This window comes from Lotus japonicus, chromosome 5 (assembly GCF_012489685.1).
Source record: "Lotus japonicus ecotype B-129 chromosome 5, LjGifu_v1.2".
Lineage (NCBI taxonomy): Eukaryota > Viridiplantae > Streptophyta > Magnoliopsida > Fabales > Fabaceae > Lotus > Lotus japonicus.
In genome coordinates this window covers 36,568,981-36,713,159 of record NC_080045.1, presented here as the reverse complement: position 1 = coordinate 36,713,159, position 144,179 = coordinate 36,568,981, and the positions used below count along the sequence as shown (strand labels likewise).

The window sequence follows — 144,179 nt, the reverse complement described above, 5'->3', positions numbered from 1 at the left end:
TTCATATAATCCATGAATATGGCAGGTGCGTTTGTTACCCCAAATGGCATCACTAAGTACTCATAGTGTCCATAACGGGTTCTGAATGCCGTCTTCTGAATATCCTCGGTCTTGACTCTGATTTGATGATAACCCGACTTCAGATCGATCTTTGAGAATATCGCAGCTCCTCGCAGTTGATCCATCAAATCATCAATCCTAGGTAACGGATACCTATTCTTGACGGTTACCTTGTTCAATTGTCGGTAGTCGACACATAATCTCGATTTCCCGTCCTTCTTCTTCACTAATATGACTGGCGCTCCCCAAGGTGAAACGCTTGGTCGAATAAATCCCTTCGACAAAAGATCCTCTAGTTGGGACTTCAATTCCACTAGCTCCGCAGGTGCCATACGATATGGTGCAATCGAAATCGGCCCTGTTCCCGGTACGATGTCTATAGCAAACTCAGTGTCGCGTACGGGCGGCAAACCAGGTACATCGCCAGGAAAAACATCTGTGAAGTCTCTCACCACTGGAATACTGCCAACTTCCGGGTTCCCTTTGCCCTCCAAACTTAGCAACACGGAATACTCTTGAGATCCCTCGTTCAATGAGACGCTAATGTGATTAGCAGATAGATACTCGGAAAGATCCGAATCAGGAAATACCACTCTCTTTCGGTTGCAGTCCAAAAGACAATGATTGTGGGACAACCAATCCATTCCTAGAATAACATCTAGGTTCTTAAGAGTTAGGCATACTAGATTAGCATGGTAGACTCTATTGTTGTATGTTATCGGACAGTACATACATGCTGTATTAGCAAGTAGAGTCTTGGCAGGAGTAGTAACTATCAGATCGAAGCTCAAAGCAGTAATAGGAAGTCTTAATCTGATCGCACATTCTCTAGAGATAAATGAATGCGTTGCACCGGAATCAAAAAGTACGGATAGAAGATTACCGTCAATCTCGCAGTCGCCTCTAATCAGTCCATCGACCCCCTCAGCATCTTCACCATCCATGGTGTAGACTCTCGCCTTTGCAGCAGGACGCTTTCCTTGAGCAGTGTTGACGGTTGGTTCCGTCTTAGGTGCCCTGCACTGTGCAGCAGTATGCCCCAATTTGTTACAGTTGAAGCATTGGGGTCTCGTGTCAGGACAAGCACGAGCAAAGTGCCCCGGCTTCCCACACTTGAAGCAAGTCAACTCCCTGTTCTGAGTCTGATCCCCAGAACCACCAGCAGCACCCACCATGGGTCTGTAAGATCCCGAGGCAAACCCCCTACCAGCAGGACGCTGATACGGCCTCCTGTTCTGAAACCTCCCTCTGTTCTGAACATTCTGAGAGCCCGACCTCATCGGCCCTCCAGTTCCAGCCCGGTTTAGCCTCCGGTTCTTCATCAGTTCCACTTCCGTGGCTTTCTCAACCAACGATTGGAATCGCATGATTCCCAGTGGCCTCACTGAGTCCTCAATATCCGGCCTCAGACCATTAACAAAACGCTTGCACATATAGCGCTCATCAACATGATCATTAAAGAACTGAAAATGCTTCGCCAAAGATTCCAGCTTCGAAGCAAATTCTGGTACCGACATACCTCCCTGACGGAGTGTCAGAAACTGTGCCTCCCTGATCTTTTCATGGTTAGCTTCCATGATCCCCCTGGTGCCCTTCCACCAGTACTCAGCATCACCGAGCAGTAGATAAGTCGCCATGCCCACTTTGGCACCCTCAACAGTCTGTAGGACGCCAAAAATCTTCTCGATTTCCTGGATCCAGAGATCCGCTACGTCTGGGTCAGTACCACCAGAAAACTTTGGTGGGTTTTGCCTCCTGAAATCATTCAGGCCTTTGTTTTGGTCCAGAGTTACTTCCCTCTGGCGCTGATGCTGTTCACGTGCCTCCTCAGCAGCACGCCTCATGGCATTATCGTTTGCCTGCGCTGTCACCGCTTGGGCCATAGTGGCCATCATCTCAGCTAACTGATTAGTATTCACCATGTTCTGTTGAATGAGACAAACAGTTAGTACTCATCATAAGATAGCATCTAGCATCACTATACAATATGATTAAGCAATAACTTCAATCAATTCTAAGCGAAAAAATCGCTTGCAGACAATCAATTTTTCACTCTTTGCAGAGTCACACAACCTAGCACAGAAGACCTATTCCCCAACAACTCCCGAAAGACTCGACCGTGCTCTGATACATCGCAGTCAGCGTGTTTCCAGAATTCCTTGACCAATTTGTCGTACACCGGTCCTCGAAGCCTGTTGAAGTAATTTTCCCAGCCTTGAACACGGACTTCAGGACGAAGATCATACCCATTTACAGCAAGATTGTCGAGGTCGAATCTCCATTCTGCCAATACTTGAAGTTCTTCGGGAGCATACACACAATGAACGGCACAGCCCCGTTCTGCAATCGGAATAACTTGCTCTTGAGCTTGACCTTGATCAGGAGCTTCAGGACCCATTTGGCCTGTAGCTTGACCCACTACCATGTGAGGGAACCTGGTTGCTTCGGCAGCTTCGTTTCTGGTTTGTCTCACCATTGTTGGAGCGATTGAAGGTTTTGGGGTAGAAGATGAAGTTGAAAGATGAGGAGAGAGCGAGAGAGAGATCGTGGGTAAATGGTTTTTGAAAATACATAAGAGAGAGAGTAAAAACCGAAAGTGTAGGAGATCGTGTGTGTATAGTGGGTTTTGACAAATAACCGTTGTTGATTTAAAAAGCAGATTAAAATCAACGGTTAAAAATTAAAGACATCATAGTAACAGTAAATACACGTATCACACACAGGAGAGAAGCACATCTACACACGTTATGACAGACTGTCACAGGGGCACAAGGAACTATGCATCAGAGATACTGACACACGTGTTACTGTCTCAGCTTCAGAGTCAGCACCAATGGGTACATACACTCTGATGGAGTTACCTTCTGGACTAGACATCTTCTGATCAAGAAGTATCATAGTCAGAGGTTCTGATCCATCTTCACTCTGGACAAAAGTCCATATTCAGATTTTTCAGAATGAAATTAAATCTATCATCTGCTAAGGGCTTTGTAAAGATATCTGCCCATTGATGGTCATTATAACCAAACTTCAGAAGAAGTACGCCCTTTTGTACATAATCTCTAATAAAGTGATACTCTACCTCAATGTGCTTTGCCCTTGAATGTAAGATAGGATTCTTACTCAATGATATTGCAGCAGTGTTATCACAATAGATTGGGATATTGCTCTCAAGGATCTGATAGTCCTCCAACTGATGTTTCATCCAGAGCATCTGGGTGCTGCATATTGCTGCTGAGATATATTCTGCCTCTGCAGTTGATAGAGCAATTGTTGATTGCCTCTTGCTTGCCCATGAGACTAAATTGCTTCCCAAAAATTGACAATTTCCAGAAGTGCTTTTTCTCTCTGTTCTATCTCCAGCATAATCAGCATCACAATAACCTGAAAGCTTATACTCTGATGTTTTCTTATACATCAAGCCAAGGTTAGTGGTACCTTTCAGATACCTTAGGATCCTCTTAACAGCAGTTAAGTGGGTTTCCCTTGGATCTGATTGGAAACGAGCACATAAGTGAACACTAAATAATATATCTGGCCTAGATGCAGTTAAGTATAGAAGTGAACCTATCATACCACGATAGAGCTTCTGACATACTTTACCACTTTCATCTTCTTTCTCCAGAATGCATGTAGGATGCATTGGAGTCTTGGCCACTGTAAATTCCAGCATATTGAATTTCTTCAGAAGTTCTTTAGTGTACTTGCTCTGATGGATATATGTTCCTTCTGGTGTTTGATCAACTTGTATTCCCATAAAGTACTTGAGTTCTCCCATCATACTCATCTCAAATTCAGCCTGCATCATCTTAGAGAATTCTTTGCATAGAGATTGATTAGCAGAACCAAATATAATATCATCAACATAGATTTGCGCAATTAAGATATCATCTTTGTAAGTTTTGCAAAAGAGAGTTGTATCTACTTTACCCCTTACAAACTCATTCTCCAGAAGGAATGAGCTGAGTCTCTCATACCATGCTCTGGGAGCTTGCTTCAGACCATAGAGTGATTTCTTCAGTTTGAACACATGATCTGGCTTCTTCTCATCTTCAAAACCTGGAGGTTGATGAACATAAACTTCCTCTGAAATATAACCATTTAGGAAGGCACTCTTCACATCCATCTGATGAAGAACTATGTTGTGATTCACTGAGAAAGAGATCAACAGTCTGATTGCTTCTAGTCTTGCTACTGGAGCAAATGTTTCTGTGTAGTCTATTCCTTCCTGCTGACTGTAGCCTTGAGCAACTAGCCTTGCCTTGTTTCTGACTACATCTCCTTTCTCATTCAGCTTGTTTCTGAACACCCATTTTGTTCCAATTACATGGACACTCTCAGGCTTCTTCACTAAGCTCCAAACATCGTTCTTGGAGAATTGATTCAATTCTTCTTCCATAGCCAGAATCCAATCCTTGTCCTGAAGAGCTTCATCTATGGACTTGGGTTCAATTAAGGACACCAATCCTTTCAGACTAAGCAGGGTCTCTTCAGAGGGTCTGAAGGCTGATCTGGTTCTGACTGGTTCGTCTTTGTTGCCCAGAATCAATTCCTTAGGATGAGCTGCAGTGATTCTGCTCTTCTTCAGAGTTTGTGAATCAGAGGGACCAGCTTCTTCTTCTGGATCAACTTCCTCTGGTTCAGCTTCCTCTGGAGCTTTGCCTTTGTCAGAAACATTAATGCTTAAATCTGCAAACTTCTCAACTAGCTTTGACTGGTCAGAGTCAAGCTTATCGTCAAATCTAACATGAATAGACTCTTCAATAGTCTTAGCATCAGTATTATAAAATCTAAAGCCTTTAGATCTCTCAGAATAACCAAGTAATAGACATTTAGAAGACTTAGCATCAAATTTATGCAATCTATCCTTAGTATTGAGAACATAACAAACACAACCAAAAGGATGAAAGTAAGAAATGTTGGGTTTTATGTTCTTCCACAATTCATAGGGAGTCTTATTCAGAATTGGCCTCACAGAGATTCTGTTCTGAATGTAACATGCTGTATTTACTGCCTCTGCCCAAAAGTGCTTAGCCATGCCAGTTTCTTGGAGCATGGTTCTAGCCATCTCCTGAAGAGTTCTGTTCTTTCTCTCAACAACACCATTTTGTTGAGGAGTTCTGGGACAAGAGAAATCATGTGCAATTCCATAGGAATCAAACAGACTCTCAAACTTGTCATTCTCAAACTCTCCACCATGGTCACTTCTGACACGCACAATCCTACAAGCCTTCTCGTTTTGCACTTGGGCTATGAAGGTAGAGAACACAGCATGAGACTCATCCTTGCCGGTTAGAAACTTTACCCATGTCCAGCGGCTATAGTCATCAACGATAACCATCCCATATCTCTTGCCACCTATAGACTCAGTTTTCACTGGTCCAAAAAGGTCGATATGCAGAAGTTCCAACGGCCTTGAGGTTGAGACAACATTCTTTGCCTTGAAAGGGACATTAGTGAATTTTCCTTTCTGACATGCTTCACAAAGAGCGTCTGAAGCGAACTTCAGATTGGGTAAGCCCCTGACAAGGTTTAGCTTGCTCAGCTGAGAAATCTTTCTCATACTGGCATGCCCTAACCGTCTATGTCATACCCACTGCTCTTCATTAACAGACAGAAGGCACTTCACATTCTGAGCCTCCAACTCAGATAATCTGATCTTGTAAATGTTGTTCTTCCTCTTTCTGTTAAACAGAATAGAGCCATCAATCTGACTTACAGCCCGGCAGGACTTTTGATTAAAGATAACATCATAACCCTTGTCAGCTAATTGACTTATAGACAATAAGTTATGAGTTAAGCCGTCTACCAATAATACATTATCAATGCATGGACTACTATCTACACAAATAGTACCTGTACCAACAATTTTACCCTTTTCATTTCCTCCAAAGCCAACTTCGCCACCAGGCTTAAGTTTTAGCTCTTGGAACATACGCCTTTCTCCCGTCATGTGACGCGAGCATCCACTGTCCAGATACCATGACTGGTGTTTCAGTGGAGCTATCAAGGATATCTGCAACATAGATAATCTTGTCCTTAGGTACCCACTTTTTGGGTCCTTTCTTGTTAGTTAACCCAGAGGTTCTGATCACCTTGGGTTTTTCAACATGATAATGTAAAGGAATTTTTGCATGATATTTAGACATGGAGAAGGATCCCTTTTTAAGAAGGGCTTTAGCAACTTTAGCAGGTAAAGGATCAGGCAATATGGTACCAGAGGGAACAAAGCATTCATACAAAGATTTAGCTTTAGACACAGAGGGCTCATTTCTAATTGGTTTAGAATAGCCAATGCCATGCATTCCATTTCTGCTTACGCCATAGATCATTGAAGCCATTAAGCTTCTATCTACGCTCTTAGCCAGGAATCTTTGAAAAGACTTTTCATACTTAGATTCATTTCTACAATCAGAGGCATCACAAGCAACTATTTCTTCTAACTTAGCAATCTGGTTCTTAAGCACTGAGTTAGAATTGATCAAAGCATGATTATCATTTTTCAAATCAAAAATAATTTTCTCATGTTCAGAAGGAGTCTTAGAAACAGCAGATAAGTTCTTTTTCAACTTCTTATGCTTAGACAATAAAGAGTTATACTTATCCATGATATCAGATAAAGCATGTTTCAGTTCAGAGGTAGAGAAAGAAGCGAATACCTCATTTTCATCGTCTGAGTTAGGATCTCCTTCTGATTCTGAGTCAGAGTCACCAGCTTCCTTTGACTCTGCTCCTTTGTCTTTGACAATAGCCATGAGTCCTTGGACTTCACCATCAGAGTCAACATCCTCTGACTCTGATTCATCAAATGTCACCATCAGACTCTTCTTTGTCTTGAAGTGCTTCTTTGGCTTCTTGTCTTTCTTCAACTTTGGACAATCACTTTGTAGTGCCCTGATTCTTTGCACTCAAAGCATGTGACTTCCTTAATTGATGACTTCTTCTGGCCTAAGGATTCAGACTTTCCTTTTGCCTTTCCAGAGCCTTTGTACTTGCTCTGCCTGTGCTTCCAGATGCGGTTGAGTCTCTTGGAGATCAGAGTCAGCTCATCTTCATCAGAATCTTCTGATGCTTCTTCAGATTCTTCTGCTTCAGCTTGGAGAGCCTTTGACTTCTCAGCCTTAGCCTTTTCAGATTTGGATTTCAAGGCTATAGACTTTTTCCTCAGATCTTGCATCTCAGAACGCTTCAGCTCATGGCATTTCAAAATGTTGATGAGTTCTTCTAAACTCATATTCTCAACATCTCTTGTGAGCTCAATTGATGTCACTAAAGGCATCCAGCTTTCAGGAAGACACCTGATGACCCTTATGACATGATCTTTTGTTGTGTAGCTCTTGTTGAGAGGTCGTATGCCAGCTACAAGCAACTGAAATCTGGAGAACATTTCTTCAATGGACTCATTTGGCTCCATGATGAAGGATTCATAATTTTGGATCAAAGACAATGCCTTTGATTCTTTGACTTTCTTGTTTCCTTCATGAGACATCTTCAGAGATTCAAAAATGCCTTTTGCAAACTCACGATCTGTAATCTTCTGGTACTCTTCATAAGAAATAGCACTTAGAAGAATTGCTCTTGCTTTGTGATGTTGTGAGTACAGCTTCTTTTGATCTGCAGTCATCTCTGACCTTGGGATCTTCTTGCCATCTGCATCAACTGGACGCTCGTAGCCATCCACAATAATATCCCAGAGATCTGCATCGAAACCCAAAAAGAAACTTTCCAGTCTATCTTTCCAATATTCGAACCTTAGACCGTCGAACATAGGAGGCTTTGCATTGTAACCATCTCTTTGAGTTTCACTGGTGGTGGCAGCCATTGTTTTTCACACCGGCCCGGATCACTGAACACTGTTAGGTGTGGTAATCAGAACTTGCGCTCTGATACCAATTGAAGGTATGAAAAACGGTAGAAAGGGGGGGTTTGAATAACGTTTTCAAGATAAAACTTCCACCTTAAAGATTTTGACAAATCTTTCGAGAACTTAAGTGCTAAGAGTAAGAGATAGAAAAGCACACAAGGATTTTTATCCTGGTTCACTTGATAAATCACTCAAGCTACACCAGTCCACCCGTTAAAGTGATTTCTTCCTTCTTAGAATGAAGGCAATCCACTAATCAGGTAAGAGTTACAACTGCACTTGAAACCTACAAGTGACTAAAAATTACACTGACTTAGCTCACACTAAGATTCACTCTCTTAGTCTTCTCTAGGATCCGATCAACCTTGATCTCCTAAAGGAACTAAACAAACTGTTTATCAAAGAATGTTTACAAGTGATTTGCTTCTGAAAAGCTAATAGTAAACACAATGAATTTCAGATGAAAGAATGCTTGAAGGTTTTTGAATATAGCTTGTGCTTGTGTAAATTCTTCCAACCGCATCTTTCAGACTTCAGCCTCTATTTATACTCCAAGGATTAGGGTTTGAACGCTGCATGGAAATGCTACCGTTGGAGGGCAGTTCTGGAAATTCCAGCTTCTGTTGTGGCTGAGAACGTTAGGTAGGTCGTTAGGATAGTACAGTTGCTTTTGTACTTGGATAGTGACTTGACCTTTAAACCTAGGAGACTTCTGATCAGGGGAATGCTTCATGTTGGAACTGGTGAAGCCAGTTGATCAGAGTCAGAGGGAAAGCACAGATCCTCTGACCGTTGTATCTTCTGATTCTGAACTCAGAGGGAAGTACATGGTCTTCAGAGTTTCTTGCTTCTGGACATCAGAGTTTCCACTATTCAGCTTCTGGATCTTCAGAGTCTTCTACACCATCAGAACATCTGAACCTTCAGTGTTTCTTGGTTATCAGAACATCTGGATCTTCAGAGCTTCTAGTGACTGAGTCCACATTAGAGTTTGTTTAGCTTCAGAACTTCTGAAGCTTTTCCACTGTTCATATTGAACATGGTCAATGCGAAAGCGTTGCTTGGGTCACTCTTTATGTATAGTGCTTCTGATTTGTGTGGGATTGAATTTAGGTCAGAGCCTGTAAATAGCACACTCAGAAAAACACGTTAGAGTACCATAATTGTTCATATCAAAAGGTTAACTTGTAATCATCAAAACATTGAGTTGTACTACTAGATCAAAACTTGATCTTACACCAAGCACATTGATATCAGAATGTACTTTGTCAGAGAAAGTATTGCCGATGGGCAAGTTGCAGTACAGAAGATAGCTACAGCAGATAATCCAGCTAACATGATGACAAAATCTTTGCCTGCAGAAAAATTTAGGCATTGCCTAAATTGGTTAAATGTAAGCAAAGGTTGTTAATGTCCTTATGGACATGTTTGCATGAAGACTATGATGAAAGGTTGGACTTGGTAAATTAGAGTCAAGGTGGAGAATTGTTAGTCGGTGACTCAAATTAAACAATGCATCTAATTGGTTAAGGAGTTGCAGAATTCAATTTGTTTTTTACTACCTCAAGTTAGTGGTAAAAATCAAATTGAACACTTCAATTTGATCTTTGCTTCTTAAAGTCCGTGGTAAAACCAAGTTGATCAGGCTGTAATTAAAGTTGTATGTCAAGTTGTAGCATACAAGATGGAACACGTAGAAATACAAGTTGTGCAAGCTGTATGGTGTTGGAAAAATCAAGGCTTGAGTTGTACGATTGTACAACTCATGGAAAGTTGATTTTTCCTTAACCATGAAGCATGTTAGGCGGCAATATTTACTATATAAGGAGAAGCCCAGATCAAGTTTAGGCAGTGCAAGTTTTGTGAGCTTTCCTAGTAAGCTTTGTAAGAGAGCTTAGTAAGTGTGATTTTTATCCCATAAAAATCCATAGTAGAGTTCTGTGTGAGCAACTGGGTGTACTGGGGTTTTGGGTATAGAGAGAGTGCTTGTATCTCTTAAATTTTCCAGAAATAAACCTTTGCATAGTCTTGGCAAATTATTGTGTGTTTCTTTTGTCTTATTATTATTTGTCCGCGGTCTAATTTCGGCTTCCACGCGTACCAAATTCCTAACAAAACCTGTTTTCTTTCTTTGTTGTCTCTAACCTATTTTCTTTCTCTGTTGTCTTTATATCTCTACATTGCTGATGGCTTTTACTGCTGGTCCTTTCCATCCCCTTCGCATTTTAACAACCGGCAGGGATACATGGAAAGTTAAGGTTCGTGTGCTTCGTCAGTGGGAGATGTTTCCTGTTGGTGAGCCTTCCAAACCATATGCGTTGAATCTTATCTTGGTTGATTTAGAGGTTTGCCCTTTTATTTTGTACTTTTGTATATGATTTTTCTGATAATACATTAAATTTAGGTGTAGCAAGTTTATGATTCGTCTCTAGGTATTTTATTTTGGTGAATAGGGTGTAAAAATTGTGGCTTACATTAAGAAGAACTATCTTAGCAAGTTCAGGGGTGCATTTTCAGAGGTAATGTGTACAAGATAACATATTTCGGTGTTTCTGGAAACTCGGGCTTTTCGTGCTGCAGAACATGAGTTCAAGATATTCTTCAATCATAAAACAAGAGTAGTGCAGGAACATTCTGATGTGATTCCAACTATTTGTTTATCACTCAAGAATTCTACTTACATTGAGGCAATAATGGCGGAATCTGATTTTCTCATTGGTTAGTATCCTTTATTCATTGGATTGCAGTACTGACACATTTTTTTGTTAAATATTGTTGCTAGTTTATTGGCTCAAATGTATTATTTTCTTAGAGGAAAAGCCATTTAATTTAGGTTGGTGGAATAGTTTATGCATATCTTATGAGTGCACGTGTTGCTGGAGTAAATCACATTAATTTCTATGAAAGTAGATTTTAGGGAGCTTTAGGGAAGTGTAACATATAGGATTCATTTTCATTCTATCACTAAGTTGGTAACCAATATAAAGTTAGTTGGGTATAGTAGTATAAGTAGGGGATAGTAGTGTTGATGAGTGTTATTTGTATTGTTAGATTGGGGAGTTCTAGGGAGACAAGCTAAGTCTGTCTAATGTCTAAATAGTTCTATCCATTTTCTTGAATAAAATCAATTCGTTTTCTTTTTCATCTTTGTTAAGGATGATGGATGATTATGAGTTTAAGTTTTTGTGATTTTAAAATAATTTTGCTTCCATGAGCTTATCTTGTAACTTTGATGGCTTTTGCTGCAATTTTCATTTTCGAGGTTTCGCTAACAAATGTCACAGGTAAGATTTTATTTGTCTTCTAATTTATCATCTTGCCTTTAATTTCATTGCATTAATAACCATTGCATAATGTGTTGTCAATTTCAAAGCAAAAGATTGGGGTTTCAAAGCATAGAGAGGAATGGGTATTGATAAAACTCTCTGTTGTTTGCAGGTTAACTGACACGTTTTAAGGAGCCCATCTATGCATCAGGGTAATCTGATTGGATGAATTGATAAGAAAATCAAAGGTACTTGCCATTTTCTAAATGTATAAACTTACAAATGCAAATCCATTTCAGGTAAGACTGTAACCTTCAGCCATAAATTTGTATATTTGTATTCTACTGAATTGCTACTTCGATCTTGAGGATGGTGTAAGATCAAGGTTTAATCAGTGGTTGCATCTCTATATTTTGATGACTACATTTAAGGTTTTTGAGGATGAACAATTATGGTACTCTAACGTTTGTCTCTTTTAGTTGTGACAAACAGGTTCTGATTCTGACCTAAGCCAAATCAATCAGAAGACGAAGACCCAAGAGTAGCCAAAAGAGAGTTGAAAAGCTTACCATGTTTGTTTAGAACAGTGGCAAATCCTTCAGAAGTTCTGAAGATAGAAACTCTCAAGAGGTACTGAAGAACCGGAGTCAGAAGTTCTGAAGACCAGATGTTCCAGCGGAACGGTCCAGAAGTAGAAGACTCAAGTTCTGAAGACCTGCAAGAAGTTGGCATCTGAAGACCATAGCTATTCTAGCTCTGACGTTCAGAAGTTTTGAGGAACTTGTTCAGAAGCAGAAGTTGCAAGGTCAGAGGATCCAAGCTTCCGTCTGACTATGATCAGAAGCTTCACCAACGCTCATCTGAAGCTCTTCAGATCTTAAGTCAGCTGGTGAAAGGACAGGTCGCTGTCACACTACAAATCGTACAGCCTCAGTCTGTCTGCCACCTACCTCGTTCAGCCTAGCAGTCTGATATTACAAGATTGCCACCCCAACGGGCAAAACCCTAGCAACGGCTACATCACTGCCTTGGAGTATTTAGAGGCTGAAGAAAGAAGAAAGAAGTTAAGAAACTTTGCTGATATTCTTGAATCCATTCGAACCAATCTCTTAGCATTATTTCTTCACTGTTCTTAAACATCTGAGTTTACTATTAGCTTTTCAGAAGCAACTTTTGTAAACCCGAAACCTTTTACAAACACATTGTAAAGTTCCTAAAGAGACCAAGGTTGGTCGGATCTTGAGAGGACTGAATCAAGGTTGATTCAATGTTTAGCTAGTCTTGAGAGGATCGGTAGATCAGCTTCTTAAGAGAATACTAGTGAGAAAATCAGTGTATTGTCAGTCACTTAGCAGGTAGCAAAGTGCAGTTGTAACACTCATTGATTTTAGTGAATTGCCTTCATCAGAAGAAGGAAGAAATCACCTTCACGGGTGGACTGGATTAGCTTGAGCTTTTATCTCAAGTGAACCAAGATAAAATACTTGCGTGCTTTACTTCATATCCTTCAGCACCTAGTTCTTATCTTTGAGTTTGGAAAAAAGATCAAAAGTCTATCTTTTATTCAAAAACTCTATTCAAACCCCCTCTTTCTAGTGTTTTTCGCACCTTCAGTTGGCATCAGAGCTCCGGTTCTGATTTAAACACCTAACAGTGTTCAGTGATCCAGAACCTAGTGTGAAAAACAACGATGGCCCAAGCCAATACTTCCGCTGACAACAACAACAACAACAACAACCAACTTAGAGCACCAGTCTTTGATGGAGAAAAGTTTGAGTACTGGAAAGATAGAATAGGGAGTTATTTCCTTGGCACTGACCCAAATCTCTGGGATATGGTCATGGAAGGCTATACTGATCCAGTAGATGCTTCAGGAGTGAAGATCCCCCATTCTGAAATGACTGACGCTCAGAAGAAGCGTTTCAAGGATCATCACAAGGCTAAGTCTATGCTGTTCAACTCAATATCATATATTGAATATGAGAAGATCTCTGACAAAGAAACAGCAAAATCCATCTATGACTCCTTGGTCATGACGCATGAAGGAAATGAAGAAGTCAAGGAGACCAAGGCTCTTGCTCTCATACAAAAATATGTTCAATTCAAGATGGAATCTGGTGAAACTATTGAGGAGATGTACTCAAGGTTTCAAACTCTGATTGCTGGAATCAGAGTGCTAAACAAGAGCTACTCTACTGGTGATCATGTCAAAAAGATCATCCGAAGTTTGCCTAAGGAGTGGATGGCTTTCGTCACTGCACTAAAACTCTCCAGGAATCTGAACTCTTTGAAGCTAGAAGAGCTTGTGAGTCATCTCAGAAGCCATGAGATTGAACTCAAAGAGCACAAGCCTCAAAAGAGAGACAAATCTATTGCTCTTAAATCAAAATCTGACAAAGTGAAAGCTTATCAGGCAGAAGAGGAAGATTCCTCTGAAGAACTGTCAGATGCGTCTGGTGATGAAGAGCTATCTCTTTTCACAAAGAGATTAAGCAAACTTTGGAAGAACAGACATAGCAAGGGCAAAGGACTAAAGAAAAGTACAGGAAGATTTGAATCTTCATCTGGTCAGAAGAAGTCATCTGGGAAGGAAGTCACTTGCTTCGAGTGCAAGGAATGAAGTTTCTTCACATACTCAGCTACTTGTTTCTTCATCCCAGGCCACCAGAAATGAAGTTTCAAGTCCTGATACATCTTATTCATCCCCGGATGAATACTCAATCTGCTTTTGTGACCTTCATCCAAGATCAGCTTCCTCATTACTGCATCATTGGGTACACAAACTCGTCCCTTACAACGCAGAATATTGTCGTTCCCAATAGCGAACTCAGACGCTTTTCCTTGTGCCACAAGCTTGCGCCATTCAATCAACCCTTCATCGGTCTCTTGTTTCGACTTTATCTCATCCAAGAGTCCACTAGACACCGTCACCATTCCAAAGCTCAGCTTCCCCGGTGCGAGTTCAACATTCAAACTCAGATCACGGAAAGCCTCCAACAATTCTAACTCCTTGACCATCAACGAGGATACATGTATAGCCTTTCGACTCAGAGCATCAGCTACAACATTGGTCTTCCCCGGATGATACTGTAATGAGAACTCATAGTCTTGCAGACACTCCATCCACCGTCTCTGCCTCATGTTCAGATCCTTCTGATCAAACAAGTACTTCAAACTCTTGTGATCACTATAGATCGTGAACGTACTGCCATACAAGTAATGTCTCCAGATCTTGAGAGCATACACTTTAGCAGCCAACTCCAAATCATGCGTAGGGTAATTCTTCTCATGGACTTTCAACTGTCGCGAAGCATAAGCAATCACCCTCTTCTCTTGCATCATCACACAACCCAAACCATTATGCGACGCATCACAGTACATGTCGTATGGTTCTCCCTCCTTTGGCAAAGCTAGTACAGGTGCGGTGGTCAACCGCTTCTTCATTTCTTGGAAGCTAGCCTCACACTTCTCCGTCCACGCAAACGGTTGATCCTTCTTTGTCAAATGAGTCAACGGTGCAGTCAACTTGGCGTAATCCTTCACGAAACGCCGATAGTAGCCAGCAAGCCCAACAAAACTTCTGATATCACTTGCTGTCTTCGGTTGTTCCCATGCCAAAACTGATTCAATTTTGCTGGGGTCCACTGCCACACCTTTGCTAGATATGACATGACCAAGGAACTTCACTTCCTCCATCCAGAACTCACACTTTCCTCCGTTAGCATAGAGTTCCTTCTTCCGCAACACCTCTAGCACTTGACGTAAATGCTCCTCATGTTCCTCCTTACTCTTCGAGTAAATTAGAATATCGTCTATGAACACCACCACGAACTTGTCCAAGAATGGCCTGAACACACGGTTCATGTAGTCCATAAAAACTGCGGGTGCATTAGTAACTCCAAATGGCATCACGAGATATTCATAATGTCCATATCGAGTTCTGAATGCCGTCTTCTGAATGTCAGCCTCCTTCACCCGAATCTGGTGATACCCTGATTTCAGATCAATCTTCGAGAAAACAACTGCTCCCCGAAGTTGGTCCATCAAGTCGTCTATCCGAGGCATCGGATAACGGTTCTTCACTGTCACCTTATTCAGCTGCCGGTAATCCACACACAATCTGGACTTCCCATCCTTCTTCTTTACCAATAGCACAGGTGCACACAAACGCACACAGGCGTACACCTTGGGGCGCAAAAAGGATTCCAAAGCCCACTCTTCCTTCGATTGACATTCCATCAATCGATCTCAGAGTTCAAACATCTTAATATAATCAAACACTTAGTCTCAAGTATCACGGCAATGATACTAACTACAGACAATCTCACAGCCAAACAAACATCTTAGCAAACAAGTCTACCCAATCTCACCGTGAAGCCTTGAAAACACTTTTATCAAAAACAAAAACACAACGAGTTCGGAAACTCGTAAGCCCAAAACCCTTAGTGCTCTGGTTTCTCAACCGGAGCTCTGATACCACAATGTAACGCCCCGATTTCTCGAGTGTTACTCAGTAACTAATTAACCCATTTTCGTAAAGAGTTTTCGTCGATTCACTTATTAATCTTCAATTAATGACAAACCTCTCATTTTACGAAAACTCTTGAAACATAACCTTTCCAAAAACACGCGGAAGTAACCAACATCGTAAAACCTTTTAAATAACCAACTGTAAAGAGTACGAATCAAAGGCCTGAATGAAAATAAAGATTACATCAAAACTTGTTCATTCGAATTTAAGCAATAATATTGTTCGATACCAACACTTCGGAAACTCTCAACCCCAACAGAAAACAAAAGACTCTCAACCAAAACCCTATTCCTTAGCCTCTTCCTCTTCCTCTGAAGTGTAGTCGTCCTCCGGTATTGGCACGTCACGTAGCATCAACTCCCAAGAATGAGTCATCGCCATTATCTTCACGACCATCTACCCCCCCCAAATAAACACATAGCAAACAAGCAGGGTCAGGTCCAACAAAAAGAATGATAATGACAAAATCAACAACAACATATATAATATAAGTACATTATATGTCTTTTATGGGAAAGAGTCAGTTACTAACGGAATCTCACTTCACACAACCACCTTTCACCTTGGATCCAACACCATTCGTCCAGCAGACGAACAACACCATGAGCAAAGCTCACAACATCATGGCGTTCCTTGGAACGACCACAGCACACCATGGGTCAGACACCCACAAGTCATAACATCACGGTTCAAACCGCATTCACCCTCGCGTGCAAGTTATCCGTTTTGTCTCTAACGGAACCATTGTTCTCATGGTCCATAGTCCTAACCAGACCTATGTCCAAATTATTCACATTTACTTGCAAGCGAGTTATAAATTCATTCTCTTGGTGTTTAAGGCACTAATGTCAATCCTAGAGTCTTATGAGTTAATATCGTATCAGATTACAACGTCAAGAAATAACAGTCACACTAGGAGGAATTACAGCTGGGTGAGCGACCTCCTAAACAAGTCACAACTAAACCTCATGCAAAGCATAGAAATAATCAGGGCCTCCCAAATTCACAAATTATTTACAAATTCCAGAGGCTCAGTTTACAGATATCATCATATAAAAATCTCACAAAGGTCCCTAATCACATGTTACTAACATTTCCAACAATTTCTCAAATTTAGTGTTTTTGGACAACGGCTGCAGCGTGTACTAAAACTGGTCTACAGACCGCAATACTTAGCCACAAAATTCACATGATACATGACTGGAAAGATAATTCGAAACTCTACACTTTTATAGTTTATCACGTTTCCATTTGAGATCCAGAATTAGGTGATATTAGGCCTTAAAGCTTGCTGTCCGGTACAGGAAGAACAGCAGGTGCAACAGTCACTAAGATCGACCTCCAGACCTCATTACTAGACCAAAAATTATGTTCTTTATATGCATAGAAAGCCAATTCGAAAATCTACAATTTTCCAGTTTATCCCTTTTTCATTTGAGACCCCGAATTAGGTGTAATTAAGCTCCAAAACTCGCTGTCCAGTACAGGAAACTGGCAGAGATACTTTTGCCTTCAAATTAATTTTTCAACCATTCAAGTCCCAGAGTTTTAAACCATATTCCAGCAGCAAGAACCACATATCATATATCATATATCATGCTTAAATTTCCAGAACCAAGATAACCATCAATTCTAGCACAAAAGGCAGATCTAAGCATATAAATCTTCAATCATTTTAATCAAGCAAAGTCATAGAAGAAAACGGTAGTTGTAGTGATGAATAATGGAGAATCATGGCATCAACATTTCATCTCAAATCAGAAGCAAAACATCAAGATCTCAAGGCAGAAAAAAAAAACAGCAAGCATCATGAACACAAAACTCTTGCAAAAGCAATCATGTTCATGACTTTTCTCATAGTAAAACATGGCAAATACCCTAGGCAATCTACCCAATCCTAGGACCAGCCCTTACCTTGGGTTCTTGGTCTGAAAAGAAGAAGAGAATGAAGTTTGGAAGAACAATCTCTTGCTGTCCAGGTCTCCTTCACCTTCCTTCTCCTTCGCGAAACCCTCTCTATTCGCGCTCTCTCCCTTGCTCGCGCGCGTGACCGGCGACAATGGTGGTGGCTTGGGCGGCGGCTCCCTTCTCTTCTCTCACACGTTCTCTCTTTGTTTTTCACGTGAAGGTGCTGTAGTGTATCTCTGTTTTCTGATTGTGGAAGAATAGGGTTTCCCCCCTTGGCTAAAATCCCATGCAACCCACAAGTGGGCTAGGGTTTTGTTTTCCACAAGCCCGACCCAAGTCCAACCTTAACCCACCAGTCTAATTACCTAATCAGACCTGAAACTTACTAAAACCTAAGCCCTCAAAGGTAAATTCATAATTAAATTCGGACTTAGAAGAAAAACAATGTAATAATCCCGCTGGCACTGTACAGCCGGAACTACGTTCACTAAAACGGGGATATCTGGAGCTACAGATATCGGATCGACACGAAACCACTTGGAGAATTTTCTAGACTTGAAGGGCTACAACTCTCATGAAGGACGTTTTCCCAAATGAAGTCGTTAAGACCCTCTAAAAATTCACACAAGTTGACAGTTCTAATCTGCCAGTTATCAAACATAGCCAAAAACTTCAATTTTATTCAAACTTCCATAAAATTGTTCCAAATTGAACTTAGGGCCTTACAATACCACCCCCCTTAAAAATAGTTTCGCCCTCGAAACTTAAGGGTCTACAAACAACTCGGGATGTGATTTCCGCATTTTATCCTCTAATTCCCAAGTCGCATCGCCCGTAGCTTGATTCCATACAACCTTCACTAAGGATACTTCCTTGTTCCTCAAGCGTTTGGTGCTTTTGTCGACGATCTTGATGGGCGGCGTTTCCATCGTTAGATCATCCTTCAGCTGAATATCATCAGGTTCAATCACATGAGAATTATCAGCCATATACCTCCGAAGTTGCGACACATGCAGCACATCATGTATGTTGGATAGGAACGGCGGTAAGGCAATCCTATACGCCACGGGTCCAACACGCTCCGTAATCTGGTACGGTCCGATAAACTTTGGAGTAAGCTTCTTTGACTTGATCGCCCTTCCGACACCTGTCATCGGGGTAACCCGCAAGAAGACATGATCTCCAGCTTGAAACTCCAACTCCTTCCTGCGATTGTCAGCATAACTTTTCTGACGACTCTGCGAAACCCTCATCTTCTCTTGGATTCGCTTCACCTCTTCTGTGGTTTTCTGAACTAATTCAGGTCCAACAATCAAGTTCTCCCCATCTTGATGCCAGCACAAGGGTGTACGGCACCTCCGACCATACAACGCTTCATAAGGGGCCATCCCTATGCTTGCATGAAAGCTGTTGTTGTAAGTGAACTCGATCAATGGCAACATCTCATCCCAGCTGCCTTTGTGATCCAGCACACAAGATCTTAGCAAATCCTCCAAGGATTGGATGGTCCTCTCGGTTTGCCCATCCGTCTGAGGATGATAAGCGGAACTCAATTTCAACCTGGTTCCCAAAGCCCGCTGCAAAGCTTCCCAGAAACGCGAGGTAAACCTCGGGTCTCTGTCCGACACAATGCTAGATGGCACACCGTGCAAGCGTACAATCTCAGCAATGTATATCTCCGCCAACCTCTCTACCTTGTAGTTCAGATTGATTGGCACGAAGTGAGCAGTCTTCGTCAATCGATCAACTACAACCCAAATTGCATCGAACTTCCTTCGTGTAAGCGGCAACGCCGTCACGAAGTCCATGGAAATGCTATCCCATTTCCACTCCGGGACATCCAATGACTGCAGCTTTCCTGCTGGTTTCTGATGTTCCACCTTCGCCTTCTGACACGTCAAACATGTCGACACATACTCAGCTACTTGTTTCTTCATCCCAGGCCACCAGAAATGAAGTTTCAAGTCCTGATACATGTTATTCATCCCCGGATGAATACTCAATCTGCTTTTGTGACCTTCATCCAAGATCAGCTTCCTCATTACTGCATCATTGGGTACACAAACTCGTCCCTTACAACGCAGAATATTGTCGTTCCCAATAGCGAACTCAGACGCTTTTCCTTGTGCCACAAGCTTGCGCCATTCAATCAACCCTTCATCGGTCTCTTGTTTCGACTTTATCTCATCCAAGAGTCCACTAGACACCGTCACCATTCCAAAGCTCAGCTTCCCCGGTGCGAGTTCAACATTCAAACTCAGATCACGGAAAGCCTCCAACAATTCTAACTCCTTGACCATCAACGAGGATACATGTATAGCCTTTCGACTCAGAGCATCAGCTACAACATTGGTCTTCCCCGGATGATACTGTAATGAGAACTCATAGTCTTGCAGACACTCCATCCACCGTCTCTGCCTCATGTTCAGATCCTTCTGATCAAACAAGTACTTCAAACTCTTGTGATCACTATAGATCGTGAACGTACTGCCATACAAGTAATGTCTCCAGATCTTGAGAGCATACACTTTAGCAGCCAACTCCAAATCATGCGTAGGGTAATTCTTCTCATGGACTTTCAACTGTCGCGAAGCATAAGCAATCACCCTCTTCTCTTGCATCATCACACAACCCAAACCATTATGCGACGCATCACAGTACACGTCGTATGGTTCTCCCTCCTTTGGCAAAGCTAGTACAGGTGCGGTGGTCAACCGCTTCTTCATTTCTTGGAAGCTAGCCTCACACTTCTCCGTCCACGCAAACGGTTGATCCTTCTTTGTCAAATGAGTCAACGGTGCAGTCAACTTGGCGTAATCCTTCACGAAACGCCGATAGTAGCCAGCAAGCCCAACAAAACTTCTGATATCACTTGCTGTCTTCGGTTGTTCCCATGCCAAAACTGATTCAATTTTGCTGGGGTCCACTGCCACACCTTTGCTAGATATGACATGACCAAGGAACTTCACTTCCTCCATCCAGAACTCACACTTTCCTCCATTAGCATAGAGTTCCTTCTTCCGCAACACCTCTAGCACTTGACGTAAATGCTCCTCATGTTCCTCCTTACTCTTCGAGTAAATTAGAATATCGTCTATGAACACCACCACGAACTTGTCCAAGAATGGCCTGAACACACGGTTCATGTAGTCCATAAAAACTGCGGGTGCATTAGTAACTCCAAATGGCATCACGAGATATTCATAATGTCCATATCGAGTTCTGAATGCCGTCTTCTGAATGTCAGCCTCCTTCACCCGAATCTGGTGATACCCTGATTTCAGATCAATCTTCGAGAAAACAACTGCTCCCCGAAGTTGGTCCATCAAGTCGTCTATCCGAGGCATCGGATAACGGTTCTTCACTGTCACCTTATTCAGCTGCCGGTAATCCACACACAATCTGGACTTCCCATCCTTCTTCTTTACCAATAGCACAGGTGCACACAAACGCACACAGGCGTACACCTTGGGGCGCAAAAGGGATTCCAAAGCCCACTCTTCCTTCGATTGACATTCCATCAATCGATCTCAGAGTTCAAACATCTTAATATAATCAAACACTTAGTCTCAAGTATCACGGCAATGATACTAACTACAGACAATCTCACAGCCAAACAAACATCTTAGCAAACAAGTCTACCCAATCTCACCGTGAAGCCTTGAAAACACTTTTATCAAAAACAAAAACACAACGAGTTCGGAAACTCGTAAGCCCAAAACCCTTAGTGCTCTGGTTTCTCAACCGGAGCTCTGATACCACAATGTAACGCCCCGATTTCTCGAGTGTTACTCAGTAACTAATTAACCCATTTTCGTAAAGAGTTTTCGTCGATTCACTTATTAATCTTCAATTAATGACAAACCTCTCATTTTACGAAAACTCTTGAAACATAACCTTTCCAAAAACACGCGGAAGTAACCAACATCGTAAAACCTTTTAAATAACCAACTGTAAAGAGTACGAATCAAAGGCCTGAATGAAAATAAAGATTACATCAAAACTTGTTCATTCGAATTTAAGCAATAATATTGTTCGATACCAACACTTCGGAAACTCTCAACCCCAACAGAAAACAAAAGACTCTCAACCAAAACCCTATTCCTTAGCCTCTTCCTCTTCCTCTGAAGTGTAGTCGTCCTCCGGTATTGGCACGTCACGTAGCATCAACTCCCAAGAATGAGTCATCGCCATTATCTTCACGACCATCTACCCCCCCCAAATAAACACATAGCAAACAAGCAGGGTCAGGTCCAACAAAAAGAATGATAATGACAAAATCAACAACAACATATATAATATAAGTACATTATATGTCTTTTATGGGAAAGAGTCAGTTACTAACGGAATCTCACTTCACACAACCACCTTTCACCTTGGATCCAACACCATTCGTCCAGCAGACGAACAACACCATGAGCAAAGCTCACAACATCATGGCGTTCCTTGGAACGACCACAGCACACCATGGGTCAGACACCCACAAGTCATAACATCACGGTTCAAACCGCATTCACCCTCGCGTGCAAGTTATCCGTTTTGTCTCTAACGGAACCATTGTTCTCATGGTCCATAGTCCTAACCAGACCTATGTCCAAATTATTCACATTTACTTGCAAGCGAGTTATAAATTCATTCTCTTGGTGTTTAAGGCTCTAATGTCAATCCTAGAGTCTTATGAGTTAATATCGTATCAGATTACAACGTCAAGAAATAACAGTCACACTAGGAGGAATTACAGCTGGGTGAGCGACCTCCTAAACAAGTCACAACTAAACCTCATGCAAAGCATAGAAATAATCAGGGCCTCCCAAATTCACAAATTATTTACAAATTCCAGAGGCTCAGTTTACAGATATCATCATATAAAAATCTCACAAAGGTCCCTAATCACATGTTACTAACATTTCCAACAATTTCTCAAATTTAGTGTTTTTGGACAACGGCTGCAGCGTGTACTAAAACTGGTCTACAGACCGCAATACTTAGCCACAAAATTCACATGATACATGACTGGAAAGATAATTCGAAACTCTACACTTTTATAGTTTATCACGTTTCCATTTGAGATCCAGAATTAGGTGATATTAGGCCTTAAAGCTTGCTGTCCGGTACAGGAAGAACAGCAGGTGCAACAGTCACTAAGATCGACCTCCAGACCTCATTACTAGACCAAAAATTATGTTCTTTATATGCATAGAAAGCCAATTCGAAAATCTACAATTTTCCAGTTTATCCCTTTTTCATTTGAGACCCCGAATTAGGTGTAATTAAGCTCCAAAACTCGCTGTCCAGTACAGGAAACTGGCAGAGATACTTTTGCCTTCAAATTAATTTTTCAACCATTCAAGTCCCAGAGTTTTAAACCATATTCCAGCAGCAAGAACCACATATCATATATCATATATCATGCTTAAATTTCCAGAACCAAGATAACCATCAATTCTAGCACAAAAGGCAGATCTAAGCATATAAATCTTCAATCATTTTAATCAAGCAAAGTCATAGAAGAAAACGGTAGTTGTAGTGATGAATAATGGAGAATCATGGCATCAACATTTCATCTCAAATCAGAAGCAAAACATCAAGATCTCAAGGCAGAAAAAAAAAACAGCAAGCATCATGAACACAAAACTCTTGCAAAAGCAATCATGTTCATGACTTTTCTCATAGTAAAACATGGCAAATACCCTAGGCAATCTACCCAATCCTAGGACCAGCCCTTACCTTGGGTTCTTGGTCTGAAAAGAAGAAGAGAATGAAGTTTGGAAGAACAATCTCTTGCTGTCCAGGTCTCCTTCACCTTCCTTCTCCTTCGCGAAACCCTCTCTATTCGCGCTCTCTCCCTTGCTCGCGCGCGTGACCGGCGACAATGGTGGTGGCTTGGGCGGCGGCTCCCTTCTCTTCTCTCACACGTTCTCTCTTTGTTTTTCACGTGAAGGTGCTGTAGTGTATCTCTGTTTTCTGATTGTGGAAGAATAGGGTTTCCCCCCTTGGCTAAAATCCCATGCAACCCACAAGTGGGCTAGGGTTTTGTTTTCCACAAGCCCGACCCAAGTCCAACCTTAACCCACCAGTCTAATTACCTAATCAGACCTGAAACTTACTAAAACCTAAGCCCTCAAAGGTAAATTCATAATTAAATTCGGACTTAGAAGAAAAACAATGTAATAATCCCGCTGGCACTGTACAGCCGGAACTACGTTCACTAAAACGGGGATATCTGGAGCTACAGATATCGGATCGACACGAAACCACTTGGAGAATTTTCTAGACTTGAAGGGCTACAACTCTCATGAAGGACGTTGTCCCAAATGAAGTCGTTAAGACCCTCTAAAAATTCACACAAGTTGACAGTTCTAATCTGCCAGTTATCAAACATAGCCAAAAACTTCAATTTTATTCAAACTTCCATAAAATTGTTCCAAATTGAACTTAGGGCCTTACAACCAGGTCTATGCTCAAACCTTCAGAAGAGACTCTTCTGAGTCTGAAGGGACTTGTATCTTTCATTGAGCCCAAATCAGTTGATGAAGCTCTTGAAGATAAAGGTTGGATTCTGGCAATGCAAGAAGAGCTAGATCAGTTCACCAAGAATTGTGTTTGGTCCTTAATGCCAAAACCCAAAGGTTTCCATGTCATAGGAACCAAGTGGGTATTCAGAAACAAGCTGAATGAAAAAGGATAAGTAACAAGAAACAAGGCAAGACTGGTGGCTCAAGGCTACAGTCAACAAGAGGGGATTGATTACACTGAGACCTTTGCTCCTGTGGCAAGGCTTGAAGCTATAAGGCTACTGACCTCCTTCTCAGTGAATCACAACATCATTCTTCATCAGATGGATGTCAAGAGTGCCTTCCTTAATGGCTACATTTCTGAAGAAGTGTATGTCAAGCAACCTCCTGGATTTGAAGATGACAAGCATCCAGAACATGTCTACAAGCTCAAGAAGTCACTCTATGGACTGAAACAAGCTCCCAGAGCTTGGTATGAAAGGCTTAGCTCCTTTCTTCTGAAGAATGAGTTTGTAAGGGGTAAAGGTGACAACACTCTTTTCTGCAGAACCTATAAGGATGATATTCTTATAGTTCAGATTTATGTTGATGACATTATTTTTGGTTCTGCTAATCCCTCTCTGTGCAAGAAATTTTCTAAGATGATGCAGGCTGAATTCGAAATGAGCATGATGGGAGAACTCAAATACTTCCTGGGAATTCAAATTGATCAACGACCAGGAGTCACCTATATCCATCAGAAGAAGTACACCTTGGAACTTCTGAAGAAGTTCAACATGAGTTACTACAACATCTCTAAGACTCCAATGCATCCAACATGCATTCTTGAGAAAGAGGAAGTTTCCTCTAAGGTTTGTCAGAAGCTCTATCGTGGAATGATAGGCTCTCTTCTTTACTTAACTGCTTCCAGACCTGATATACTGTTTAGTGTGCATCTCTGTGCTAGATTCCAATCAGATCCTAGAGAGACTCACTTAACTGCTGTTAAGAGGATCCTCAAATATCTGAAAGGAACCACTAACCTTGGCTTGATGGATAGAAAAACATCAGAGTATACACTCTCAGGTTTTTGTGATGCTGACTTTGCTGGAGACAGAGTGGAAAGGAAAAGCACCTCCGGAAGCTTCCACTTCCTTGGAGCAAATCGTGTTACATGGTCAAGAAAGAGACAGAACACAATTGCTCTATCAACTGCAGAAGCAGAATATGTCTCAGCTACCACTTGCTGTACACAAACCATATGGATGAAGAATCATCTGGATGACTATGGTTTGTCTCTGAAGAAGGTTCCTATTTACTGTGACAACACAGCTGCTATCTCACTCAGCAAAAATCCCATTCTACATTCAAGAGCAAAGCACATAGAGGTAAAGTATCATTATATTCGAGATCATGTTCAGAAGAGCACTCTATCATTAGAGTATGTTGATACTGACCATCAGTGGGCAGATATTTTCACTAAGCCCTTAGCAGAAGATAGGTTTTTATTTATTCTTGAAAATCTGAACATGGACTTTTGTCCAGAGTAAGGTTCTCTTCAGAACTTCTGACCTTGGTGCTTCTGAAGTCATCAGATGTTACCCTTTTCAGAAGGTACTCGATCAGAAGCACTTAACCCACTGGTTAAACTTTTGTGGTAGGCAACAATACACGTGTCACTTCATTTGTGACATAGTTCCTTGAGTCGCGTGGTGTATCTGCTATAATGATGATGCCTACTCTCCTCCACTATGCTATTTTCAGACTAATTATTTTGCAACCGTTGATCTTGTTTTTATTTTTCTTTTTGCCTCTTAAAATCTCAACGGTTACCATTAAATCCACTACGCATCTTTCACACACGATCTTCCATACACTTACACAGACGGTTTTCAAAGACGCTTGTGTGCATTGATTTTCATTCATTCTTCTCCCTCCAATATTCCCCTCTCTCTGAACCCTAAACCTCGCTTCACTGAGAATCATGGGGAAATCAAGGAAATCAAGAGCAAGTGCTACTACTTCTTCCAAACTATCCGTCGAAGATCAAGAAAATCAAAGATTTGAAGAAGCTCAGCAAATCCTGAACACGCCCAATGTGGTCACCTGCGTCAAGAAAGCTGAAGAACTGGTTGTGTACAACGAAGCAAGAGTGGACTTCGACAACCTGGCTGATCATGGGTTTGATATCAAGGATCAAGTTAACTTGCAAGGTTGGTCTGGCTACTTTGATAGGCTCTGTGGTCCTATCTACTACAAACTGGTTGTGGAATTCTGGAAAAACGCAGTTTGCAACAACTACTATGTCGTCTCTCATGTACTGGACAGGAAGATTGTGATTTCAGAAGAGTCCATTGAAAAGCTGCTCGGTATGGAGTTCCAACAGGGCAAGAGGATCAAAAAGTAGATGCTAATGTTCCTGGCATGAGGAAATTAGTAAATAAAGCCATCTATGACAATTGGTCCTTGGAGAAGACAAAGTATGGCATAAAGGATTTGAAGCCAAAAATGAAGATCTGACAGAAGATCTTCATCCACTGCATACACCCCAGAACTGGAGGAACTGATTACCTTAATGCAACTCAAAAGGTAATCATGTACTATATTTCTCAGGGTGAGCCTGTCTGTCTGCTGTTTCTGCTTTTCAACTATTTGAAGGAATGCGTTGAGAAGTCAAGGACCACAACTACTGAGAACAAGAGGTCAATTTCTTACATTCCTTATGGTCTGTGGTCTGCCTTCGGAAGATGGTCAGAAAGCAGAGCTTATGAGTTTTAGAAGCTGCTTAGCACTGAAAGGCGTCTGAGAGTTCATGATGCTTCTGAGAGAGCTCATGAGCAAAAACAGAGATTGCTACACATGGTGTGTGAACCGATGAGAAGAGCTATGGCTGAAAGAACTGATGTTATCTCTGAACGTACCTCAGAAGATGCTGAGATGATTCCAGCAGAGGTTGCAGAAGACAGTTCTGACGGAATAGTCATTCTGGAAGATGCAGATGTTGATGAAGTTGAGAAGCAAGTGCCAATTCAAGTTGATGCTGAAATTCCATCAGAGGCAGAAGTTCCTACTCCTGCTCAAGCTCCAGAACCTTCTCCCCATCCCGAAGTTGCTACTCTTGCTGCCAGGATTGACAGAATCCAAGATGATCAGCAGAGGTTGTTTTAGATGGTTGAGCAACAAGGACTTGTTCAGAGTGAACAAAGTAGGCAGATTCAGGAATCCTCCAGCAAAATGGAAGCTATGATGAAGTATCTGATCGAGAATCTTCCCTCTTCATCAAAGCCTTGAACCCCTCTCATCTATCTTGCATGCATTTTTTGTTTTTGTGTGAATTTACTTTATGTTTGGCCGTGTTTATTTCTGATTCACTTATTCAATGCACCGTCCATTTCCTTTAGTAACTCACATGCTTTTATGATTTGATGAGTTTTATGCATGTTTTTCTGTTACTCTTCTTCCTTATAATCTGATGCCTTCCTTCTTCTCCATCACAACGTAATTCACTTCAACTCAGTCAGTTCATTCTTTTCTCTATCCTACAACAACAATGACTTCTGTTGAATTGATCTATGCACTCAAGACTCTGGTATTTGACCAAGTCTTTCCCTGGAGTGTTAATCTATCTCATTCTCAAATCTCTCAAGCTCTTGGGATGATTGAGAATCTCTTAGACTGTTGGCTGACATCCCATCAGATTCACTGTCTTCAGAATCTTCAGGAAGTTCTGAACAACCTCCTTCGTCTGGCCTCTCGCCGGAAGGACCTTGAAGCTCAGTTCGAGGGCATTTTTATGCTTCTTGAACATGAAGAAGATCAAGAAGAAGCCGATCAGGATGCTGCCTCCACTCCTGCTATCCAGGAAATTGAAGCTCTAAAGGAAGAACTGGCTTCCCAGTTAGCCTCCATCGATCAGGACATTCGTCCTTTACATCTTCAGCTTCTTTCTTTGAAGGAGTCTCGTGCCTTCCTATGCATCTAGGCCTTGTTCTCCTAGTCTTTTATATCCTCTGTACTCTTTCTTCGTTTATTAATAATAACAAGCGTTTCTTCTGCATTACTATTTGTTGTTATTGTTTGCGTTTTTCACTCTTTTTGCTTATGACAAAAAGGGGGAGTACATAAAATGGTTTTTGATAAACTTTTTCTTATATTATATAAAACCAGTAGAGGAGAATAAGTATCAAACACTTATAGCACATAGATATTGCCAAGCGTCCTTAAATCAGGAATACATTTTGTTCAGAATTCTGAACTAATTTGCTTCTGACGCCTTATTCCATTTATACCTAGACAATACTCTATATTCTCATGTGATCTACGCCAGCTCTGAACCATCAATTTCTGATGAGTACACATCCCTCTAAGCGTAGATTCAGGGGGAGTCAGGGGGAGACCCCAGCTCAGAATCAGGTGTTATCCCAGATTCAGAAGGAGCAACACAAACCGTTACACAAGGATAAGTTTAAACTCTAATCTCTTCTCTTTTGTGTATTCAGTTTATTGATTAAGAATTGTTCATCAAAATACTTGTTTTGTCATCATCAAAAAGGGGGAGATTGTAAGATCAAGGTTTGATCAGTGGTTGCATCTCTATATTTTGATGATTACATTTAAGGTTTTTGAGGATGAACAATTATCGTACTCTAACGTTTGTCTCTTTTAGTTGTGACAAACAGGTTCTGATTCTGACCTAAGCCAAATCAATCAGAAGACGAAGACCCAAGAGTAGCCAAAAGAGAGTTGAAAAGCTTACCATGTTTGTTTAGAACAGTGGCAAATCTTTCAGAAGTTCTGAAGATAGAAACTCTCAAGAGGTACTGAAGAACCGGAGTCAGAAGTTCTTAAGACCATATGTTCCAGCGGAACGGTCCAGAAGTAGAAGACTCAAGTTCTGAAGACCTGCAAGAAGTTGGCATCTGAAGATCATAGCTATTCTAGCTCTGACGTTCAGAAGTTTTGAGGAACTTGTTCAGAAGCAGAAGTTGTAAGGTTAGAGGATCCAAGCTTCCGTCTGACTATGATCAAAAGCTTCACCAACGCTCATCTAAAGCTCTTCAGATCTTAAGTCAGCTGGTGAAAGGACAGGTCGCTGTCACAGTACAAATCGTACAGCCTCAGTCTGTCCGCCACCTACCTCGTTCAGCCTAACAGTCTGATATTACAAGATTGTCACCCCAACGGGCAAAACCCTAGCAACGGCTACATCACTGCCTTGGAATATTTAGAGGCTGAAGAAAGAAGAAAGAAGTTAAGAAACTTTGCTGATATTCTTGAATCCATTCGAACCAATCTCTTAGCATTATTTCTTCACTGTTCTTAAACATCTGAGTTTACTATTAGCTTTTCAGAAGCAACTTTTGTAAACCCGAAACCTTTTACATCACATTGTAAAGTTCCTTAAGAGACCAAGGTTGGTCGGATCTTGAGAGGACTGAATCAAGGCCGATTCAGTGTTTAGCTAGTCTTAAGAGGATCGGTAGATCTGCTTCTTAAGAGGATACTAGTGAGAAAATCAGTGTATTGTTAGCCACTTAGCAGGTTGCAAAGTGCAGTTGTAACACTCATTGATTTTAGTGGATTGCCTTCATCAGAAGAAGGAAGAAATCACCTTCACAGGTGGACTGGATTAGCTTGAGCTTTTATCTCAAGTGAACCAGGATAAAATACTTGCGTGCTTTACTTCTTATCATTCAGCACTTAGTTTTTATCTTTGAGTTTTGAAAAAGCTTAAAAAGTTTACCCGTGATTCAAAAACTCTATTCAAACCCCCCCTTTCTAGTGTTTTTCGCACCTTCAATTGGCATCAGAGCTCCGGTTCTGATTTTAACACCTAACAGTGTTCAGTGATCCAGAACCTTGTGTGAAAAACAAACAATGGCCCAAACCAATACTTCCGCTGACAACAACAACAATCAACTCAGAGCACCAATCTTTGATGGTGAAAAGTTCGAGTACTAGAAAGATAGAATAGAATGCTATTTCCTTGGCACTGACCCAGATCTGTGGGATATGGTCATTGAAGGCTCTATTGATCTAGTAGATGCTTCAGGAGTGAAGATCCCCCGTTCTGAAATGACTGACGCTCAGAAGAAGCGTTTCAAGGATCATCACAAGGCGAAGTCTATGCTATTCAGCTCAATATCATGTATTGAGTATGAGAAGATCTCTGACAAAGAAACAGCTAAATCCATCTTTGACTCCTTGGTCATGACGCATGAAGGAAATGAAGAGGTCAAGGAAACCAAGGCTCTTGCTCTCATACAACAATATGAGCAGTTTAAGATGGAATCTGGTGAAACCATTGAGGAGATGTACTCAAGGTTTCAAAATCTGATTGCTGGAATCAGAGTGCTAAACAAGGGCTACTCTACTGGTGATCATGTCAAGAAGATTATCAGAAGTTTGCCTAAGGAGTGGAGAGCTTTTGTCACTGCCCTGAAACTCTCCAGGAATCTGAACTCGTTGAAGTTAGAAGAACTCGTGAGTCATCTCAGAAGCCATGAGATTGAACTCAAAGGGGACAAGCCTCAAAAGAAAGACAAGTCTATTGCTCTTAAATCAAAGTCTGACAAAGCGAAAGCTTATCAGGCAAAAGAGGAAAATTCATCTGAAGAGCTATCAGACGCGTCTGATGATGAAGAGCTGTCTCTTTTCACAAAGAGGTTAAGCAAACTCTGGAAGAACAGACATAGCTAGGGCAAAGGACCAAAGAAAAGTTCAGGAAGATATGAATCTTCTTCCGGTCAGAAGAAATCATCTGGAAAGGAAGTCACTTGCTTTGAGTGCAAGGAATCTCGGAACTACAAGAGTGACTGTCCCAAGTTAAAGAAGGACAAGAGACCAAGAAAAGTCTTCAAGAAGAAAGCCCTTGTGACCTTCGATGCTACTGACTCTGATGAAGCTGAGTCAGAAGAAGATGAAGCCGTGGAGGCTCTGACGGCTACCACCAGCAGAGGAGCTGAAGCTTCAGAAGATGATTCAGACTCTGAGAATGATGATGAGGTATTCTCTGAATTTTCTCTATCTAAGCTAAGAACTGCTTTATCTGAAATGATGAAGAAACATGATATTCTGCTAAATAAGCATAAAGAGCTTAAAAAGAAATATTCTGCTAAAACCAGTTCTTCAGAAGTTCATGAGAAGTCAGTCTCTGAACTCATGGAAGAAAACTATACTCTTGTTAATGACAATGCTGTTCTTCGTGCTAAAAATGATGTGCTAGAAGACCAACTTGCATCATCTGATGTTAAGTATGAGACAAAATATGAGAAAGCGTTTCAAAAGTTCCTTGCAAAGGGCATAGACAGAAGTCTTATGGCTTCAATGATCTATGGCATGAGCAGAAATGGGAACAGTGGCCTTGGCTACTTTCAATCCATGAAAGATGAGTCATCTGAGCCCAAACGCGAACCTTTGCACAAGCATTTCGTTCCTGCTGGCACTATCATCCCAGAAAAGGTTACACCAAAGGTAGTAAAACCAAAAGGAAAATTCAAACTTGACATATCTAGATATTATAATCAAGTTCCTTTGCGTTATCCTTCTGTTGCACCCAAAGTTCCGAGAACTTCTAGGAAAACTAACAAGAAAGGACCCAAGATATGGGTACCTAAAGCAAAAATTATTCCTGTTACAGACATTTTATGCAGCTCAGTTAAGACACCTGTCATGGTACCTGGACAGTGGATGCTCACGACACATGACGGGCACAAGGTCTATATTCCAAGAACTGACACCGCTTAAGTCAGGAGGAGACGTTGGCTTCGGAGGAAACCAGAAGGGAAAAATCATTGGAAAAGGTTCCATAGGAGATGGAAAAACTCCATTCATCAACGATGTACTTCTGGTGGATGGATTAATATATAACCTGCTCTCCATAAGCCAGATTGCTGACAAAGGTTATGATGTGATCCTTAATCAAACGTGCTGCAAAGCTGTCAGTCAAACAGATGGATCTGCTCTGTTCTCTGGGAAGAGAAGGAATGATATTTACAAAATCAAATCCTCTGAACTGCTATCTCAGAAGGTCAAGTGTCTCATGTCAGTTAATGATGAGCAATGGATCTGGCACAGACGCCTAGGACATGCAAGCCTCAGGAAAATCTCTCAACTTAGCAAGCTAAATCTCGTCAGAGGATTGCCTCGTCTGAAATACTCATCAGAGGCTCTATGTGAAGCTTGTCAGAAGGGAAAATTCACCAAGAAACCTTTTAAAGCAAAGAATGTGGTATCTACAACAAGGCCCCTTGAGCTACTTCACATTGATCTTTTTGGACCAGTGAAAACTGAATCCATTGGAGGAAAGAAGTATGGGTTAGTCATTGTAGATGACTATAGCAGGTGGACATGGGTAAAATTCCTAAGGCACAAAGATGAAGCACATATTGTGTTTACCAACTTCATTACCCAAGTTCAGAAGGAGTTTCAATCTTCTGTGATTACTGTCAGAAGTGACCATGGTGGAGAATTTGAGAACAAAGCTTTTGAAGAATTATTCGACTCTCAAGGAATCTCTCATAACTTCTCATGTCCTCGCACTCCTCAACAAAATGGAGTAGTTGAAAGAAATAATTGAACTCTTCAGGAGATGGCTCGCACCATGATGCAAGAATCAAGTATGGCCAAGCACTTCTGGGTAGAAGCAATCAACACTGCATGCTTCATCCAGAACAGAATCTCCATTAGACCAATTCTGGAGAAAACTCCTTATGAGCTATGCAAAGGAAGACAACCTGATATCTCTTACTTCCATCCTTTTGGAAGCTGTTGCTACATGCTCAACACTAAGGAGCAATTGGGTAAATTCGATTATAAAGCTTTAAAATGTTATTTTCCTGGTTATTCTGAAAGATCTAAAGGTTTTAGAATTTATAATATTATTCATCAAACTGTTGAGGAATCTATCCAGATTAGATTTGATGATAAGCTTGGCTCAGAAAAGTCAAAGCTGTTTGAAAGATTTGCAGATTTAAGCATTGATTGTTCAGAAGCAAATCAACCAACGAAAAGCCCAGAGGATGTTGCTCCAGAGGCAGAAGCATCTGAAGATGCTCCAACAACTTCTGATCAACTTCAGAAGAAGAAAAGAATAGTTGCTTCTCATCCAGAAGAACTAATCATTGGCAACAAAGATGCTCTCGTCAGAACCAGGTCTATGCTCAAACCTTCAGAAGAGACTCTTCTAAGTCTGAAGGGACTTGTATCTCTCATTGAGCCAAAATAAGTTGATGAAGCTCTTGAAGACAAAGGCTGGGTTCAAGCAATGTAAGAAGAGCTAGATCAGGCTCAGCTCCTTTCTTCTACAGAATGAGTTTGTAAGGGGTAAAGGAGACAATACTCTTTTCTGCAGAACCTATAAGAATGATATTCTTATAGTTCAGATTTATGTTGATGATATCATTTTTGGCTCTGCTAATCCCTCCTTGTGCAAGGAATTTTCTAAGTTGATGCAGGCTGAATTTGAAATGAGCATGATGGGAGAACTCAAATACTTCTTGGGAATTCAAATAGATCAACAACCAGGAGTCACCTATATCCATCAGAAGAAGTATACCTTGGAACTTCTGAAGAAGTTCAACATGAGTGATTGCAACATCTCTAAGACTCCAATGCACCCAACATGAATTCTTGAGAAAGAGGAAGTTTCCTCTAAGGTTTGTCAGAAGCTCTATCATGGAATGATAGGCTCTCTTCTTTACTTAACTGCCTCCAGACCTGATATATTATTTAGTGTGCATCTCTGTGCTAGATTCCAATCAGATCCTAGAGAGACTCACTTAACTGCTGTTAAAAGGATCCTCAAATATCTGAAAGGAACCACTAACCTTGGCTTGATGTATAGAAAAACATCAGAGTATACACTTTCAGGTTTTTGTGATGCTGACTTTGCTGGAGACAGAGTGGAAAGGAAAAGCACCTCTGGAAGCTGTCATTTTCTTGGAGCAAATCTTGTATCTTGGTCAAGCAAAAGACAGAACACTATTGCTCTATCAACTGCTGAAGCAGAGTATGTCTCAGCTGCCACATGCTGTACACAAACCATATGGATGAAGAATCATCTGGAAGATTATGGTTTGTCTCTGAAGAAGGTTCCTATTTACTGTGACAACACAGCTGCTATTTCACTCAGCAAGAACCCCATTCTACACTCAAGAGCAAAGCAAATAGAGGTAAAGTATCATTATATTCGTGATCATGTTCAGAAGGGCACTCTATCATTAGAGTATGTTGATACTGACCATCAGTGGGCAGATATTTTTACTAAGCCCTTAGCAGAAGATAGGTTTTTATTTATTCTTGAAAACCTGAACATGGATTTTTGTCCAGAGTAAGGTTTTCTTCAGAACTTCTAACCCTGGTACCTCTGAAATCATCAGATGTTACCCCTTCAGAAGTTACTTGATCAGAAGCACTTAACCCACCGGTTAAACTTCTGTGGTAGGCAACAATACACGTGTCACTTCATTTGTGACATAGTTCCTTGAGTCGCGTGGTATATCTGCTATAATGATGATGCCTACTCTCCTCTACTATGCTATTTTCAGACTATCTATTTTATAACCGTTGGTTTTGCCTTTAATTTCTTAAAACTGTCAACGGTTACCATTAAACCCACTATATGCACTGACACACACGATCTTCCACTCACTTACACTTACGGTTTTGAAACTCTTCGTGTGCATTGCATTCATTTATACTCCTCCCTCCAACATTTCCCCTTTCTCTCTGAACCCTAAACCTCATTCTCTGAGAATCATGGGCAAATCGAGGAAACCCAAGGTAAATGTTTCTGCTTCTTCCAAACAAACTACCGAAGAACAAGAGAATCAAAGATTTGAAGAAGCACAGAAGATTCTAAATGCGCCAAATGTAGTCACTTGTGTCAAGAAAGTAGAAGAACTGAATGTGTGTTGTGAAGCAAGAGTTGATTTCGACAATCTGGCTGAACATGGGTTCGACATCAGGGATCAGGTCAACTTACAAGGGTGGTCTGGGTACTTCAATAGGCTTCATGGTCCGATTTATCACAAATTGGTTGTAGAGTTCTGGAAAAACGCAGTCTGCAGCGACTACTATGTTGTTTCTCATGTGCTGGACAAGAAGATTGTAATCTCAGAAGAGTCCATTGCAAAGTTGCTGGTATGGAGTTCCAGCAAGGTAAAAGGATTAAAAACATTAATGCAAATGTTCCTGGGATGAGGAACGTGGTCAACAAGGCGCTTTATGATAACTGGTCTCAAGAGAAAACCAAATACAACATAAAGGACTTGAAGTCTCAGATGAAGATTTGGCAGAAGATCTTCATTCACTGCATTCACCCCAGAACTGGAGGAACTGATTACCTAAATGCAACTCAAAAGGTAATCATGTACTACATTTCCATAGGTGAGCCTATATGTCTGTCATTCCTGCTCTTCAATTATCGGAAGGAATGCGTTGAGAAATCAAGGACCACAACTGGTTTTGAGAACAAGAGGTTCATTTCTTACATTCCGTATGGAAGGCTGCTGTCAGATATCTTTGTCCAGAATAAGCTTGTCAAGACCCTGTCAGACATTGGACTTCATGAAGATCTGGCCATGTCTATTGGCGATGCTCTCAATGGAACAAAACTGAAGAAAATGCAGATCATTGAGAAGGTTCAAGTTGCTCCCAGAGAAGACACTTCTGATGAAGTTCGTCAGAGGAACTACCCTATTGATGATTTTCCTCTTTGGTCCAAAAAGGACAATCCAGCATGCATTCTGGAATATGTGAGAATGCTCAGAAGACAAGGAGATCCTATCACTCTTGGGGAGTTTGTCAAAACACTTCCTGAAAGTCCTCCTAAGTTGGCAACAAGGAAATCAAGGAGGGCAACAAGCAGCAAGCCTTCAGATCCTAAGGGCAAAAGGATTCTGACAGAGGAACCTACAAAGAAGAAAGCTGCATCCAAGAATGTGGTCATCAGGGAACCCTCTCCTGAAAAACCTCCTAAGAGAACCTTAGTTCAATCACGACAAGTGTCTGAATCAGAAAGCTCTGAAGACTCATGGGAATACTACTCAAGTGAGGAGACTGAAGATGATGATGCTCCTCTGGCTAAGAGACGAAAAGTTATCCATGAGGAAGAAGAAGATGAGCAGGATGACCGTGAGATCATCCAGAATGTGCTTCAGGTTATAAGGGAATCTTCAGACGCTGAAGAATCCACTGATTCTGATGCTGTACCCTTAGTGAAGAGAAGGAAGCTTCCTCTGAGGGGTCCACTTCAGCAGAAAGAGGCAGAAGCAGAACAAGCATCTGAACCTGCTTCAGAAGCACAACGGGAAAGAAGATCTAAAAGCACTTCTGATCCAGCAAGGGCTGCAAAACTTACCAGAACCACATCCATCAGAAGCCCAAGTAAGGTAATTACTGAAAGCATTAACTCTGATTTTGCTTTAGTAGTTATTCCTGAATAACCCCTGCCTATATCTACCTCCATGCCTACCTCAAACCAAACAGCACCCACTCAACCTGAAACTCAACCTGAAACACAAGCTGAACCTCAAGCTCCTAAATCAACCATCCAAACAGCTACCACAGCCATCCCTTCCATTCCAATTTACACCTCTTTCACATCCATCCCAACTGAACCAGTACCTCCTTTCAATTCCTTCATTCACGGTATTGTTCAAAGTGAGGCTACTCTGAGAACCTTGGTTCAACAATTCACTCCCAAGCCTGCATCCACTTCACACACCTTCCTCATAACCCAAACTGGTGAGATCCCTGCTGAGACAGAAAAAGAGGATGATGATGTTCAGATCCTTGTACCGCCTTTCAATGTAAAGCCTCTCCAACAAGTAGCTTCCAACTTTAAAGATCAGCTTCATGATGTTCCTGAGTCTTCCTATGTGTCCTTGTCCAACTACTCTGCAGTCAACTCACAGGATCTGAGTTTCACCTCACCTGAGAAGACTGTTACCTCAAGGCAAAGGCCAGATACAATCTCTAAAGCTGAGCACATGGATGAATCAGATCACTCAGGCATAGAGAAGGACCATGAGATTGAGTCCACTCCTTCAGAACAACTCAGACCTGATAGCTCAAATGCTTCAAACTCCAATGCTGTCAGAACTCCTCAGCCTGTTCTGACCTTGGCCACCTCCTTCCAACCTCAGAATCTTACTCAACTCATTCAGGAGTTTTCTGAAGAGGCCACCAGACGACTGAATTGGCTGTATCAGGTAACTGATAATCAGTTTGATGCCTCTCTTGTTGATGGTCTATGGTCTGCCTTTGAAAGATGGTCAGAAGGCAAAGTTCATGAACTTCAGAAGCAGCTTAGCAGGGAGAAACGACTAAGAGTTCATGATGCATCTGAGAGGGCCTATGAGCAAAGGCAGAGAGTGCTGCACAGGGTTTGTGAACCCTTGAGAAGAGCTATGGCTGAAAGACCATGTGTTGTCTCTGAATGTACCTCAGAAGATGCTGAGATGCTTTCAGTAGAGGTTGCAGAAGAAAGCTCTGACGGTATAGTCATTCTGGAAGATGCAGATGTTGATGAAGTTGAGAAGCAAGGGCCAATTCAAGTTGATACTGCAATGTCTTCAGAGGCTGACGTTGCTACTCATACTCAAGCTCCAGAAGTTCCTACCTTAGCTCCAGCTCCAGAAGTTGAAATTCTTGCTGCCCGGATTGACAGAATTCAGGATGATCAGCAGAGGTTATTTCAGATGGTTGAGCAACAAGGTCGTGTTCAGAATGAGCAAAGCAAGCAAATTCAGGAGTCCTCAAGCAAAATGGAAGCAATCATGAAGTATCTGATGGAAAACCTTCCCTCCACTTCCAAGCCTTGAATCCCTTATTTCTGTCCTGCATGCATTTATTTGTTATGACTGAATTTATTTTATGTTGACTGTGTTAATTTCTTATTCTATGATTCATGCACCGTACTCTTCGTAACTCACATGCTTTTATGATTTGTTAAGTTTCATGCATGTTTTTCTGTTACTTTTCCTCCTTATAATCTCTGCAATCCTTCTTCTCCATCACACCGCAATTCACCTCACCCTCCTTCAATCTTCCCTTACTTCTAGTTCAAGAATGACTTCTGTCGACTTAATTTCTGAACTCAAGACTATGGTATTTGACCAAGTCTTTCCATGGAGCGCTAATCTATCTTCTTCTCAGATCTCTCAAGCTCTTGAGAAGATTGAGAATCTCCTGAAATGTTGGCTCACTTCTCATCAGACTCACTGTCTTCAGAACCTTCAAGACGTTCTGAATGACCTCCTCAGTCTGACCAATCGCCGGAAGGACGTTGAAGATCAGTTCCAGGGCATTTGTATGCTTCTGGAATATGAAGAAGATCACAATGAAGCGGATAAAGAGGCTGTCCAGGAGAATGTTGCTTTGAAGGAAAAACTGGCTACTCAGTTAGCCTCAATTGATCTGGACATACATCCCCTACACCTTCAACTTCTCTTCATGAAGAATTCTCGGGCCTTCCTATTTATCTAGGATTAGTCTTCTTCATTCCTCACAATCCTCTGTACTTTTTCTCTATTCAGTAATAATAACATCTCTTATTTGCATCACCTTCTTGTTATTGTTATTGTTGGTTTTGTTTTTCACTCTTTTTGATTATGATAAAAAGAGGGAGTACATAATGGTTTTTGATAAACTTTTATATTATATAAAACCAGTAGAGGAGAAAAGTATCAAATACTTATAGCACATAGATATTGTCAAGCGCCTCAAATAAGGAATACATTTTGTTCATATCCTGAACCAATCTTGCTTCTAACGCCTTATTCCAATTATATCTGGACAAGACTCTATGTTATTGTGTGATATACGCTAAGTTCTGAACCATCACTTCTGATGAGTATACATCTCTTCAAGCGTAAATTATGACCACATAACCAGACTCCGAATCTAGACTATTCACCAATTCATTAAGTCATAGATTCAGGGGGAGTCAGGGGGAGACCCAAGCTCAGAATCAGGTGTTATCCCAGATTCAGAAAGAGCAATGCAAACCGTTACACAAGGATAAGTTTAATCTCTGATCTTTTCTTTCCTGTGTATTCAGTTTATTGTGTAAAAATTGTTCATCAAAATACTTGTTTTGTCATCATCAAAAAGGGGGAGATTGTAAGATCAAGGTTTGATCAGTGGTTGCATCTCTATGTTTTGATGATTACAATTAAGGTTTGTGATGATGAACAATTGTGGTACCCTAACGTTTGTCTTTTTAAGATGTGACAAACAGGTTCTGAATCTGACCCAAGCCTATTCGTTCAGAAGAAGAAGAACCAAGGGTTACTAAAAAGAGAGCTTTTTAACCTACCATGTTCGTTCTGAACAATGGCAAATACTTCAGAAGCTCTGAAGATGGAAGCTCTCAAGAAGTTCTGAAGAACTCAAGTCAGAAGTTCTGAAGACCAGATGTTCCAGTGGAACGGTCCAGAAGCAGAAGACTCAAGTTCTGAAGACTTGCAAGAAGTTGGTTCTGAAGACCCAAGCTATTCTAGCTCTGACGATCAGAAGTTCTGAGGAACTTGTTCAGAAGCAGAAGTTGCAAGGTCAGAAGAATCCGAGCTTCAATCTAACGATGATCAGAAGCTTCACCAACGTTCATCTGAAGCTCTTTGATCACAAGTCAACTGGTGAAAGGACAAGTCGCTATCACAGTACAACGTCGTACAAGTCTCAGTCTGTCCGCCACCTAACTTGTACAGCCTAGCAGTCTGATATCACAGAATTGCCACTCCAACGGATAAAACCCTAGCAACGGCTACATCACAAGTCTTGGAGTATATAAAGGCTGAAGAAAGAAGAAAGAAGTCAAGAAACTTTGCTGAAAACATTCAACATATACGAACCAATCTCTTAGCATTATTTCTTCACTGTTCTTAAACATCTGAGTTTACTATCAGCTTGTTAGAAGCAATTATTGTAAACCCGAAACCTTTTACATCACATTGTAAAGTTCCTTAAGAGACCAAGGTTGGTCGGATCTTGAGAGGACTGAATCAAGGCCGATTCAGTGTTTAGCTAATCTTAAGAGGATCGGTAGATCAGCTTCTTAAGAGGATACTAGTGAGAAAATCAGTGTATTGTTAGCCACTTAGCAGGTTGCAAAGTGCAGTTGTAACACTCATTGATTTTAGTGGATTGCCTTCATCAGAAGAAGGAAGAAATCACCTTCACAGGTGGACTGGATTAGCTTGAGCTTTTATCTCAAGTGAACCAGGATAAAATACTTGCGTGCTTTACTTCTTATCATTCAGCACTTAGTTTTTATCTTTGAGTTTTGAAAAAGCTTAAAAAGTTTACCCGTGATTCAAAAACTCTATTCAAACCCCCCCCCCCCCCCCCCCTTTCTAGTGTTTTTCGCACCTTCAAATATCTCTTTCTTAGAAGCAGTGTTGTTTTTAGATTTTCTCAATATAGTCTCTTATTAATTTTGTTCAATTAATCTAAGCAATCAACCAAATTTATGGGTCAGGCAAAAGTAAAGTAGTGACTTAAGTGTCTTTTCTATTATGTTTTTCTTCAGCTGATTGACTGGGTTCAAGATTGCTTACTGCTACATATGTACCAACAAAATTTGAATGAGAAAATATTCACATATCACTGGAATATATGTTGTGTCTATTTCTGCAGTTTGGGTTGGTGCACATATCAACTAGGGATCTGTTGAGAGCGGAAGTAGCAGCTGGCACAGATATTGGAAGCAAAGCATATGAGTTCATGAACGCGGATCGTTTGGTTCCTTATGAAATTGTCACAGCCGTACAGATTTGGCAGAATCTGCAGCCAAAAAGCTAATAGTGGTTATGGCATAATGTTGGCTCATATACACAGGGAGTTAGGAAAGTGGGATGAAGTGAGGAATGTGGGGAGGATATTGAAGCAACAGAAGTCTTATAAAGTTCTAGGCTGCAGCTGGATTGAGATTGATGACCAGGGTCATCAGTTCTTTTCTCTTGATCAATCTATCACAAAAGCAGAGGAGTTGTATAGTGTCTTGGAAAGTCTCATTGGTTTTGGAAATTGGAAATGAAATTATGATCGACCAATAGGCCTTAAGCACTAAATTGCTTAACTTTCAAAATCTGCAATGGTAAACTCTGGCATCTTGGGAGAATCTAGGGGATCTCACCTGCTTGCGGGCCGTGACCTAAAAGCAAGACAAGTTCCTTCAGGATGAAGGAGATCCCATAGACTCGTGGGTCTGCGGAACTCTCTGATCAGGAGATCCCTTTGGGCTCACCACGGTGATTGGTACGGCTGGGACAGGCTCTTCGGTCTCCATAGGCTCACCTGCCTGTGGGTATGGCACCTGTGGGCTGTCGGGACTCTGTGGACCAACATGTTGAGCATGGGTCGGCAGAAAGAACGAGAACACCATAGGGAGTGTCACGGGAAAGCCGATATGCCCTGCTCCTGGATCCCTGCACCACAAAATAGTGAGTCCCTGATAAAAGCAGTATCCTGTGACTGGGTCAACATGCCAGCCAGCGCGGGACGGGAAATCAGCGTGGATCGCGAGGACTGGAGGGATGCACATTGTCACACCTGTTATCTGCTTTTTATAAAAATAAGTGCAAGGGTGAGTCATACGCAACTTTGCACAATAATACACATCAGATAAGATAAGCATTAAAACTCAAGCCAACATACCATTAATTACACACATGTTAGCAAACACAAGTTATAATGCACTATGGTTAAATCCGCCTTATATCTTCGTCTTTCGAATTGACTTCTCTCACTACTTCGTAGGAAATGGTGAGTTCATCGCCAACCTTTTTATTTATTTTCTTTATCATGTGATGAGTATGATTTAAGGGCCCGAAGCTATTGCTTGGTTATCTTCGGAAAGTCGTCTCGGGAACATGGACATTCCTTACAGTCCACTCTTTACCAGACAATGATCGCTCAGTAGCTCACAGACAGAAGTACACGACGTAACTATTTGCCTTAAACATCATGCCAATCCCGACCTCAGGGTCCTGCCGAGACAGACATGAGAGGGGTACTGTCGTGTAAATCCCGGGTCAATTCATCTCTGAACATGACCACCTTTGGCATCTCTGTATTCCCACTCTCTTAGTGGTAGTGACAGTACTTTCCTACTTCTTATCGCTCCTTAAGTGTATTTTCAAGTATCAATCGTCTCCCCCTTATACTTCTATTAAGTTTTTAATAAATTAGAAACGAGCATCTGCTGCCTTACGTTGAGTAAGTACACCATAAGTATTATAAAGGTGGGATCTTTAATAAGATCATGTAGTTTTAGGAATGCTAGCGGGAACTCTAATCTGCCATTTAATGGTTATGTACTTTTAATTACTTAGAGAAAAGGGCTCACTTGCCTAACCCATTATTATTATTTATTTATTTACTCTATCTATCCTATGGGTAACCCTAAGGCGTTATAGGTGGGTAAATTTTCAAATGCAAGTACCAATAACTCATTAAATCAGAGATTATCCTTTCCCTCTTCCCACTACTCAAATGCTTCAATGTATCAGAGACAATCCTGATACCATGCCATACAGGCTCATTAATCCTAAGTACCACTATATCCCATAGCGTACTATCATCCCTTTCTAATGTGCATCATTCAAGCACGAATCACATCATAGCAATTCAGCACAACAATTCATCTAACGTTCAATCTTCAAGCACAACATCCAATCATGCATCCAATAACACATAAGTAAATAATAATATGCTTTCTATCGTAATAACGATTAACTTATAAGTTGTGTACCAAGACAAGGTCTTGTATAACCCCCCTACCTTTAACCTTTACCAACTGAGGATCTTGTAGGTCTAAGATTGTTCCCTCTGCATCATTGATTATGCTAGGGTTATGATTGGGCTAATCAAATTATCAAATTATTTATTATTATTACTATTATCACTATCACTATTATTATTATTATTATTATTATTATTATTATTATTATTATTATTATTATTATTAATTATCCAAACTATTAAACTAGTACCACTCTAACTTGACCTTGGTCTTAACTAACTAGGGTTTGACCTTATACTTTCATGTCCACTAATCTGACCTAATCATTTTTGAGTCATTAGACCATCCACTTAGCTTAATTACTAATCTAAAACACTACAACTTAATTATTTAGTCATATTATGCAAACTAATTTCATTTTTAATAGCTGAATTCCATAACTCTTTCCATATCATTATTTCTGACCTCAGGTCCTACACTATCATCAATCTCCTGACCTTGTTACTCCTAAGTCATTAGTTTACTAATCTCATTTAAGTTCAAAATGTCACTATTTAATTATTTCAATTATCTAAGCCACATTATGCAAATTAAATTAATAACTAGGCTATGACTTCTAAGTCCTACCTATTTTTCCAATGGTCTCAGGTTCTGTTAGTCACAAGTTTCCAATTTCAGCTTATAATCAGATTCAGAATCACTTATTTTAAGCACTTAATTTAAAGTCTACTTGCAAACTAAGAAATCCATAAACTGAACCTAAAACTAACATCTAAGAGTCCATTCCTATAGTTTTCTACCTCCTGAGTTCAATGGAATCGTCAATTTTAGCTTCTGGGTACTCTAACAGTGTCAATTAGCGATTTTAGAGGCTGTCCGTGAGGAAAAATTGGGGCTTTTCTCTTCAGGGCTCAATTGCTACAATAGCTATCCTAAAAGCTCCTACGACCTTCCAGTAGTGTAGGAGGATCAATTGGGCGCACCAATTCGTGGCCAAATGCCCAACCCGATAGCTCAGTTTGAGCTTCGAAGTTCATGAATTGGTTCCATCAATTCACAACGATTCAGGTCCTAAAACTAGTCTAAAGCTTTCTAATTATGTCCTAGCATGCTTAAGGGATCAATTTGGAGTGAAAACGAGCTAAAACAAGCAAGTTGCAGAAGCTTACTCGCCGGAAACGATGTGAAGGGAATTGTGTTTCTTGTGAGCTCTCTGTGTGGAATTTTGCTGGTGGAGTTATTTGATGGATTGGCCATATCACTGCTCATTTCTCTTTGGCTTATTCGCTGGAGCTGCTCCTCTTCATGGTTCTGTTGTTGGGTTTGGGTGGGTGTTTAGATTTCCTTGTAAACTTCCTTGAAAATTCCTCTTGGCTTTTTAAAACTAGTACTCTTTTTCCTTGCTGGGTTTTCCCAAGGGGGTTTTATCCTAGCAAGGTTTTAATGAGGCTTGTTTTGTTAAGCCCATTTTCAAGGAGGTATTAGGTGGGTAGTTTCTCCATTTCTAGGGACTTCGATTTTGTATATGTTTGTGTTTGCTTGTTTTTTCTTTTTTCTCCTCTCTTCTTTCACTTTGTATTGGGTTGAAGTACCCCTTGTACTTCTATTCAATATATTTCTCATTGCCTATCAAAAAAAAAATATAAAAGGTTTATTAGCCCGCCAGTCTATTCTTTTGATAAAATTGTCTGTTAAATAGGCTTTTAAGCAGGCTTGTAGGTCAGGCCAGACCTTAGAAAAGGCTAGACCAAGCCACAAAATTTGGCCTATTGATAGGCCACATGCCAGGCTTGGGCCACGAAAAGATAATGCAGGCCAGGCCTAGGCCACGCAAAGCTTGGCTCGGCTCGGCCTATTTCCACCCCTAAGCACAAGTTAATTGTGTAGGTTAATGTGTAAGCTTTATAAGATTTTCAATTTTGTGGGCTTGTGTGTTTGGGCCAATCTTATTTTTTAATATAAAATTTTTTAAATATGAAGTTTCCTGCGGCGTGGGGCAGAACTAAAGCATTTTTTTTGAAAAGTAACGATTCAAACATAACAAATATATTATACATATTTTTTTAAGTAATATAGTATACATATTTTTTTTATTAACAAAGATACTATATATATCTTATTTATAGTTTAATATATGTGTACATATATAACATTTAAAAAATGAAATTTAGCATATACCGAGTCAAGCGATTCAATGAATGACTCAGTAGTTCGACTATTAACCGAGTCGATCACTGGTCCGAGTTTAATAACACTGGGTCAGAGTACTTACAGAAGAAAGCTTTTATTCAAAGATGAACTGCAGGGATTACAAACATAGAGAGAGAGAGAGAGAGGTAGGTAAAAAACCCGATGCCCTCTACTCTAACTTGGCTACCTATTTAAACAAGACTTAACCATGATTACTTTTCGAAAAGTAATTCTGGTTTACAAAAGGTAACTATAGTTAATGATAAAGTAACTAGACTTGATTTAAAGTAGCCCTAGTTACAATAATGAAAACTTTGATAATGAAAAGCAGATTCCTTGTCTGCCATGATGAAGAGTGTTGATGATGACTCTTTTGTCTTTAGTCATACGGATGATAATTGATGCCTTCACAGTCATCCTCATTATCTTGGAGGTAGTGTCGACTGTTGACTGATGATGTATCTGAGCCTGACTTTTGGCTTATCATGTCTATTTTTTGTTGAAATTCTTTGGGTGAGCTAGCTGAAGCTAATTCGGCCATAATTTTTTACTTCTCTTGAAGGAATGAGGCTTCTTGAGAGAGACCTGGAGCCTGGGGAGCGGATAACTGCTTCTTGCTCTTTTGAGTAAGATGATAGGTTTTTATCCAGGCTTCAATTTTTGTTTGCTGTATTAATGAAATATTGAACTTTGCCCACCACTTTATCCTAAAGATTCGATAAAGCTGGTATAATTCTGTATCATCAAAAACTTGAACGGATCTCCAGTCCCAAGTTAATATCCATGAAATGGCTTGGGAGGCAGTGAACATGAGGAGTTTTTCTTCCATGAGGAAGTCGGTCCTTTGGACAAAGTATTTGAATAGAGGCTTGACTTCTTCAGGGAAAATGGATTCATCCAAACCTACTTGGTAAAACCAGACTTTGAACCATTGTGGGAAGTTCAGCGAAATCCCCTTATGAAACCATATGAACCAAGAGTGTTGAAAGGGTCTAAGATACAGGGCGTTGTACCAAGCGTCTGTGTAATCATAGTAATTGTAACTAGGTGGATCAAACTGTCTAGAAAAGTTTTTGAAGTAATGATGAGGGGCATTCCAATCTTTTTCCGAAAGAACTTTGATGATTTTAATTTTTGAAAAGGCTATCTCCCCTTGTTTGTCAGGGGTATGAGTAACCTCTATTGAGTCAGAATCCACCAGGATGAACTCATAAAAGAGTCGGGTCTTTTTGGGATGTCATGGAACATATTGAAAGTTGGGAGGCAATAACTTGGCAGCTATTTCTTTTGGATATAAGGAGAAATATTCTTTTTCTATGATGAGGGATGACAAGCCTTCCGGCTTTTCCACATATTCTGTTGGTTCAGGTTTGACAGAGGGTTTTGAAGAAGGTTGAGTTAATACGGTATACTTATTAGCCAGTGGGACTAATGGAGCTTTTTGATTTTGAGGAGGTGTTTTGACAATTTGTGAGGTAGTAAGTCTTTGAGAGGATTTTGAAGGGGTGGCTGGTGCAGATGTTCCAGCACTTTTGAGGGGAGTTATTGCAAGTGCTTTGTCTTTGGATGTTGAAGATGAACCCAGTGGGGGTCCATATTGATCTTTTGACTTGGGCTTTTCACTCATGTTTACCCTGTAAAAATTCTCTTGTTAGAAAATCTGGAAGGGAGTTACTATCTCCTTTAATATGAGTTATTTCAAAATCAAAGCAAGAAAGTAAAGATTGCCATCTGGCAAAAATGTGTTTTGAAACTAGGTTTTGAACATCCTTTTGTAAAACTGAAGGTGCTGCTTTGCAATCAGTTTTTATCAAAAATCTTTTATTAAAAACATCATCTTGAAATTTTTGAACACATAGGACTATTGAAAGAATTTCTTTTTTGACTGTGGAATATTTCTGTTGAGCTGGGTGCCAAATACCTGAATGGTACCTAACTATTTGTTCTTTTGAAGACTGAGGTTTTACCTGCTTAAGTATCCCACCATATCCTAATTCTGATGCATCGGTTTCTATAACTAATGAAGCATCTGGATCTGGTATTCCTAAACAAGGTAGACTTTGAACTAATCTTTTGACTTCTCTAACACTATGGCTCATTTCTTCAGACCATGGCGGAGAGTTTTTCCTAAGTCTTTTGAACAAAGGGGCACAAATTATCCTTATGTTGGGGATAAAATCTGCTACATAATTAACACAACCTAGAAATCTTTGTAATTGAGTTTTCTCTTTTAATTCATTTGGAAAGTTTTTGGCGAATTCTAACGATCTTTGTATTGGGGTAATTTGTCCCTGATGAATTTCATATCCTAAAAATCTGGTTTTGGTTTCAAAGATTTTCATCTTTTTTGCTGAAACTACTAATCCATTTTTCTTAATGATTTCTATAAATTTTTCTAAATGTTGAACATGCTGATCTATGCCTTTTGAGAATACTAAGACATCATCTAGATATACAATGGTAAAGTCCATGTATGGATAGAATATATCATTCATGATGTTTTGATATTCACTAGGTGCATTTTTCAAACCTTGTGGCATTACATTCCATTCATAATGACCAAAAGGGACAACGAAGGCGGTTTTATATCGATCCTCCTCCTTGACCGAAATTTGATAATATCCTGACATCATATCAAATTTTGAGAATATTGTTGCTTTATGTAATCTTTTAATGAGATCTGTTTTATTAGGCAATGGATATCTTATCCATTTTAATACTTTGTTTAAGGGTTTGTAATTAATGACTAATCTAGGGGCTCCTCTTTCTAACTCAGAAGCATTCATGACATAAAACCCTGTGCAACTCCAAGGAGATTTGGAGTGGCGAATCAGGCCCTTTTTGAGATATTCTCCTATTTCTTCTCTACAATATTTTAAATATTGTTCATTCATTTGAATGGGCCGGGCTTTGGTAGGGATGTCTTTCTCATTAAACCCGTCTATGTATAGTAATGTTATGGTATGTATTTTTCTATGATGAAAGGCCATGGGATTGAAATCACATAGATCCTTTTCTATCCGATCTTGAAAATCCTTAATAATCTTTTGAATATTAGATCTCTTGAGCTGTTCCTCTATTTTATAATATTTTATTTCTTTTTGTAAAGAATTGATATGATTCTTTTTTCTAGAGATCATATTTATTTTGGAGGTGGAGATTTCCTTTAATAAATTTAATTCTTTTACCTGAGGAGGTTTTATAAATGGAAAAGTAATAGTCTTTCCTAAGACTGTTGTGACTATTCCCTTTTCATCTATTTTATCAATAGGGTATAGAAGACAAATGAATGGAGTTCCTAAAATGATTTTTTCTGTCATGTTTTTGACTAGGACAAATGAAGATCTAAAACAAACTTGGCTTTTGCAAATCTTTGCATTTGATAGTTTGTATTGAATATTCATTTTGGATCCATTTGCACTATTGACTCCTTCTTTGGTTTTCTCATAAAATTGAGTGGGGACTAAGCCTTCCTGAATACAATTGATATCTGCGCCACTATCAATGAGGGCTACTATATTGATTCGAAAATCATTATTAATGACTAAAGTTATTTCAGAGTGCCATTTATGGGTTATAACCAAGTTGAGGAGATTAAGATAACTTTCACTGGGTTCTTCTTCTTCTTCATTATGTATTTGCTTTAATCCTGAGGTACTGGCTAAGGTTTCTTGAGATTCTATAATTTTTATCCCAGCTATTTCCATTAATCTGAACTCTAAGCTAAGATCATTTTGCTTTAATTGGTTAACTTCTTCTTTTAATATTTTCACTTCTTCTTGAAGATCTGATAAGGTTATAGTTGGTTTAGGACGAAATCTATTAAAAATTTCATTCATGCTATTTATTGGAGGACTAATTTCCTTTTTCAAGGTTTCTTCCTTTTTGACCAAAAGATTTAGTTGTTGTAGAAATTCGTCCCTTAAGGGAGAATCCTCCATTTTGTCTATTATAGAGATTAAACTCATAGTTTGATCTTGGGTTAGCATATTGACGTTTTGTCCTAAGCATCCTGCACAATCACAGAATCCTGAACTATCTTTAACACATTCTCTTTCTTCTTCTGAAGAGGAATGAGAATCAGATGAGTATTCGACCAGATTTACATATTGGTCTTCATCTCCTTCATATTCATATTCTGAAGAGTAGTGAGGATCTTCACTATTAATGAGAACACTGATTAGACTATCTTTGAGTTTTTGGTCTAAATCTAATTCATTAATTTTTTGTTGAGTTTTGCATTTGTTTGCATAATGTCCTGGCTTTCCACATTTCCAGCAGACATTTTTCTTTTTATTAGGATTTACAGCTTTTTTGTTTATAGGTTTTTGAGTAGTAGGACTTTGTTCATAAGGTTTCTTTTGAAATGGTTTTCTCTTTTTATAGCCCTGAGAAGGCTTTGTTTTGGATCTATTAATCCTTCTAGCTTTTGAACTAGGAGCTTGTAAAGGTTCTACTCCATATTGTTCACAAAAGCTACCTACTTCTTTTCTTGAGATTTGCATATCTTTTTGCATTTTGTTTTGAAGTTTGAAGTCAGTACAAACTTGTATTCCTGTGTGTACTATAGTGTTATGCAATTGTCCAAATGATAGCGAACCAAAATTTACTGGATTTCCTTGATTAAAAAGTGATAAATTATCTAATACCTTTGATTGCATTAATCTAGGTAATCCTGCAATAAAGCGCTCCTTCCAGAAGGCGCTGTTGCCATCTTCTCTTAAGGTTACCTTTGAGAAGAAGGTGTCCTTATACCATCTGTAATCGGACATGGTAGGACAATAGAGATTAGCGAGCTGGCTTGAAGCTCTCTCTCTAAATATGCTAGGATCTCCTATGAAATGAAGTATAATAGTATATATTAATGTTGCTACAGCATCTTCTTCTCCATTTTCTTTTTTCTTTTCTAATATAGTTGATTTATCTTCAGGGGTCATGATGTTGTCCCACCAGCCTCGTAACTGACCAGTGAAGCCATGAGTAATCATTAATGCTGCATTTCTATCGGTGTTATTATGGACTTTATAGGCTGTGGCAGCCATAATCATTTGATGCGTAATATCTAATATATTTTGTTCACTAAAGCCATCGATATTCCATTCATCAAGGCTAGTTCCACTAAAGGTATTTTGAATAAGTTCTTTTCTTTCTTCAAACCTCATATCAGAATAGGAAGGTCTTGGATAGTAGGCTCTTGTGTTGTTATCTGGCCCAAACTTTCTAATTTTATTGATATTTAAATCTTTATCCAAATGATTTATTGAAAGCTTGTTTAATTTTTCTTTTAATTTTTCTACACTTCCCGAGAGATTAAAGGAATTAAATTCTTCTTTAGTGTATTGAGGAATTTTGAAAATAGGAGTTTGCAAAGGGTTTCCTAAGGTAAATGATGAAGAAGCTTCTTTGGTTGTAATAGAGGGTTTTTGAACCTCTATTCTTTCTAGCTGCTTTGACATGACTGTTAACATAGTATTTGCAAAATTTAATTGTTGATGAACTTTGTTAGCTTCTGCCTTATAAGGAGATGCTTCGATTTCATGACCATCTTTTATGACTATTTTCACTCCAGTTTGTGGAGGGTATTCTGAAGTAATAGTGTTATTATCAGGAGTTTTCCAAGTGGTATTTATTTTTGTGATTGGATTGACGTTTTTCCAGAAAGGATAATTAAGATTATTTTTAATACAATGGTTTTCGAACCAATCAAAAAAATAGATGTTTGTTTCAGAAACTTCCATTTCTTCATAATATAAGGCCCTAAGAGTTTCAGTTTCTTGTTTACTGTAATTCTCGAAGTACCATAATCTTTTATCTTTATTGTATTCAGCCATAAAATCTTTTCTAATGAAATCTTTGTCTATTTCAAAACTAGGTTTTACCCTACTTAGCATGTTGATTTGCGAAGGGGTTGGAGAATAATTACTAGATTCTTCATCTTGATATATAGGTGTTGCTATACTAGGACTAGACGTTGTATCTAATCCTTTAAGCTTTGATGATACAGAAGATCTTGGGAGATCTACTCTGTATAACTGTTGAGGAGATCTAATACTAAATGAGTTTGATCTATTCATTCTTAAAGTGAGATTTGCTCCTTCTTGAAACAATTCTCTTACTTGAGTATTATGAACTTTTGGTTGAGGCAGGGAATTCTTGAATACCCATTCCTCAGGAACTTTACTCATAACTTCTTCATGAGTAAGTTTCTTTGGAACTTGTACTGAAGATCTTTTAAGGTTTGCTTCTAGCATAATGGTTTCTTGTTTGGGTGAAGATCTTAAAGCTTTAAAATTATAATTGATTTTTGAAACTTTATAATATACTCTATATATTATTGAGAAAGGATCACTTTCTTCTTCAAAAATATCATTGTTTGCTAATAGATCTAATTGTATGGCACTTTTGGTCCAACTATTCTGAAGATTCATAGCATAGTTTGGATAGCAGTTAAAGAAAACAGGACCATCATGAAGGTTTGATTCTAAGACTGCAATTAACGAATCTTGTGGCTTTAATAGCCTCATATCTCTTAACATTACTATTATAGGAGAATTGATTCCTAAACGAAAGTTAGGTTTTGCAGCTACTTGTATTAAACCTACATGAATGAAGTTAAAACCATCTTTAATGTGTTGATCTAGAACATCTTCATTTAATAATTTTATAGTACTTGTGTGATCAAAACTATGTTGACAACATTCTATTGTAAAAATAGAATCATCTGCTCTATTGAATAAAGTGTGTTGTTTATATATTTCTTTCTTTTTAACTATAGGGATTGACCAATTTTGAAGTGCTCTTTCTATTGAAGCTATTTCTAACTCTTGTTGGGCTACCCTAGAGAGTTCTTGATCTTGGTTACTAGAACCAGAGTTGGATGTTGATGGAATCATGATCTGTTTGTTCTTTCCTAAACTTATTTCACTTAGGGTTTTGATTAATCTAGCCATGTTATTTCTAAAGGGACTTAAGAATGGTAATGTTTCTTCCCAATCTGGCTGACCAACGAACTCACTACCTCTCAGGTTTTACGGCCGGGACCACTAGACTCCAGGGATACCTCACACTAGATTCTTAAGAACTCTAAGTGAAATGAACAAGGTGATTAATTAAAACAGTAAGAAGAAATACAGTTGCAGAAAAACAAAAGATTAGATCCAACAAAAACTAACTACTGATTCCATTCCAGAACCCTTCCCTCACGGGAATAGGCTCTGATACCAGAAGTAACCCGAGTCATTAGGTGGGCCCTTATTACCCAACGAAGAAGGAGCTAGACGTTGCAGAGGAATTGAACTGGAGTGGCTTCTCTGAAAACATTATTTGAGAATTTCCGACATTTCTTGTTTCGCCCATTTTCCTTCCAATTGATTCTTTTCTTCAACTCCAGAATATAGCTTTTCTCTTCAAGAATACACATTATGTTTGTTCTTTAGAACCCCAAACCCCAGCACCCACTCTTCACGTTTCACCTGCTTCAACAGGTTTGGTTCCCCCCCTTCTCTTCATTAGGATTTTCAATTATTTATTTAAAATATTGTATTCTGGTTCCTTAATTCCTGGCAGACCCATGCTAAGAGAAAACCCATTTTCAATCTTTTGTTTTAGTTTGAAGTTTTTGTGTTACTGCTAGTTTGGATAATTGGATTGATGATGATGATAACTTATATGGGTTCCATTTTATTTTTTATTTTAAGGGTTCAATTTGGGCTGGAATTAATAGCATAATTCCATGTTTATAATTATAACTGAAAAGCCAAAATATCAACCTTAGTGAATTGTCAAGTGTTCAGGGCAAACTGGATCTTAAGCCACCTATATAATTGTCAAAGTTTCAGTGATTTATTTACCTACTTATTACATGCTTGAATAATTACAACTTCTATGCTCGTAAAGATGCTCCATGCTCGCTTTACTTTGTCTAAGAATGAAGTGTTGAAGTTCCTTGGATCGTTGTTGGTAAACACAGAGAATGATTATATATTTTATTTAAATATGTATGTGTTGAGTACACCCTTTTTAAGGAAGCATTCTGTTCAGTTCACGGAATTTGGGATACGAATGGAACTAACTTGGTGATTTATGAGAATTTGGAACTAGGAGGTGTGGATGAGGTACTTGCAAAAAATATCTGACTTTCAAGTCAGTAGATGACTTAGTTATTTTTGAGAGTTAATGGTTGCAAATCATGATCCCATACCTGGTAGCATGAATACATTTATATAGGCGTAGGAAGAGGGAAGATTCAGATGGTTATCAATATTCAATAGTCGTGATGGGGGAAGTGGGATCTCACCCTGCCCTTCATGCACCATGTGCCACTGGTAATGGGATATGCATGCTTGTAATGATGCTGAAAGCCTTACTGCATGGATGAGCTAACCTTTTAGCCATGGGCGTCAGGCTTTATGAGTGGGACTAGGGCCATGGTGGAATTGAACTGGAGTGCGGCCAGGAATATAGTTCATGTTTGGTAACTTGTTCGAAAATCATGGTTAAACCAAACTCATGGTGGACAGAAGCAAAAGCTAAGGGAAGTTGCTTCTGTCCAACATGGTTTTGGCTTCACTGTGTTTTTCGATCGAGTTTCCAAAATGCACAGACTCTAATATGTTAATTGTAGATTTATGTGCTAAAGGGCATGGTGAGACTTGTAAGTATAAGAGAAACAAGCACCGAATAGTTTAAACGGATTGTTAACCTTATTCACAAAAATCCATAGTCAAAAGGATGGCAAATTGGCAACTGAAAGTTCTAAGATGCATTAGAAGTTGGAAGTTACAAGGTTATTTCTTGATATCATTCTTGATATAGTGCTTATTGGCACATGGTTAGTCTTGCTTTTCACCAGGTAGTAGGTGGTTGATACTTATTAGTGTAAGTGAGTGGTACATTGGCGTACATTCCAAGGACATGATGCTGCTCCCCCCTGCCCCCACCCCCATACCGGCTGGCCTTTTCTTTTCTTTTTTATTTAGAAACCATCTCATTGGAAATAGGCAGGCAATTTACCTTCTGTTCATGGTGTCAGGAACATATTAAATTTTGAACACTTAGAATTTAAACCTTCCAGATGTCCAGATTGGTCAGTATTTGAATGATATCTACTGGTTGCTAAGACCATAAACCCTAAAACTGAATAATATGTGAAGTCTTTATTCTTTTCTTTCTTGGGTAATTCAAATCATGACCATCTAAGATGTCCTTCATTTTTGTCAAATATAATAATTGCTGTGAAATTATATGGACACTGAAATTTTGACACCAGAAATGACTGGAAATCAGAGAAAAGGACATAGATATTAACAGCTCTTGAATTAGTGTCTAATCACATATAAGTAAAAATTACATGTAGTCAGGATCAGTTTATACTGTTCATAAAGCGTGATAGTTTAATACATCCAAATTACATTTTTATTGAATGTGATTTTAACAAATCCTGCTGTTGGACTATAGTGTCTGTTGTTTAATCTGGCTCTGTGCTTCAGATAAATTAGTTACTAACCACTAATCTAATTTGTTGACATTTTTGGTATATTTAGAGTGATATGTACACTAGTGACAATATTTGTGCAATTCATACTAACTTCCAAGTGATATGAATTCTATACATACAATTAACATCACAAGGAATAAGGACCTCGAAATCCAGTGAACTGGTTCTCTTGAGAATTTAGCTAATCACTGGCATATAATATTTGCATGAGAGAAGATTAATGGCCATATATGAATTCTGAAAAATGTTATTTTGGATAGTTCCTGTCCTGATGAGTATGCTATGGATTTGATTCAGGTAATGTAAAGATGAGTGTCTGCTTTGCTGCTGGTCAATCTTCGATAAATTCTGTTGTTGTCCTAAATGGTCGTTCTCAGCTGCTATTGAGCAGTAATACCAGCGGTCTTTGGTCCCGAGGAATATCCACTTCATTTTCTTCTAGTTTAAATCATGTTGGTCTTTCTATTTGCACAAAATCGTCTTCTTCAACTATTATGGGTCAAACAATCAGAGGAGGTTGCCTTGGATCATGCTGCTCCAAGCAAACGGGCAACACTCAATTCTTTAGTTCTGTAGTACCTCGGAAAAGGCATCGTGGAATTTCATTGGCATGCCAAAGTATAAATATGAGGCTTTTGGTACCTAAACAAAAAATGAAAGTGAGATGTAATGTGGGACCGATAACTTGGCCACATGGGTGTGCATCAGTTGGCTTGATTTTTGGATTATTTGTATGTAATTTATCTTCTGAGCCTGCACATGCTGAGGCAAAATATGAAAATGAAAAAGGGAAAGATGACTGCAATGAGGCAAATGCGAAATTCTCACATGGGAAGAAAGTTTACACTGACTATTCGGTAATCGGTGAGTTACAAATTCTGGTAAAAGTATTTGGATATGTTCATGTACAAAGTCTATACACTTGTTTACTTATATGCATTAGCACGTGGAAATAGACATAGGTCAGAACCTCGACATCTGTGTGCATTTGCTACATCGTTTATGAAATTTACCATGCTGAGCAGGAATACCTGGGGATGGAAGATGCTTGTTCCGCTCTGTTGCACATGGAGCTTGTTTGAGATCTGGGAAACCCCCTCCTGGTGAAAGCTTGCAGAGAGAGCTCGCAGATGATTTACGGACCAGAGTATGTTTTAAGTATCTCTGCACATCATACTAATATGTTTAGAACCCTCTCTCTCTCTCTCTCTCTCTCAGCAGCTATGGAAACACTAAATGGACAAAGCACAAAACAGAACACAGTATTGTGTAAAATTCAAAGTTTAACCACTGCTGATTGCTTCTTACTGATTTCAAATGATTATTTTAATTTAATAAATTACAAAACCAACGGTTTGTAGTCATCTGATTTTTGTCTGTTCTATTTGTCAGGTTGCTGATGAGTTTATCAAAAGAAAGGGAGAGACAGAATGGTGAGTTTCCGCACTGGGCATCTGTAGCATTCTTGATGGTTCCATTACATGAGTAACAATTTTGGTTAAAATAGCTTCTTTCGATCTCCTTTTCCCTCATAACACATGTATACAGCTGAAAAAACAACATAGATTGTTTGAGGTATCACGATCACGATTTCTACTTTTAATGAAAATAGAAGGAGTTCATTTTCAGTTCTATGTTTTGTCATGAAAAAGTCCTTATATTACTTGTATATCCGAATTTTCTCTTCGAGAAAGCCAAAAAAAGAAAAAATCATACAAAAATAGGAGAAAGTTGCCATTCTAATCTGATCTCCAAAGCCACCTCTTATTTCTCTTCCTATTTTTAAGGAAGTTTTGTTTTGTTTTTTTTCAATAAAAATTTCTATGTAATTTTCAATTTTGTTGCTTTTATAAGTTTAAATAAAATTTGCACTATCTCTTTAACCCCGCTTCATTAGTGTAAACTGCTGTTGAATTAATAAGACATAGCTTTCAAGTGTAGTTAGAAATCTGAAATAAAGTATCAAAAGGTTTCAGATAGCTGTACCTCCATATTTTCTCTTCATCTGGAGCAGAATACTAAAACTTAATTCACAATATAACAATAAATCTTTCTTAGTTTTATGTATAAGATGAAACTGGCTGAATGTTTGTTTGATAATGAAATGGTTATCTCATGATTTCTTCAGGTTTATTGAAGGTGATTTTGATACATATATTTCACAAATAAGGAAGCCTCATGTGTGGGGAGGTGAACCTGAATTGTTCATTGCTTCACATGTTCTGCAGTAAGTGCCTCTCCTTTTAGGCGAGTGAATTTACCTTTATGCAGTTATGTACTATGCATATTTTGATGTTGAAGAGTGCTAGCAACACCTACTTTAACACTCTCTTTTCAATACTCTCTCATTTATTGGTTGAATTGGATGTGAGTCCCACTAAATTGGAAGTGAGACCCATATTTTTTAGTGGATACCACATGAAGATTCTGTTTGTTTTCCAATCAAGTTCTTTTTCTCTCATCATTTTCCAAAATGTGATCCCTTTCTCCTTCTAAATGAAACTTTTTTCTATTTTCCGTCAATTGATTGGAAAACAAATGAGCTCGAATTTTAACCAATAAATAAGAGTGTTAGAAAGAAAGTGTAATAAAAAGAATGTTAAACTGAGTGTTGATAGCATTGGTATTGAATGTTAATGTGAGGGAGGCCTATTCTGCAGGATGCCAATTACTGTATACATGCATGATCAAGAAGCTGGTGGCTTGATATCAATTGCTGAGTATGGCCAAGAATACGGCAAGGAGAATCCAATTAGAGTTCTCTACCATGGGTTTGGTCATTATGATGCGTTAGAGATTCCTAGAAGGAAGGGTCTTAAGCCACGACTGTAGCAAAATATTTCAAATGTGGAAGAGATTAAAGCCTATATTAAAAAAAAAAATTATTGACATTTATAATGCGATTGAGCTCAATGCATATAGTGTGGTCTGTATAGCTAACCTCACTCAGTGGGATAATGCTTGTTGTTGTTGCTGTTTAACTTTTATAATTTCATTTTCATACCTTTCAGGTCTGGGAAGACATGAGCCAGTGAATAATGATTTTCACTTTATTGCCGTGCCATGCACATGGCTGTTTATATGGTACAAGAAAAAAGAAAGCCTTTTTAACTTCAGGTGGACCATCAAAGGTTCAAACTACCCCTAGTTATGTTGGCCTTTTTGGTGAAAGGTAGAAATAATAGGTGAAGGTTAGTATGAAGAGAAATAAGTGGATCACCATGCTTCAATAACTAATTTCCGATATACTTTTGTGAAAGAAATAGATTTTGATATATTCATGTCCACTTTCTCTTTCATATTATTTCTACCAATTTTTTCTTTTTATAACTCTTTTCATTTTTATCACATCAATCAATAATACTATTAAAAGAGCAAAGGTCCAAAGGACTAAATGCTGATGTGTCGCAACCACAAGCATTCTGCTCTCTCATGCAATCTTAGACGTAGTGGAATTCCACGTGGCATTCTACAAGCTCTTCTCTCCTTTTTACTGTACACATGGCATTTCCTTCTTTTTTCTGTTTTTTTATCAAGCTTCACTCACCATTCTCTCTCCCACTATCTTCCTTCATTATTAAGAACTTATTCTCTCTCCCACTATTTTGTTTGTTTCCAAAAAAACATAAAATTACTCCCCTATTCACGATGAAGCCTTTCATGGCATTTTTTTTTATCAATCAATTTTTATCTGTACCTTTTTTTCTTGGTATAAATATGTACCTTAATTATAATTATAATGAATTTATGATAATAAACAAAATTATATTATCTATATATATATCAAACTTTCCTATAATAATATATTTGGATTTTTTTTAAACTATTTGGATCCTTTTTTACTTTTAGAAATTATGGGTTTAAATAAATTTAGGATATTTTTTTAATTAATAAATTTCATCAATCTTTCCAAATATCATACACTTAATACTTTTTAAAATTTAGTTATTGAATTTTAGATAAAAAAAATATTTTTTAAAATTAAAAAAATCAAATAAAAAAGAAGTGATTTACTCCTTCTTTCCTATCCTTTCTGTATTCTTTATTTTTTGATTTTTTCACGTGATCAATTGTTGGAGAACTCCCCCATTCTGCACTCTCTCCCTCTCCAACGCTAAAACTCCCTTCGGGCATTAAACGCAGCTCTATTTCCATCATCTCTTTCCCCAATTCAATTTTTCCCTAACCTAATCAAGCACGCGTGATGCTTCTCCCCACATATGTCGATCCCACTCCCCTTCTCGAGATGTTCTCCCACCGCCGCTACCTCTATCCAATCTCTTTCCCCAACTTCGTCGCCCCACGTTTTTTTATCTCCAATTACCAGTGTGCATTCACACTACCCTCCCTATTTATTGTTTTCGTTTTCCAGGTTTGTGTCTAAACCCTAACTCGGATTTTGCACATCCAACCCCATTTTCTCTCTATATAAGGATCTTCTTGGTTATTCAAGACTCAATCAGCCCTTGGTTTGTTTCCTTTTTTCCTCTTTTGCCTTCCCGTCGTTTTCCATGGCTGTGAATGTTGATGGCGTCTCAACCATTGATTCTTCCAAGAGACTTTGAATGCCCTTCACTCTCCAAGGGGTTGATCTATCAGGTATCTTCTTCATTGCTGATTCTGATTATGTTATTGTTGAGTTTTTCTTTTGCCTAGAACTGAATCTGGTCCCTTTTCCTTTTCCACAGAACCTTCATATTGGAGAGCCTCTCCAGGGTCTATCCTAGAGGGCAGGGAAGGACTGTCCTGTCCAAGGTTAATTGTATTGCAGATGCTTTATATATGATTCTATTCTATGTTTTTGTTAGTTTGTATTTTCAATCTGTGTTGAATTTGTTGTTTAGATTTCATTTTCTTTATTCATTATACTCTGAGATTGTGAAGACTATTTGTTACTTTCCAGCTGATTGATTTTTAGAGCTTCTATTCTGTTTCTAAGAGTGCAGAAGCTTTAAATTTCATGTATTTTCATAAATCTTTTGTTACCAAGCTATACTAACTGTATGCTACGGCTATTTAAATTTCATATCGGACATTTGGGTCTTTTTTGGAATAATCGTTCTTTCTTAATGTTTTTATGGCTGGAGAAAGTAAAGGCCCTTTCCCTATTTGTCACACCCCGATTTCGGTGGCGTCACTTTAGTAACCAAAAGTAAACTTAATGCGGAAAAACGTGAATATTTTTTTTCGATAATAACTAAGACAAGACTGAAATAAATAAAACCCAAATGCGAAAAGCAATAAAACTAATATACAAAATATATAACAGCCCCCGCTGTAAGTAGCAACCTCGTCACGAGTAAACCTCCAGTGACGGGTAATAGAAGAGTAGCGCCCGTAGGCAATATATACAAACCAAATGAAAAGGGTGAAGTGCCCGCAACACCATCCCTCAAAACTGAGAATCAGCTGACCCAATGGCCTGAAAATAAGACCTTCTAAGTCCAACCAACTCTCTGTGATTCCCGTAAGGAAACCACACAAAAAGCTATAGGCGGATCTACCCTGTCCCCTAAGTAACAAATGAAGCAAGACTGTCAGAGCTAAAACTCTACTCCTACACTAATCCTAACTCGAGGAGCTCATACCAACACTCAAAACTATGTGCTAGCATGATCGTCGTCTGAATCAGAATCCAGAACGACCAAGTCTACCAGCCCTATCCGTCCTCCCCTCGCAACCGCAGTGCGCTCCGATGCTGGACTCACGGGCTTAGGGCCCGAACCCTGATCATCAATGATCGCAACAGAGGGTGCACTAGACCCTGCCGAAGGCACTCCCACTGGAATCTCCTCTGAGGGATCCTCCTCCTCTGAAGATGACGGTGGCGCGGTGCTCCTCCGAATCCTGGTCCGCAGTGAACGCCCGGTGGCAAGTTGAAGCTGATAGAGCATCGCCTCAACACTCCTGACCTCAAGAGTCCTCCACTGTCCACGTGGTCCTCCATGATGCGCCCCGAATACGTCGCTCGATGGCTCGCGGGGTCAACCACCCACGACCCGGGGTCGTCCTGATCGATCATCTCATACCTAATCCCCCCCGAAGGGTGGACCATGGTGAACCAGTCCGCAATACTCATCTGACAAAAGGCGTTGTCCGCCAAAACACACACAGAAGACGCGAGGGTCAACTCTAAAGAACTATGTAGATAATAAACCCAATAGGTACAAATAATAGATAGCCACTTAGGCTTATAGCTAAAGATGTCATTCCTAGGGTTGCATGTTTCCACAATAACATAAACACAATAATAGCAGATAACATGTTCCAAATAGGTTTAACAATTACCAATCACACTCAACAACTAAATTAGTATGCATGTTGCATGATATGTATGCAGGTTAACCCAGTCAACCACATGCATTCCGGAAAGGGATGGACATCAAACGGATCAGCCCTAACACCAGCCACGGTGGAGCCATTTCGGCCCGCGTGCCTCTTACTCCAACATGGGTAGTCAGATCAGCAGTAAACCCGTAGGTCTGCCATTTCGGTCTGCTACAAGAGACGTCTACAAACGCTCTTTCACGGCATTCCGGGTCTTATGACCATTTTGGAAACCGACGAGGTCCAGAGTACATCCTGTGTTAATACCTCATTAATGTTGCATGTATGCAAAATGATTAGTCAAACAACGTCTCCGTCCTCACTCGACACGTCGCCACGTGTTCTAGGGAAGTTAAAGTCTCTAAAAGCTTACCCTAAGGTAAAGTCGATTCTGCGACCAAAAGACACACTTCATAACGACACATAGCTGCTCCAACAGCACCACAACAAACGCTGCTCCAACAGCACAACAATAAACGCTGCTCCAACAGCACAACAACAAACGCTGCTCCAACAGCACAACAACAAACGCTGCTCCAACAGCACAACAACAAACTCAACACTTGGATCCGACGACACTCCTCGTTTTTCCAAAACTATGATTTGACTTCCAATGTCTTCCTTCGAGGTTGTTATCATTACTTAAAGATTTTGAGGTTATTTAAGGTCTTATGAATTTTCTTTATAAAATAGATTTCATTTTGTCTTATCGCAAGTCTTATACATTTTCAGGGTCTCCCAATCCCAAGTCGCTTCCAGAGGATGTCTCGATCCACTAAACAAAATTAAGGCCCGAACCTCGTTCGTCCTATCAAACTTTCTCAAAACTCTCCAAATAAAATCGGCATGACCTGCCCGCTATTCTCACCATTCAGAATCTCATATTCCAGTACAGAGCATATTTAAATCATCACAATCAACAACATGTCATATATCAATAAATCGCATCATAAACACTTAGCACTTAGCATATAAAGCATGCACCACACATCCTAGATTACCCACATAGCACATAGCATGTAAGACAATCTCAAAAACATTCAGTAGATGAATCATCTACATTGTCAGCCGAAGCCTCAGAAAACATTTTCCAATCACACACAATCCAGTGCATAAACAGTAAACAATGTCGAAACATCGACCCTAGGCATTAACTAGAGATTCAGTGAGAAGCCCTCACCTGAAAGTTCTCCAGAATGATCAACTAGTGCTTCCTCGCTCTCAAAGTGTTGGTCCTCGGGGAAATCCTCAAAAGCACCTTTACAATAAAATCACAAAATACTTTCAGAATCTATCGGAAACTAAGCTATCGATACTTACTAAGGTTACTCGAAGTAATCTATACCCTAAGGTACGATAAACTAGCGCGAAAGACAAGTTTTCGGAAAAGGAAATTTTCCTCCTCCCCCCTAATAGGGCTCGGCCACTTTGTGCAATTATGGGGCTCGATTTTTCTTCGATCAAACTTGGTTCCTATGCTTTCATAAGCCGTAACTAAGGGTATTCTGAACTCGGAAAAATTATCGGATCAAAAACTGTCGCAGGGGTATTTTGGTCATGATTTTTAACTTAGGATTTTTCAAAACTAAAATCCCAAAAATAAAATTTTGCAGGGACGTCACCAACGACGTTTATGACAACTAATCCTAATAGCACTAAGCTAAGGCGATAGTTTTCAGCCTAAAGGTTGAAGCTTTACTCCAAAAACTCCAAAAATGGGTATTTTAGGCTCAAATTGATTCCGGCGGAATTCCGGCGACATAACGGAAAATCTAACCCGGCAGAAGTGATCTTGGGCGCATAAGGAAGAGGTTTAGAATCAGAAATGAAAGATTCAGGATAGTTTTGCAAAAACCCATAAACTATCCGCTCAGAAAACTCTACAGAAAAGCTATGGAAAAAGCGATCAGAGGTAAGGATTAGCGACTATACCTCGAAGCCTTGAAGTAGCAACTGATTGATCGACGATCAAGCAAGCGATGAACAAAATTCTTCTTCCTTCTTCCTTGTTCTTGGCCGCGGGTTTGAGGAGAGAAAATGGAGGAAAATTTGAGTTTTTCTTCCTTTCTTTGCTATATATAAAGGTTGGAAATTCGCGGGAAAATGAAAGTTTCGCGAATCTGATTTTTCCGGCGTCATTCTCCGTGAATTAATAGATATGTTTTGGCGAAAGAATTCCAAAACTAAAATGAGGTCTCTTTGTATTTTTGGCAACTAAAGCATAGTCGGTATAAAACTATTTTACCCGATAAGTTGCTTTTTGCATCGGATGTCGGAATGGAAAACTTCCTTCTGAAGAAAGATTGAAATCATCAAGAGAAATGGGTGTACGCGTGTAGAATATTCATTTGAAGCTCTGAATAGAAAAAGTCTTCATCGTCGAGAAATTCTAGGGTTTTGAAATACCAGGGATTCGGTTTCGGCAAACTTCCGATGATTGGAATCGGACGTTCGTAGATCCTAGAGTTTCGCCTCGAAACGATTGTGATATATGGAAAAAAAAGAAGTTCTAACATTTTCCGTCGTGCCTAAAAGTGAAAATTAGCTATATACTAGGGTTTCTGACCTAGGTTTAAGCGTAAAACGATCGTGCTATAACTTTTATCGACTTCAATACGAACCTCAGACTTTTCCTGAACTTTCTCCTTCATACATTTATTTCATTTACTAAACTCTTGTTCAGGTTTCCCTTCGCCATGCATCAAACCTACTGGTGAATAAGAATTTATTCACTTGGTATAAACTGAAAAACTTGGGCCTTACACTATTTCATTCTTATTCATTTGAGTAATTCCTTTATCATTTCTAGGAAGCAAGACTCAAGGAAGTTGGAAATACATCAGCAACAAGTTAACATAAGGAGGTTGGAAATACATCAGCAACAAGTCAACAATTTTTATAGGCAATAAAAATTGAAAATTTCCTCAATCCATACTCTTCGACTGATTCATAACTGGTGGATGTACTTGGTTTTGACTGTTATGTGTCTTCTTTAAATTGTGCAACTTTTAGAATGGGTTGTTTTTTGCTACTTTCATATTAGTAAAACAGGAGATGTATAATCTGATTTGAAAAGGTAGATGATAGGTGCTGACCAAGACAACCATTAATATTTCCTCCAAATTGAAGAGTTTATAAGAAATTTTGCATTTGTAGACCATTTAGTGGAAGTCTAGAAAAATAATACCTCTGATTTTGAATGTCGCAGGTTGTGATTGCACTAAGCTTGGATTGGAATCTTGGATCTATAGTTATTTTAGATCTGAATATCTTAAACATTTTATATTTTCGGTTGCTTCTATAAAGCTTTTAGCACATTTCGTATATCAAATATCAAACATGTTTATTTGATATACTTGCTGGAATGGTTTCTTTTTATTATCAATGGTTATGTTCATGTTATTACTTTTAGTTTTATGCTTTTCTTTGTCTCAACTCTCAACTCAACTAGAATGGTTCAATTAATTTGTTCACCTGCAATGCCATTACTTGATAGTTTTTGTTTCGGGCATGACCCATTGATATAGATGTAGATATCTCTGTACAGTTTTTATTGATCTTAATTTAACCCTTTCTTTGTACTTTTCCAGAACTCTGCTTACACTTTTGATTTTATTTTAATTAATATATGAGTGCTTCTTAGTTTTTTTTAATTTCAATTATTAATATTTTAGGCTATAATCTCAAGAACTTTGTTGTGAGCTAGAACTTTGTTATGAGTGTCTGAAGTGCTGCATAAGTTTGAAGGTGAGGTCCCTGCAGGGTTTGGTAACCTGACAAATTTTCAATCTCTACATACTCTTATTGATGGAGTAGTTGGCTATAAATTTTTAATATAGTGTATGAAGGATTTCATCTTAGATGAAGAGACTTTAGTCAAGTTCTATCATTGGGATCTAAGTCAATATTTTTTTTGTACAGGTACAATTTAGAACTAGACCATTGAAGGATCCCAGTTTATGGGAGTCAGTCCAGCTGAAATGCTTTTGCTGAGTGACACTGGAGCTTTGTAGTGTGTTTGGATCTGGTGTTGAAAATATGAAATTTAAATTGTTCTGTATAGGAGCTTGAATTATGGGTTTAGGACATTTTTCTGCTTTGTTATCAGTTAAATGTCAGGCTGTTTAGAAAATAAAAATTGACTTTTAATTCCTTGAGGCAATTAACTGTCCTTACTCCTTCACTTGGATTCTTTTTATCTCTTTTCTTGACTTTTTTAGAATTTGTTGATCTGTTAGAGACCATACCAATGTTGGGCTGCTATCCATTAAGTTAAATTAACTTAATTATGATTAACTTTTGGTTAAATGAAATATAAATTCATAAATGAAGGTAAAAGCTATTATCTATTTTCATTTTTTTCTAAAACCATCTATTTTTTTTCATTTCTATTCAAGTTACAAGGTAAAAGAAATGCTCACGAGGAGTTATAGTTTACATGTTAATAATTTTATGTAAAAACTAATATAAAAATTAATTTATTACTTATTTTATTCCAAAATGGTTATTGTTTGAGAAAATACACGTAGGTTAAGAGCTTAGTAGTAATTGATAAAAAATTTGACTAAAAATCACTATTTAAAGTTGAGTTTGGTCAAAGGAAGAGAATGTTGATTATTGGTTATGTGATTTGTGAGAATTGTGATTGGTGTGGATAGGAGGTGGTAGGTTGGAGATACCATAATAAATGAGGCTATATAGATGTGATGAATAGTCTTGAATTAAATAACAATCATTTTGGCAAATATGTAAAAAGTTAAAAGTTAAAACAACAACCATTTTGGAACAGAGAGAGTATGCATTACTAATTTTTCTTAATTTTTAAAATAATTGTAGAATTAAATATGTATAAATATTTATAATGTACAATAATTTAACGATGAAATTAGGAATCATTAATAATCAAAATATTTGTTCATGTATAAATTACAAGGTTTAAAGCCCCACGAGGCGGAATGAGCATGAAAAACTACATAAAATAAAATTCTACTTACCCTTTTTTTCTTTGTAAACTATTGAGACTAACATTTTTACATGTAAATAATTTCATTTTATATCTAATTCAAAGATTTGATTTAATATAATTCAGTTTCCTTCACTTTTCAAGCTAATTTTAGAAATTAATATATATATAAAAGTATGATAATTTGATAATGAAAAAATATCATCCATAGATTAGAAAATGTTAATTTGATGATATTTATTTATGTATAAATTATAGGGTTACAAGCTGCACTGGAAGAAATGAACATGAAAATAATATTATGTGCAAATATGAAGATTTTGGCCAATTAAATCCTTTATTTCGGAACCTTTATATTTGTTAAATGGTTGTATGAGTTTAAATTACTATAGTTGAGTGACTCAATTTATGTTTTTGAATTATCTATATTCTTATGATGATTGTACTTTCATTCTTAGCATCTCAAATTTTTTATTCTCATGTTTAAATACAATAGTAAAATTTGCCGTGCAACGCACGGGTAGGAAATTCTAGTTACTCATTGTATCTCTTATTTTTCTCGTGTATTTCTATATCTATCTGGGTGTAGATAGATTTAGGGTGCTAATGAAGTTTTTCCAAAAGACATAGAGCCCAAACTGTCATTGAGAACCTTTTTGCTGCCATGTGCTGCCCCAAGGTCACTAGGGCCTTCGCCACTCTTACACTCACCATTATGAGGGATTTAAATCCTTTGCCGTCTCTCTAGCCTTTGCATCATACAAATCCCCATCAACTATTTGATTTGATAAATTATGTTTTTATTTTGATTAAAATGTGTGTTAAAATTATATTAGTAGTTAAATATCAACGGGTGGTTGGTTTTAGTGGTACATGCTTGAGTTCCTTTAAGCAATGTTTCGGGTTTGAGTCTTGTGGATGAAAAAAAACCTCCGCTGGGAGAGTTAGTCCCACCATGATGTGGATGTTCCCAGCTCGAACAGAATTGTCTCCAAATGAGGACACCTGTCTCAAACCAAAAAAGATTAGTAATTAAAAATACCCAAGAAATGGGTTGTAGAGAGACTTGCAGAAGAGGATCCGAACATCTATTATTAGCGGTTAGTGAATTGATAGATTTCTGAAAATACATTATATTCATATATGACTAAACAGGGTAAAAAAAAATTATGATGAAAGATATTTTACATGAATTTTTTTTGCTAAAACTAATAGAAAAATAAATTTTCGTACAGTTTAAGTACAGTTTTCATAAACTCTTTTTTTTTTGTTAATTTTAGAGTTATAAAAGTATGAAAATTTCATAATAAAAATATGTTGATGGGATATAAATGTTCTACATGGAATTACATTTAGAAAGATATCTTTCTATTATTTTTTTATAGGCAAATATTAATTGTTAATTGTTAGAAAATTAGTTCCTTCACCAAAGTTTGAACTATGACCCTTGACTCTTCAATACCCTTCATTCCCTTAGCTCACTAAGTGAGCTATCCATCCCACCCTTAATCTTTTTATTACTACCTCAAAATCGCAAGAAAATTTCTTCGTGCATTTCACGGGTATCCATGCTAGTAATGATACAATACAAAGACAAGAAAACAATAAAGTTAACATGACGGTTTATTTGTACTTTTGGTCCCCTACTTTACGCGAATGTATAAAAGGGCTCTCAAAACTTTATAAATCACAGTAGCTAGTAGTGATTGGCTTTTAAGAGAGAGATAGGAAGAAAGGAGAGAGAAAGTAAATATGTGATAGGTGATTTGATTGATAGAGAAAAGAGAAATAGATAGAAATGAAGGTGAAAAAGAAGTGGAGAGGTATATATATCATAACTCGTTGAAATAATGCATTTATTGAGTATTTAGAATTAAGGAACTGACACTTTTACTTTCAATTCATAGTATCATTTGTCTAAGGGATTAGTAAGTGAATAGTCAGGCTTGACACCATGGGAAATGGAAAATGACTCGTAGGTAAGTGGGATCCGTATGAACATAAGATTTGGTCATGAAATCATTTCCTTAGCATTTTTCCTTGGTATTCTTTACTCTCTCTTTTTTCATATTTCTTTGTTTACTTTTTTCCTTATTGAAAAACTACAAAACTATTTTCACTAGTTTTTAGCCCGTGCTTGCACGGGGAATTTAATTTTGGATATATATTTTTTTTAATTTTTTTTAATTAATTAATATCTTTTTTTATTTATTTTATATAGGTATTTGGTTTATTTTTCGTTTTTGCACATTTGTGGTGTAGGTTATTTTTTTTTTACAAAGTAATGTGTTTAAGGGTCGAAAGCACATTTAAATTGACGTATGCACGAAGATTTGCAAACATAAAACGATTTATTGAATATTTTAGTAACATGGTCAATATACGAAAAAAAAATGTCAAAATGTTTGAAAGTTACCACCGAGGTCAATTTACAAAAAAAAAACACATTGTCAACGTGAGTAAAGACATAAAAGTGAAAGTTTAGCACATAGGCTCTTTATTTGTAAACAATCTTGAGAAAATGCTACTAATTCTTTGAAAACTTGATCTTTTTGAACATTTTTGCATTGTTACTTCCAACAACTTCTGTTGTGGGTCCATCGTCTGAACGACATTTAATAGGTGTGTTGGAGTCTTCAAGTATAGGTGGATGTGTGTTTCGTTTAACACTTTTAGTGATTGTCTGCAAAATAAACATATTTTAAAATAGTGATGATCAATGTCTAAAACAAACCTATTGGACAATAGTGATGACCAATACCTCAATCAGAGATTTTACATTTGAATCGGAAATATCAAAATTCATTAAGTAGATATAAATAACCATTATTTAGCAATAAGAGTTTAAAATATTACATTTGTTTTGAATTTTGAAATTATTTGTTGGTCCTTGAAATTTTCAAGATGTTAAATGCTGATTTAAACTACCTTCCGCATCTATCCTTCCCTTCAACCTTGAAAAAAAATTCCTTGTGCACTAAATCTACAATTTCTTGTGGGGGGTGTTCCATGCTCCCGGTCTACATAAATTAAAATGAAAAAATTAATATATTATGAATTAAGTGAGCAATAAAAATGTACCTTTTTTGACATGACTATGTTTACCTTTTCCATTTTTTCCAATATCTCGTTGCCTTTTTTGTTAATCAGATAACAACCTTCGCGATAAAAAACGGTAAACGTTGCAGATCCAGTATCATCAGCAACTTAAGCAACAATTTGTACCTGATGTAAACATTAATAATTAAATAAATTGAATATTTTACAAATTAATTTATTTATCGAATTTGTAGATTACCTTATGGTAGGAGTGACATGTTTGTTACATTTTTCACAATAATATTGTGCACCGTCAGAGTATGCTGCTGAGTTACATTCACAGTCATGGCAATACCAATCATTTGTGCTCTCAATTTTCTTAATCGTGGCATATATAATGAATATTGTACGCTGTAGAAATGAATTACATGAAAGAAAAAAAATTCGTAGTTACAACTGATTGTTATATTAACAGTGATAATAACATATGTAAATGTAACATTTTTAAATGTAAATACTCAGTAACATGTTTTTTTAAATGGGAAATGATTGGACTTTATTTTGTTGTTATTTTTTTAGATAGTAATTTATTTATAGAAAAAAGTAATTAAATTTGTATAGTGTAAACTTTATTTTTCTAAAAGGAGGGATTATAGTGTCTACTGTTTTTATAACTGAATATAAAACACATTATTTAAGATCCATTAAATATGTTTATATAAGATTTTTTATATTTATTAAATGATAATTAATATACTCGTTAAAAGACCTTTAAGTAGCTGAGTTTTTTTTATTTTCTTTTTTAAATACGTTATTTAATTTTAAATATATTTTTTAAATTGATTAAAATTTAAGTTTTTAAAAAAAAAAATAAGTGTTCCAGCATTTTTTTTACAAAAAAAAATTAAAACGTTTTTTTTTTAAGAATTGAATATAGTAGTTGTTGTTTTAACTGTTGACTATGAATTAATCTTTTTTAAAAATGTTCAAAACGTGTATCAAAATCTTTTTTTTTTCTATTATAACATTATGAATTTAAAGCAATTAAATTCAATGAAAGAGTATAAGAGTTTATGACCTAATTAATTTATATTTTATTCCATTATTCATTTGTTATTAATTTACCATAATAGGTGATTATTAAATTAGTTTAATAAGTATTGAAGATTGTAGTTAGTGTTTAAAAATCTTTAGGGTCTTTTCAGCTGGTCGTAGTTTGGTTTTGTTTGGGGGCGCGCTTTTCTTTTAATTTGGTCGTTTTGATTGTTGTTGGCTGTAGGTTGTTGCCTTGGTTTTAGTTATTGCTTTTCGTGTCTGTGCGTTTCTTTCCGTTTTTCGTTGTACCGCCCATTGTCGAGAGGGCTTGTTTCTGGACTTTGATTAATATATCATATTTTTTGCTCCCAAAAAAAAATTCTCTAACCCCATGAATTTTGTATTTAAAACGCATTTATGTATAGTGTAATCCTTAACATTATATTTTTATTTACTAATTTAATAATCTATTCATTAATACTAAGTTAATAATATAATAGGTAATTGTTTTATTTAATTAAAACGTTGAATGAAAATCAATGTCTGTTTTTTTTTGAATAAAAAAATGTCTAATAAATTTAATTAAAAGTGATGAGAACATACCGATCTGCAAGTAACCAAATTTTTAATATTTGTGCTTGGGAAAAGCGTCAGGAACTCATCTTTTTCAGTAACGTTTAATCTTTCAATCACAATGTTCATTACTTGAGTCTGAACTGTGTCACACTCAAATAATATGCGAAGAAACAAAAATTATGTTGTTATTTGTCATCTAAATTTGTTCAAAGTAATATGAAATCCACAGTACATACATACCTTTCTCTGTAGGACACTGCTTGTGGATTTTCAGGATTGAACATTACTTTAGTGCAGTTTAACCCAGCAGTCAGTTTATATTCCCCTGGAAAAAAAATTAGCGATTGATTGTAAGTTTAAGTTTGAACATTTTGATTTATTATATAGAAGTTTATGTTTGTTTGTTGTTCAAAATTATTAAATGTACCTTGATGAATTGTTACAACTCCCAACAATATGATAATAACAACATGTTTGTTGTCTTTTGAATTTATAAGTGCATCCAATTCGTCGACAAATTGGCCGTATAAAAAATATTTAACTTTTCTGCTGGAAAAAAATTAAATAAAAGTTGTTAACTTTCTGCCGTAGGAATTTAGAGAAATTAATAATACTAATTTGTTATTGATAAAAGCAAATTTACCCTTGAGATTCAATTTCAATGTCTTTGCTCTGCGTATGGACTCCGTTCCGCTCAAATCCGTTGTAATTTCCGACGTGCGTTACTTCTCCCATGACATCTGTTTGAATGGTAATGTCAATACATGGAAGTGTTGATGTATTTGAAGTTATTTAAATGAAGGTATTTACATACCAACTAAGAACCGCTCGTCAAAGTCAGGATTTAGAATTTCATGCATGTTGTCAAATATCAGATCACGCACAAGAAACACATCTTTATTATATGGAACCATCCTTGTTCTACTTTGCAAGTGTATCTTGTAGATATGTCTAGATGCACTAAGACCTCGGAAATTATGTCATACCCAGAAATATTCAAAACGGTATACCAAACCTTCCGTGATTCTGTTAGCAAAACGCTCATGAAGGTTACACCTACACTCTGCATGGATTGTTTGACCCTAGAAATGAAGGAGTTTCATATGAATTTATGTCTGTGAATTAAATTAAAATACAATTACATATTTAATAATAGCGAAATTGTTTCTGGTTTACATATCTTTCGATCCATCAAGAACAGATTATAGAACGAACCGTTGTGTCCTTCCTCATCTTCTTCCTCCTCTTCTTCAGCAAACCACACCCTTATTACTCGAACGACAATAGACCAATCATGTGTTAAAGGAGTTAGTTGGTCAAGTAGGCTATAGTTCGGATTTATGATGCAAGGAAGATTTGGAGATGAAAACTAACGTCTCTTGATTTTGGCCTGAACTTGTGTATCAAAGGAGATGTATACTAAAGTATATATATATAGGCTCATTGCTCTTCTGTGATTCCTAATTGATTTTGTTTTGATTTATTATTATTAATTTTTTTATGAAGCTCGAATTTTAATTAGTATAAGTTGAAATTTTTTAACAAATTAATGCGTTATTCAATTTTTTACTTGATTCCGAATTTTTCATTTATGTATGTAGGTTTTATTTACTTAATGAACGCACATAATTTTGTATAATTAATGTATATAATCAAGTAATTGTAATTAAGGAATTATTACTAAGTTGTTGCTTGATTTTTTAAAAATAAATCGATGTAATTAATTAACTTAATTGTGATGGATGAATTTTAAAATTAAATCAATGTTATTAATTTTGTTCTTTTTAATTATAATTTAAAAGTATTTTAATTCGATATAAGTTGTCCACGGTCTAAAACTAACTTATATTTAAAAAGTGAAAACCAATACCTCCGTCGGGGATTTTAAATTTGTAACAGAAATATCAGAACCGTTGGCCTCCTTCATGGAAAAATAAAGTTATGTAGAAATTTGGTTAGTTTACTTTTATGTATATATTTATAACTATCACTTTCAAGTCAAATGTTTAGGGCATGAGTTGTACTACTTACATTGTGAATGAACTTCATAATAATGTCTGCATCCTTGCAAAAAAAATTAACCGTGTATGTAGATTCAAACCTGCCAACAAAATCCTCCTTAGCCTTGACCTTGAAGAGGAATTGCTTATGCATTGTGTCACGAATCTCTTAGGGAATACTCAATTTATCACCCCCCCTACAATCAATCCATAATAATTACATTTATGGTTACGTAGAAATTGAATGTTGTGTTATACACTTTTGCCTTTATCATATTGTAAATATTAAAATACCTTAACAACATTTGCCTCGACATCTTTGGCTGATTTTTGAATAATGGCATAACCTTCACGGTCAAAAATCATGAATTCTGTAGATCCAGTGTCATCGGCCAGAGAAACACAAAGTTTGTACCTATGAATTTGAAATGGAGAAAATGTGTATGATGAATAACTATTCAACGTCAGCCACGTTTTATATTGTAATTACAAATGTACGGAGTTTCTCGAAGAAGACGGCGGAAACCAGTTCTCATGGATGGAAGCCGAAGATGATGGGGTCTACGTCTCTTCCTAAATCATGGCGGGAGGTGTTGTTGGGGAAGAGGAAGGGTCAAAACAAGGTGTTTTGTTCTTCGGCTGAAGATGGGATGATTTTGGCGAATTCAGGGTACTGTGAGGAAGGGTTAAGAATTCCAGATGTCGTGATGTTCCCCGAAATTGGTGGCCTTGGCAGTTGCGAGGATGATGGAAAACGGCAATTTAGTTCTAGAAATAGAAACAAATCGATTTCTTCTGTTGTGTTCTTTACCCGTTAATGGCCATGGCGATTCATCACTTTCCGCTGGCGTAGGAGAAGGGGTGGATGCGGTTTTAGGATGTCCAAATCCTGTTTCTAATATTTGCAAGCAAAAGAATTTTTTATTGGATGATGCTGGTGGGAATCAAAAAGTTTATATGTTGGATGTAGACTTTTCAGGTTTCAAACTATCTAACAGCAGCGTGACAGTTGGTATAAAATTTCCTCTTTCTCTTTTCTGCAATGGTTTTGGTAGTATCTGTGCAAATGGGAGTGATCAAGGGGTCAAAGACTCTTTGGAGGTAGATAGTGTTATCAACTTATGTGAAGGGAGCTCTCATGACTCTGATTTTTGTACTCCAAGGAAAAGAGCTCGTCCTTGGATTTTGTTTAGTAGAGGAAGGAAAAAGAAGAACTTTGTCGTATTGATTGTAGATGAGTCTGGTTTGCCAGAGTTGTTGGAGATTACTTCTGATTTTGCCAAAGGCTCAGGAATCCATTAGCGTTTTATCTCTTGGTTCTGGGTGTTTTGGGCGAAAGATCCTTGGTGAAGGGGTGCTTTTGTGTACTGATTCTGGATGTGTGCTATTTGGGAAGGGTGTTGGTTTTTTTTAGGCAGATACTTTGGATAGTTATTTTTTCTCTGGTTGTTGTTGTCTTTTTAATTTGGTGAGGGGGATGTGTCTCAAATTGCATTCTAGTGGAAGGATTTTGTGTTTGCGGGGTTGTTGTTGCGTGGAGCAAGCTTTTGTGTATGGAATATTGCAGGTCTTTGGTAGGATCAATTGCTAGTGTGCTATTTTGAATTATATGTCTGGATAAGGGGGTTTTGTTTGGCTGATAAATATAATGGTTGGCATACCAGCTTAGGGGTTTTTGGGTTGTTTAGTTGGCTTGGTGAGGATTTTGGGAGGTTGTGTATTTGAAAGCTCTCTTAGGGATTGTGGTACTCTTTTTGCTTCACTTGGTTTTCTCCCTAATGGGTTTTTCCTTGTAAGGTTTTAATGAGGCCCTTTCTCTAAGGGTGGCTTTCCTAGGGGGTTTTGCTTGTTCTATTTCTCATGTAATCTTCTTATTCAATAAAATTATCTTTTGCTCTCAAAAAAAAAAAATATAGTATAACATGGGGGTAGGATTTGCAACATGTTTATTGCAATTTTCACAGTACCAAAACCTGTCTTCGTTGTCCTTAACAGAATTGTTGCACTTGCAAGCTTTGTAGCTCCAATCATCAGGGTTAACAATCTCTTCAACACTTTCAAGGACAATGAATATAGTACGCTGGTAATACTTTGGAATTAGATTTCAAAGTCGTTATAAATAAAATTTAAAAATCATTTGTGGAAAGGGAGGTGACTTACTGTTTTACAGTCGACCAAACCACTGATAGTTGTCCTTGGATACAGCTTTAAGAACTCATCTTCCGCTGACGGACGACTCATATATGTTATTTAGCTTAACGTCGGGTTCGACGTTTCATTGTTCTCGGCAAGACTAATAACATACCAATATTTTTTACTTTCGAACATAATATATGGTTAATAACGATATAGAAGATGTCATCATAAACAAAGGAAAAATACTTTTTTCGCAGACAAACAACATCGGGATGATCCGGGTTGAACAGTAGTTTGCTGCAATTGAATGCATTTTGCAATTGAATTTCTCCTGAAAATAATGTTTAACACAAATGTGTCAGATATGAAATAAACAAAAAACATGACGCGGTAATCAAATTAACCTTGAAATGTCATGAGTTTGGCAAGTAAGAGCACAACAACAACATTGGAAATATTTCCAGCTTGCAGAAAAGCATTCAATTCTTCAACATATTCAACAAACAAAACACATTTTGTGTGAAGGCTACAATTGTAAATGAAAAATAAATTGAGAAAATAAAATATGTGTATTCATAATACATTTAAAATTAGCATTGAAAACAAACCCTCCATATGTAATTTCAATTTGTATCCTTTTTGTAGGCACTCCATTTCGTGAGAACTCAACTTATGTACCTATGGCTGTAAGTGAGCCAATGACATCTGAAAAAAATTATATTTGTCAAAATAATAAAAACCATAATTTGTCGTATACTGATGAAAGAATCACATAAAATACTTACCAGCCAAAATTTGTTGATCAAATGAAGGGCTTAATATCTCTTCAAAATCGGCAAATTTGAAGAGGTTTAGGGAGACCTTTTCAACGCTTACTGGAATGACTTTGGTCTCAAATTTGAAGGTTATTTTATACTGATTCTTACATGGCCTGAAGTCACCAGTGATGTTTCCTACCATAAAATCATCGATTGAGTACACCCCCCCCCTCGTTCATGATCTTGTCAAAATGATAGACATGTTGCTTTCTGACAAAAGCATGAATCTTGTCACCCGATGTAAATTGCAGGACGAACGTTAAATGGTAGTATATAAATTAGAGAATGAAAAAAATTTAAATTCAATTAAATATTTGATAAGTTTTCTACCTTGCCATCAATTAGCAACATGTTGTAGGATAAAGGTAATCCAGACTTGTCCGCGGGTGGACCATGCGAACTTCGAATGACTCGAACAATTAAGGTCCACTTTTCCTTAGAAGGATTGATTTGAGAGAAAAAAGAGTTTATAGTATCAGGCATAGAAAAAGCGCAAACTAAGTTAGGATTTCAACTTATAATTTCGATGGATGAATGATATAGTTTGTTAGGTTAGTCTCTATTTATAATGTAGAAGTATAATAGGCAATGGTCATTTCCTTAATGAATATTGGTCGGAAATGGGTCTTGGAAACCGGTCTTGGAAATTAATTTCCTTACATAGAACTTGGCTACCGAATTTTAAGAGTTTTTAAATATTTTTAACTTTTTTTTATAATTTTAAAATATGAAATTATTTTACAACCAAGGAAAAGGGGATTCATGTCATTAATTATTTATATAAGGAAATTAATTATTTAATGCGTAATTAAATATTTAAATGTTTTTTTTTCCAATTTGAAAATGGAAATTATTTTGAAAGAAAGAAAACGAGTTTCACGTAATTAATTGTTTTATATAAGGAAATAGAAGGAATTAAATAATTAATTTCAAAAATATTGTCCTTAAATAAATATTCAATGCATTAAAATTTATTTAAATATTTTGAATTTCCTTATTTGAAAAAAACGAAAATAGCATTTATTCCATAAAGCATTTAATGTCTTTTATGATTTTAAATAAGAAAATTAATATAATTAAGTGTTTTATATAAGGAAATATAAGGAAATAAATAACTAATTTCAAAAATATTTTCCTTAAATAAATAGTCAATGCATTAAAATTTATTTAATTATCTTAAATTTCCTTATTTAAAAAAACCGAAAATAGCATTTATTCCATAAAGCATTTAATGTCTTTTATGATTTTAAATAAGGAAATAGAAGGAAATAAAAAATTAATTTCGAAAATATTTTCCTTAAACAAATAGTCAATGCATTAAAATGTATTTAATTATTTTAAATTTCCTTATTTAAAAAAAACGAAAATAGAATTTATTCCACAAAGCATTTAATGTCTTTTATGATTTTAAGAAAGGAAATTAATATAATTAAGTGTTTTATATAACAAAATAGAAGTAAATAATTAATTAATTTCAAAAATATTTTCCTTAAATAAATAGTCAATGTATTAAAATTTATTTAATTATTTTAAATTTACTTATTTAAAAAAAACGAAAATAACATTTATTCCATAAAGCATTTAATGTTTTTTATGATTTTAAATAAGGAAATTAATATAATTAAGTGGTTTATATAAGGAAATAGAAGGAAATAAATAATTAATTTCGAAAAAATTTTCCTTAAATAAATAGTCAATGCATTAAAATTTATTTAATTACTTTAAATTTCCTTATTTAAAAAAATTGAAAATAACATTTATTCCATAAAGCATTTAATGTCTTTTATGATTTTAAATAAGGAAATTAATATAATTAAGTGATTTATATAAGGAAATTGAAGGAAATAAATAATCAATTTCTAAAATATTTTCCTCAAATAAATAGTCAATGCATTAAAATTTGTTTAATTATTTTAAATTTCCTTATTAAAACAAACGAAAATAGCATTATTGCATAAAGCATTTAATGTCTTTTATGATTTTAAATAAGGAAATTAATATAATTAAGTGGTTTATATAAGAAAATTGAAGGAAATAATTAATTAATTTTGAAAATATTTTCCTTAAATAAATAGTAAATGCATTAAAATTTATTTAATTATTTTAAATTTCCTTATTTATAAAAAACGAAAATAAAATTTATTTCATAAAGCATTTAATGTGTTTTATGATTAAATAAGGAAATTAATATCATTTAGTGATTTATATAAGGAAATTGAAAGAAATAAATAATTAATTTTCAAAATATTTTCCTTAAATAAATAGTCAAGGCATTAAAATTTATTTAAATAAAATTTATTTAATTATTTTAAATTTCCTTATTTAAAAAAACGAAAATAACATTTATTTCATAAAGCATTTAATGTCTTTTATGATTTTAAATAAGGAAATTAATATAATTAAGTGGTTTATATAAGGAAATTGAAGGAAATAAATAATTAATTTTGAAAATATTTTCCTTAAATATATAGTCAAGGCATTAAAATTTATTTAATTTTTTTAAATTTGCTTATTTAAAAAAAACGAAAATAGCATTTATTTGATAAAGCATTTAATGTCTTTTATGATTTTAAATAAGGAAATTAATATAATTAAGTGATTTATATAAGTAAATTGTTGTACCAAAAAAAAAATATAAGGACATTTAAGGACATAAATAATTAATTTCGAAAATATTTTTCTTTAATAAAACTTGGCTACCAAATTTCAAAAGTAATTATTATTTTTTTACCTTTTTTAATCATTTTAAAATTTGAAATTATTTTAAAACCAAGGAAAAGGGGATTCATGAAATTAATTATTTAAACTTTTTTTTTCATCTAAAAAATGGAACTTATTTTAAAAGGGATTTTTTTTTTTTGAAAATGGTATAAAGCAATAATTTGACATGAATGATATTGATATTAGACTAACTTAAATTGGCTATTAAAAACGGTTTTTGTTTTTAAAAAGGTAAGGTAAAAAATTGTTTTTGAAATTTGACTAAAGTTCTTTTTTTTATATATAATCTTGTTTGGATCCTGACCGTAAAATGATGAAAAAGAAAAGAAGCACCATTGGCATATATGGATATCTTATTATTATAAATGCCGGTGAATGCAAAATTGTCAAATATATCAAGCTTAATTCAGCCCACAAGACACAGTGATGAAGGCAAGGAAAAAATTGTACGTGTAAAACAATGGAAAAACAAAGTAAATCATGAGAACAATTCCAGAATGAAAAAAATATCAATTAATCTTGGATTTTATTTGATAAATAAAGTAAATCATGAGAACAATCCTCTCATGTAGATTGAGAAAAACAAAACAACGAAAAGATACCCAAGACAAAACAACAACTGATTAAATTTTGGAATGAAGACTAAATATTTCTATACAACACCTTAACTTCATTAATTCTATTTGCTATTCTTTCAAACCTTAAACAAACTATGTCACCGCCTCTAATTTCCATTAATTTGCAGAATTTTCTCCAACCAGATCCTATACGCGCATCAGTAGATTTTGACGAAAGCACGTTGCAGGGGATGTCGTCTATCACACCAGTATGAAGTTGTACCGAAGATGTTCCAAAACTTAAAAAGAATGGAACGATCTGAGAAGGTAATAGCTGAAAAAAAAAATGCGAAAACAATTATGAAATTGTAAAAACCATAATAAAACACATTGAAGTTAAAAAAACATAAAGGAATACGAAAATTAAACTAACCAATTCGTATTGTGCACATTGACATGCAGTGAGGGTCAGTACCAACTGTGGATGTTTCCGTTCGTAAAAAACAACCACTTGAGATCCAGATCTATTTTTCCAAAAATTTGGATGTAAGACCCAAGTTTTTAAGCTTATGCTAAGTGAATAAAGTCTTATTCACGATTAGGGTTGATGTATCGTGAAGGGAAACCTGAACTAGAGTTTACCAAATGAAACAAATATATGAAGGAGAAAGTTCAGGGAAAGTCTGAGGATTGTATCGAAGTCGATTTAAGTTATAGCACGACTAATATTCGCTTTAAAAACCTAAGACAAGAATCTTAGGAAATAACACTATGTTCCACCCTTGGAACACTGTAGGATTTTAGTCCAAAAATCTTCAGAGAAATGTTAGAACTTCTCTTTTTCCATATATCAAAATCGTTTCGAGGCGAAACTCTAGGATCTAAGAACGTCCGATTCCAATCATCGGAAGTTTGCCGAAACCGAATCCCTGGTATTTCAAAACCCTAGAATCAACCGACAATGAAGACTTTTTCTATTCAGAGCTTCAAATGAAGATTCTACACGCGTACACCCATTTCTCTTGATGATTTCAATCTTTCTTCAGAAGGAAGTTTTCCATTCCGACATTTGATGCAAAAAGCAACTTATCGGGTAAAATAGTTTTGCACCGACTATGCATTAGTTGCCAAAAATACAAGGAGACATCTTTTTAGTTTTGGAATTCTTTTGCCAAAACATATCTTAGTATTCACGGAGAATGACGCCGGAAAAATCAGATTCGCGAAACTTTCATTTTACCGCGTTTTGCCAACCTCTATATATAGCCAAGAAATGAGAAAAAAACAAATATCTTACCCATTTTCACCAAGGAGGCCGCGAGTTTGAGAGGAGAGGAGGAAGAAGAGCTTTTGTTCAATTCTTGCTTGATCGTCGATCAATCAGTTGCTGCTTCAAGGTTTCGAGGTATAGTCGCTAATCCTTACCTCTGATCGCTTTTTCCATAGCTTTTCTGTAGGCTTTTCTGAGCTGATAGTTTATGGGTTTTTGCAAAACTATCCTGAATCTTTCATTTCTGATTCTAAACCTCTTCTTTATGTGCCCAAGATCACTTCTGCCGGATTAGATTTTCCGTTATGTCGCCGGAATTCCGTCGGAATCAATTTTAGCCTAAAATACCCATTTTTGGAGTTTTTGGAGTAAAGCTTCAACCTTTAGGCTGAAAACTATCGCCTTAGCTTAGTGCTAGTAGGATTAGTTGTTATAAACGTCGTTGGTGACGTCCCTGCAAAATTTGGTTTTTGGGATTTCAGTTTTGAAATTTCTAAGTTAAAAATCATGACCAAAATACCCCTGCGACAGTTTTTGATCCGATAATTTTTCCGAGTTCAGAATAACCTTAGTTACGGCTAATGATAGCATAGGAACCAAGTTTGATCGAAGAAAAATCGAGCCCCACAATTACCAAAAGTGGCCGAGCCCTATAGGGGAGGAGGAGGAAAATTTCCTTTTCCGAAAACTTGTCTTTCGCACTAGATTATCGTACCTTAGAGTATAGATTACTTCGAGTAACCTTAGTAAGTATCGATAGCTTAGTTTTCGATAGATTCTGATAGTATTTCTGTGGTTTTGCTCTAAAGGTGATTTTGAGGAATTCCCAGAGGAGCAAGCCTTTGATTGTGAACAAGTGTTAGGAGATCGTCCTGGAGAATCTGCAGGTGAGGGCTTCTCACTGAATCTCTAGTTAATACTTAGGGTCGATGTTTTCGACATTGTTTATTGTTTATGCACTGGATTGTGTGTGATTGGAAAATGTTTTCTGAGGCTTCGGCTGACAATGTAGATGATTCATCTACTGAATGTTTTTGAGATTGACTTACATGCTATGTGCTATGTAGGTAATCTAGGATGTGTGGTGCATGCCTTATATGCTAAGTGCTATGTGATTATTGCTTAATATGTTGATATATGACATGTTGATTGGTTGTGCTGAGTATTTATGCTTTTGCAATGAGATCTGAGATTCTGAATGGCGAGAATAGCGGGCAGGTCATGCCGATTTTATTTTGAGAGTTTTGAGAAAGTGTGATAGGACGAATGAGATTCGGACCTTGTCGTGGTGTTGTATGGATCGAGACATTCTCTGGTGTCAGTTGGGGATTAGGAGATCCCGAGAACTTATAAGATTTTGCGATAAGACTAAAAGGATATTATTTTGAAAAGAAAACTCATAAGACATTAAACAACCTTTAAATCTTCATTTAATGATAATAAACTCGAAAGGAAGCTTTGGATGCAAATCTTAGTTGGAAAACGAGAAGTGTCGTCGGATCCTAGTGTTGAAAAAGTTGAGAGGCGTTGAGTATGTGTTGTTGTTGTGCTGTTGGAGCAGCTATGTTGTTGGGCTATCCTAGGGATAAGTCCGGGGAATTGATAGTTCCCGCGTATGTGGATACTCTGTGCTCGTTGAGCAGTTGCGACCATCGGATTGAGATGAGTCGGATGATTTGGAGATCATCGTGGGTTATGTGTTGTTGTTGAGAAGTGTCTTTTGTCGCAGAATCGACTTTACCTTAGGGTAAGCTTTTAGAGACTTTAATTTACCTAGAACACGTGGCGACGTGTCGAGTGAGATTCGGAGACGTTGTTTGTCTAATCATCCTGCATTCATGCAACATTAATGAGGTATTAACACATGACGTACTCTGGACCTCGTCGGATTCCAAAATGGTCATAAGACCCGGATTTCCGTGTAAGAGCGTCTGTAGACGTCTCTTGTAGCAGACCGAAATGGCAGACCTACGGGTTACGGCTGATCTGACTACCGCTGTCGTTGGAATAAGAGGCACGCGGGCCGAAATGGTCCCACCGTGGCTGGTGCTAGGGATGATCCGTTGATGTCCATCCGTTCCGGATTGCATATTGGTTGACTGGGTTAACCTGCATACATATCATGCAACATGCATACTAATTTAGTTGTTGAGTGTGATTGCTACTTGTTAATCCTATTTGGAACATGCTATCTGTTATTATTGCGTTTATGTTATTGTGGAACATGCAACCCTAGGATGTTATCTCTAGCTATAAGCCTAAGTGGCTATCTATTATTTGTACCTATTGGGTTTATTATCTACATAGTTCTTTAGAGTTGACCCTCGCGTCTTCTGTGTGTGCTTTGGCGGACAAACGCCCTTTGTCAGATGTCTTTGGCGGGCTGGTTTATGACGGTTCACCCTTCGGGGGGAACTAGAGTGGAGATGCTGGAACAGGAGCGCATCGCGGTAGCGAGAGGAGGACGGATGGTGTACATAGACTAGGTCGTTCTGGATTTCAAATTCGGACGACGATCATGCTAGCATGTAGGTTTTAGTGCTGGTGTGAGCTCCTCGAGATGGGATTAGTGTAGGAGTAGAGTCTTAGCTCTGAAAATCATTTGTTTTCTTTGGGGACAGGGTAGTTTCCCACCTATAGCTTTTTGTGTGGTTTCTTTACAGGAATCACAGAGAGTTGGTTGGACTTAGGAGGTCTTGTTTCAGGCCGATGGGCCAGCTTATTCTCAGTTTTGAGGGATGGTGTTGCGGACACTTCACCTTTACTTTCAGTCTGTACATATTTCCTTCGGGCGCTACACTTTTTTTTCCGTCACTGGAGGTTACTCGTGACGAGGTTGTTACTTACAGCGGTGGCTGTATTATATATTGTACATTAGTTCTGTTGCTTTTCGCTTTTGGGTTTTATTTAATTCAGTCTTGTCTTAGTTATTATCAAAAAAAAAATATTCACGTTTTTCCGCATTAAGTTTTACTTTTGGTTACTAAAGTGACGCCACCGAAATCGGGGTGTTACATTGTGGTATCAGAGCTTGTCGAGTCTTTCGGGAGTTGTTGGGGAATAGGTCTTCTGTGCTAGGTTGTGTGACTCTGCAAAGAGTGAAAATTGATTGTCTGCAAGCGATTTTTCGCTTTGAATTGATTGAAGTTATTGCTTAATCATACTGTATAGTTGTGCCAGAGACTATCTTGTGATAAGTACCAACTGTTTGTTTAACTAAGCATATGATGGTAAGCCCTGACCGAATGGCTTAACTATAGAAGTTACACGAGGTTTAGAATAACCCACTAAGCCTAGAAAGTAGTATTGCGCCGATGCGATTATAAGGAAGGTAGAAGCCGAAGAATGAATCTCAGAGAGATTCCTCACGGATAGTATACGTATGATGTCGAGGGTGCGTAGTTCCGTAGCGACATCATTGAAGATTTATCATCAGGGTGTATGTGACCACTGGATGATAGGAAACTCATTGACTATTCCAGTGGGCTTTTTCTAGATTTCCACCTTCGATGTATTAGGCATGATCAACTTAATATTGAGGGGGTGATATTCGGAATCATAGCTGGCTATGGACTTTGATAGAAGGATTGGTAAGATTAACTTGAGTTGATCGAAGATTAGTTGAGTTTGGGAGGAAAAGGTTCTCATTAAGTATTTGTTTTCCTTGCGAAGGAGTTGTAGTTTTAAGAGATGAATATTCGTTTAGGAAATGTTGAAGAGTTACAGAGCATCAGAGATCCGAACTTGGAAAAGGTTTAGGTTTTAAGTCTATTAATTCTTGTCATAAGTGTGTAGGACTTGAAGTTTGTCATAATTTGATTGGGAGATTAAGAAGTTTATCGACGAGATGGTAATCAAGTTACAAGAAAGAAAGTGTTAGTATCAAGATGAATACTTGAGGTATGGTTATGATTGGATCTTCTAGAGGATAAACCTCGATTTATGCGAAGTGTTAGGGATGTCAGTAAGCCTAAATTGGGTTGAGTGAGGAAGGTTTTGAGGACGAAGACGACAATAATGGATTGTTTGATATTAAGAGGATGATTAGCTTATGAGTGGTCGATGAATTGATGATTGAGGGGATGAGTCTTGTTATGCACGAGGTGTTAAGACTCAAGTTGAGTTTTAATTTGAACGGTGACTGAGGGGAAGATTGATTTCATGGTGCGAGCGACGATAGTTACGACGTTGGAAGTAACGTTAATGGACTAGTAGATTCCAAGGCAATAGTTCGTCTAGGAGTTATCAAGCGATCGAGTTGAGTTTTGGATCATGAGTGAACATCACGGGGACAAGTTGAGCATTCACTTCGGAACATAGGAACGTACCGAGTTTCTAATCAGCATTTTGGACGAACGAAAGAAAAGGAGCATGTGGTTAAGGTTGTGCGATTGCACGAATGCCAACAAATATTATTTCCAACGGAGACCCGACGCAAGTGGTCGAACCGGACACCATAGAGCTGGAAGACGATATGTCTTTTGAGACGCCGTCGGTCAACCTTGGGACTAGAAGAGTGAAACGATCGGAGGGAAAGCAGAGTACCTTAGTGAAAGTTATTTGGAACAAAGACACGAACGGTGCTATATGGGTATTAGAGGAAACAGATCAAGGAATAATATCCGGAGCTTTTACTGACCCTTAAGTTTCGAGGTCGAAACTTTCTTTTTGGAGGGTAGTAATGTAAGACCCAAGTTTTTAAGCTTATGCTAAGTGAATAAAGTCTTATTCACGATTAGGGTTGATGTATCGTGAAGGGAAACCTGAACTAGAGTTTACCAAATGAAACAAATATATGAAGGAGAAAGTTCAGGGAAAGTCTGAGGATTGTATCGAAGTCGATTTAAGTTATAGCACGACTAATATTCGCTTTAAAAACCTAAGACAAGAATCTTAGGAAATAACACTATGTTCCACCCTTGGAACACTGTAGGATTTTAGTCCAAAAATCTTCAGAGAAATGTTAGAACTTCTCTTTTTCCATATATCAAAATCGTTTCGAGACGAAACTCTAGGATCTAAGAACGTCCGATTCCAATCATCGGAAGTTTGCCGAAACCGAATCCCTGGTATTTCAAAACCCTAGAATCAACCGACAATGAAGACTTTTTCTATTCAGAGCTTCAAATGAAGATTCTACACGCGTACACCCATTTCTCTTGATGATTTCAATCTTTCTTCAGAAGGAAGTTTTCCATTCCGACATTTGATGCAAAAAGCAACTTATCGGGTAAAATAGTTTTGCACCGACTATGCATTAGTTTTGGAATTCTTTTGCCAAAACATATCTTAGTATTCACGGAGAATGACGCCGGAAAAATCAGATTCGCGAAACTTTCATTTTACCGCGTTTTGCCAACCTCTATATATAGCCAAGAAATGAGAAAAAAACAAATATCTTACCCATTTTCACCAAGGAGGCCGCGAGTTTGAGAGGAGAGGAGGAAGAAGAGCTTTTGTTCAATTCTTGCTTGATCGTCGATCAATCAGTTGCTGCTTCAAGGTTTCGAGGTATAGTCGCTAATCCTTACCTCTGATCGCTTTTTCCATAGCTTTTCTGTAGGCTTTTCTGAGCTGATAGTTTATGGGTTTTTGCAAAACTATCCTGAATCTTTCATTTCTGATTCTAAACCTCTTCTTTATGTGCCCAAGATCACTTCTGCCGGATTAGATTTTCCGTTATGTCGCCGGAATTCCGTCGGAATCAATTTTAGCCTAAAATACCCATTTTTGGAGTTTTTGGAGTAAAGCTTCAACCTTTAGGCTGAAAACTATCGCCTTAGCTTAGTGCTAGTAGGATTAGTTGTTATAAACGTCGTTGGTGACGTCCCTGCAAAATTTGGTTTTTGGGATTTCAGTTTTGAAATTTCTAAGTTAAAAATCATGACCAAAATACCCCTGCGACAGTTTTTGATCCGATAATTTTTCCGAGTTCAGAATAACCTTAGTTACGGCTAATGATAGCATAGGAACCAAGTTTGATTGAAGAAAAATCGAGCCCCACAATTACCAAAAGTGGCCGAGCCCTATAGGGGAGGAGGAGGAAAATTTCCTTTTCCGAAAACTTGTCTTTCGCGCTAGATTATCGTACCTTAGAGTATAGATTACTTCGAGTAACCTTAGTAAGTATCGATAGCTTAGTTTTCGATAGATTCTGATAGTATTTCTGTGGTTTTGCTCTAAAGGTGATTTTGAGGAATTCCCAGAGGAGCAAGCCTTTGATTGTGAACAAGTGTTAGGAGATCGTCCTGGAGAATCTGCAGGTGAGGGCTTCTCACTGAATCTCTAGTTAATACTTAGGGTCGATGTTTTCGACATTGTTTATTGTTTATGCACTGGATTGTGTGTGATTGGAAAATGTTTTCTGAGGCTTCGGCTGACAATGTAGATGATTCATCTACTGAATGTTTTTGAGATTGACTTACATGCTATGTGCTATGTAGGTAATCTAGGATGTGTGGTGCATGCCTTATATGCTAAGTGCTATGTGATTATTGCTTAATATGTTGATATATGACATGTTGATTGGTTGTGCTGAGTATTTATGCTTTTGCAATGAGATCTGAGATTCTGAATGGCGAGAATAGCGGGCAGGTCATGCCGATTTTATTTTGAGAGTTTTGAGAAAGTGTGATAGGACGAATGAGATTCGGACCTTGTCGTGGTGTTGTATGGATCGAGACATTCTCTGGTGTCAGTTGGGGATTAGGAGATCCCGAGAACTTATAAGATTTTGCGATAAGACTAAAAGGATATTATTTTGAAAAGAAAACTCATAAGACATTAAACAACCTTTAAATCTTCATTTAATGATAATAAACTCGAAAGGAAGCTTTGGATGCAAATCTTAGTTGGAAAACGAGAAGTGTCGTCGGATCCTAGTGTTGAAAAAGTTGAGAGGCGTTGAGTATGTGTTGTTGTTGTGCTGTTGGAGCCGCGTTTGTTGTTGTGCTGTTGGAGCAGCTATGTTGTTGGGCTATCCTGAGGATAAGTCCGGGGAATTGATAGTTCCCGAGTATGTGGATACTCTGTGCTCGTTGAGCAGTTGCGACCATCGGATTGAGATGAGTCGGATGATTTGGAGATCATCGTGGGTTATGTGTTGTTGTTGAGAAGTGTCTTTTGTCGCAGAATCGACTTTACCTTAGGGTAAGCTTTTAGAGACTTTAATTTACCTAGAACACGTGGCGACGTGTCGAGTGAGATTCGGAGACGTTGTTTGTCTAATCATCCTGCATTCATGCAACATTAATGAGGTATTAACACAGGACGTACTCTGGACCTCGTCGGATTCCAAAATGGTCATAAGACCCGGATTTCCGTGTAAGAGCGTCTGTAGACGTCTCTTGTAGCAGACCGAAATGGCAGACCTACGGGTTACGGCTGATCTTACTACCGCTGTCGTTGGAATAAGAGGCACGCGGGCCGAAATGGTCCCACCGTGGCTGGTGCTAGGGCTGATCCGTTGATGTCCATCCGTTCCGGATTGCATATTGGTTGACTAGGTTAACCTGCATACATATCATGCAACATGCATACTAATTTAGTTGTTGAGTGTCATTGCTACTTGTTAATCCTATTTGGAACATGCTATATGTTATTATTGCGTTTATGTTATTGTGGAACATGCAACCCTAGGATGTTATCTCTAGCTATAAGCCTAAGTGGCTATCTATTATTTGTACCTATTGGGTTTATTATCTACATAGTTCTTTAGAGTTGACCCTCGCGTCTTCTGTGTGTGCTTTGGCGGACAAACGCCCTTTGTCAGATGTCTTTGGCGGGCTGGTTTATGACGGTTCACCCTTCGGGGGGAACTAGAGTGGAGATGCTGGAACAGGAGCGCATCGCGGTAGCGAGAGGAGGACGGATGGTGTACATAGACTAGGTCGTTCTGGATTTCAAATTCGGACGACGATCATGCTAGCATGTAGGTTTTAGTGCTGGTGTGAGCTCCTCGAGATGGGATTAGTGTAGGAGTAGAGTCTTAGCTCTGAAAATCATTTGTTTTCTTTGGGGACAGGGTAGTTTCCCACCTATAGCTTTTTGTGTGGTTTCTTTACAGGAATCACAGAGAGTTGGTTGGACTTAGGAGGTCTTGTTTCAGGCCGATGGGCCAGCTTATTCTCAGTTTTGAGGGATGGTGTTGCGGACACTTCACCTTTACTTTCAGTCTGTACATATTTCCTTCGGGCGCTACACTTTTTTTTCCGTCACTGGAGGTTACTCGTGACGAGGTTGTTACTTACAGCGGGGGCTGTATTATATATTGTACATTAGTTCTGTTGCTTTTCGCTTTTGGGTTTTATTTAATTCAGTCTTGTCTTAGTTATTATCAAAAAAAAAATATTCACGGTTTTTCGCATTAAGTTTTACTTTTGGTTACTAAAGTGACGCCACCGAAATCGGGGTGTTACATTGGACGATCCCTAGTATCAGTGACGGGGACCAAATCCCGCAAGAAGTCAAGGTCGTGTTCATGTGTAACCATAGAGAGGCCTCATACTTGATCTGAGTAAAATCTTCTTTCCAAATTGAAACATAAAAAACATTAACATTTTCAATTTTTTTGAAAAGAAACCAGCAGTTTAGGGTATCAAAGTTGTATAACCATCGTAGACCTATCCAACCGTTAGTCAAGCGGCATTCACCATTCTGATGGTGAAATTCAATTGTGTTATGAACACTTACGGGATCAATAATAATAATAATATACCCTTGATCCATATCCGTGAAATTGTTATTTTCAGCGTCTATAGGTCTAATGACACCATAATCCTGTAAAAAAAAAATGGTTGAAAGGGAATGAGGAGAATAGCATATTAGGGTTAGTAAAACATACATTTTGAAGGAATGAGATTATATTACAATAACGTAAACCAAAGACATGAAAAATTGATTTCATATGAGAAAAAGTACATACCTTTGTATAATCATGAAGAACCAGTCAAGGAGATCTTGAAGCCCTGTAGAAAGGCTCAAAAAATACAAAACGCAGGAGATGGTTGAAGAAGCAGTGTAGGTTTAGGAGAAATCCAAATAATGGAGAGATGAATGAAGAATAAGAGTCTTATATAGGCTTTTAAATAGAGAGGAGTGTAGATTAAGGAGAAGTGTGTACATTAAGAGGAAAGGAGAAATGATTGCCATGTAGGATTTTTAATGAAATTAGTCAATCATGAGATGCCACGTAGGCGATGATTGGACCTAGAAAAACCCCTAAATGTATATATTATGGATTTCAACATTTAAATCGTCATTCCATACGTAACTAGCTAAATCGGTATTTAACCCACAACCCTTGTTGATATGACAAAACTCGATACTATACTACGATCGAGTCTTGAAAGAGACTTGAAGTAGTTTGGTTTAGGCAAAATCTCTCTCATCATTGACCGGAAGAAATATCGACGAAAATCACGATTGCATATATGAGTAAATTTGATTTTCTAAAAATTAAATAATCAATTAAAAACTCAAATGTTGTATTTCATTGAAGATTTATCAGACAATATTGTCCATAAATTTATTTATAATTTTTTTTCTTTAGCCATGCAAAATCCTCAACCATCAAATTCTATACCTCACCCAAACATGGAAATCTCCCACGCTTTAGAGAATTTTTCCAATACTTCAACAACATCTTCCATTTTCCCAAGATCAAAATGCTCAAAATCTACACATTTCTTCAAATGGATTTTTGCCTTACTTGTGCGGAGAATAAAAGTCAAGATTTAGGAGGTACCAAAAATGATTTGTGTTTTACAATGACCAAATTCAGAAATAGTATATATATTACAAAGACCAAATATTTATTTAAGTCAAGTTGAAATTAGAAAATTTAATGGATTGTATGGATGAAAATGCTGTTAAACCTTATGAAAAATTTAAAGGCATGTTTGAATTTACATATACCCCTACGTTGCAGATAACGTTGCACCCTCTTGTTTCGCAATTTCTAATGTCAGTTGGCTCAATGTGGTTAAGGTGATTAGCAATAGTTTTTTCAATAAGACAAAGAGTTTAATGCATATGCACTAGTTTTACACAGTCATCCAATTAAAGCATACCACATAGGAGAGATAATTACATTTGACTTTAATTTTAATTAAAAGAATAAGATATTTTCTGATTTGGCGGAATTCAATTGGATGTCTGTGTAAAACTATTTTACACTGTCAGTGCATATCTATTAAACTCTAAGACAAAACCATCACTTTTATGTTGAATGAATGTTGGTTGGAGTGCAATATTATATTTTAAAACCCCAAACATTTTTTTGTAAAATCATCACTGCATGCATTATAACATTATCTTCTAAAGCTTATTTTTCATATCTTTTCTTTTTATAAAAAATAACAAAGATTATTGTTCATATATACTTAAAAATTAATTAGTTTTAATTTAAAGTTTAGATATTTCAGCTTATACATTTTTATTTTCTTTTAAAGTTTCATGTTATCTAGTAATATTTTTTTGAAAAATATTTTTACTTAATATAGAATTAAAAGAATAATGAAATGAATAAATTTAAGAGATATTTTTTGTGTAAGACTGATGTCCTTAATTATTCCGATGCAATTATGTTCGAGCTGAGAACATCCACATCATGGTGGGGCTAACTCTCACAGCGGGAGTTTTTTCTATCCATAAGACTCGAACTCGAAACCTTGCTTAAGGGGAATCAAACATGTACCACTTGAACCAACCACCCGTTGATAAATTTAAGTATATTAATTCCATTATAAAACACATAATTTTTGTATAACTTCACCATATTTAAAAGTCTTTTAACTAAAAAAAATTCTTCTTCTTTTTATTAATATTATCCAAATACTTGTCACACTATTTTTAAAATAAAATATCAAAATAGAAGTCACATAACAATTAATATACAATTTTTTAGTTTCAAAAAAAATACATTTAAAAAAAAGTTTGAATAAGCAAATGTTAGTCGTTAGTTGTTAGTAGGTTAGAAAATCCCTTCAAATTTTCCTTCCAGGATTTGTACATTTTTGAAAGTACAATTAGTCCATTAATATACATGGACTCAAACTCTATTTTACAAATTCATATTATCTTATATTTCAAAATAAAAATTCATATTGTCAGGGCCAGCCTGGGCCTGTGCAGGCAGGCCCACAGCCCAGAGCCTCCAAAAAAAAAGGGGCCCAAATTTTTTGTTTGTTTGGCTCTTTGGCCCACTAACCCACTTTGGCAGACTCACAAACAGATTTTTTTTTAATTTTTTTGTTTGGCACTTTGGCCCACTAACCCATTTACCCACCCCCATTTTAAACCCTAGTACTATTTTTTATTAGAAATAGTGAAATTGAAACGGTGAATGAAACACTGGAACTGAAACGTGAAGAGCACTGAAACGTGAAGAGCACAAAGCACTAAAACGTCAAAAAGACGACTTGAGTCACCCACCGCCAGTCCGCCACTGCTTCAACCGCGCGTCCGCGCCCCTGGCCGCCGGCGCCTCTGCTTGCCTGTTTCGTTTTGCTTTTGCAGTTCTGCTTCGTTTTTCTTTTTGCTTCAAGGTACTGACGTAGGAGATAATTTATCTCCTCCTTCATCCCTCAACTCCGGTACCCTTCTTCTCTCTTCAATTTCTTATTCTCTTTTTATTTTTTCTTACTTTGCATCTTGTGGGGATGAAAGGGATTGATGGAAAATTGAAAATTTTAGAAATAATTTATGATGCAAATTTTTACTGTTGAACTTGAATAATGCTACTCATGAAGTTATAATTGATTTAACTTCAATAATTATTAATTGTTGATACAAATTTGTATCTTGCTTGATTACTGTTCAAGAATCTTCACTTGAGTGTGATGACTTTGGCTTGTTTTGTTGTTATTCTTACTTTTGTACTGCATGAGTTTTTGGCATGTGAAAATTGTTGAATTGATTGATTGCCATTTGCAAGGTAGTGGGTTAGCATTGATAGCAATTGAGAATAATTTGTCGGAGAATATACAACATGAAAACTTGATTGAAAATTTTGCTTCAAAAAATGCTAGGAAAGAGGCTTTTTTTAAGTAGTTAATTATTTTTTTGATAATATTGACTAGAATATAACGTTTTGTTTATGTTAGTTACATATTTTTGAAGTTGTTGATGCTATTTACAATTTAAATAAATAATGTTCTTTAAAAAAAATTATTAGAGGTCAATTATTATTATTATTAGGGTTCAATTTTTTTTATTATCGACCTTGCATATTTGCATATTGTTTCAAACTCTGTTATGCAAATGAAAATTCAAACATCTTCAAACTAAGACATTGAATATTTTCAAAGTAACATTACTTGATGATATCTTTTTTGGGTGAAAAAAAAAATAACATTTATTGAAATTATATTTGTATTTGTACTTCCAAATAATAATATTGATATTTAAATCTTTTATGTTCACTTTATACAATTATACTCATTTCCCAGACTCATTAACGATAACCTGTCAGAAAAGAAAAGTAGCACAAGTATTGAGACAAAAATTCAAACTGTGCTAGCCACCTCGATATCACACCCTCCATCCCCTACTAATTTCAAACACAACCTCACTCACCACCACCTAGTACAATCCCGGGATCTCACCCACAACACTCCAACCATTTCTTCTTCTTCTTCTTCTACCTCCAATTTAACTTTTCTTCACTCACCATTCAGCAACACCTCGTTGCTAACTCTACCAACACACATTCCCAAATTCAACTCAAAACAAAACCATGCTTCTCCACATTTTCACTCTTCTCTATATCTCTCTTCCATTTATTTCCACTCTCAACTCCGACGGTCTCTCACTTCTAGCTCTAAAAGCCGCCGTGGAATCCGACCCCACCGGAGTCCTCCACTCGTGGTCCGACTCAGTCCCCACGCCGTGCAGCTGGACCGGAGTCTCCTGCTCCGGCGACCGAGTCACTCAACTCGCTCTCCCTTCCAAGAATCTCACCGGTTACATACCCTCTGAACTCGGCCACCTCACTTCGCTTCAACGACTCACTCTCTCTCACAACAACTTCACCAGAAACATCCCTTCAACCCTCTTCAACGACACCACAAACCTCGTCGTTTTGGACCTCTCTCACAACTCCCTCACCGGAACTCTACCTCCGTCAATCACCGCGCTCAAGAGGCTTACCCATTTGGATTTGTCTTCCAATTTGTTAACTGGGTCTCTCCCTGATTCGTTCTCCGAGCTCACCGGCCTCGCCGGGACGTTGAATCTTTCGCATAATCGATTCTCCGGCGGGGTTCCGCCGTCGCTTGGGAGTATTCCGGTCGCCGTGAGTTTGGATCTCCGGGATAATGAGCTCACCGGGAAGATTCCTCAGGTGGGGTCGCTTCTCAATCAGGGACCCACCGCTTTCTCCGGGAACATCGGACTCTGCGGGTTTCCGTTGCGGGATCCGTGCCCGGAAGCGGAAAAGGGGCCGGAGATTTTCCCCGGCGAAGACCCGGAAAATCCGAACCCGGGTCAGAATTCGGGTCGAACCGGTTTGGTGAGAGAAGAGAAGGGGTACGGGTCGTTGGTTCTTGCGGCGGTTGTCACCGGCGTGGCGGTGATGGGGGTGGTGGTTTTGCTCTCGGCGTGGATGCTGCGGCGGCGGCGGAGGTTGAGTGTTGGAGAGAGGGAGGGGAAGGGGAAGGTGGAGGGCGGTGAGGTTGGTGGGGTAGGGGAGGGGCAGAAGGGGAAATTCGTGGTGGTGGATGAAGGGTTTGGGTTGGAGTTGGAGGATTTGTTGAGGGCTTCGGCGTATGTGGTGGGGAAGAGCAGGAGTGGGATTGTGTACAAGGTAGTTGGCGTCGGGAAAGGGTCGATTCCGGCGGCGACAGCGGTGGCTGTGCGGCGGCTGAGTGAGGGTGATGATGATGCCACGGCGTTGAAGTTTAAGGAGTTTGAGTATGAGGTGGAGGCTATTGGGAGGTTGCGCCACCCCAATGTTGTTCCTTTGAGAGCCTATTACTATGCCAGTGATGAGAAACTCCTCATTACTGATTTCATCCGCAATGGAAGCTTGCATTCTGCATTGCATGGTATGGTTTCCCTTCCTAACACTCTATTTGTTTTTGTTCATAAAGTTTCTGAAAAAGTTTTAACTTCTATGCGGCGACGGGTAAAGTTTACACAATCGACCAATTGAAGAATGTGAGAAAATCTATTTTTTTATTTAATGAAAACTGAGTTTTTTAATTGACAAAAACATTTGGGAGAATCCAATTTTGCAAATTGTTAATGATCCTATGAGAGTGTATTATGTTTAGGAGAATTTTCAATAAAAAAAAAACATTTAGGAGAATCCAATTTTGCAAATTGTTAATGATCCTATGAGAGTGCATTATGTTTAATTTGGATGTCTATGTGTTATTTTTCATGCCACAGTCAAGTAAATAGAGAATCTCGTTTCCAATTTTTAGTTGCATTTAAAAGTGGATCTTGTTGCTTGTATTTGCTACATTGAATTTTCTTCTTTGTGTTAGTGGGCATTGGTGGTGTTGGGCATCTTGTGAGTGAATTCAAATTCAAGTTTTTGCTTTCCAGAGCTAATAATATTGCCATGTGATTGTGTCCATGATGATACTGTACATGTACAGGAGCATATTGACAAAACTTATAAAAGTTCTCACTAGTTGTAATGTAACTGTGTACTATTTGCATTGCATATTTGGGGACCACAAGCAATCCTGTCCTTTAGTGAATTGTGCTTCTGCACTTGAGAACCAAAATCCCTTTTAAATGGCTTTTGTCAGTGATCACTTTATGTGGGTGCATGTTTGGCATATTTTGTTATTATTTCTAGCATATGTAGTGGACTTTCAGTCAAATTGATCCTAAGTATCTATATGGTCCTGGGCAGATATAGTGTGATGGATCCAAAAATTTCACTGCATTGTATTGACCCCATTTGAGTGAGTGAAAACCCATGGTTTCCAATGCAATCATCTTGTTTCCCTAGTGATATGTCTCGTTAGATAGTGGACCACAGGGGATCACTGTCTAGTGATTCGGGACTGCATTCCCTGGTGTTCTTAATTCCACGTTTTGGGGTGTTGTGGTCCTCAAACTTATGGAAGTATACAGAATTTTATTTCCCCTCTGCTGAGATGTTGAACATCCAAACTCTAGTTACAATTTCGTAAATTAGATGTTAAAAGGAGGGGATTTGTAACTCTAAAGCACACTTACTGTTTTCGTTGTAACTGGTGAGGTCTCATTGTAAGCTAAAGGAAATTGTGTCTGTCTACCATGATATCGTATGTAAAATATGCATGGAATTCAATTCTAGAATATCTGATTCTGTGCAACTCTCTCTAGCTTTCAGCAGAATTGATTTTCGGGCTAAAATCAATTCTCCAAATTAACTCCCAAACATCTATATTGCCATCTACATCTAGATTGATTTTTCCCTATTAAAATTGATTATGAGGTTATTTTAAAAGTTAAAACACCCTTAGTGGTGGTTTGAGGTCATTTTCAATTTTCACTTTCCATTTAGAATGTTGTGTTAAGATTTTTTTGCTTTGTGTTGGTGTTTCTTTCTTTGCAGGTGGAGCTTCCAATTCATTACCACCATTACCATGGGCAGCAAGGTTAAAAATTGCTCAAGGAGCTGCAAGGGGCTTGATGTACATACACGAATTTAGCGGTAGGAAGTACGTCCATGGCAACTTAAAATCTTCAAAAATCCTAATAGATGATGATTTCCATCCTTACATATCTGGTTTTGGACTTACTCGTCTTGGTTTGGGTACCCTAAAGTCTACCACTACATTCACACACAAGCGGCAAAACTCAAACCAGTCCATTGCAACCTCTGCAATAGGTTCAAAACTTGCAGCTTCCTCTAAAAGCTACTTGGCACCTGAGGCGCGCATAGCTGGCACAAAGTTCTCTCAGAAATGCGATGTCTATTCTTTTGGGATAGTTCTGTTAGAGCTTTTGACCGGTCGAGTGCCGGATCCTGGACCTGAAAATGATCAAAAGGAGCTAGAGAGTTTTGTGAGGAAAGCATTCAGAGAGGAGCTGCCATTGTCGGAGATTATAGACCCAGCTCTTCTGCCCGAGGTTAATGCTAAGAAGCAAGTTATTGCATCGTTTCATGTTGCCCTGAACTGCACAGAACTTGACCCAGAACTGCGACCAAGAATGAGAACCGTGTCTGAGACCCTTGATCACATCAAAATATAGTGAAGGAGGACAGACAACCTTGTAAATGTTTTGTTCATGTGGCTAACCTTTTTCTTTTGGTGGTTTGAGCGGTGTTCATTTTGTAAGATTATTCTTGAAGGCATGGGAAACTACGTAGCTTGTTTTATGCATTGACTTAAGCAAATGCATTTCTTTTTCAATGGAAACTACATCCCATATCTTCACCTATCTCCCCCCCTCCCCATCTCCCCATATTGAAAAAAATTGTTCAGTGCATATACCTGTGTTTACATGGGGATATTTCATCTCTTTTCTTTCCTGCACAAACAAATGGATCCAAAGAGCGATTTAGGACTTGGATTAGATTATGAGGTATGCGGTTTTTATTTTGATGGTTTATTAGTTATTCTATGCTAAGTTTGCCAAATATGGTTCAAAATGTAAGTTTTTTAAAAAACAAGTTAGAAAACCAGAGTTATTGATGACAACTTGTGAAGTTCAGGCTCGGTGAGCCTGGAACTTTTAGATTTTTGAAAAGGTTCTTGACTCAAAAAAAGTGAAAACAAAAAAAAAACATCCAGTGATAACTTTGTGAATCAAAGTTGCGGTGAACTAGGGTTCTAATTTCAAAATGTTGGTGAAGAAACTAAGTTATCCTGAGATAACTCAGAAAAAATTAGGTTTTGGTGAACCGAGACTTGGATTTTGAAAGAAAACTCGAAGAGTGAATTAAAATGCGAAAAGGAAAGAACTAAAAGTAAATGTGCATGAAAAGTAAAAGAAAACACTTAAAGAAAGCATGGAAGTAATGCAAAAACAATAATGAAATGTGAAAAAAAATGCGAAAGAGCAAGTAAATGAAAAAAGGTAATTGCATTAATTAAAGAAAAGAAAAGGAAATGAAGGTGAATGAAACTTTGATACATTAACTTGTGTAGTCGCTTGTCTATGTGATTGATGGCCACTTGGACGATTAGAGTGTTAGTATTCTTGTGTCCAACATTTTTTTCCAAACTACATTGATCTATTTATAGTGCAAGAATTCACATAAACTAACTAATCCTACAGAATAGACTAAGACTTAAAGGAAACTACTTAATCTAAGTCGTTTCCTCAGCATGACTTGTGTTTCCTCGAACCCGTGTCTAGACTTGATCCTCACACACCCATGTTCTAGTAATTGCTTCCATCGTGGTTGTGTGATAGCTTGGCTACGTGAAGCCTCCCGATCCTTGAGGTCGTGGATTCTAGAAGTAGGAGGTTCTAGTTGCGGCCTTGAGCTTCAAATTCTGCAAGTGACCTCGAATCAAGTGCATCGATTAACTTTGAGTGATTCTTTCTTTTTCTAGCCTTACATGAGATTTCCCTAAGTGTTGGGACCAAATGGTTATCAAAACCCTCAAGTAGTTCGAACAATATTTGATGCGAGTCTAAATTTCATGCTAAACGTCTTCACTTCACTAACACTTCACACTTAATTTATGCAATTCTTTTACAGTAACTACGTTCTTTCAAGTTTATTTGCATAATGTAGGTAAAAATGAGCAAAGAGTAGAAAAGGTGGAAGAGAACACTAAAAAGGATGTCAAAGTGTGGATTGAACGTGATGACGAAACAGCACGATCGAGTTGCATAAAGCAACACCCGTGCCAAAGTAATTTAAAGACCGCGATCATGCACCAACTCTTCTTGCCTTTGCTAATGTGTTCAAAGCCAGCACAATCATGCTTCCTAATGCATGTTTGTGCTACCTGGCCATAACCCTTATGAAAATCCCTAAAATATTCTATTTAAAGAGAGGTAAAGCACCAGAGAAGGATATACAAAGGACTGAGATGCAAATAAGTATCACAAGAAAGGAGGGTTTCAATTGTGTACTTGAAATTTACTTTTTAAACTTTGTTTTAAGAAAAAAATATAAGTTCTTTTGTAAAAACGTTTAAGTATGACTTTTCACAAACTGTTTAGTGCAGCGGAAGTAAAACAGTAAATAGGACAGAACGATCAGCACACAGAGATTTATACTGGTTCACCCTAAACGACTGGGAAACGTCCAGTACTTGGCCACCACCAAGATTTTCACTAGCAAGTATCAAGGACTTCTCCAATACAAGTATTCGACAGGACTTCTCCAAGTATTATCACAGACTTCTCCAAGTATTCTACAGGACTCCTCCTACAAGTATTGTTCAGGACTTCTCCAAAATCTTACAAAGATTTAAATCACTCTACAGGGATTCTCTTCTTTCAAGAGTAGTGGTAGAGAATTTATAGCACTGGAACTCTAAGTGTTTGGTTTCAGATCTGACTTTGGATCACTTAAAAGTTCTAACAAAAGTGTAAAGAGAATAAAGAGATATGACTCTTTTAAGGTACGAGGTTTTCTCTTTCACTTGCAGAATTTAATGGCTTGTGTTTGACACTTAGGAATTTCTGCTTGAGCTTTGAATGCTGTTGAGAAGTTTGAAATGAATGCTTGTTTTCTCGGAGTTAATTCTTCTTTTCTTCAGATCTTCAAGAGTGGCTTAAATACTTGCTTGCTAGTGTTGTAGCCATTGTGAGACAATATCCAACCGTTGAGATAGCCGTTGTAAAATGAGATCGAGCCGTTGATTCAAACGACTTGGTTGGTAGCTTCATTAAATGTTGCTTCAGAAGCGAGTCTATCCTTTAGCTAAAAAGATAATATTTGTCAGCTAGTAGGTGGTGATAGACTTTGGGCTACTTTTCAGACATGAGACAATTTGGCAATTTGATGTTGACGGCTTGTACTTTTCCTTGTTGGCCAGCGTGCCTTTTGCTGAAGCAAACTTGTCTTCATGTGATCTAGTTTGAATGCAAAACAAATAGTTGTCATTTGATTTGAATGTGAGACAACCGGTTGTAATCAAACTAAGACTTTGGCGCTCAAAATTTGTCTTTGTTAGATTTGACTGACGACGTGACATTGAACGGCCAGAGACTTGAGGCTGAAGAGCGATTGATTCTACTTTACAAAACTGTTATGTAGCAACAGGACTCTTCTTCTTTCTGAGATATTTTTCCTTTAAAGGAGTGATAGAACGTTGAAGCGTGTAGTATACTTTTGAGTTTCTCCCGAAATCAGAAACGTTATCAATAGTTTAATTTCCAGTGAAACTTCTTATATAAAATTGTTATGATCAAAATAAGATTTAAAAACGTTATGATGCGTTTGAACTTAACAATCTCCCCCTTTTTGATAATGACAAATTTTCTAGAAAAGGTGGTATAGAAATTATAAACTCCCCCTGAGTTTAGTAACGTTTTCAAAAGAGTACAGTTTGACGCTTGTAGTTCTAAAGACTTCTTTTACTTCACTCCCCCTGACTAAATTATTCTTTGTTAATTTTTTTTTTTTACTTTTCTACTTACCCTTTCTCTTCTCCCCCTTTTGGCATTATTAAAAAGAATACGTTAAACATGAAAGACGTGCATATCATGTATAATAACTTAAGTACTTAAACAACAAGGTTCAAAGAGCAGAGTGCAAATGTTCAATAATTAAACTTCATAAAGAGAGAGAGATAGAGAGTGGTCATTAGCCAAAACGGTTCAGAATCAGCTCAATCTTGGAGGTGAGATCATAGAATAGATTGTTGATGTGATTCTTATGATCCTCGAAATCTTCTCTGCGGACAAATTGATCTTCCAGAGGTTTCTCTTTATAGACATGCTCTACTTCATTCCCTTGATCATCATCTTCATTGTCATCATCAGAGATGATGAGCCGTTCATCTGTAGTCGCACTGTTCAGTGGAACTGAACATTCACCTTCTTCTTGGAGCTTGGCCTTTCCTTTGATTAAATGAAGCTTTTCTGGATTCAAGATGATGTATGGAATGTTCCTTGGCAACAGTATGAAAACCCAATTGCCCAGCAGAACAATTAAAGCGTAGGACAGTGTGCCAACATAACCTTCAATTGCACAGACTTGCCATTCATCCCAATCTGGTACTTTGCTTGCTTCCAGTTGAAATTTGTACCCAACATCAGAAGGTCTTTTCCAAGATACAAATACAGAATGATTGGGGCCTTCTCAATCCTCTTGATTAATTTTGCCTGAAAGACCTTGAAATGGGCCTTGGTTGTTCCTGCAGTGCGCCTACGCTTGATAGCAGAGGACACTAGCGTCTGAAGACGCCTCTTTCTCGCTTGAGAAAGGATGCGAACAGTACCGTGCCCTGCGTGTTGTTTTGGGGTGCTTTCATTAGACGGTTCTTGTGTAGTGTTTTGGAAAGGTTGACCGATTTGAGTGGTCAGAGTTAAAGGGAAAAACTGAAATAGCTGAGATTTTGGTTTGGTGGTTTGAACAGAACGTTCCTCATCGGAGGAATCCATAGTAAGGACATGAGAAAATTTTGGAGAACTGTGATCAGTGGGATTCACAATTTGTTCTTCTTGGTGTGGTTGAGGTGAGAGTGATTTTGGTGAATGGTGTGGGTGTTGTGGTGTGATAGAGTGGTTTGGATCACATGTGTCATCAAATAAAGAATTAACAAATTCTTGATTTGAAAGTTCAGAGATTACCTCTTGATGTGGAAAAGTGGTTTCCAAGGAGTTTGATAGCTTGGTGTGAAGGACAAGGTCTTCTTCATCAACTAGCTCATCAGGTTCACTAGCCAAGATCTTCTTTTTACAGTAGAGGGGCCGTTGAACTTGTTCAGCAGGTTCATCATCAAACTACTTCCTCAGGCGTTTAAGCTTTTTCTTGGGTTCTCCAGGCTTGCAAGCTGGAGACCCTTGCCCAGATCTTGTTCTTGAAGCAATGGGATGAGAAGCAGGTTGTACTGGAACTCCACCTTTGATGATTTAGATGGATCGTTCCTTGGTAGGAGCTTTGGGCACATTCCTGGACTGTTCCGGCTTGTCCTCAGGAAACGGTGCGATTCGTAAGGCACCAGAAACAACTCTCTTGGTTGGTTCCTTGCCAACTTGATCAGCTAGTTCCTTCAAGTTTTTCAACTTTCCTTTGCCAGCTTTGGCAGTGGCATCGGTTTTCTTCTTTTCTCTTACAGCTCTTTTCTTCTTGGTCAGATATTCATCAGGGACCTCCGAGTCATCATAGGTGATGTTCATTTTGCTCACATCTCCCAGCTTGATTGGAGTAGGCCAGATGATATATTCTTCCAATCGTTCAGCCTTGTTCTCTACAAACTCGGCGGTAATACCTTTCTTCTCAAGAATCACAGTCAATAGGGATCCAAAAGGAAGTTATCCTTTTCCCATTTCCAGAAAGTTGAGCAAGTAGTTCCACATCAAATGAGCAGGGTTGATTTTCACTCTTTTCACAATCTTGTAGAGAGCGTACCTTGCATGTGAATTCACATGTCCTCTAGCACCATCTTTGGGAAGAACAACTTTGCTGGTCACAACATTGTTGAACTTGAGCTCATCTTTGAGATATCTCACTTCCACCAGCAAAGGGTCTTCTGGATTTTTCCAGATACACCGGTAGTCTTATGCCTTTGACAACCAAACGGGAGAGTATCTCTCGCCTTGAACAAGGCTCACATTGAGAGCCTCAGCGACGTCTTGCAGTGTGACGTCGATGATCTTGTTGTTCGCCCTTGACTTGATGGTTTCCCGACTCTTCACCACAACACAGTCATAAAATTCCTTGACAAGAGGCACATAAACCTCACGTTGTGCCATATTGTATACAGTTTCCCAGTCTTGATACAGGAGATCAGTGAGTCCTGCTATTTTCACAAATGCAAAGACCTTCATGTCCAGATATCTTGGTGAAACGAGAGCATTATCACCCAGTTTCTCAGTCTAGACGACTCTTATCTCTTGGTTTTGAACTGATCGTTGCTGATTGATCCTGTCAGATCTTCTCTTCAAGATTTCCATTTCAATCTTTGTGTAAGGTGACTTACCACCCTTCTTGGAAGGAGCTTTGGAAGCAGTTGCAAGAACTCCGACCATTAGGTTTTTGGAAAAGAAAGAGACTTGCAGAGAGAATGGGGTTGCTTTTCTTGGAAGAGAGAGAGAGAGAGAGAGAGAGAGAGAGAGAGAGAGAGAGAGAGAGAGAGAGAGAGAGAGATAGAGAGAGTATTTTGCAAATGAGATAGCGTGAGGGAAGTTTACAAAATCTCTTAGGGATATGTTGATTGAGAATATGGAATGACGGTTTTGGAAGGAAGTGTAAAAGACAGTTTTCTTTGGAGAGAGAAAACATTAAACAAATAGGTTGAGATTACACGCGCGATAAAAGCTGATTGAGTAACTGTTACGCATTGAATGTGATGTGACTTTTCAGAAAAGAACTGTTGAAGCACGTTCCACGGATATGATGACGTTGAACTTTTGACAATTGAATTGCCAGCTGTGACTGAACGGTAGCGAAGATAGATTCATAGTACAGTGTAACACTTGAGCAGTTATCATTGGCTTCTTGCTGATAGAACTGCTGAACGATACATAATCGATTCACCGAACGGTACCTGCAAAATAGAAAGATTGCGTTTTCGTACCTTCAATGAGCAGATTGCATATTGATTCTTTTTCTCAAGTCTGAGAATCTGCCTTCCAGTAATGGTTTTGTGAGAATGTCAGCAAGTTGATCTTCAGTATGAACATAAGACACATCAATATGTCCTTTTCCAACTAGATCTCTAATGAAGTGATGTTTGATTTCAATATGCTTTGTCCTTGAGTGCTGAACTAGATTTTTCGCTATATTTATAACACTTGTATTATCACACAATAAAGGTATGTGGTTCTCATGGATATTGTAATCTTCAAGTTGATGTTTGATCCAAAGAAGTTGAGTACAACAAGAACTGGCTGCAACAGTGGATAGAGAGATGGTGCTTTGTCTTTTGCTAGACCAAGAAACTAAACAGTTTCTTAGAAAATGACATCCTCCACTGGTGCTTTTTCGCTGAACTCTATCTCCAGCATAGTCAGCGTCACAGTACCCATTTAGCCTGAAATCACTGGAATCTGGCACATAGGCAAACACTGAACATGATGTCAGGTCTGCTTGATGTAAGATACAGAAGAGATCCTATCATTCCTCTGTACGATGTTGGATCAACCGGTGAGCTCTCATCGTTCTTGTCCAGAATGGTGTTTGGATACATTGGAGTGCTCATCTCATTTGAATTTTGCATGTTGTATTTCTTGAGCATATCCTTTATGTATTTGGTCTGATGTATGTAAATCTTGACTTTCTCTTGCTTGATTTGGAGACCAAGGAAGAATTTCAGTTCTCCCATCATACTCATCTCTAATTCGCTTTGCATGAGTGTCGAAAATTCTTTGCATAGTTTATCACTGGTGGCTCCAAAAATGATGTCATCAACATACAGTTGTACAAGAATGTAATCGTCCTTCAGATGTCTTCTGAACAGTGTGTTGTCGATCTTTCCCCTTGAGAAACCGTTCTTCATGAGAAAGCTGCTCAAACGATCGTACCATGCTCTTGGCGCTTGTTTTAAACCATAAAGAGCTTTCTTGAGTTTGAATACATGTTCAGAGGCTGATGGTTCTTCAAATCCTGGAGGCTGCTTCATGTAAGACCCAAGTTTTTAAGTTTAGAATAAGGGAATAAAATTCCTATTCACGATTAGGTTTGATGTATCGTGAAGGAAAACTTGAACAAGTGTTTATTGAATGGAATAAATTTATGAAGGAGAAAGTTCAGGAAAAGGCTAAGGATTGTATCAAAGTCGATAAAAGATATAGCACGATTAGTATACGCTTAAACCTAGGGCAAGAGCGCTAGTAAATAGCTGATTTGCACTTAAAGACACGATGGAAACTAATTCCAAAAATCTTCAGAGAAATGTTAGAACTTCTCTTAATCCTTCCATGACAAGCGTTTCGATACGAAACCCTGAGATATACGAACGTCCGATTCTAATTCTCGGAGGTTTGCCGAAACTAAAACCCTGATAGCTCAAGAAACCTAAAATGAACGGTCGATGAAGACTTTATCTATTCGGAGCTTCAAACGAAGATTCCACACAGGTACACCCATTTCTCTTGATGTTTCCAATCTTTCCTCAGAAGAAAGTTTTCTCATCCGACATTCACTGCAAAAAGTAGTTTTTCGGGTAAAATAGATTTACACCGACTTTGGATTGTTTACCTTAATTCCAAGAAACCTCTTTTGAGTTTTGGAATTCTGTCGCCAAAACCTATCTTAGAATTCACGGAGGATGGCACAGGAAAAATCGAAATCGCAAAATTTTCATTTTCCCGCATTTTCCCATCCCCTATAAATAGGAGAGAAACCAAAAACTCTTCACCATTTGCAACCCAAACCCGCGAGCTTAAGGAGAAGGATGGGAGAAGAAGATTTTCGCCGTTTCTTGCTTGATCGTTGCTCTGACAATTGCTACTTGAAGGTATCGAGGTATAGATGCTAGTCCTTACTTCTGATCGTCAATTCCGTCGTTTTTCACTATATCTTTCTGTGCTCTAAGTTTTGAGGTTTTTGCAAAACTGTCCAAATAACTTCATCTTTCTATCTAAACCTCTTCCCTACGTGCCCAAGAGCATGTTTAGCGGATTACATTTCGCCGATTCTCGCCGAATTTCCGCCGAGTTTCAATTCTGCTCCAAATACCCATTTTTAGACAAAGTTTCATCCTTTATACTGAAAACTTTCGACTTAGCTTAGCGCTAGTAGGATTTGTTGTTATAAACGTCGTTGGTGACGTCCCCATCCAATTTGTTTTTCGAATTTCCAATTTTGAAATTCTGAGCTAAAAATATTGACCAAAATACTCTTTGCTCGCTGAGCAGTTTTGACCATCATGAGATAATGTATTTATAATTAATTGTCTTTTGTCGCAGAATCGACATTTGCCTTAGGGTATGCTTTTAGAGACAATAAGTTAGCTAGAACACGTGGCGACGTGTCGAGTGAGGTCGGAGACGTTGTTTGGCTAATCACTTTGCATTCATGCACACATTAAGAGGTTAATACACGGTGGGATGCCGGACCTCGATGGATTCCAAAATGGTCATAAGACCGGATTTCCACGTAAGAACACTGCGGTGATTCTTAGTAGCAGACCGAAATGGCAGACCTCCGGGTTTACTGCTGATCTGACTACCGTTGTTGTTGGTGTAAGAGGCACGCGGGCCGAATTGGTCCCACCGTGGTTGGTGTTAGGGCTGATCCGTTGATGCCCATCCCTCCGGAATGCATCTTGTCAACCGACATCTCATTCATGCAACATGCATACTGACTTAGTTGCCGAGTGTGATTGATACTTGTTAATCTTACTTGATGCATGTTAATTATTATTATTGTCATTTATATTCATTGGGAGATATACAATGTTATGATGCTATCACTAACTACTAAGCCTAAGTAGCTATCCCTTAAACTGTATCTATTGGAGTTATTACTTACATAAGGGCCCGTTTGGTGCGACGTATAGTATAAGGCCTGATAGTATAAGACCTGATAGTATTAGGCCTGATAGTATAAGCCCTGATAACTTTCTTATACTATCAAGCGTTTGGTCATACTCTGTATAATTTATCATATCGTTTAAATTAATGCAATTTTATGTTTAATGAAGTATTGAATAATGATATATAATAAAAATCAAATATGGAGGTGATTATAACAGTGGTGGCGGTGGTGATGGAAGTGGTGGTAGGTTGGTGGTGGTGGCGGCAATGGTGGTAGGTTGGTGTTGGTGGCGGTGGTGGTGACAGTGGAGATAGGTTGGTGGTGATGGTGGCAGCGATGGTGGTTGTGGTGGTGACGATGATACGGTGGTGGTGGTGGTGGTAAGGCGGTGGCGGCTACGGTGGAGGGTGGAGGCAATGGTGGTGGTGGTGGCGATAGGGTGGTGGTTGTGGTGTCGGTGGTGGCGGTAGGGCGGTGGTGGTGGTGCTGGCGGTGGCGGCAACACCGGTGGTGGCAGCGGTGGTGGTGATCGGGTGGTGGCAGCGATGGTGGTTGTCGTGCGACAATAGGGTGGTGGTGGTGGTGGTAAGGCGGTGGCGGCTTAGTAGGGTGGCGGCGACGGTTGAGGGTGGAGGCAATGGTGGTGGTGGTGGTGATAGGGTGGTGGTTGTGGTGGCGGTGGTAGCAATAGAGTGGTGGCGGCGATTATGGTGGTGGTGGCCATAGGGTTGTGGTGGCGGTGATTATGGTGGTGGTGGCGGTAGGGCGGCGGTGGTGGTGATGGCGGCGGTGATCGGGTGGTGGTGGTGCTAATGGTAGTGTAAGTTGGCAGCAATGGAGGGTGGTGGGGATGGTGACTTATACGTCACAACCTTATCATGTCTTATCCATCACTCACATGATGGATTAAATAATACGTCATTTTAACGTATAAGGGGACTTTGATGGATAAGCTTATACAATACAATGTCATCACCAAACAATGGATAAACTCATAATGTATTGTATAAGCTTATGCTATCATGGAGGACTGGTTCACGATGGTTCACCCTTCGGGGGGGGGGGACTAGATTCGAGATGCTCGATCAGGATGACCCCGGCTCATGGGTGGTCGACCCCGCTGGCCACCGAGCGACTTACTCGGGGAGGATTATGGAGGACCGTGTCGACCGTCTGGGACACTTGACGGAAGGAGTGCTGAGGAGATACACTGTGAGCTTCAACCTGCCACCCGGCATGCACTGCAGACCCGGTGTAGGAGCACCACCACCACCGTCATCTTCGGATGATGAGGACCCCTCAGAGGAGGAGCCTGTGGGAGGGACTTCTGCGGAGTCTAGCTCACCCACTGTTGCTGTCATTGATGACCATGGCTCGGGCCCTAAGCCCGTGAGGCTAGCACAGGAGCGTGTCACGGTAGCGAGAGGAGGGAGGATGGTGTACATTGACTTAGTCGTTCTGGATTCCGATTCGGATGATGATCATGCTAGTATGCAGTTATGAGTGCTGGTGTGAGCTCCTCTAGACAGGATTAGTGTAGGAGTAGAGTCATAGCTCTGACCGTCATGTTTCATTTGGGGACAGGTAGTTTCCTGACCGATAGCTTTTTGTGTGGTTTCTCTACGGAAATCACAGAGAGATGGTTGTACTAGGGGGTCTTGTTTTAGGCCGTATGGGCTGACTTATTCTCATTTTTGAGGGATTGTGTTGCGAACACTTGACCTTCCCTTTTGGATTGTACATATTGCCTACGAGCGTTACTTTTTGTTACTTCCTGTCACTGGAGGATACTCGTGACGTGGTTCGCTACTTACAGCGGGGGCTGTAATTATATATTGTACATTAGTCATGCTGTCTTTTATCTATGAGTTTTATTTCATTAAGTTCGTAGTTTTATCAGTTAAGCAAATCAAAAAAAAATTTATTCACGTTTTTCCGCTTTAATTTCTTTTTGGTTACTAAAGTGACGCCACCGAAATCGGGGTGTTACACTTCACATAAACTTCTTCTTCAATTACCCCATTCAAAAAGGCACTTTTGACATCCATTTGATATAATTTGATGGAGTGTTGACATGCAAAAGCTAGAAGAATGCGAATTGCTTCAATTTTAGCCACGGGAGCAAAGGTTTCTGTGTAATCAATTCCTTCTTGTTGATGGTACCCTTGAGCAACCAGTCTTGCTTTGTTCCTTGTTACTTTTCCATTTTCATCCATCTTGTTTCTGAAAACCCACTTGGTACCAATGATTGATTTTCCTTTAGGCTTAGGTACGAGTGTCCAGACTTCGCTTCTTTCGAACTGATTTAGTTCTTCTGGCATGGCTAGGATCCATCCTTCATCTCGTAAAGCTTCATCTACGATTTTAGGTTCAATTTCTGAAATAAATGCGCTGTTGGATTCTTCTCTGAAGGCGGATCTTGTCTTGACTTTTTCTGAGACACTTCCAATAATTTGTTCTGGTGGATGATTAGATTTGTATTTCCACTCCTTTGGTAGAGAGATACCACTTGATGTCATCACATGATCAGACGGTTCTTGAGACTCTGATTGAGAAGCAGTGGACTGTTCTACAGGTGAGACGTCAGAGGGTAGAACTTCCTTGGAGATCTCTTCATCCTCTTGATCAGATAGATCAAGATTTAGAAAGTCTCTTTCCAAACGATCAGTTGATTCGGTTGAGTGATCGTCAAACTTGACATTGATGGATTCCTCGACTGCTTTCTTCCTAGAGTTGAAAACTCTGTAGGCTTTAGAGTGAGTGGAGTATCCAAGGAGAATACCTTGATCAGATTTGTTGTCAAATTTTCCAACATTGTCCTTAGTGTTGAGTATGAAACATTTGCACCCAAAAGGATGAAAGTACGAAACGGTAGGACGTCTTCCACGCTATAGCTCATAAGGAGTCTTCTTTAGTAACGGTCGCATGGATATTCTGTTTTGGATGTAGCAAGCAGTTTCAATAGCTTCAGCCCAAAAGTACTTAGGTATCCAAGGAGAATACCTTGATCAGATTTGTTGTCAAATTTTCCAACATTGTCCTTAGTGTTGAGTATGAAACATTTGCACCCAAAAGGATGAAAGTACGAAACGGTAGGACGTCTTCCACGCTATAGCTCATAAGGAGTCTTCTTTAGTAACGGTCGCATGGATATTCTGTTTTGGATGTAGCAAGCAGTTTCAATAGCTTCAGCCCAAAAGTACTTAGGTAGAGAGGTTTCACTTAGCATCGTTCTTGCCATTTCTTGAAGTGACCTGTTCTTGCGTTCAGCAACACCGTTTTGCTGAGGAGTTCTGGGAGCTGAGAGTTGATGAGTGATGCCTTCTTGTTCACAAATTTTTTCAAAATCTTCATTTACAAATTCTCCTCCACGATCACTGCGGATGGTTGTGATGCAGTAGCCTTTTTCATTCTGAACTCTCTTGCTGAATATTTTGAATGCTCGGAAGGTTTCATCTTTGCTTGTTAGAAAAAATACCCAACAAAATCTTGTGTAGTCATCGAGTATGACAAAACAATATCTTCTTCCAGAGATACTAGCTACTCTAGTAAGTCCAGACAAATCCATATATAAAAGGTCCAGAGGTTTGCTGGTGCTGACAAAGTTTTTAGCTCGACAGGAGGTACGATGCTGTTTGCTTTGAACACAAGCAGAACATGTAACATCAGATTTGATAGTCAGTTTTGGCAGACCACGTACTAAGTCATTACTTATGATTTTAGTGATGGTCCTTAAGGAAGCATGCTCTAGCTTGCTATGCCAAAGCCAAGTATTGTCCTCTGATGATACTAGACAAGTTACATTTTTATTTGCTAGATTTTCCAAGTTCGTCTTATATAGATTCCCTTGTCTCTGAGCTTCAAAGATGATCTTGTCATCGGTATCAGTGACACTACACTTCACTTTATTGAAGGAAACAGTGAACCCACTATCACATAATTGACGTATGCTAAGTAGATTGTGTTTTAATCCTTCAACCAACAGAACATTATTAATCACAAGGAGTGGTTCCTTACCAACATTACCTTCTCCAACAATGAGTCCTTTCTGATTTCCTCCAAAAGTAACTGATCCACCATTCCTTTTAGTTTGGATCTTTGGGAACATAGACTTTTCTCCCGTCATGTGACGCGAGCATCCACTGTCCAGGTACCATTGTTGGCGTTTCCTTCGTTCTGTTAAATAAGTCTGCAACAGAGATAATTGACTTTTTAGGTACCCATATTTTCTTGGGTCCTGAAGGGTTAGTAGCATTTTTAGGAGGAACCTTCTTTTCATAAGAAGTTTTCCTTTCATCTCGCTCAATTTTGCAGTTCACAACAAACTTAGTTTGACCAGACTCAGATGATGTAAAGGATATGTCAGTCATGTTTTCACTAGATGAGGCTGATTCATTGTCAAAACCTAATCCACTTTTATCATACAGTTCGCGACTGTTGCCGCACAGTTTAACTAGATTATCATGACCAATTGTGAATGTAGATAAATCATCTATTAAAACTTTAATTCTTTTCTTCAAAGTAGTTATTTCCTTAACGGAATCTTGTTCCTTTAAGGCAGTGTTTTCTTTAACTATGTGGTTCTTTTATGTCAACACTTTTTCATGCTCTAGTTGTAGCTTAGCAAACTGTTTCTTTAAGGTTTTGTATTTTTCAGATAATGCATATGAATGTTCAAGTAGTTCATTGAATTCTTCTTTAAGATTTCCAGGTTTTACCTCATCATCCTCTTCATCGTCTGAACTTTCTGCAGATGCCATGAGAGCAACGAGTGCATCTTCATCTTCATCTTCATCATCATCTTCTGAACTGTCCTCAGAGTCATCCCATCCGGCTGCTAAGGCTTTCTTTTTCTTGTAAAATGGTTTCTTGATTGACTTTTTCGCTAGTCTTGGACAGTCCGGCTTGATGTGACATGGCTTTTTACATTCGAAGCATGTAATGTTGCTCTTGTCTATATTTGAGCCGCTTTCACCTTTGTGAGTGAAAGATTTCTTTTTCATGCTTGATTCTCGTTTGTTGTCTTTCCTTGATGTTCCTTTTCCTTTTTGTTGTTTGATCCACATTCTCTTGAACTTCCTGTTGAAGAGAGCTTGTTCATCCCCTGACAGTTCTTCTGAGGATTCTTCTTCTTCAGATTGTTCCTTTGTTTGAATGGCTTTTGAACTGTTTTCTTTGAACGCAATGTTCTTATGCTTCTTCAGTCCTTCGTCATTTGCCAGTTCTATTTCATGAACCTTTAGAGATCCGAGGAGATCTTCCAGTCTCAATGTGCTGAGATCTTTAGCTTCTTGAATAGCGGTGACTTTGGGTCTCCATCTCCTGGGAAGGAATCTTAGAATCTTTGTGATTTGATCAACATTTTCATATTTGCAATTAAGATTCCTAAGACCGTTAACGATGGTTTGGAATCTTCCAAACATATCATCAATGCTTTCATTTTCCTTCATCTTGAAGGTTTCATATTCAGCCACAAGTAAGCTCACTTTGGCTTGTATGACATTTGCTGTACCTTCATACGCAAGTCCTAGAGCTTCCCAGACTTCTTTGGCTGTAGCTAGACCATCAACTTTGTCCAGCTGAGATTTGCTCAAAGCACATAACAGGAACAACTTTGCTCTAGCGTGGAGTTGATAGTCTTTGCGTTGTGCTTCTGTTAGTTGATCTTTCTTTATAGGTTCTCTAGCTTTATCTTTGTGACCAATGTTTCCATTTTCAATGATGTCCCACAGTTTGTAGTTTGAGGACTCAATGAATAGTTGCATGTGGGTCTTCCAGTACGGATATTCAGTTCCATCAAAGAATGGAGGCTTGTTGGTGGATGAGCTCGTAGCTATTGCTAGATCTTCTGCCATGGATCTTTACTCTACACCTGTTTAAGATGTTAGTTTTCTAGAGACTAAGTTCTGATGCCAATTGAGATGCAAATAAGTATCACAAGAAATGGGGGTTTGAATTGTGTACTTGAAATTTACTTTTTAAACTTTGTTTTAAGAAAAGAATATAAGTTATTTTGTAAAAACGTTTAAGTATGACTTTTCACAAACTGTTTAGTGCAGCGGAAGTAAAATAGTAAATATGCACTACTAAAAAAACGTGATTTACCGACGGATTTTAGCGAGGGAACATAATCCGTCGCTATTGGCGACGGAATCAGCGACGGATCGACGTTTTGAAAATGAACATTCAGTTTTAAAATTTAGCGACGGATGTTACCCCTCGCTGTTGTTCCGTCGCTACTTCCATTTTATTATTTTATATTGCACATTAGCGACGGATTTATGCCGTCGCTGCTGACCTCCCGTCGCTAATTCCCTCGGTAAATTTTGTAAGAAGTTAGCGACGGAAAGCTAACAGAAATTCCGTCGCTAAATATATTGTTTTTTAAAAATGACTAATTTTCCTCCCAGATTCGAACCTGGGTCTTGTCTCCAAATGGAAACGCCTTAGCCATTTGAACTGGATGACATATTTTATAATATGTTTTGAAATAAATATATTTTACTTTAAAAACACTACTAGGTTAAAATATTTCTAAACACTTGACCAAATCCATTCACTCATGCTCACAAACACACTCAGATCGAAACCTCTCCTCTCACACGGCCGCCGCCCTCTCATCTCACTGACTGTTCATCGCCACCGCTCCCTCCCACGCCCAGCCGCCGCCGGCTGTAGGCCCCCCTCTCCCTCTCTCACTCCCAGCCGCTCTCTTGCTCTCTCTCTCTCTCCCTCTGCAGATCTTCAACCGCGCCCAAATCTCCAGATCTCGCGCGTCCTCTCCCTCTGCCACTGTTCCTCCGTTGCGCCGCCGCTCAGCCAGGTGCAGCCCTCGCCGCCTCTAAGCCTCGCCTCCTCCACTTGCAAACCCTCCAGCCAACGCCTCCTTCATCTTGTGTGTCGAAGCCACACACAACAACTTTCAAACCCCTTCGCGTGTCTGACTCTCACATGGCCGCCGCCTTCTCCTTCTCGACCGCTCGTCGCTCGCAAACCACCACAAGCTTAAGGGAACCCTCATCCTCCATCGCCGGTTAACGAAAACGAAAATTTCTCAGGTAATTGAAATTCTTCTTCTTCCGCTCACCATTTATTTTGCTAGTGAGATCCCTTTCTCATATTCGTAAGGAATCTCCATAGATCAAATGCAAATAATTTATAAAAAAGCATACTTTAGTTTTATAGTTCATTGCTGGCAAGAGGAAGTTGATACATGGACATAGGCAATGAGGACTGTAACGTACCTTGTGAATGGAAAGGGAAAAAGAGAATATGATGTGAGAAAGAGCTGGAAAGTGATGCGATCCATGTCCACAAACTTGAAAATTGAACAACAGTTGCATGTGTATGTAGTGGTGGACTGGTGGTGTCTCTAAATTAATCTCACAGTCATATCATTAGTGAGATTACAAAATTAAATTTAGAAGATAACCATATTATTCTATAGCTGCTAATCTGTTTTATGTGCAGTTTTTTTGTCATTCCTGCATAACTGCATATTTTAATTTCAAAGGGCCACTTGCTACTAATACTGATCTTATAAGGTGAGGCCCTGCAATTCTCTTTTGTAATGGACAAGTCTTGTTAATGAATTTTGTTTGCTAATTTCTCTAATTGTTTCTTCCCTTTTGTCCAAAAGAAAAGTTGCAAAGAAAATTGAAACATCCCTCTAAAGTTTCAATAAACAGGTTTATATTTGCTTGGTTGATTACTTACTTGATTGTGTGTCAAAAAGTTTCTAACATTCCACTCCATAGTCCAAACTTATCACAGTAGAGTGATTTATCAAAATTTCCTTTAGCAGTGACTCAAATTTGTAAGGTAGTAGTAACCTGGAAGTACTCAATAATCACATGACCCACTTAGCTGCTGAATGATAATACCATTTAGCTATGGCAAGAATCCAAGGCATGAAGATAAATATCATTTAGATACATTGATTTCACCATACATGTATAGTTGTTTTATGGCAACCTACTTTTCTTTCCCAGGATTGAAAATGAAGATACATGTTTCTAAAAAACAGATCATGCATGAAGATAAATATCATTTAGCAATTTTTTTGCTGTAATAGCAAGTTTGGATGACTAGCTAATTAACATGGATTTGAATTTTTTGTGTAGGTGGCTCCCATTTTCTGATGCAGCAACCTGGTAGGAATTTCTACAATGGCTTGGTATGATTTGTTGGAGTTGAGAACTTGAAACCGAGCAATGGATGCCAGCAGAAGACCTGGACAGGAAACTTAAAGCATGGTTGCAGCACAAATCATCAGCTCAGTCCCTTCGAAGATCACAACCCATATATTGAAAAACTCACCGGTAGTCAGTGACAAAGGAGAAAGTTTGCAAGGAATAGGTGAAAGTGGCAATGCATTGATAGTTTCATGAAACTGCATTAGAAGCATAGGGGTAGGGCTTGGTGGCGGAAGTAGCAATGCGGCAACTGCAGTATGGGCAGCAAATCGATTCAGTGGTTGTCCTTCCACATAGAAATAACTCCCAGAATGGTCAAGGGAAATTGGATCACATTTTCCCTTCTTTTTCTCTTAGTGAGCAGCCTATTGCACTGGTGGAGGTGAGGTTAGTCCAAATATTAGGTACTTCCTTTCCTGATATCAGATTTGACAAAAAACAATAAGTTCATTTCTTATTTTTTGTTATCTCTACTTTGTTGGTTCTCATTTGTGTGTTGCTGCTGCCAATTGATAATACCTGTAACTACTACAATAGATTAGGTTTGTGAGTAGACTTGTGCCACCATTATGTAATACAACTTAAAGCAGTGGTAGACAATTTTGATAATAATTAATTGTTGAATATATTTGAGCATGTGATACTATTTTGTAATATGGGCAAGTGACCATCACATTTTACCCTGAAACATATTGTTTTATATATCACTTCTTAGTGTTTTGAAACGTTAAAGCACAAAGATTATTTTCTGATATATTTGTAGCCAACAAAATTATTTTTTCTGAGGACAAATTCTTCCTAGGCCTTGCTCAGTGCACCCAAACCTCTCCAAGGACAACTGCAAGCAGTGCCTTAGAAGTGTTGTGTATCCAAGTTGTATCATTACTTTATTAGATATGATTTCCATTAGTGCCAGATATAGAGAGACAAACAAAAAGGACAGAGTCAAAGAGGGCATTCTTTGTAGGTAGGAAGAAATTCATGAATAATATTTTATTTTTTGTTGCAGCACCAAAATTTATCTTATTCTTTTTATATAGTCCAAATCCCCTGATATATCAAATACATTTGGACTCAACTTCTACTCATCATTTCATTCTTTATTCAATCTTGTACCTGTGATGAAGGTATTTGCATAATTGCTTCTGGTTATTTTTCCTTATAACTATAAGTAAGTGGCATTCAAACTATTCTTATTTGTTATTTCCCTTCTTATCATTTTTCTCTTCTGTTGGAGGGCAAAATGGATCATCAGACTGTAATGCTGCTCATTTATCTTTGTGGATGTAGTAGTGCTTCTGTTTTTTTTAGGCTTAATATCATAAAATGACTTCCACTCTTTGAATGCAGGTGAATAAGGTGCTTCAGTTGGGCTGGTTTGCTTCAAATTTTTGTTTTGGGGTCAGATGTTAATTCTTTAGGTATCATCTTTGTAACATTTTCAAGTGTGTAGCTATTTATAATAAACAAATAAGTTTTCATCTATCAAACAAAATAATGCTTGAATCTGAGCCTGCTAGTCTTTGCAATTTACATGCCATAAATTTATAATGCATGTTTTTGCAATTTACTTGCTTATTTGATGAATGCTTTGATTTAAGCTTGAATATGCTTGTAAATTGAGAATTCATTTACTGAACTGCTACTTATTGGTTGTTTATTGTGTTTGTGTTAGAAACATGGATGTGCCTGAAAATAAGAAATTGATAGATAATAGATTATACTGTGATACGCACGTGACAGAAGAATTCATATAGGAATTCATGAATTAGTGAGGGAACAATTCCGTCGCTAATTAGGGAGGGATTTAGCGACGGAAAGGAAATAAAAAGGTCAGCTGTTTAGCGACAGAATGTAATCCTTTAACGACGGATAGTACCGTCGCAAATAGCGACGGAATAAGAACTAATATGGCAAATGATATAGCGACGGAATTAAATAAATTAGCAACGGAAATTTTTCATCGCTATTAGCGACGGATTGAAAAATCCCTCGGTAAATATTCAACGACGCCACTTTACACGGCGGATGGCGTTCCGTCGCTAAATGTTTAGCATTTAGCGACGAAATTTTCCTTATTTAGCGACGGATTTCGCCCCTCGCTAATTTGCTTTTTTTTAGTAGTGATGACAGAACGATCAGCACACAGAGATTTATACTGGTTCACCCTAAACGATTGGGCTACGTCCAGTACTTGGCCACCACCAAGATTTTCACTAGCAAGTATCAAGGACTTCTCCAATACAAGTATTCGACAGGACTTCTCCAAGTATTATCACGGACTTCTCCAAGTATTCTACAAGACTCCTCCTACAAGTATTGTTCAGGACTTTTCCAAAATCTTACAAAGATTTAAATCACTCTACAAGGATTCTCTTCTTTCAAGAGTAGTGGTAGAGAATTTATAGCACTGGAACTCTAAGTGTTTGGTTTCAGATCTGACTTTGGATCACTTAAGAGTTCTAACAAAAGTGTAAAGAGAATAAAGATATATGACTCTTTTAAGGTACGGGGTTTTCTCTTTCACTTGCAGAACTTAATGGCTTGTGTTTGACACTTAGGAATTTCTGCTTGAGCTTTGAATGCTGTTGAGAAGTTTGAAATGAATGCTTGAATGATTGTATTCTCGGAGTTAAGTCTTCTTTTCTTCAGATCTTCAAGAGTGACTTAAATACTTGCTTGCTAGTGTTGTAGCCGTTGTGAGACAATATCCAACCGTTGAGATAGCCGTTGTAAAATGAGATCGAGCCGTTTATTCAAAAGGCTTGGTTGGTAGCTTCATTAAATGTTGCTTCAGAAGCGAGTCTATCCTTTAGCTAAAAAGATAATATTTGTCAGCTAGTAGGTGGTGATAGACTTTGGGCTACTTTTCAGACATGAGACAATTTGGCAATTTGATGTTGATGGCTTGTACTTTTCCTTGTTGGTCAGCGTGCCTTTTGCTGAAGCAAACTTGTCTTCATGTGATCTAGTTTGAATGCAAAACAAATAGTTGTCATTTGATTTGAATGTGGGACAACCGGTTGTAATCAAACTAAGACTTTGGTGCTCAAAATTTATCTTTGTTAGATCTGACTGATGATGTGGCATTGAACGGTTAGAGACTTGAGGCTGAAGAGCGATTGATTCTACTTTACAAAACTGTTATGTAGCAACATGACTCTTCTTTATGAGACATTTTTCCTTTAAAGGAGTGATAGAACGTTGAAGCGTGTAGTATACTTTTGAGTTTCTCCTGAAATCAGAAACGTTATCAATAGTTTAATTTCCAGTGAAACTTCTTATATAAAATTGTTATGATCAAAATAAGATTTAAAAACGTTATGATGCGTTTGAATTTAACAAGGACGGTGTAGAGAAATAGTGTGAGTGTGATTCAGAGAGAAATAGAACGTGATTGCTTAGAAGGAGTAGAAGGGGCTGAAACTGTGAAGATCAACCTCAGTTTCTGTAAGATGGTTTTAGCTATGAGGATTAATCTATGTTGTAATTCCATTGTTATGAGTAGCTAAATCTCACTACATGTTATTATTTCAAAATCTCATTACCTTTTTATTTTAAATATGATGATAGTTCTGGAAAAAAATATTTAATATTCCATTAATATTGTAATGGACTTATATTTAAGAATAAATTATTATTTTTGATAAAAATGAACTTATATATAGGAATGGAGGGACTATATATTATTGATGATATGAGGAGTAGTGAAAGAAAGATATAAAGTTAATAATTAAAAATTTATAAATGTAACATTAAATATGGTTAACATACATTTACTTAATTAATATTACTATGTAGTTAATACTTCATCCGTTCCTAACCATAAAACCCCTTAATTTTTTTTGGTGTCCCTTATTATAAGACCCCCTATTAATTTCAAGAAAATTTTATTATTTGTTTTTATATTGAGATTAATTTCTATGCACTGATGGTGTAAATAATTTTTACACAATCATTCAATCACAACCCTTCATTTTGTTAACTTATAATTACTTTTAAATTTAATAATACTTAAAATAGGAAATGAAAGGTTGTGATTGAATGGGTGTGTAAAACTTTTTACACTGTCAGTGCATAGAAATTAATACAAATGATTTTTTTTTTTGATATACAAATGTTAGTGATGTTAGTAAATTAATCCCTCCTCATGGTTGGAATCCTATACCCTTCACCCTTCATCCCAGCCAACTCTTATGTTCTCTAACTCTTACCACTTGAGCTAACCCTCAGGGACTACAACCGATCCTTACCCTTCTTAATACAACGATGAAAGAGATAAGGTAAATATGGAAGATTATATAAAAAAAATTAAAATAATTAATGCATTAATTAGTCTCATTACATGTTTTTTTAATAATCATAATTGTCATCAAGTGGTCTTATAATTAGGAATGGAGGGAGTGAGGTATTATGTACCCCATCTGTTTCTTAATAACTGTCATTTTGAAGTTGTGAAACATGTATTAAGAAATAGTATTTAATGTTTTTATTTTATTAAAATTTCTATGTACCTTTTATTTCCTAATATACCTTTTATTTCTCTTATTAATTGTGACATTTCAATGTTCCTCTCACCATTAAGTTAATGATAGAATTGGTAAAACATGATTAGTTCTATCTTGAAATTGTGAAACTGAGAAATAAATAAGAATAAGAACATGATCAAAATAATTACAGATACTCCAAATAATAGGAGTATATAGGAACAAATGGAGTATATACATATAAAAAAACAATAAACATTCACTGAATGAGATGGTTTAGCCGCCCCTCGAGCAAATTGGCTAGGGTCGATTTCTAACTCTTATGATGAAAAAAATTCCTTTAGGCTGCTTAGAACAATTTAATGCGCGGATCATGAAGCGAAAAATTAGTTTCACAGCTATCTGCTGTGATACCTCAGTTATGATTAAAAAGAAACAATGATAAATTATTTTGAAATATACTATTAAAAAGTAATAATTAATATTTAATATTATCATTAACTAGGTTCAACGGTTATTTTGATCATAATTACTATTTTAAATATATATATTTTGAATTAAATAGTATATGACAATTCTAAGTTATACACTATTAATATTTAAATTTTAAATACCTTTAATATCTAATAATATTAAATATAACTAATTTTATGCGAATTTATGAAGCATGTAAAATTAATAAATCCTTAAATACATTTATTTATGAAGTTATGATTATTAATTAGATATTATCATTTAAGTTTTAATATTAATGACTGTATTAATTATATAAAAAATATTTCTATGGAATTAGTTTTCTTCCGTTGAAGTCATTAAATATATTTATTTTATTTTTCAATAAAAAATAAAAAAATAATCTATACACATTTGTTTCAGTTACAAAAATATAAAAAATCCTCATTCACTTTGAAAACCTTCCCAATAATTAGTATATACATGAAATAAATAAATATATATTTATGTATATAAACTAACTGCTTCTTCATATGTTTTCTCATTCCGTGCTAAATTACATTACAGAAAACAAATATGTCTCTACTCTCCTCCTTCTCCATTTTCAGCTTTTTATGAATGGTTAAACTCCACTTCTCTATTTTTACCTTTTTATACAATGAATCTTCTCAATTATTTGCAGTTTGCTTATTTTCTTTTTCTTATTTTCTTATTCTTGAGAATTTGTAAAATTCCCCAACTTTTTCTTTTGTTTCATTAAACTGGCTCAAATCAAAGTTAACGCATTGCTCCAAGGGGTTGCTTAATAATCATAAAAAAAGATGAATATGTTGAACACCGCATGGTTTGTGCTATTTTAAATTCTCCAATTGGGGGTTCAGTTGAGGGTCATGTCTAGTGTTTGATTGCTACGAAGTTGTTCTTTTTATATAGTTTACCTTTATTTGTTGTCCATAAAGATGAAAACAATGACTTTCTAGTAGAACTGTGTCTGGCTATCTGAATTTGGTGATGTGTTGTTTGAAATATGATTTTTCAATTACTTGGTTTCGCAAGTTGCCTTTTTTATTTTATGGATTACCTCTAATAGTTCTAACTGAATTAGTTGGGAGTTTTATTCAAAATCTGTTTTGACGGGTCTGATGTGACTTTTAAGTAGAAACACCTCTTAATGATAAACTATCTACTAGAAATACAATTCTTGTAAATAAATGTTTTTTTGACCAGGTACAATATAATCTCAAGTAATGACTGATGACATTGGGTAAATGGATTGATTTTTAATTTTTGCTGGGTGGATTTGGAATTTTTTTTCTATGCTTATTTAGTGCCTGGGAATCTATTCTAATATAGAACTCAAATTTGTGAACAAATTTTTAAAATGAAACAAAAGAAAAGAAATAAGCATTTGTTTAGGAAAACTCTGTTTTTGAACCTATGATATTTTTTCCCATGAAGTTGGCAGGGTCTACCCTGTATAGGGTTTAGGATTACCACTTACACTAGCATTATCACTTCTATTTTGCTCCTCACTTTTGTTCTCATCATAGTTCATCTAGAAGGAAGCAACCACTTCTTGAAGGAACATATCATGTTCAAACTTCATTTATGAGAGGATATATTTATATTGTATGATATATGTAACTGATCTCAACTAGCGGTTGAATGTTTAGGTTCTTTTTTTAACGACATTGTTAGTAATGTTAGTAAATTAGTTCTTCACTAGGGCTTTTACCACTTGAGCTAATCCTCGGGGAGGGTAGAATGTTTAGGTGTTGTTTATTCAGTGTGATGCTTTAATTTATTGATTATTATTGAATATATGCATAGTTGCATATTAAATTCATGAGGCGAAAAATGTAGCATACTAGCTTCAATTCCTTTAATCATTGCTAATACGGAATATAAATTAAACCATTCATGATTCGTGATTCTGTTGCTTCAGGCTGGTGCTTCAGCATTTTAGAAAATATTTGCTTCTAGTTATATATTATGGATCTATATATCATATTGTAATGTACTTATTTTTTCCAAAAACACAGTGGAAATGGGACACCTGAATTACTTGAACTAAAAGAAGTTATTGATTCTATATTCTTATCTTGACAAAGCGAATGAGAAATAAATTCTGGACCTGAGAACTATGTGAACTTTGAAATCTTGTATTGTAGAATTTCTTTCTTGTTTGACTTCTTTGGTACAACATTCAATTAATCAATTGCTTTGTGGTATTGCATGGGAAACAATATGTCGAATCTAGTACATCATTGTTGAAGCTTGGTTTATCTGCAATCTTTTCTATATTTACCATAGTCATTAGCTAGTTTGCTGCAACTTTTTTTTCACCCCTAACTATCTGTGTGTATACACATGAATGTAGTGATTTGTTTGTGGGGTATTGCCTAAGATGAAACTATAATCAAGGAATTCTGTAGCCCTACCTTCTTGAGGATCATGCCAAGATTGTCTCGTCCTTTTTATTTAATAGTATGTAGTCTCCTAAATTATTTAGCTGGGATGGGATATTAAGTTTATGATGTGCATGTGATCATAATTTGAGATTTGTACTAGTATTATTAAAATTGTAGATGATATATTACACATTCTTGGTAGTTCTAAACATGTCTACTTGTCCTTGATTGACTTGTCCTCATTTACTTGTGTATGTTATTAAGTTTCTAGAAATGTGATATCAACTCGCAGATGTATGTTCAACTTGGTTATCCATTGTTTCACATTTAATATGTCATTTTGGTTAGTCAATTGAATTTTCTCTTTTATTTTGGAGGAGAAATTTCAGGTATGGAATGTTTTGACTTTTGATATCTAGAAAATATCATGGTGTGGTGCTTCGACGGATTGAAGCAGTGGTTTGCTGCTGTGGTAAATTGTTTTCATGCTGGTTTTTCCCTGCAATTTAGAGGTTTACAAAATCCGGAAGCACTTGCAAGACAAGGATTCCTTGAGGAAGCAGCTTTCTGATTGGAATAGAAATGTCTTTGGCAATATTTTCTTGAAAAAGAAGCAAATTATGAACCGACTGAATGGTATTGAGAGAAGCAGAGCCAGACATAACAACCCCTTCTTGATGGATCTCCAAGCTAAACTCTGGAAGGAGTACGAGGAAATCCTGTTCCAAGAAGAGGTCCTCTGGTACCAAAAGTCTAGATGCAAATGGCTGAAATTTGGGGACAAGAACTCCAAGTACTTCCATGGAACTACAATGATCAGAAGAAAGAAAAACAGAATAGAAGCACTCCAGGGTGAAAATGGTAATTGGATTCATACCAATGATGGGGACAGGTTGGAGGTTTTAGTTAATAATTTCTTTCGAAACCTTTACAACTCTGATGGACCTACTGAACCTTTTTGTGTGACTGGAGCTTTTCCCCTTCTCCAAGCAGAGGATAGAGATAACCTTTCCTCCAGTGTGTCAAATGAAGAGATCAGAACTGCCCTGTTTAGTATGGGGGACTACAAAGCTCCTGGCAGTGATGGTTTCCAAGCAGTTTTCTACAAAAGTAACTGGGTTACTGTCGGTCCTAGCATCTGCAACCTTGTCAAGAACATCTTCAACAACCCTGACTCAGTGAAGCATGTAAATGACACCTTGATTGTTTTGATCCCAAAAGTGGAACCAGCGGTGTCAATGAAGCAAATGAGACCAATAAGTCTCTGCAATGTATCATACAACTCAAAAATTCTGGCATCTAGACTCAGAATTATAATGGGTCAGATGGTTGGCCCAACCCAATGCAGCTTTGTCCCCGGGAGACAAAGCGGGGACAATATCATCATCACCCAAGAGGTAATCCACTCGATGAGAACCAGGAAAGGCAAAGTGGGGTGGATGGCCCTGAAGATTGATCTGGAAAAAGCTTATGACAGAATCAGTTGGGAGTTTATTTTGGAAACCCTCCAGGACATGCAACTTCCAGACAACTTCACCCAACTTGTGTATGCTTGCATATCTACAGTGAAAATGAGAGTGCTTCTGAATGGGGAACCTCGCCAAGATTTTACCCCTTCCAGAGGCATTAGGCAGGGTGATCCAATATCGCCCTACCTGTTCGTCCTATGTATGGAACGGCTGTCCCACTTGATTAGCTTGGCAGTGAGCAAAGGGTTTTGGAAACCTATCAAACTATGCAGGTCTGGTCCCAGCCTCTCTCATCTCTCCTTCGTAGACGACTTGGTGCTTTTTGCTGAAGCTAATGAAGAGCAAGTGGAAGTTATTAAAGGGATTCTTAAGATCTTCTGCACCAGCTCAGGCCAAAAACTGAATAATGACAAAACAAGGATCTTTTTCTCAAAGAATGTCCATAATACAGTTAGGGACCATCTCAGTTCCATCTTTGGGTTCTCTAGAACTAGTGATCTAGGCAAGTACCTAGGTGTGCCCCTCCACCATAAGAGAGTAAACAAGCAAACTTTCCAATTTGTCCTTGACAAGGCAAGCCATCGCCTATCTCAGTGGAAAGCCAACTCCTTGTCCTTTGCTGGGAGACTCACCTTGACAAAATCTGTGCTATCAGCTCTTCCTTCTTATGTGATGCAAACCTCTTACCTCCCTATCTCAGTTTGCAATGATCTGGATCGAAAAAGTCGGGCTTTCCTTTGGGGAGACCTACCAGGAATTAGGAAATCCCACCTGTTAAAGTGGGATAAGGTCTGTACTCCCCTGTTTCAAGGGGGATTGGGCCTGAGACATTCTGTGCACTCGAATAGAGCTTTCATGATGAAAGCCACCTGGGATGTTTGCTCTAAACCTGATAAACTATGGGTTCAAGTTGTCAGGGCTAAGTATAAATGCGGCATTGACACCCTTCCAGTTTTTAACAAAGCTAGGAACCCCTCAAACCTCTGGAGAGGTGTGTGCAGGAACTGGCCTTTGGTGGAGAGGAAGTTAGCGTGGAGCCTTGGAGATGGAAGGGGGACTAGATTCTGGCTTGATAACTGGCTGCCAGCTTTTTCCCCTCTTGCTGGTCATGCAAGGATAACTCTTTCTGACCATGATATGCAGCAGAGGACCTCAGACTTTGTAAACCAATTAGGCCTCTGGGACATCTATAGGCTTGATACCTACCTGCCGCGAATCATAGTGGAGCACATAATTACCTTGCCTCCCCCTAACCCAGAGAACGACATAGATTTGTTGGTTTGGGATGGATCAGTGGATGGCTCCTTCTCTGTGAAATCCGCGTACATGTCTATCTCCATAAGCGATGATCTCCAGGTGGACTAAAGCCACTTCAAAGCCTTATGGAAATGGAGAGGGCCGCAGAGAATTAAACTTATGCTCTGGAAGGCTGCTAACAACATCTTGATGACTAATGAGCAGAGGATGAAGAGGCATATCTCAGACTCAGGGTTCTGTCCAAGATGTCCAACGCTGGTGGAGAACACTACACATGTCCTCAGGGACTGCCCCTTCGCCAGGGAAGTGTGGGCTCATTTTCTCCCACCAAGCAACACAAGAACTTTCTTTACTGCTGATAGAGTAGAATGGCTAGAAGCAAACATCATTGATCAATCGAAGGGAGGCTTGAATATCCCGTGGTGTATTGAGTTTGGTATCATTCTGAACATGATTTGGACGGCAAGGAATGAGCTTGTCTTCGAAAGATTGGGTCACACCCCAGTTGTTGTGTGCAGCAAAATAAAGAAGCTTTCTCAAGATTTTCTTTATACGCTCACGGATGCTACGGATGATGCTCTTATTCAAAGGGCTCATGGTACAGGAGATCTTAGATGGGTTCCTCCTAACGATGATTGGATCAAAATTAACACCGATGGATCCTACTCCCCAGTTTCCAACCTTGCTGCTTGTGGAGGTGTCTTGAGAGACCACAATGGTAATTATCTTGTCGGGTTCTCTGCCTTACTGGGAAGATGCTCAATTAATTTTGCAGAGCTTTGGGGCATCTATCATGGGGCTAAGTTAGCTTTGGATAGAGGCTTCAAGAAGGTGATGATTGAGTCAAACTCTGCTTTTGCTGTCAACCTTGTCAACAAAGGTTGTCTACCGTCAAAGCCAGCTGCTGCCTTAGTCAAGAACATCAAAAGGACCCTCAGTAATTTTGACCAGGTACACCTAAAGCATGTGTTTAGAGAAATTAACTCTGTTGCCGACGCCTTCGCAAAAAATGGATTGGGTTTGTTGATGGATTTTAGGATTTATGATGCTATTCCTTCTTTTATTTCTGTAGCGCTAATGCATGACTCTTGTAACACCCTCTATCATAGAGGTGGTCCTCCTTAGCTTGGGCGTTTAGCCCCGTAATGAATCAAAAAAAAAGCACTTGCAAGACAAACAATGTGTACGTTATTATGTCCATATTTCTTTTCAATTTTTATGATATTACATGATCATAAGGCCTTCGAAGATCTTGGAAATTGTTAGGTAGAAATGAAATGAAACCGTATAGATCTTTTTCTTTTTCAACTCATAAGCAACCAAAATTTCCCAAAATCTGCATCATTTTACCATTTTTCTATAACTAAGCCTCTTGTTAAGACTTGAATGTAAGATGTTACAGTTTCAATGCAGTTAGTGTGAACGAGATTGAAGCTTTGTACGAGCTATTCAAGAAGATTAGCAGTTTAGTGCTTGTCGATGGACTAATCCAAAAGGTTATAGTAGTTATTATTTTTAATGATAATTTCTGTTAAACTTTATTTACCAATGATATTCTTTCTACCCTATCACTATATTATATTCATAAGTACCTTAACTTATATGGCAGGAAGAATTTCAATTGGCCTTATTCAAAACAAACGAAAAAGTGAGCATATTTGCAGATAGGGTATGTAAAAGCTTTGACTTATGGTTTAGTTAAAAAGTCCCCTTTTTAACATTTACATTTCAAGGAAAAGGAGAGAAATGCGACACAAATATTTGAATGCATTTTTTTTCTTGTTGATGAGTTTCTCATATTGTTTAAATTATGAAGGTGTTTGACTTGTTTGACTCAGAGCACCATGGAACACTTGATTTCAAAGCGTTTGCACTTGCTCTCTCTGTCTTTCATCCCAATGCACCAATTAATGATAAGACTGATTGTAAGATCTATAGATATCTTCTAGCAATTTTTTTTGAAAAGGATTAAAAAGGAAAGGGTATTTAGTGTTGCTGATTTCTAACTTTCCTTTCTTGCAGTTTTATTCAAATTGTATGATCTTAAACAGCAGGGATATATTGAGAGACATGGGGTAATTTAATTTTCTTTTTTATCTGTTTACTTTTTCCTATTCAAAACTTGAGTATCTTCTGTTTACTTGGAGTTTGTCTGCTCCAATATATGCATTTTGTTTTTAGATGTATCTTATACACACTGATCATTTTAGTTTTGGCATAGGTAAAACAAATGGTGGTGTCGACTCTAGCTGAATCTGGCATGAGACTTTCAGATGACGTGGTTGAAAACATCATTGACAAGGTGTTTCATTTTTTTAGAGCACTTCAATATGGTTCTTTTTCTTGATATCTTTCCTTTAATTTATATTTGACTTTGTCTACCGTGGACAAAAAAAAAAAGGGTTTACAAGTTATAAGAGTTTCTCCACAAATTAATTTTAATACATAATTGGACTGGGCGGGATATAAGTATCCCTTATTCCCGCCCAAATCGAGCATTTAGATGAACGAAAGCAGTCATGGCGGGGTTTATGGAATAACGTCGAAGCCCGCCCGTCTTCTGGATGGGTCCACACGCCAGCTGGAAGATTCCTTTTAGTTTTGTCTTATATGTATAGAGGCTTGGGCCCCGGTTGTCAGGCCCAAGTACAGTGACAGTCCATGTTATGATCATTCCCTCTATAAAAGGAGAGGTAAACCCCTTGTAAAAAGCACCTTTCGAACATTTAATGAGAATATTCCTTTTGTGATATTTTTAGTACTCTGCTAGGGTTTACTTTCTGTCAGTTTCCGACGTCAGAACTCCCTAGTACGGAACATTGGCGCCGTCTGTGGGTCTTACTTCGATCTACTACTTGACATAGAAGGTGCGTTTTAAGATCCATGGAAACTCGTTCGTGTGGTGTGGGCCGCCGCGATCATCGCCGGAGGGGTGGTCGTCACGGCGGCCGCGGCGGTGGACGGTACAACAACCGCGAAGTACCTCAAGAGCCGGAGCAGGAGGCTTCTTCGGCGGGGGTTCACTCGGTGGCGCAGTCACCGGTCTCGTTGGTGAATGCAGCTCCAGGAAGACCTTCAGATCTGATAGCTAGATCAGATCCAGGAGTCAGGCGACGATCAGCGCCGCCTGAGTATGTAAATCTGGATGACCTCAAAACCAGCGTTCCGAGAAAAGCGCCAGAGGTGGTGACGGGAATCACTCCGGCGGCCTTGCAACAAATGTTGGACACTTTGCAAAAAGTACAAAGCCAGAACGAGCAGTTGCAAGCCCAGGTACAGTACTTAACTCAGCGACAAGACTATAAGCAAGAACAACGGCTCGAGGCCGAAGACGTTGTTGAATTCCAGCCTTTCGTTCCCGCCATCACACGGGTGGGCATACCAAAGCATCTGCAAACGATGGCGTTGGACGCCTTTTCAGGCGACTCAGACCCCATGGAACACTTGCGTTATTTTAACACGAAAATGGTTATTGGAGGAGCAACAGATGAGGTGAAGTGTAGGTTGTTACCATCAACATTCAAGGGGATGGCGATGCATTGGTTCATCCGTCAACCACCCTTCTCCATTGACAATTTTACTGATTTGTCCACAAAGTTCTTAACTCAATTCTCCGCCAATAAAACTACTAAGGCAACCATGTTTGATCTTATCAGCATACATCAACAGCCAGGGGAGAAGCTCAAGAACTACATGGCGCGATTTAGTAAAATGGCGGTTCAACTGGAGGAGGGCAATCCGGATGTTTGCCTTGCGTCTTTCAAAAATGGTCTTCGGGCGGGTGACTTGAATCGGGACTTGACAAGGCGACCAGCAAAAGACATGATGGACCTTCGTGCTCGTGTTCAGGAATTCATATTAATTGAGCAGGATGATCAGAAAAAACAGGAAAGAGAGGAAGGACGCAAGCAAGCCCATTCCGGCGGGGTTTCGCAGGATAAACCTAAGGCAGGGAAGGAAACCAGGGTAGCACAAACCCCCCGTGTACCAAGACCGGGACCATATCAAAACTCCAAACCAGGATTTCAAAATACATGGCACCGTAATTCTCAAGGTCCCGCTGCAGCCACAACTGGTCAGCATGGTACTACGCCAGCTCCAGTTCCACTTACAAAGTTAAATGCGCCCTTAAGCACCATTTTAAGGGCCGTTGGGCAAACGAATGTTGTGCAGTACCCGCCACCCCCGCGGCGACCGCCAGCTAATGTAGATACCAATAGGTGGTGCGAGTACCACAAAGCGTTGGGGCATACGACGGATAATTGTTGGAATTTGAGGCGGGAAATTGATCGATTGATTAAGGCTGGTCATCTGGCAAACTTCGTTAAAGACACAGCAACGCCAGAAGTCGCTAGGATCACCCAAGGAGACAAAGGCAAAGACAAGGAGATAGTGGAAGAGTTGGGCGATCCTGTTGGGGAATGTTCATCTATTGCAGGAGGATTTGGCGGGGGTGCAATTTCAAGTAAGGCTAGAAAACGCTATGTGGCGGCAGTACACTCAGTACATGAGGCAAGCGAAAGCGAGTGTTGGGTGAATCACTCCCCTATCATATTCACTCCTCAGGATTTTGCGCACGTGATTCCCCATGACAACGACCTAATTGTGGTAACAATCAGGTTGACAATTATGTCACGAAGAAAGTATTTTTAGACCAGGGGTCTTCGGCGGATATCATTTATGGAGATGCCTTTGATCGCCTGGGGCTAAAAGAGTCAGACTTGAGGCCGTATAAAGGAACCTTGGTAGGGTTTACAGGGGACCGTGTCACTGTTTGAGGATATGTGGAAATACCAACTGCTTTTGGCGAAGGGGAGTTTGTAAAGAAATTTCAAGTGAAGTACTTAGTCCTGGCGTGCAGGGCCAACTACAATGTACTCTTGGGACGGGACACCCTCAACAAGCTATGTGCGGTCGTTTCAACAGCACATTTGACTGTTAAATATCCAGCCTGCAATGGAAAGGTTGGGGTATTACATGTGGACCAAAATGCAGCAAGAGAATGTTATCTAAGAAGTGTGGCGCTTTATGGGCGTAAGGCCGCAAAAGAAAGTCACAGAATCACAGAAATCTTTCCGCAAGAGGGATTCAGTTTGGATCCAAGAGACGATGCTGATGATTTCCGCCCACAACCTCTGGAAGAAACCAAGCAAGTGCAAATTAAGGATAAAATTTTGAAGATTGGCAGCAGTTTGACAAAGGAACAAGAGGAAAGGTTGATCACGCTGCTGGGTGATAATTTGGATCTCTTTGCATGGACCATCAATGATGTACCAGGGATTGACCCCAATGTGATCACTCACAGATTGGCTATTCGACCAGGGGCGACCCCAGTCATCCAGCCAAGGCGGAGAATGAGTGATGAAAAGAATAAGGCAGTACAATTAGAGACTGAGAAACTAATCAAGGCTCGCTTCATCCGTGAGGTGCAGTACCCGACATGGCTCGCCAATGTTGTGATGGTCAAAAAATCCAATGGGAAGTGGCGAATGTGCACGGACTACACAAGCTTGAACAAAGTGTGTCCTAAAGATTCATATCCACTTCCCAATGTCGATAAGCTTGTGGATGGAGCGTCGGTGAATGAACTTTTAAGTCTCATGGATGCTTACTCGGGCTACAATCAAATCATGATGCATCCATCGGATGAAGAAAGTACAACATTTATGACCAATCAGGCGAATTACTGTTACAAGACAATGCCTTTTGGATTGAAGAATGCAGGAGCTACGTACCAACGGCTCATGGATAAAATCTTTTCAAAACAAGTGGGCAGGAATATGGAGGTATATGTGGACGACATGATCGTAAAGTCCGCCAGGGCTAGTGATCATGGCGGCGATCTTAAGGAAGCGTTTACTCAATTAAGAACATATCAAATGAAGTTGAACCCTGAGAAGTGTTCTTTTGGGATCCAGGGAGGAAAGTTCTTGGGATACATGTTGACATCGAGAGGAATAGAAGTGAATCCTGATAAGGGAAGGGCGATCTTTGAGATGAAAAGCCCAACAAGTGTCAAAGAAGTTCAGCGTTTGACAGGACGAATGGCCGCCTTGTCACGTTTCTTGCCAATGGCTGGTGACAAAGCGGCCCCATTCTTCACATGCTTAAAAAAGAATTCAAAGTTTCAGTGGACAGAGGAATGCGAACAAGCTTTTACCAAATTAAAGGAATCATTGGCCACATTGCCAGTACTTTCCAAGCCAACACCAGGCTTTCCATTAGTGCTCTATCTAGCAGTTACTGACAAGGCGGTGAGTACAGTGTTGCTCCAGGAAGAGGGAAAAAAGCAGAAAGTTATATATTTCGTGAGCCATACTTTACAGGGGGCAGAGTTGCGGTACCAAAAAATTGAAAAGGCTGCATTGGCGATTTTGAAAACTGCGAGGCGCCTTAGGCCTTATTTCCAAAGTTTCCAAGTTAAAGTTAAAACTGATGTCCCCTTAAGACAAGTACTTCAGAAGCCCGATTTGTCAGGGCGATTGGTTAGCTGGTCAGTGGAATTGTCAGAATATGATATACAATATGAGCCAAGGGGCCAAGTCACAGTTCAAAGTTTGATCGACTTCGTGGCGGAATTAACACCCACGGAAGGCGAGAAGACTCGAGGAGAATGGGTCCTATCTGTGGATGGATCCTCTAATAAGACTGGAAGTGGGGCTGGGATAACAATTGAAAGTCCAGACAAAATGATCATTGAACAGTCTTTAAAGTTCGAGTTCAAGGCGAGCAACAATCAATCTGAGTATGAGGCTTTGATCGCCGGCTTAAGGCTAGCCATTGAGCTGGGGGTCCAAAAGTTATTTATCAAGGGAGATTCGCAGTTAGTGGTTAAACAGGTGAAAGGCGAGTACCAAGTAAAGGATCCGCAACTTTCCAAATACTTGGAAGTGGTACACAGATTGATAATGGAGGTCAAAGAAATTAAGATAGAACATGTCCCGAGGGGCCAGAATGAGAGGGCAGATGTGTTAGCAAAATTGGCGAGCACAGGGAGATTGGGCAATTACCAAACAGTCATTCAGGAAACCCTGCCTCGCCCGAGCATTGATTTGGTAGAAATAAAGTTGAGAGCAGTCAAGTCAGTAATTGAAGGCGAGCCTTCTTGGATGGAGTCAATCAAGATCTTCCTAGAAAACCCTCCAAAGGATGACAATGTGAACACAAGAGCGAAACGAAGGGAAGCCAGTTTTTACACAGTGGTGGATGGTGAGTTGTATCGGCGGGGAATTATGTCCCCTATGCTCAAATGCGTTGACACCAAGAACGCCCATGGAATAATGGTGGAAGTCCATGAAGGTGTTTGTTCAAGCCATATAGGCGGGAAATCCTTGGCGGTGAAAATCGTGAGAGCTGGATTTTATTGGCCGACAATGAAGAAGGACTGTCTTGAGTATGTTAAGAAATGTGAAAAATGCCAAGTCTTCTCTGACTTGCACAAGGCTCCGCCAGAAGAGTTAACAACCATGATGGCGCCTTGGCCATTTGCTATGTGGGGGGTTGACATTTTGGGACCATTCCCAGTAGCGAAGGCACAAATGAAGTATATTATCGTGGCGGTTGATTACTTCACTAAATGGATAGAAGCCGAGGCGGTGGCAACTATCACGGCTGCCAAGGTCAGGAGCTTCTTGTGGCGAAGGATTGTTTGTAGATTTGGGGTCCCCAGGGCGTTAGTGATGGATAATGGAACACAATTCACAAGTAATGTTACCCGGAAATTTTGTACAGAAATGGGAATCGAGATGCGATTTGCCTCTGTAGAACATCCACAAACCAATGGGCAGGCTGAATCGGCTAACAAGGTTATCCTGAAAGGTTTAAAGAAGAAACTGGATGAAGCAAAAGGGCTTTGGGCGGAGGAACTACCAGGCGTTCTTTGGGCATACAACACCACTGAACAGTCAAGCACAAAGGAAACCCCGTATCGTTTAACTTATGGGACTGACGCCATGCTCCCAGTTGAAATTGAAAATCAAACTTGGCGAGTGGTTCGGTTTAATGAGAATGACAACGGGGAAAATTTAATAGCAAATCTAATCATGCTGCCCGAGGAACAACGTGAGGCTCACATAAGGAATGAGGCGGGAAAAGTGAAGGTTGCAAGAAAATTCTCAACGAAAGTAGTGCCTAGAAAAATGAGGGTAGGAGACTTAGTGCTCCGAAAAAATACAATACCCGATAAACACAACAAACTTTCACCCAACTGGGGCGGGCCTTACAGGATTATAGGTGATGTTGGAGGACGAGCTTATAAGTTGGAACAACTAAATGGTCAAAAGGTTCCACGAACATGGAACGCCTCTCATCTCAAGCAGTATTTTAGTTAATAGAAACAACCAAGGGTGAATGAAGTCGCACTATTTTTTCCTTTCTTTGGAGAGGTTTTTAATGAGGCGGCATGTAAAAAGAATGGGACAATTGTTCTCATGTGAAAGAAAATTAATGAAAAGGTTATTTCAACAAAATCGCCTGTATTTTTTAATTCAATATAATTTATATTACGAGTTCATCCAATGCAAATCGTATCAAAGTATGCAATACTGCGAGTAAACCTTTCGGAATAAGAAAGTGTCGCCATCAAATGTTAAAAGCCTTGGCAATTCTAGTGGCCACTAGAAACCAAGCCTCGTCGAAAAATCGGCTAAGGTATGCAAACCAAAGTAACAACAAAAGTTAGTAACAACTCAAGGTAACAACGAATGAACTTAAAATGGTATTCATTAAAAGTAAGGCAAAGGGGGCGACGCCCGTACAAGATTTGGAATGATGATAAAAGACAGGGCAATGCCCAAAGCAAAATTTTAACTTCATGAAATAAAAGAAGAAATTCAAGCCAGGTTCTCATTGTTGGCGTTGTTGCCCTGGCTTGTCCCAGCTTGAGGGTCTTCCTTCTCGTGATCCTCATTCTTGTGCTGCTCATTCCCATCCTCTCCATCTTCTTCAGGCTCACTTTCATCATCGAATTGGGGAAGGAGGTCGAGGCTAATGTCATCATCACCAACTACTTGACCATCCTTGATCTCCTTCAGCCACCCAATACGGGAAAGATCAAAGCCCGGCTCAACCACACTAATCTGCACTTTGGCCGCCAGAAAGCCTTGAGCAAACTGGAGAGAAGCACGCCCCAAGATGGAAGCATTTAGGCGTTCGTACTTCTTTTCCAGTTTTTGGCACTTGGCCTGAACAGCAGTGTGCTTGTCGTTGATAGTTTCTTTCAGAGATTTGGTCTTTTGGAGAAGCAAGTCAGAAGCCGCCAAGTCATCAGTTAACTTAGCACACCTCTCCTCAGCAGCCTTCAGGTTTTTGTTGGCGGTCTCAGCATCGGCTTTTGCTTGCTCATAGGCAGTCTTATAGTCAGCCGCCTTCTTTTCATAACGGTTCTTGGTTGCTATCAACTCCTTCACGCACTGAGCCATTCCCGCCACAGTACTGGCGGCAGAGAGCGCATGATGGATCGCCACAGAAGCAATGTTGGGAGGGCCTTGACCGGAAACATCCTTGTGAATCCGGTTGTCAAAGGTACGATTCATAAAATCCAATCCGTTGAAGCGAGGATCAGATAGGTTCAGCAAAGGGGGAAGAGCCTCGCCACCAATAGCTGAGCTAGGGCCAGCTTGGATGAACGGAGTTGAAGGGCGGTTGATCAGTGCGCCTGAATCCGGTTGATGTGGCGGGACATTGTCATGCCCCTTCTTTTTCTCAGTCGGACGACCTTTTGGATCAAGAGTTGATTGGTGAAGAGGTTTAACACCAGCAGCGCTCGAAGTTTTTTGGCGCTTTGGGTCCCTAACGTTATCAGAGCCCGAAGTACCTTCATTCTTTTTCTTTTGCTCAGTCTCGGCGGCCCTTTTCTTCGCCGCCGCGGCAGACTGGGCGAGGTATTCCTTCATCTTGATGGGGTTGGCATCAACCTTGCTTTTTCCCATCGTGGCTGCATGGAAAACATCAATTAGGCGAGGTACATAAACAAAATGAAAAACAAGTTGTGCAAAAATTATAAACTTACTAAAAAATTGATTTAAAGTGCCGGATTTCAACACTTCAATCAAGTCATGACCAGAGATTACTGGTAATGTGCGGAGGTAATCGGCGATGGCCTGCTCGGATTCATCCAAGGCGTCGTATGAAACGGATATTTTTCGGCGAGGGTTTTTTGTCCAGTAAAAGGGGAAGAGAGGGTGGTTATTGGAATCTCGAAACAAGTTATTCATTTCAGGCGACTCCATGACTTTGAAATATTTTTTCTGCCACACTTTGTAATGGCTTTTAAGGGCGGTGAATCGGCTCATGTTCTTGCGAGCCAAAAGAGGAACCCACTTGACAGATGTAGGTTTTGTGGTGACTGTCTTATAAAAAAGGAAAAACAAGGGATAGGTGGGAGTGCAACTCAAATGTTCACAGAGAATTTCAAAGCAGCGAATGAAACCCCAGGCGTTGGGCTGGAGTTGACAAGGCGCCACGTTCAAAAAGGTAAGAACGTGGCATATGAAGGGTGAGAAAGGGAGTTTGATATTCAAATCCAAGAAAAAATAACCATAAACAAAAAAGAAATCGGGCGATTCATCAGAGGGTTCCTTGCGAAAAAGAACGCAATCGTCCTCGCCACATGGAAGAACATTTAACAAGTGATCTTCGTTATTTGAGGTGGCGGGATTTATCTTTGTAAACCCTTGAGAAGATATTCGAAGCGAACTGATGCTCCCAAGGTTACCCCAGATGGAGCGCCAAAGACACTTATCTTCAACTAAATGCGCATTGGAACGCCATTCGGGCGAAGACAAATCTCCATTAGAGGAGAGAATAGAATCAACGGAGCCGGCGGGACCGGAATCCTCGTGAGTGGAGGGCGAGGATTGTATTTCGATAACGGTGGGGGCAGAAACTTCCCCCTCCGTAGAAGGGGAAGTGAGCTCTAAGGAGGAAATGCTAAAATTTTGTGTCGACATGCTGGGTAATTTCATAAAAGTAAAAAGAAGATGAACAGGTCCAAACACAAAGAAAGAAGAAGACACAGTGTCAAGAAAAGAGAAAGGGAAGAACTCACCGGAGGAAGAAGCGGAGGATTGAGTAAAGAGAACGTCGGCGATGGGGGAGCACCGCGCAATGACGACGGCCGGAGTGAGCAAGGTTCACCGGAGAACAAAGAAGAGAGGGAAAGCTGCGATGAAAAAGTTTTCAGAGCAAAGGTTTTCAGAAAAGTGAAAAGTGAAAGGTAAAAAGGGTATTTATAGAAGAAAAAGGAAGAGAGAGAATGAGTGGGAAAGATTGCGAAGGATCGTGGGATCGTGGGATTTGATCGTGGGATTTGAAATTTGAAAAGGTATGAAACGAAAAGACATAACTCCTCGAGACGCACAACTGCATTTATGGCAAATGATGGCAAAATCCCGGAAAAGAAGGATACGTGCGTCAGTTGAAAAGACGTGTTTGACAGGTGTGATAACGGCGAGATATCGACAAAGATAAAAAATGGCGACATATAAAGGAGCATGAAAATGGCGATATACTATAAAGACGTCTCGACTCAAGGAACCTAAGTCTCATGTCTGTGGGGCATGTGGACTGGGCGGGACACCTACACAAATGAAAGAACGGCGACACAATTATCAGAAGAACGAAGTAAATGATAAGGGTAGGCGACGAAGCAACGTATAAAGACATTTCGACTCAACTTACTTAAGCCTCATGTCTTGGGGGCATGTGGACTGGGCGGGATATAAGTATCCCTTATTCCCGCCCAAATCGAGCATTTAGATGAACGAAAGCAGTCATGGCGGGGTTTATGGAATAACGTCGAAGCCCGCCCGTCTTCTGGATGGGTCCACACGCCAGCTGGAAGATTCCTTTTAGTTTTGTCTTATATGTATAGAGGCTTGGGCCCCGGTTGTCAGGCCCAAGTACAGTGACAGTCCATGTTATGATCATTCCCTCTATAAAAGGAGAGGTCAACCCCTTGTAAAAAGCACCTTTCGAACATTTAATGAGAATATTCCTTTTGTGATATTTTTAGAACTCTGCTAGGGTTTACTTTCTGTCAGTTTCCGACGTCAGAACTCCCTAGTACGGAACAATAATCATATATATTCTAAATAACATATACTGAATTTTAGTTGTGAAAATATGGTTCATGGGTGGACTAATTTCTAACATGGACCAGACCGTCATTTATGTTAATGTTTTGTTAGTTTTTGAATGTGATTATTTTCACCCTTCTTGCTAATTTATAGAAATAAAAGCAATCTAATCAAGCTTGCAAGTTATATTTAAGGGTAATGATATATACACACCTCTTTTTTTATACACTTCATTTCCACCTATTTTTATTTTTATCTTTCTCCTCTTATCATCTATCACATCTTATACTTTCTCACTCTTACTTTTTCTTTTCTTCCTATCTCTCTCTTCCTCCACCTCATTTTGAGGTGTGAATAAATAATTATTGTTATATTTAATGCCTGCATACTTAAGAAACATAATAATCTTTCTCAATTTGATTTTTTCTTAAATACATGGTCAAAGTTTCTACTAAAATTCACTGATAAATAAAGTAAAGTAAACCTGCTTCAACCTTGTTCTTGTGAACCCTGTTAATTGTGCATGTTGCCTTTATGATTATGGTGTGAAAAATCATTCTTTTGCTATCAAAATTTTCTCTGTAGATTTGATGCTAACAATATATATGTTGTTCAGACATTTGCTGAAGTCGATACAAAGCATGATGGGAGGATTGACAAGGAAGAATGGCAAGAACTTGTCGCGAAACGTCCATCTCTTCTGAAAATCATGAACCTTCACTATCTGAAGTAAGTTCCTTCTTGTTCCCGATATTTCAATTCTGGATTGTTTGGATGTATCATGTGACACCCACACCTGGAATGCACCTGGTGTTACTAAAAGCGCTACATTTACGAGCAGATCTAAGTTTTCATCAAGAAAGGATTACAAACTCTAGGATTAAGGCAACACTACTTAATCCCATCCCATTTTATTTACAAAACCCTGATTAATGAATTTGCTTAACTTAAATTTCCTATTAAAATAGATTTAACCCTAGTGAACATGAAGATTCATGATTCTAAGTCATAATCTTAACCATCAATTGCTACCAAAACTTAATACCTTCGATGCATGACCAGTCCAACTCGGTCTACACTCATCTCATCCATGCACCTGAAAATGTTAACCACAAGGAGGCAGTGAGGTAGCAACAAAGCCAATAGGACTAGAGCCATAAGTCCCAAGTTCCCCCTCAGCTTGAAGTTCAACCTCCTTCTGCTCGGAGTTGAATGCAAGCTATGTTGTTTGGTCATTAGGCTGGTTGCTTCGGCGATCGTTGAGAGAACGTAAAATAAACCTTCACTTGTGCCATGGAAAGTTGTGTTTGCAACTCGATCAGGGTATCCGGAGCCGGAGGCCTACTTAATAGTGACGCATGGCAAGTTGTGTTTGGTAAAACTGCATTGACTGCCAGCATCAAGATGCCCTCTATTTCCAATCTAGGTGTCATGACCACCTTCTTCGGAAACGTTGTAGGAAGTCTCTTAGATATTCATCACTCCTTTGTTGCACTTCTATGTAGAACATTGTGTAAGATCAAGATTTGATCAGTGGTTGCATCTCTATATTTTGATGATTACAATTAAGGTTTGTGATGATGAACAATTGTGGTACCCTAACGTTTGTCTTTTTTAGTTGTGACAAACAGGTTCTGAATCTGACCCAAGCCTATTTATTCAGAAGAAGAAGAACCAAGGGTTACTTAAAAGAGAGCTCTAAAGCGTACCATGTTCGTTCAGAACAGTGGCAAATCCTTCAGAAGTTCTGAAGAAACAAGCTCTCAAGAGGTTCTGAAGAACCAGAGTCAGAAGTTCTGAAGACCAGATGTTCCAGAGGAACGGTCCAGAAGTAGAAGACTCAAGTTCTGAAGACCTGCAAGAAGTTGGTTCTGAAGACCCAAGCTATTCTAGCTCTGACGTTCAGAAGTTCTGAGGAACTTGTTCAGAAGCAGAAGTTGCAAGGTCAGAAGAATCCAAAGCTTTAATCTGACGATGATCAGAAGCTTCACCAACGTTCATCTGAAGAACTTCAGATCTCAAGTCAACTGGTGAAAGGACAGGTCGCTATCATAGTACAACATCGTACAAGTCTCAGTCTGTCCGCCACCTACCTTGCTCAGCCTAGCAGTCTGATATTACAAGATTGCCACTCCAACGGACAAAACCCTAGCAACGGCTACATCATAAGTCTTGGAGTATATAAAGGCTGAAGAAAGAAGAAAGAGGCTAAGAAACTTTGCTGAAATCATTCAACATTTACGAACCAATCTCTTAGCATTATTTCTTCACTGTTCTTAAACATCTGAGTTTACTATCAGCTTTTTAGAAGCACTTATTGTAAACCCGAAATCTTTTACATCACATTGTAAAGTTCCTTAAGAGACCAAGGTTGGTCGGATCTTGAGAGGACTGAATCAAGGTTGATTCAGTGTTTAGCTAGTCTTAAGAGGATCCGTAGATCAGCTTCTTAAGAGGATACTAGTGAGAAAATCAGTGTATTGTTAGTTACTTAGCAGGTAGCAAAGTGCAGTTGTAACACTCATTGATTTTAGTGAATTGCCTTCATCAGAAGATGGAAGAAATCACCTTCACAGGTGGACTGGATTAGCTTGAGCTTTTATCTCAAGTGAACCAGGATAAAATACTTGCGTGCTTTACTTCTTAACCTTCAGCACCTAGTTCTTATCTTTGAGTTTTGAAAAAGTTCCAAAAGTATACCCTTTATTCAAAAACTCTATTCAAACCCCCCCCCTTTCTATTGTTTTTCGCACCTTCACATTGCTCTTTCTGGTTCCGGTTCTAACCTTGCTTGCTTTCCTTTGTTTGGATTATCAAACTACTCTAAGAAAAGCCCGCAAACGTCGGACAATTCTTTAATCGTATAGGCTGGGAGCGATTTAAACAAATGTAAGGTTTCTCCTTTTAAAGTTAAGAGAAACAACTAGGGATGTCAATGGGTACGGGTGCAGTGGGCATGGATAGTATATACCCACCACCCGCTCCACATGTAAGACTTTATATCCATACCCGCTCCATACCCACATGGATATTCATTTAGTGGGTTTTAACCGGATTTTAAACTATCCGTGATATCCATGGGCACCCGACACCCATAAACATAAATGAATTAACATATATTTGTTCAAAAGAAAATTATGTTAAATATAAAATTTAACATTGGACTTTACAGTCAATCAATGTGTAAAGAAAAATACTTCTTTTCTACTCTTTTTTTGGTCTAAGGGCTTCTTTTTACCATTACCATTGTATAAGTTTACTTGAAAGAGAACTATAACTCAAACACTAATTCATTAGATATTTAATATACATCTATGTATATACATATAAAAGATATTTTAGTATTTTATATATCGAGTGGGAATTTGTAGGTATGGATACATCAATATCCGTATCCGCCCCATTAATAAATGGATAGTGAAAATGTCCATGAAATAAATATGTGGATAACCGTGGGCATGGGTAATTTTACCCATAGCGGGTTTTTATCCGCAGGTATCCATGGGTGTGGGTAGTTTTGACATCCCTAGAAACAACCTACAAGTAAACTGTAAGGTTTCTCCCTTTAGAGTTAAGAGAAACAACCTATAAGGCCTGATAAAATTTTAATACTATACAGCGTTTGGTCATACACTGTAAAATTTATCATGTTGTTTAAGTTAATATAATCCCATGCTTTGTTTAATATTGAATAATGATGGATAGTATCAAAATGAGGATGGTGTTAACAGGTTGTGAAGATAGTAAGAAAAAGAATCCAATTTTTTTTTTGCTCGGCGGTGGCGGCAGTAGTGGAGGGTGGGGGTTGTGGCAGTGTTGTAGAGGTGGCAGTGGTGGCGGTGGTGGTGGGAGGTGGTTGTGGCGGTAGGTAGTGGTGGTGACGACAGAAGTGGTGGGTTGTGGCTGTGGAGGAAATGGCAGAGGTGGTGGTGACATGGGTGGTGGGTTGTGGCAGTAGATAGTGGTGGTGGCGATGGCGGTGGAGGGTGTTGGTGGTATTGGACGGTTATGGTGGTGGCGGTGGTGGTGGATGGTGGTGGTGGTGGCTGTGGTCGTAGTAGTGGCAGTGGCTATGGTGGTAGTAGTGACATTATCAATGATGGTGACAGTAGTGGAGTGTGGTAGAGGTGGCGGCTATAGTGATGGTGGCGACGATAGTGGAGGTGACGGCTACAGTAGTGGCGGCAACGGCGACGTGATGGTAGAGGGTGGTTGTGGTGGTGATGAAAGGTGGTGGCGGTAGTAGTGGCGATAACGATGACTGTATCAATGATGGAGGCAGTGGAGGAGCGTGGTGGTGGTGGTGACAACGGTGGTGGTAGCGGCGGCGGTGGTGGCGGCAGTGGTAGTGGTGTAGGGTGGTGGTGGTGGCTGTGGTCGTAGTAGTGGTGGTAACTATGGTGGTAGTAGTGACGGTATCAACGATGGTGGCAGTAGTGGAGTGTGGGAGAGTGGCGGCGATGGTGATGGTGGCGACGATAGTGGAGGTGGCGGCTGCAGTAGTGGCGGTGGCGGCGGCGTGGTGGTAGAGGGTGGTTGTGGTGGTGATGGAAGGTGGTGGTGGTAGTAGTGGCGATAACGATGATGGAGGCAGTGGTGGAGCGTGGTGGTGGTGGTGACAATTGTGGTGGTAGTCGTAGTGGTGGTGGCGGCAGCGGTGGTGGTGTAGGGTGGTGGCGGTGGCTGTGGTCGTAGTAGTGACGGTATCAACGATGGTGGCATTAGTGGAGTGTGGTAGAGTTGCGACGATGGTGATGGTGGCGACGATAGTGGAGGTGGCGGCTGCGGTAGTGGCGGCGTGGTTGTTGAGGGTGGTTGTGGTGGTGATTGAAGGTGGTGGTGGTAGTAGTGGCGATAACGATGACGGTATCAATGATGGAGGCAGTGGTGGAGCGTGGTGGTGGTGGTGACAACGGTGGTGGTAGCGGCGGTGGTGGTAGCGGAGGTGGTGGTGGCTGCAGCGGTGGCGGTGTAGGGTGGTGGCGGTGGCTGTGGTCGTAGTAGTGGCGGTGGCTATGGTGGTAATTGTGACGGTATCAACGATGGTGTCAATAATGGAGTGTGGTAGAGGTGGCAGCGATGGTGATGGTGGCGACGATAGTGGAGGTGGCGGCTGCGGTAGTGGCGGTGGTGGCAGCGTGGTGGTAGAGGGTGGTTGTGGTGGTGATGGAAGGTGGTTGTGGTAGTAGTGGTGATAACAATGACGATATCAATGATGAAGGCATTGGTGGAGTGTGGTGGTGGTGGCGGTGACAACGGTGGTGGTGGTGGCGGTGGTGGTGGTGGTAGTGGTGGTGGTGCAGGGTGGTGGCAGTTGATTAAATATATTCAAGTACTTTATACATTACACTCTTATCATGTCTTATCCATCATCTATAAGGTGGATAAATAATTCATCATTTTCATGTATAAGAGGGGATTTATGTATATGCTTATACAATACAATGTGAGCAGCAAACAATGGATAATTAAGTCCATAATGTATTGTATAAACTTATACTATCATGTATAATATGACGTACTAAACGAGCCCTAAGAAAGGCAATAATAATAGTATATTAATAGTTGAGCACGAGTGGTATGCTTTATGTAGCTCAATGAGCTAGTCATTATAGCACAAGTGGTAAGAGTTAGGAACATATGGGTTGGGGTGGGGACGTCCAGGGATCAATCCATGGAGGAAGTAATTTATCTTTCTCATTTCCCATGTAAAAAAAGAACACTATTATATAAATCGCTATAAAAATTAATTACTAACCGTAAACAAAATCTCTTAAAGACTATACAATTGTGAGCCTACCATTTTTTCTTTGTTACATAGGAAAATATTTACCCTGTGAAACTAAACCATTGATATAGATTAATATTATTTGATTTAAGTTAATTAATGTAACTTGTTTTATTAAAGTCAATTTACCAATATCATTGTGTGTCAAAATAGTTTATTTGTGCAAATAGATTTAAGGTTCGTCAATTTAACATAATTAATTGTATTTAAGATTCGCAACGTCTCATAAACATGTGAAACTCTGGGTTTGATCATATGCTAAAAGCCTAAAACCATCACATGACTGATCATGAATGAGACAGTAGTTTTTCATCTGCTTATTTTATAGAAAAAAGTTCAAAATTCATTTGAGCTTAGAATGATAAGTTTCTAATCTTCCAATGTATCGAAAAAAAATAAGAATGATAAGTTTCTTCTTTTAGATGTAAAAAAATTGATGATAAGTTTCTTAATTTACAAATAAATGCTTAATTTGGATTTTATATGATAAATGCTCATTGTTACAATTTATTATTTACTCAAATACACTATTTATCATTGGTAGCATCTTTTGCATCTGTGTGTTCTCCATCTCAAGGTCACATGTTTAGTCTAACATTGATTGGTATTTTGTAGTAATTAAGTTCTATCATCTAACATGTTACAATTGTTTCTTTGCAGGGATATCACAACCATATTTCCTAGTTTTATATTTCACTCACAGGTTGATGATAATTAAGATTAAGGCTGCAGCCATCGCACCAGCTTCAAAATAGGAGCCTCACATTTTCTTGCGAGCGCGTCCATCTTGTTCTCTTTTGGGTTTGTTTGTTACTATCAATCTCATGAGAAGATTGTTCTCATGTCACTGATCAAGTCTTTTGTTTTTGAAAAAAAACTTTAAAGTATAATTTTTTAAATGAATAACTTTTAAATTTAATATCTGAATATAAAATATTATAAGTTTAAATTTAATTTTGTTGAAATCATAATAAAATGGTTTCATCCTCTTGGACCTTAACGACTTTGTCTTGATTGTACTAGGCCAATTGTTCTCCTCAAGAATCATTTTTTTGAATACACATTAAAAATTTGATTTAGTATGTATTGAGATGAGTTAAGATTTCTTTCGATAAAATGAATTGTCGTTCTCCTTGAACTCAGCGACATTGCTTGGTGGTGCTAGTCTTGAATGTCGAGGGCAGTATTTACAAAAGAGAATCCAATGCTCAAATCAGTGTATGAGAAAGAAGAGAATCCATGAGTCTTAGAAGGATTCATGGAATGTTAAGAGTGAATAACATGTAAATGAACAATAGAAGGTCGGTATCTGTGTTCAATGTCTCTGCTCGGACACTTTTCCAGTTGGACCAAGATGGTCTGTTCCTAAACCAACTCGTCTAGGGCGCCCTCAGGGTGTCTGCTTAGGAGCAAACCCTTATGGGTCGGTTGCGACGCTATCGGACCTTATGGCTTAAAAGCCGATCGGAATCGGAGCCCCCAGCTTAGTCTGTCATTATTGGCATGTCAAGCTGCTCAGCCTTGCTGAGATATCTTTTAAATATTCGATATATAATGAATCTAGCTAGCTTATTGATAGTATGAATAGATATTTATGCTATTTTAGTTGGTATTTCCGCTTGGTTTCTTCAATTTCATATATTTGGCTTGACAAATCTTCGATCTTCCTTTTTAGCGAAAGGGAGGAACATGCTTTAAGAGAACCTTTTCACAATACCCATTATTCATACTTTTTTTTTCGCAGTTTCTTCTAACAGCTTCACTCGCATTCCCTTTTTAAATCATGTATGAATTCTCAAACCTTGCCACCTTTGTTTATTTAAATGATTCTTCTCTACCTTTTAGAAGATAAAAAGCTGCAAGGATGAAGATCCCTTCTTCTTTTCTTCCTTTCCAAATTCTCTTCTCCAGATTGCCACTACAACTCGTTAGCGGACGTTGGTGATCTTTCCATTACCAAGGTTATAAGCGAGCCGAGCCCATATTCCTTCAGCATCCCTGACAAGGACACTAGCATATGTTTGGAATGTCCTGCCGGACTCTTCATGTACTCTTTCACATTTTCTGAATTGAATCTTAAAATCCTATTCACTGACTTCAAACTCTTCATTCTACATGTACTATTTCACATCCTAGAATTATTAGACCAAGTTTCATTCTTCTCAAAGGCCATCAACTCGTCTCTTATTGCTAGCTCCCACTTGATAGAGTCATTGGGCATGACCCCATCAAAATATTTTGGCTCTCCAGCATAAGTTAGCAATAAATATTGCAATGAAGGAGAATACCTTTGTGGTACTTTTGACATTTTAAAAGATCTTCTCACTTGGGTCATAGGAATTTCAGGTATTGTTGTTGGATCTTATTCTGGCTCAAATTCTATCTCACCATCCTCCTCCTATGGAATATTTTGACTTATGTTGGCTACATCACTTTTGGAAATTTCTTCCAATGCCACTCTCTCATAAATTTCAGACTATTTACT

General features: G+C 38.5%; 4 protein-coding genes and 2 long non-coding RNA genes across 6 annotated transcripts; 2 read left to right on the top strand and 4 right to left on the bottom strand.

Annotated features, from left to right (window-relative positions):
- Positions 1-15,826: 15,826 nt before the first annotated feature.
- Positions 15,827-18,191, bottom strand: LOC130718753 (uncharacterized). Its single transcript, XR_009012781.1, has 2 exons — positions 17,636-18,191; positions 15,827-16,117 (listed from the first exon to the last, which is right to left on the bottom strand). It is a non-coding gene; the product is annotated as an uncharacterized LOC130718753 (long non-coding RNA).
- A 3,356-nt stretch (positions 18,192-21,547) lies between these two features.
- Positions 21,548-23,820, bottom strand: LOC130718731 (uncharacterized). The gene is made up of 2 exons (XR_009012776.1): positions 23,357-23,820; positions 21,548-21,838 (listed from the first exon to the last, which is right to left on the bottom strand). It is a non-coding gene; the product is annotated as an uncharacterized LOC130718731 (long non-coding RNA).
- A 28,419-nt stretch (positions 23,821-52,239) lies between these two features.
- On the top strand, positions 52,240-57,621 carry LOC130720733 (OVARIAN TUMOR DOMAIN-containing deubiquitinating enzyme 4-like). The gene is made up of 6 exons (XM_057571425.1): positions 52,240-52,545; positions 54,855-55,421; positions 55,583-55,704; positions 55,950-55,990; positions 56,686-56,784; positions 57,218-57,621. The coding sequence occupies exons 2-6, from the start codon at positions 54,866-54,868 to the stop codon at positions 57,387-57,389; spliced, it is 990 nt and encodes a 329-aa protein (XP_057427408.1). The 5' UTR covers positions 52,240-52,545; positions 54,855-54,865; the 3' UTR covers positions 57,390-57,621.
- Positions 57,622-72,685: 15,064 nt separating this feature from the next.
- Positions 72,686-75,593, bottom strand: LOC130719493 (uncharacterized). Its single transcript, XM_057570117.1, has 7 exons — positions 75,419-75,593; positions 75,312-75,338; positions 75,038-75,118; positions 74,897-74,964; positions 74,471-74,586; positions 72,792-72,912; positions 72,686-72,694 (listed from the first exon to the last, which is right to left on the bottom strand). The coding sequence occupies exons 1-7, from the start codon at positions 75,591-75,593 to the stop codon at positions 72,686-72,688; spliced, it is 597 nt and encodes a 198-aa protein (XP_057426100.1).
- Positions 75,594-92,466: 16,873 nt separating this feature from the next.
- LOC130720376 (receptor protein kinase-like protein ZAR1) lies at positions 92,467-96,471 on the top strand. Its single transcript, XM_057571006.1, has 2 exons — positions 92,467-94,044; positions 95,556-96,471. Exons 1-2 carry the CDS (start codon positions 92,736-92,738, stop codon positions 96,194-96,196), a joined length of 1,950 nt encoding a protein of 649 aa, XP_057426989.1. The 5' UTR covers positions 92,467-92,735; the 3' UTR covers positions 96,197-96,471.
- Positions 96,472-110,143: 13,672 nt separating this feature from the next.
- Positions 110,144-111,412, bottom strand: LOC130719492 (uncharacterized). The gene has a single exon (XM_057570116.1). It carries the CDS (start codon positions 111,410-111,412, stop codon positions 110,144-110,146), a length of 1,269 nt encoding a protein of 422 aa, XP_057426099.1.
- Positions 111,413-144,179: the final 32,767 nt, after the last annotated feature.

What these genes read in the sequence shown, in the direction of transcription:
- LOC130719492 (XM_057570116.1), bottom strand. Translation starts at nt 111,412, where the DNA reads ATGGCAGAAGATCTAGCAATAGCTACGAGCTCATCCACCAACAAGCCT.
- LOC130719493 (XM_057570117.1), bottom strand. Translation starts at nt 75,593, where the DNA reads ATGGTAGGAAACATCACTGGTGACTTCAGGCCATGTAAGAATCAGTAT. An exon ending in TGGCTCACTTACAGCCATAG is followed by an intron (nt 75,119 to 75,311) that starts GTACATAAGTTG and finishes AATATGTTGAAG; the next exon opens with AATTGAATGCTTTTCTGCAA. An exon ending in ACCCGGATCATCCCGATGTT is followed by an intron (nt 74,587 to 74,896) that starts GTTTGTCTGCGA and finishes CTAATTCCAAAG; the next exon opens with TATTACCAGCGTACTATATT.
- LOC130720733 (XM_057571425.1), top strand. Translation starts at nt 54,866, where the DNA reads ATGAGTGTCTGCTTTGCTGCTGGTCAATCTTCGATAAATTCTGTTGTT. An exon ending in CAGATGATTTACGGACCAGA is followed by an intron (nt 55,705 to 55,949) that starts GTATGTTTTAAG and finishes TCTATTTGTCAG; the next exon opens with GTTGCTGATGAGTTTATCAA. An exon ending in ATTGCTTCACATGTTCTGCA is followed by an intron (nt 56,785 to 57,217) that starts GTAAGTGCCTCT and finishes CCTATTCTGCAG; the next exon opens with GATGCCAATTACTGTATACA.
- LOC130720376 (XM_057571006.1), top strand. Translation starts at nt 92,736, where the DNA reads ATGCTTCTCCACATTTTCACTCTTCTCTATATCTCTCTTCCATTTATT. An exon ending in CTTGCATTCTGCATTGCATG is followed by an intron (nt 94,045 to 95,555) that starts GTATGGTTTCCC and finishes CTTTCTTTGCAG; the next exon opens with GTGGAGCTTCCAATTCATTA.